Below are 144,179 nucleotides of genomic sequence, written 5' to 3' on the forward strand. Positions count from 1 at the left end.
AGAAAGACACTCAAGATAGTGTGGAAGAATTGCAGGCTTAACAAAAAAAGGTTTTGATGGCTCTCAAACAGGAGGAATCCCAACTTAGGAAGCCAAACATCAGCCCAGCATAGGAAGCGAAACATAAGAGTCTAGGAAGACGAGCTTGAAGAAGTGAACTTGGGAGATGACAAACAGCCCAAAACTGTCATAGTCAGTGTGCTAAACTGAATCAAGAATTCAGAGGAAGACTCCAAGAACTACTCAAATCTTACAAAGATGTGTTCGCAAGCGGGTGGTTGCAGGATTAGGGTGCCCAGTTTTGTCCACTCAGGCACTTGTAAAGAGTAAAAAAATAGGCATTTGTTTACCTTTAGTGGGTGGCCAATGTCTCCTAGCCAACGAAAGAGTTTCCTTTCAAGTTATTTTGTTGCAACATAACATGTAAAGTTGGGAATATAGTTGCATAATCTTATTAAACATTAGATAGTCGAAAGTCCTCATTTCCTTAGGTACAAAGTCAATGTATACACCTTGTTCGAAATTTGGACTGATTCCATAAAATGCTAATATCTTTTACATATAAACTCATATGATATTCCCACTTTGGACCTTATATCTTCACATAATATAGAACTTAACTTGATTTTTTGAGAAAATTGTAAGCTATTTGTCTATTCTCTTTAAATATTTCAAGGTCTTTAAAGTGTTATAATATATGCCACTTTTTGCACCCACAATAACTACAACTTAAAATTCTCAATCTAGATCAAAAGAGTGGTAGATGGTGAGACATTAGTAGAATATGGTGGTTAGTCAAAATTGCAAATCCAATGGTTGGATTTTTAATGATCTCTTTTCAAAAATCTTCTAGGCTATCATAAGGCCTACAAATATTAATAATATAATTAGTAAAATTATATTTGTGATGTAAATCATCTAGAGACTAATGTACTTGTAATGGTGCATCTATGAAAAAAATTTGGATCACTCTAAGTTTGGAAAGATCAAATTTTTATTATTTCATCATATTTTTTTATTAATTAGACTAATTTATATTAATTTAATTTATATTGGGTTAATTTGAGTGCATTTGTATTTTCTATTAGTTGCCTAATATCATTTGAAGTACCTTGCTCCCCCAAATTTGCTCTCCAAGAATTGTCTCAATCCAACATAAACTGGACACCCTGATCTTGCAACAACACTCTCCTGGAACTACTCCAACATGAAGGGGATTGATCCTAGATTCTACCAACACAAGATCAACCTAAAAGAGGATGTAATTCCTATTAGGCAGAGCAAATATAGAATGAATCTCAACTACACCAAACAGGTGAAGGAGGAGATTGATAAGCTGCTGAGAGAGGTTCATCTATCCGGAATAGGGTAGAATGGCTTTCACCAATAGTCATTGTCCCAAAGAAGAATGAGAAGCTAAGGGTATACACTATCACAAGATGAATACTTCCACCATAACAGATCCGTTCTCTCTACCATTCATAGACTCCCTGCTGGACATCGGTAGCAAGTATGGATGGCCTCGGAGGATAAAGAGAAAATAGTCTTCATGATAGAATGGGGGGCTTTGCCTCTAATGTAATTACTTTTGGGTTGAAAAATTCTCCAGCCAAATTCCAAAGGATGGTTTAAGAGAATATACTATCAATATTTAACCACCTTAATGAGGGTGTTCGTGGATGATTTTAGTGTGTTTGGAAAGAAAGAAGCCACATAACACACCTCACCATCTGCCTGGAGAATTGTAGGAAAGCCTAATAATCTATCCAAGTGCGCCTTTGCACAAGTGGATCCCTCTTAGGGTACATAGTATCTATAAAAGGGCTAGCAGTAGATCTGGCCAAGGTCGCAATTATTGTAAACCTCCAGCCATTCAAGAATGCCAAAGAACTTGCCAAATTCCTAGGACTAATCAAGTGACATAGTAGATTCATGAAGTTCCTAGCAAATGTGGTAGTACCTCTATACAATTTGGTTGTGAAAGATGCATTATTGAGCCTTAATCTATCCAAGTGCGCCTTTGCACAAGTGGATCCCTCTTAGGGTACATAGTATCTACAAAAGGGCTAGCAGTAGATCTAGCCAAGGTCGCAATTATTGTAAACTTGCAGCCATCCAAGAATGCCAAAGAACTTGCCAAATTCCTAGGACTATTGCCGAATTCCTAGGACTAATCAAGTGGCATAGTAGATTCATGAAGTTCCTAGCAAATGTGGCAGTACCTCTGTACAATTTGATGGTGAAAGATGTAGAATATGTCTGGTCAAGATCCTGATCAAGAGGCATTCTGGAATCTCAAGTGGATACTATCATCAGCACCCATTCTCCAACAGCCAAACTATGATCTGGTATTTCATGTGTTTGTTAATGCCTCTGATTTTTCCCTTGGTAGTGCTCAGATGCAAGAAGCACAAGAAGGCTAGTTCAGACCAGTTTACTACACAAGCAGGAAGGTGTCCAAGCTTGAAAAGAACTACTCCACCAAAAAAAAGGAGTCATTGGGGATGATCTAATAAATCAAGAAGTTCAAGCACTATTTGTTGGGAAAGGTGTTTAAATTTAATGTAGATTACATAGCACTCTTGTACCTGGTGAACAAACCAGACCTCTTGGTAAGAAAATCAACCAATTGGATGCTTTTGTTTTACAAGAGTTTGAGTTCACTGTAAGACACACCCCCAGAGACAAGCATGTAATAGTAGATTTCTTGTCCAGATTAGAGTCTCGAGAATATTCAGAGGGGTTAAGAGATGACTTCCCAAATGCATAGATCTTTCTTATAGACGAAAAAAAAACCAAGTGGTATGATGAGATGTTGCAATTGCTATTAGACTTGTCCTTTCCGGAGTACACATCCAGAGATTAGAGGAAAAAGCTGACTATCCGAAGCAAGTTGTTCATGGTGCTAGAAGGACAACTCTATAAGATGTGCACTGATCAAATACTGAGAAGATACATCCCCAAACATGAACAATAGGGTGTGCTAGTAGATGTGCACTAAGGAATAAGTTGAGGAAGCTTTTTTGGATAAGTCATAGGGCAGAAAGTAGTCCAGGAAGGATGGTGGTGGCCAATTGCACTAAATGACACGCACAAGTTTGCAAAGTATTGTGATATGTGCCAATAGCTGGGGCAATTAAATGATGCAGACAGAATGCCTCACAACCAATATTCCCAATAAAGCCATTCCAGAAGTGGGGTCTGGACTTTGTCGGCCCATTCAAACCAGTGGCTTAGCAAACAATAAATAAATACATTCTGGTGGTGGCTACGGATCACTGCACAAAATGGGTAGACACCAAGTCCCTAAGAGATTGTAAGGCATCCTTAGTAGCAATTTTCCTTTACAAAACTATCATGACAAGATTCGGATGCCCAATAGAGATAGTCAGTGCATGCGATCAAGGGAGCCACTTTCTCCATGAAGTGATCAAGAAGCTAACAAAGCGACATATGATAATACATTCAAAGTCAATATTCTACTATCTGCAAGAAAATGGGCAAGAAGAATCCACCACTAAAATCCTGAAGGGAATCCTAGTCACGACAGTGAATAAGAAGAGGTCCGACAGGGACACAAATCTGCACTTAGCATTATGGGCATTCCGAATAGCTTGCAAGAATGCAACAAGACTTATGCCTTTCAACATCATGGTGTATGGACTAGAAATAGTAGTGCCGATGGAGTTCCTTACAGAGAGCCTCAGGATATTAGTAACAAAAAGGCTCTCTCCAGAAGAATCATAGGTGCACATGATTGAGGAACTTCTTAAACTGGATGAAAGGAGACTTCATAGTGCATGGATAGCCAAAATTGTACAGAAGAGGAGAAAGTTGCAGGTGGACATAAACAAGAAATTCAATATCTTTGAAGAAGGAGAAGAAGTCTTGCTTTTCTCATCAACCTTGGGACTCCACCCAGGAAAATTGAAAATGAGATGGATAGGCCCATTCGCAGTTGATAAAAAAATGGGTACATGAACCTTTGAGCTAGAAAGTCTAGATGGAGAAAGGATAAGGAAACTGATGAATGGGTATAGGCTGAAGCCTTATTATGGAAGAATGCCAGAACAAGAAGGAAAAGTGTATCTAGAAGGAAAAGTATGTTCAGATCTAGATCCGCAGAATGTTTAACAAGAAAAATGCGAGTCCCAGTCAGGAGTCGGAGAATGTCCAACAAGGAGAATCCAAGTCCACTCAGGATCAAAAATCAAGACAAGATTCTTGAGAAAATAAAAATAGAAAAGAAATAAATCCAAACTTAGGCATTACATATGTAAATATGATTAATGTGTGAACCGAGATCGAGGAGCCAACTGGCAGTAGTGTGGAGTTGGCCGAAAAATTGAGGTTGCCATCTCGAAGAAAGGTGCATGGATGGAAAGGGAAACGTGTCGCATCACCATCACCTATTCTTAGCCCCAGCCATTAATGACCTTGTAAATGGTACAACAAGCACTCATGATCAGATTTTGAAAGGGATTTGGGGAAATGAAGGAGATGTTGAGTAATCATGGTTGTACCTAGGGGAGGTGTGCATCATGACAACGGCTCGATACCTTTCCATTGAAGGCACTCTTGGTTAGATTTTGAAAGGGATATGGGTAAATCATGGAGATGTTGAGCGATTATGGCCATACCTAGAGGAGGTGTTCATCACGGCAATGGTTGGATACCTTTTCATTGAAGGCCTAATTCACAAGTCACTTTTGTTTAAAAATTCCTTGCTACCCTACACGCTAAACTCTCTTGCTGTGCTAAACTCTGTTTTCACCCCCGCCTTCTATCCCTGAATCCTAGCACACTCGAAGCCATAAAATGGTAGAATTCGAGTACCTCTCATCCACCTTATACAAGGAGGCGGATAAGCATGCCCAGCAGCTAGAAAAGATGGGATTAAAGAATTTTTGGAGCTACTCTGGGAGGAGCTTCAACATAACTTCAAGGCTGCGGAGCAGTTGGAGTAGCTGAAGAAGTTGAACATCATCACGATCCTATCAGGTGAGAAGAGAGTGTTCAACACTTTGTATGTCATCGTGGTATTCAAATTACCGGGTGAGGGGAGGATAAGATCACACCAGCCTGCCAATCAATGGTGGAGGACCTAATTACGGAGTTCAGTCTGTTGGAGGGCAAGGCCAAGGAGTCTAAGATCATGGGCATGGTAGACGAAGATCGACAAAAGCAAGAGTTTTGTGGTGGAGATCATCAATCTCACCCTCAAACCATATTGCATGTCGAGGACGGCCTTCGGGATGGTGAAGGCCATGGAAGATGGAACAAAGCCTTAGCATGGGAAGAGGTCGTGTATCACAACCTGAAGGACCAGATAGAGAAGATCAACCACCCAAATAGGAAAACAAAATTGTCACATATCTAACAACCCTATTTAAGGCATAAGAAGGACCCAAAAAAGGTAAGGAGGAAGGCCACAAAGAGGATGCAGGGAAACAAGAGGATTCATGTCACGGGGAGGATGCAGGTCCAAAAGAAGATGTAGCTAAGAATCCCAAGGAACAGGAAAGTTCTAGACAAGGAAAAGACCAGGCGATGGGGAAGAAGATGGTTTTTTAATTTGGCAAGAAGAGGACGAGCAAGAAGGGAGGATTTCCAAGGAAGGTACCAATGTGACAATAGAAGCAAAGGGTAGCACGGAAGCTTAAGGAGAACTTTGCTAACATTGGCAAGTCTATCCTCTCACAAAATCTAGAGCAAAAGCAGCAGGAGGCTACAATCACTTCAAGCTTGCAGCTTGCACAAGCATAGTTTAATCTCTTTACACAACCAGTTCTATAAATTTTCCAGATTTCATTGGGGGTGTAGGGAGCTCGCAAAAATTACCTCCAACATTGCATGACAAAGATGGCTCGGAGGAAATGACTAAACCTGCAGGCAACAGTCAAAGAAAAGGATACTGTCATCTAGATGGTAAGGAGCCAACAGAAACCCCTACAAGAAAAGCTCCAACAGAAGGATGGAAGCGGTCCACCTAGATAAAATGCAAAAGCAAATTGAGGAGCTCCAAAAGGCCAATGGAGAGATTCAAAGGGAAATGGAGAATATGAAGGAGGTAATGGCTTGGAAGGAACAAATGGATGTGCAACTACAAGAAAAATTGGACAAGGCCAAGGAAAGCGACACAAGCTTTAATGAAGGGGTAAGCTGCTCTGATCAGAGAGGAGCACCTCAAAGTCATAAAGGAAGTGCAAGTGAGGGTTGACAAAGACAAGATACAATTGGTCAAGGCAAAAGCTAGGCTGGAGGTCTTGTGGATGTAGAGGAATTTTTGAAGGTCTACAAGCTTGAGGTGGAAAAGATGGATCAATGGAAAGGGCACGCAATCGAGGAGGTGTGAGGACAATATCTAAACAAATTCATTGCCATAATGCAAGCCCCCACACCTTCTTGCAAACAAATCGTTCCCTACCATTCACAAGATCAAAACCTAGAGAGAGGATCCAAAAATCTGAATCTAGCTCAGCTACTAATAGGCTTAGAACTGAAAAAAGTCGTGGAAGCATCTACATTTAGCCCCATGGAAGCAGCTGTACCCAGCCCCATGGAAGTAGCTGCACCCAACCAAATGGGAGCAGCTACACCCAACCAAATGGGAGCAGCTACACCCAGCCCTGTGGAAGCACCTGCACCTAGCCAAGTGGAATCAGCTACACCTAGCCAAGTGGGCAAGGAGGTTGACACCAGTGGTAGAGGTGCCAATAAGGAAAAAGAGATACAAATGGAAAATGAATTAGAAGTCTAGAAAAGGAGGTTCACCCTCTTGAAGGGAGAAGGAAAGAAGCCAGCCACACAACCGGAAGGTGTGAGACCCCTACCCCCTCCACGCATTGGAAACCGAGAAGTAGAAGTAGCAACCTCACGTGCGGGGCAGGGTTTCCCACTTGAGCCTCACCCATGAATGTCCGGACAAGAGACTAATCCCTCAGTTCTTCGAAAACCGAACCCGAAAAATAAGCGTCCCGCCCAAAAGCATAGACGATTCGTCCAGGATAATAATTCTAACGTAGTCAAAGGCCTTAACTTTCCTTTTTCATTCTGACCGAACCCGCGGGTCACATTTCTGGATCAAGGGAGCAACTTGCACTTGGATCATAGAGATCAATGCTTTTTTCCCCATCAAGAGGCACAACCGTTGATTCTTTTCCATAGAACAAGGATTATTCGTGATTTACTTCAACTATCATAACTTGAACATAATTGAATTTTAATTATAGGGATCCATCAGTCCAGCCTAACCCCATCCAGTCCCATAGGTTAAAATCAGCCGCCCAACCACTGTATTGATAGGATCCATTATGAAAATTTGGTTATGTTTTGTCCTGGGTACCAGGGAAAAGAGTTCCCAGGCCCCCTAGTCGGCACTCATGCAAAATACAATTAAGACACACCACTTACGCACCTAATATGAAATTGCCTTTTTCAGATTCAGTTGTCTTTAAAGAGAACTTGAAATGAAACCATAGTATTACTGATCATAATCCTTCCAAATATCCAGATCCGATTTCCAACTTTTTCCACTTTCCAACCATAAAATCCAATTTCAGCCATTCCTTAGTTTTCCTATAGCATCATCGGCAAACCAGAATGCACCACCTACTCACTAAGGGGCCTTTTCAATAGTTCCTAGCCCATAGTACCTAGGAGTTTAATCACATAAAAACCATATGGACTCTCAATTGGGGATCAGCAAGATCAACCAACAAGATCCATGTAAAAGAGCCATGAACTTATCCGTTGAAGACCAGTAAGGTCAATCAACTAGATCCATGCCCATGTTCAAAAAACAACTCCAACCCATTTTCTTTCCCAACGCACGTGTGGGTATCTTCGGCGACCCAGAGCCCGAGCATTGTATGGTTAGCACCCAAGCTGGTCAAGCTTGGCCAACGACCTTGCTACGCGAGATGTCCTTCATGACTCTCTGTCAGCTGTTGCAACTTTTTCACTTAGGTCCGCACGACCTCATTCACAAGATGGTCAAAATGCTTCCCTAGCATTCTTGACATAAAACAATCTTTTAAAAAATAGGTTTTATCTACAAATACAGTTCCAAACAGAATTCCCATCTTTTCAAATCATCCACATCCTTTCACATTATTCCTCATCATCTCTTGTCATTCCACATCATTTTTCTCATTGTCCCATTCCACATCATTTCTCATTATTCCATGTCATTTCTTATTATTCCATTCCACGTCATTTCTCATTATTCCATGTCATTTCTCATTATCCCATTCCACGTTATTTCTCATTATTCCATGTCATTTCTCATTATCCCACATTTTCTACATTGTCACATCCAATCACATCATTCCTATATCAACTCACATCTAATCACATCCTTTCCACATCAACTCACATCCAATTACATCATCCCACATCAACTCACATCTAATCCCATCATTCCTACATCCATTCCTACATCCATTCACATCACTCCTACATCCATTCACATCCATTCTCATCATTCCTACACCCATTCACATCCATTCATATCCATTCACATCATTCCTACATTCATTCACATCATTCCTACATTTATTCAAATCTATTCTCATCATTACTACACCCATTCATATCCAATCACATCCATTCAGATCATTCCTACATCCATTCACATCCATTCACATCCAATCACATCATATCACATCCGTTCACATCATTCATTCACATCCATTCACATTCATTCACATCTATTCACATCATATCACATCCATTTATATCCATTCACATCATTCATACATTCATTCGCATTCATTCACATCCATTCACAGTCATTCACATCTATTCACATCATATTACATCCATTCACATCCATTCACAGTCATTCACATCTATTCACATCATATTACATCCATTCACATCATTCTTACATCAAGTCACATTCATTCACATCCATTCACATTCATTCACATCCATTCACATTCATTCACATCTATTCACATCATATCACATCCATTTACATCCATTCACATCATTCTTACATTCATTCACATCCATTTACATCCATTCACATCATTCTTACATTCATTCACATCATTCACATACATTCACATCTATTCACATCATATTACATCCATTCACATCCATTCACATCCATTCACATTCATTCACATCATTTCACATTCTTTCTCTAATTTCTCAAAATAAACTATGCTCAATATTCTTCTTTTTGAATAAAAGATTCATGGGATTTACAAAATCAATTATACCCATATTTCCTCTTTTAGTATAAACACTAATCCATTTATCTAAATGAATCATTTCCATAATTATCATAAATTGAATGATTCTATAAAATTTTTGCATAATCTTTTTTTTATTTTTGGACTATTGAATAATTCTCAAAACTCCACTTTTAGCATAAACATATATATGCCTAGAATATGATAGGAACTCCTCTTCTTGCATTATTTAAAATTATGCATAAAAATAAGAATTATCTCTTTTCTGGGAAATTTAGCGAGAGCTTCGCTGCAATTACTAGAAATGTTCAAATTTTTTAATTGAATTGAAAACTTGTAATGAAAAAATGATAGTCCTCTTTTAAACTAAAATTGAATTATGCATACATAGCATAATTATAACCGTAATTATGATTAATTCTCTACATTAAACTAAAATAACTATTCCTTCTTTCTAAAAAGGTTAGCATAACTTTTTTCCAATTTAGGATGAGTTAATATGATTTTTCCATATCATAAACAAGTTTAACAGAATTAATCATCCTTTTTCCTAGATTAAAAATCATGAAAATAACTAATCTCTTTCTCTATCTTGTCAAGCTTAGAGTTTGGCTTAAGATAAAGAGATTATGAATAAGAATCATCCTTCTACCAATTAGGATCAAGCCATAATAATGACTAATCTTTTCAAAAGAGAGATTTTCTTAAAGAAAACATTAAGATTAAGCATAAAAATTAACATTAATCTAAATAGACATTATGAATCCTTGGAAAGCTTTATTTTAAGAAAAAGACATTGCTTAGAAAGCTTCTCAAGCTTTGGAGGGGTTGAGAAGAAGAAAATCATTGAGAGAATTGAAAAAAAAACATTAAAATAGGGTTTACCTTTGATTTGGGCTTGATTCTTTGGCTAGAAGTGAAGCCTCCAAGCAAGTCCTTGGCCACCAAGAGAGGGAGAGTAATCTCCAAGAGAGGATGGAGGGGAGAGAAGCTCCAAAGCTCTCAAGAGAAGAGGCAAATTAGAGGGATAATAGAAATATGCTAATTTAGAGATAATATTGGCATGGTATTGCTCCCATATCAAAATACAAAGGAATGAGAGTCTATTTATAGGTGAGGGAGGCCACTAGCCAAGTCCAATTGGGTTCTAGAGCCTTCCAAATTCAGTTTGACCGAATTCAGACAAGATTTGGATCAGTTTGGCTCCCTTTTTGATCCAGTTTACACCAAGAGAGAGGAGAGATGAAATATCTTAATTTTTTTGAATTAAAAAAGCCAAACAATGATGATGAAGAAGGCACCTAGCTCAAGTGAATTTCCCACCTTACTGAGGTGTCAAAAATGCATCATTTCACCTAAATATCTCATTTTTTTAAACTAATAAACCTTGTACTCAGTCAACTCTTCATCTAATGTGAGCATTTACTCACTTTTGGGCTATTTTTGTTTATTCATTGTATTTATCTTATCCCAACACTTAGATTAATCCTATTGGCCCTTTGGAACCTTATTTGGACCTTGATCCAAAAATTTCTGAAAATGTGGACCCTTAGGCTAAGGTCTCTTATACACATATTCAATTAATTCCTAATGCACATTGGAAAGTTCATTTTGAACTTCTATTTCATGGGAATTCATCGTAGACATTAGGAGAATTTTTGCATCCAAAATATCTCAATTTTGAATTATCTCTCTCTAGATATTTTCTCTCTCAAGGCCAAAATAGGGTAAAACAAGATGATTACAAGAAGATACTGAAGGGCGGTTCTTACACCTGTACATCTCAAAAGGTGGGGGGAGGAATCTTACATCCTACCCCAGTTAAAAAAACACGAGCTCATCTCGCCAGCTGGAGGATAATCTCTTAGTTCTCTTTCTTCTTCTATTACTTCCAACGTTACTGCCTTGGAAGTAGAAGGCCGATTTGGGAATATCTCTCTTTGACTTCCCCTATTCTGAGGGCAGAGGTCCTGCATTACTTTGCATTGAAGCTGAGGGTTGGTTAGGGGGTCTACCTCTAGGGTTTCCCTGATTTTCATGGGAATGACCTTGATTACTCTGGAAGGAAGGAGCTGGCATCTGGAATCTTGGTCCTTGACTTCCTTGTCTTGAAAACCTTGATCCAAAAGAAGTTTGGAAATCCATAATGCGATGTCCATATCTTTGGCAATTAAAGCATTTAACATCTTTGTTTGAGGGTGGAACTTCTGAAGTTGAATTCCAAGGGATTGTGTTCCGAGAAAAGACCTTTTTTCTATTATGGAACTTCCCATATCCTGAGTTTGACCTTGTTGTCACTTAGGAGGCGGAAAGTTGGAATCACCTTCTAGAGCTAGAAATCTTTTGAAAGATGATGGTGTTGGCTTCGGCGGAACCTTGACAACAAAGGCCTTGGCGAAATCCTTCGCCATCCGCACTGCTTTAGCCATGGAAACTAGCTTGGCATTCTTTACTAGCTTGGCATTCTTTACTGGAGTATCTAAGGGTTCGTTCATTCCCCGAGTGAACCTGGCCAGCATCTGTTCTTCATCCAATGGTGGCGAGTATTTGAGGAGGAGAGAGAATGCTTGGTGATACTCTTCAATAGTTCTGCTCCCCTGGGTTAATTCCAAGAATTCATTCATCTTACTCTCCAGGAATCCAAGAGGACAGAATCTCTTCCTTAGGTAAATCTTAAGATCGTTCCATGTCTTGGTGTTCCGATCCAGATGGTTTGTCTCGCAGTGGTTTCTCCATGCCACTTTGGCTGTTTCTACGATCTTCATCCTGGCAAGAGCCACCTTACTTTTTTCATTGTAGCCAGTAACATCGAAGTACTCTTCCATAGCTTCAATCCACTTCTCTACTGTTTCTCCCAAGTGCTCCCCTTCACCTTTGAAAGGTCCAGGCTGAGATTTATAAAGAGCTTTACGAACATCTGGGCCGAGCTCTTCCTCATCGCGTCGGGGGCTAACATCTCTACCATGATGACCTTGATCCATGATCCTATTAATACGAAAACTCCATGTTAAGTCCCTTTTTCCAACTTAACCAAGAGTACACTCAGGTGAAAAGATTACTTCAAATCTGAAAGGAATGAAACTCCCACATGCTTATAGAGTTTGGGTTAGTAATTAGCGCTCAGTGCAGATTCTACAAGTCTCTTGGTGCTTAAGAGGCCATGGAAAAATTAGTAATTAGCGCCCCCAATGCGGATTTTTCAAGTCTCTTGGCCATGGAAAATCCGGGCCTTCCCCCTACCATCGTACTACCCAAACGTGCTCCGATGGGGACCAAACTTTGCAAGCATGTGGGGAGGACCCACGCCCACATGCTTGTAAAGTTTGGTCACAATCGAAGCATGTTTGGATTAGTAATTAGTGCCCAGTTGTGGATTTTTCAAGTCTCTTGGTGCTTAAGAGGCCATGAAAAATCCGGGCCTTCCCCATACCATCGTAACCAAACATACTCTGATGGACACTAGACTTTGCAAGCATATGGGGAGGACCACCTCCACATGCTAACAAAGTTTGGTCACAATCAGAGCATGTTTGGATTAGTAATTAATGCCCAATGCGGATTTTTCAAGTCTCTTGGTGCTTAAGAGGCCATGGAAAATCCGGGCCTTCCCCATAGGATCGTACTCAAACATGCTCCGATGGGGACCAAACTTTGCAAGCATGTGGGCAGGGCCCACCCCCACATGCTTGCAAATTTTTGTCATGATCGAAGTATATTTAGCACCCAATGTGGATTTTTCAAGTCTCTTGGTGCTTATGTGAAATAGGCGCCTCCTTCATGAGGGGAATTCCCCCATACTGAGGTGTCAAAATTGCATCATTTCATCTAAATATCTCTCTTTTTTAACTATTAACCTTGTCCTTAGTCAACTCTTCATCTTATGTGAGTATTTACTCATTTTTGGGGGATTTTTCTTTTATTCTTCTATTTATCTCCTCCCTACATTTGGATGAATCTTATTGGTCGATAGGAACTTTAATTTAAAATTTTGAAAAAATCTTGACCCCCAGGATAATGCCTTTTGAACAGATTATACTTAATTTCTAATGCACCTTCTGAAAATCTTTTTGGACTTCTGTTTTGGGGGAACTTATTTTAATAAGAAGAGATATTTTTCCATCCAAAAATATTTAAAAACTGAATTATCACTCTCTAGAAGATTTTCTCTCTCTAGGCCAAAACTGGTAGAAACAAGATCTTTTATATTTTTGAAGAGGGATTTGACTACAGGGGAAGATACTGGACATCCTGAGAGGCTGGGGAGGAATCTTACATGTTTGGAGAAACTCTTATGTTCTCGTGCCAGAATGATGTCACTCTAACAGTGAGTTCCACAGTTAGGCTATCTTTCCTTTTCTTGCGTTCTATTGAAGCCCACAAACTTTTCGATTTTGGATCATCCTGCATTACTTTTTCTCTACGTCCAACCGCTGGAGCAATGTTGGACCTTCTGATTGACAACATCTTCGACGTTGTGCATCCAAGCCATTTCTTTGTTTCAGGGGATACCAGCATAGCTAATGTTGCCCTCTTTGCAGCTAATTAATCTAACCTGTGCACCTCTTTCACTTTCTGTAGGCCATCTCTCAGGTTAGAAAGTAGTGTCTCTTGTGCTACGTGCATCTCCTGAGGTGTTGGCAGGGTTGTCACTCTATGATTTTTAGGGTGCAAGGTAAAGCTTCTAATGACATGAGACTTGTACTCATCTGAATGGCCTGTCGTTGTTGTCGTGAATTCTCCCACCAATCGATTGGCCCCACAGCTCATGTTCTTTGCTCCGATGGCAATGTTCGAATGCGTCCATCTGCATCCGCTTCCTGATGCTGCTCCATAAGGAGTCTTATGTATTCTCATTGTTTCTCCCTCCGCATACATTGCAAAAGTGTCTTGCATTGCTGTGAGATTCCTCCCTCCAGCTTTTTGAGGTGTGCAGGTGTAAGAATCTGTGATTTCAGCAGAATGACATGGATATACTTTCTCAGAGAGAAAAGTGAAGTGTTGGGAAAGTTTATGGATTTCAAAGCTTTTGCAGAGAAGCAATATGGTTCATGGATAAAGTGTTTGAGGACAGATGGAGGTGGTGAATACACCTCACATGCTTTTGAGCATTTCTTGAGAAAGCATGGTATAAGAAGACAATTGACTTGCAGGTATACACCACAGCAAAATGGTGTTGTTGAGAGAAAGAATAGAGTCATTTGTGAAGTGGCCAGGGTGATGCTTAATGAAAAGAGCATGCCAGATTATTAGTGGGCAGAAGCATGTGCTACTGCAGTGTATATATTGAATAAGACACCTACAGCAGCCATTCATGGAAGTACGCCAGAGATGCGGCTTACAAGTTTTAGGCCGCCAGACATTGGACACCTCAAAGTTTTTGGATGCATAGCTTATGTACATGTGCCTGATGAGAGAAGGAGGAAGTTGGATCCTAAGGGCAGAGAAGTGTGTATTTGTTGGTTATGCACAGGATCAAAAGGCATATAAATGTTACAATCCACAAACTAGGCAAGTGGTTATCTCACGAGATGTGGTGTTTGATGAGCTTGCTATTTGGTACAAAGCAAAGGATGAGGGTGTCATTGATTCACTTGATGCTGATGTGCATGTGAAATTTCCACAAGCAAGTTTTAGTTCTATTTCTATGTCTGGGCCAGCAGAGGCTGAGAGTAGCACTGTACGGATGCTTGAGGCATGAGAGTGTGAGCACTGGCTGTGGATAAAGGCAAAAAGAAGGTTGAAGGAATTGGAATTACAGGTTATGATTCATCAAGTTCAGAGAGTTTGGAAGATATAGATGTATGAATGTAAATGTGGATCTGGATGTGCGAATGAGGATGTGGATGTGGATGTGGATGTATGAATATGAATGTGGATATGGATGTGTATGTATGGAAGTGGATGTATGAATGCCGATGTGGATGTGTATGTATGGATGTGGATATAGATGTGGATGTATGAATGCAGATGTGGATGTGGATGTGGATGTGGATGTGGATGTGGATGTATGAATGTGGATGTGGATGTAAGAATGTAGATGTAGATGAGGATGTGGATGTAGATGTGTGAATATGAATGTGGAATTGGATGTGCGAATGTGAATGTAGATATGGATGTGGATGTGGATGTATGGATGTGGATGTGGATGTAAATGTGGATGTATGAATGTGGATGTGAAAATGGATGTATGGATGTAGATAGGGATGTGGATGTATGGATGTGGATGTATGAATGTGGGTGTGGATGTGGAAATATGAATGTGAATGTGAAAATGGATGTATGGATGTAAAAGTGAATGTGGATGTGTATGTGGAATAATGAATGCGAATATGTATGTGAATGGATATGAAGTCGATATGAGTGAATGGATGAGATGAGATGTCATGTGAATCAGAATGTGAATGAATAATATATGATGTGAACGAATGAGATGTAATGAGAAATTATTGTAGAAACTATATTTGTGAACTGTTTGTAAATGACTGTTTTATGTCGTCAAGAATGTTGGGGAAGCATTTTGACTGTCTTGAGAATGTGGTCGTGGAGTCCTACCTGATAAAGTTGCAACAGCTGCTGACGGAGAGTCAACGGAGGACGTCTCGCATAGTAAGGTCGGTCGAGGTCTTGACCAACCTCGGTTCGATTTAAATGGTGAGCTTCCGGCACGGTGGATGAGGGACCAAGGAAGCAGCCTATGAGTAAAGCGCTAGGTGACCTGCGAAGGATCCTAGAGGGTGCTGACCATACGGTGCTCGGGCTCTGGGTCGTCGCAGATACCCACACGTGCGTCGTGAAAGATATTGGAACAAGGAGTAAGAGTTGTTTTCTAGAACTGGGCATGGATTGGGTTGACTGACCTTACTGGTCCTCAACGGATGAGTCCATGGCTCTTTTATATGGATCTGTTGGTTGATCTTGCTGATCTTCAATGGAGATTCCATTTGATTTTTGTAAGTGATTATATTGCCGGGTACTATGAGCTAGGAACTATTGAAAAGGCCCCTGAGTGGACAGGTGGTGAGCATTCTGGTTGCCAATGATGCCATAGATACTCCGATGAAGGAATGATTGGAAATTAAGATTCAACCGGATATTTTGGAGGATTGTGATCAGTGATACTATGGTTTCATTAAATGATTGTTTTTAAAGATGGCTGAATCTGTGAAAAAAAGCAATTTCATATTGGGTGTGTAAGTGGCATGACTGGTGTTAAATTTGCATGAATATCCGGCTAGGGGGCCTAGGAACTCTTTTCCCTGATACCCGGGACAAAACCTAACCAAATTCTAAATGGGATCCCATCACTACAGTGGTTGGGTGGTTCGCTAACCCATGGGACTGGATGGGGTAGGCTGGACTGATGGATCCGTAAAATGAGACTCCTTTCTATTATTACGATAGATGAAGTAAATCCCGGATAGTAATTGTTCTATAAATAAGAATCAATGGCTGTGCCTCTTGATGGGGGGAAAAAAGCGTTGATCTTTATGATCCAAGTGCAAGTTTCTTTTAAAAGATTGTAAATAGTGTTGGATTTATTGAAAAATTGTAAATAGTGTTGGATTTATTAAAAGATCTTTGCACATGTAAAAATTGAACTTTTTCAATTTCTTCCATTCCAAGGTGAATCAAGATACCAATATCACCAACTATCAGTGTTTTAAGACCACCATGCACTAGTCCCACTAGTGTGGATTCCATTTTTTCAATCCGTTTAGGTTCTCAATAAACCAAAAAAAAGTTATGGAGCATGCCCTTGAATGGGTATGCAAAATTTTAGCACAACATTGGAGGTCCCTTAAACCATACCAGATGTTCTCAATTGGATGCGTCCTATGGTTGAGGAGAAGCTCATGTACTATACTTTAGAATGATTACTTGGCTGCATGTATGTGCATAACAAATTTTTGATGTTTTTGCATAGTGTTATAACATATGTTATTTAGAACACATACCTCACATGCCACATCGAACTTGTAATAGTTTAATTATTAGATTATAAATTTTACTTCTGTGTTTTTTTGGTCTCATATTGAAGATTGGAATGTGTACTACTACTTGGATACCAAGTTTGTTAAATTCCATTGAGCAATGCATAAGTTATGGGTCGGGCAAGTTACCTATATACAAAAAATGCCTTGAACCTCACCAAAAATGGCTACACCCAAGCATGCATTGACCCTAAAAGCATTGGATAACCATAATTTCTTTAGTTGGAATATGGCCCATGCAATGGGCCAATGCTGAGTTAGTTCCAAAGAGATCCCTTGTGCCACCCTTACGATGTGCCAAGGCATCCAACTCCATGACATGCTACATACAAACCATATTTTAGTAATCAGTCATGCCATGAATAGGAATAAAAAACTGGGGATTATTAACTTACCGAGTGTAGTTCATCAGATGCTATCACATTTGGCTGCTCAATGTTAATTGACAACTTGTGTTCCTCCACCAATTGTTGAGGAGGTGAATGCACCAAGCTGACTTGGGGCAAGCTAGCTTGTACTTCTTTGAATTCCTCCTCAGGCACTTGACCCTGTTCTGATTCTTGTATTTTCCCTTGAACAAATTGGACAACACTCTCTAATACCATACCATTAATTGGTACAAGTTGGTCCGCCATGTATTGAGAGGATCTATTGTTGTCAAGTGGAAAATCTAGCCCAATGGTAAGGAGAGATAAGCACTCATCTTGCTTTACTTTAAACATTTTTTCTAAGTCCTGCAAGAAGAGAAACTCCTCTCCATCTACCACTATGGAGCTAAGTGTACTTAGTGCTAACTCGGGCATATCTAGTGCTGCCCTTATCTCATCGGCCTCATCTACGACGATGGGTGTATCCACAACTACCATTACTAAGATGAACCTTCTCCACTGGCCCATGAGGTGGTACCTTCATCTGTTTCTTCCTCTTCATGTTGTTGAAGAAGAAACAAGGCCAGATCTTGCTCCACAACTTGATCAAGGAGCTCCGGATTTGGATCTACCTCTTTGCCTTTAACTAAATCGACCAGGGCAATGTCGCCACCAACATCAACCTCATCATTGGAGTCTTGTTTATTCAACATGAGAATGAATGTTGAGATCCATGACAAAAAGTTTGTGCTCGTGTTTCCCTTACCAAGACAAACCATTTCCTGAGTGGAGAGCGCCTTGAAGTGCCCATCTTCTTGTACAACTTCTTGGTACCTACGCAATCTCTTAGGATAGTTTGAATCAATTTTGTTGATGTAGTGTAGAAGCTCGCACAAGGGACCCAGAGAGTGTTACTGTCGGGGATGATCATAGAAAAGAGCTTTATGTATGTTTCCGCGTACTCCAAGGTCTGCTTCTTGTAGTCATGTTCGGTGAGGAGGATAGTTGCTTCGAAGTCAATGGTGCAAGAGAAAATGTGAAATATCTCTTGTTGGCAAGCCCACTTAGTCCTCTCTAAGAATGTAAGAAAGTTCTCATACGCCATGGAATGATCCATTAGGATTGGGATGAGAGTGCAAGCCAAGATGTAGGGAATATATACTAGCAAACGAGAGTGCTAGTGATACAAATGATGAAAATGAGGGAGGTTCCCTATTTATAGAAAAAATCAAGGTTTGAAATTGAAAATTTCATACTTAATGAAAAAGGGTCGACCACCCAAAATAATTTATTAAACGTATTCATTTTAATTAAAATACTTAATCCAAGTAATATATTTAATCAAACATAACCAAATAATAATTTTGTACAAACGTATCCAAATTGAACTTATTGTGATCATTCAAGCTTTGATCCAAATAGTCCGTGCCATTCATTACATTATCAATCAAAAAGGGAAAAGTTGGATTACAATGAAAAAAAATTACATTGACATTACCCAATTACACTCCTAATTGCAATTCCACACCCCCGTACCTCCAAGAATCACAAACCATGAAATCTACATGAACACATATCAACAAATATCACCAAAGCATGGATGGTTAGAAAAATCAACACAAAAATGAAATAGGAAAAAGCTAATAGCTTTCTACGTTCTATCTTCTTCAAGCTTGCATCTTGTACTTCCTCAAATCCCATGATTAGTAGGTATTCTCAAACGTCTGCTAGCTTCCATTCTTTGCTAGCATTGACAAGGTCAATGGTGCCATTGGGTAGTTTGAGTGGTAGTTCTATGGGTGAATCAACACCCTCACATGACTGCAATGGTATCCACTCCCCCTTTTTCTTCATCCATCGCTTGTAGTGGAATTAGATGTATAAATTTGTCAATGAGCATGCTTTCAAAAATCAAAGTGTGATACTTGAAATCACAACTCTGCAATAATATACATCTCCCTTATGCACCCCTTCCACTATATCCCATGCATTTCCAAATAAACCATTCATCTTCTGAGATTGCAATTATTTGCAAATAAACATTGCTGGAGTGGCTTGTGGGCAAGGACTTACAAAACACGTGCACAAAACGATGAATGGGACTTACCGAGAGGGCTTTGTAAATTTTAAAGAGGATTGGATATCACTAATCATATTTTGTTTAAACACATCTACACTCCATTTGTATGGGATTGGCCACTCTATACAGCCTAATGAGGCCTAGAGGGAACTATGTAAGAGTGTGTGAAAAAGAATATTCTACTACCAAGAAGTGTCCTAGGGTTCTTGTTGGGAAATAAAACCTCACCTATGGTGGAATGGAAAGCACTGAAGGTCCGTGTTATGCTCTTCAATGGTTGTTCCTCTATATAACTTGATGGGAATATGTCTGCATACACAAAACCACTAAAAAAACGAAGTGAACAACAAGGATATAATAAAATGATTTGAATAGAACCACATTAGTAACAAAATACTTAAAATTACAAGGAAACTTGGTTTTTTCCATTTGATGAGGAAGATGAATGTTTGAAGCCATGTAGACATGTTGAACCACTGCACCATGACTTCATTTCGAGTTTTCTTGAAAGCTAGCAATATTCCCTTCCAATCATGTTCCAAAACACCACAAGATTTGACTCTGTGTGGCCCTCTTGAGTGTGGCTCTAAGTAAACCAATCATTAACTCTGAATCTCTCTCCAACCCACATACCTTGCTCATTCCTAGAGTTGTTAAGAACATACTGAGAGATGGAATCACTAGGTCTCCTATTCGATGTTTCCATGGCTGAGAACTTGTTTACAAGAGGATAAAGTGACTTAAGTGGGATTAGAGGAGGAATAGGGAGGTTAGAAGGCTACTAGAGGATTAGACAAGAGCTTATAGAGACACTAAACCTTGCAACAAGATTTACAAGTAATTAGAAGAGGGATTAAAGAGGTTATTGTAAGATTAGTAGAGATATGGAAGCTTGGAAGAGGGTTAGAAACTTGCTACAAGATTAAGGAGAGATTAAAGACACACAAGAGGATTGAAGAGAGATTACAAGCTCATAGTAAAGATTATGAAGAGATTAGAAGGCTATATGCAAGATTAGAGAGGGATTATAGAGGTTATAGCAAGATTAATAAAGATATGGAAACTTGCAAGAGGGTTTGAAACTTGCTCCAAGATTAAGGAGAGATTAAAGACATATAACAGGATTGAAGAGAGATTACAAGCTTATAACAAAGAATAGAAAGAGATTAGAAGGTTACATGCAAGATTAGAGAGCTCTAGGACTAATGGTTTATAGGTGTAATTAGTTTAAGAGCATAGAAAGGGGCTAGGAAGCTTGGTGAATCCTTTTTTCACTATAGAATAATATGGAAACACTTTTTAGGGGATAAAATCACATTTTTGGAGGGGAAAATTTAATTTTTAGGGCTACTTTTTGGCTGTGCAGATTTGATGGGGCCCAAGGGAGGTGAAGTGATACTAGTGGGGCTACTAGATAAAAAAGGTGATGTGAGGACAAGCCTAAAGTATATCAATAAATATACCTAATTTAGATCCTAAAGCTAGTGGATAGAATGTTCACTCCCCCCCTCCCATTGGTCCAAACTTGATTAAAATGTCATTAAAATTAATCCTAAAATGCTTCATCTTTCCTCCTCCTCGGTGCCTTCACACCTTTCTCCTGCTGCCACAATGTCTCCACACCTTTCTCTTGGTTCTCGTCTCGCTGTGGGCGAGGGAAGTTTTCCTCCATGATCTGGGTTCATCCGCAGTACGCTAACGTCATCTTTTTTCTCGGAAGATTAGCCTGGGCCTTTCTAGTCCATTTTTCGTAGCGCCTCTCAGGCTTGCTGCTTTTCCACCCAATTAAACACCTCTATTTATACCTTTTTTTTCTCCTACCAAAGTGACAACTTTGTGCTTCCCCCACTTATCCAAGGTCGGTTCTTTTCCCTCCTCTGGAGTCTCGAGTTGCATGGATCTTGTCACCGGCACCATGGCTTATGATTCTGCCACCTTTGTGGTCATCCTGATTACTTCTTTCTCGTCTAAATCTTGGATTTCCATGGCATTTACTACCGACGGACTTGATATTGAAGCTTTGGCTCCTTCCACTACATCCCTATGATTCCTCCAAATCTCATATAGATAAATTTGCAATGACCTCGAGCATGGCAATAGAAGCATGCAAAAGTGGTTCATTGAGCCTTGGGCACATTCCTGTGAGGAAAATTTCCATGTGGATGGAATGGTGGCCTTTGGCATGAATCCTATGGAGCCATTGGCGGGATGTGTTGAACTATCGCCGCCACTAGGGCTTGGACTATAGGTTGTTGAGGGGCTCTCCTCCCATTGTTTCTACATGCCTCTCTAGTGTGTGTGTCGGTTCTATAAATGGCGCATCAGATCTTGTTTAAGCTGCATTCTTCAGCTCCATGACCATGATTCTTACACCTTGAACACCAAGTGCCTCACCGAACTTTGGGAGGGGACTTTGCTCCTTCACTAGTCAACTGATCCATGGCCATAGCCAGCAGCTCCTTGGTTGTTTTTCCTACCTTCTTGCTCTTCGACCTTGCCTTGCGATCTTCCTCCTCCTCCTTCGATTCCTCACTTGAAGTTGAGTGATCAGAATCATCCTCCTCCTCCTCCAAAGAGTGAGAAGCAGACCTTTGGACTTCCTCTTCCTCTTCCTCTTGGTCTTGCCTTTACTCTTGAAAAAACCTACCAACACGTGCTCTCTCCCGAGATCTGATTCAACCAGTCATTCTCGTGAGATTGGCACCAGCCTACTGCCCTTTATAATTGCTTGTTTAGTCCCTTCATAAAATAGGAATTAAGGATCTCCTCCACGAGTCGATTGGTTGCATCTAGTGTTTGGAGAAGCTTTTGAAACTTAGCAACATAGTCTTTAATCGTAAGGCTTTTCTGGCTCATCCGGCAGAGCTTATCAAGCACATGCACTGATGTTTTATCTTTCTAGAATCTTTGAGAAGAAAGGCATCTATGATTTCATTGCATGTGGGAAAATGAGCATACTCGTACTACTGAGCAACCGAGGGAGCGACACTTTTTTGTAATGTTGAGAGAAAAACAACTTTCTTGAGGTTCTAATCTACCATGCCATGGGAACGTTCATGCGCCATGCACTGTCAAAGAGAAGGATGTGGGCATCTGCATCCTTAAAGGAATTCCCATAGAATTTTGGATACTTCACTGTGATAGCTAGTCGCTGAAGCATGTTGTAATGTAGAAGGCGGGGAGGTGGTGGTATAAATAGTGGTGGTGGTGGTGGTGGTGGTGGGCATCTGCATCCTTAAAGGAATTCCCAGAGAATTTTGGATACTTCACTGTGATAGCTAGTCGCTGAAGCATGTTGTAATGTAGAAGGCGGGTGTAGAAGGCGGGGAGGTGGTGGTATAAATAGTGGTGGTGGTGGTGGTGGAGTTACCGGTTCTTCTTTTGATTCATGTTTTGTTTCTTCTAGTTCTTTTGGTCCTTCTTCTTCCGGTTCTTCTTCGGGTCCAGCAAACTGGAGCTCCTGAGCTTCGAGCCATGCCGAGTAGCGCAGTTCATGTGATGACATGAAGCATTGATTCGAGCATAAAGGAATCAAGAATCAAGTAAAGCAGTAAGTGAAATAGGCAGCAAGACACATCGTGGTCTCGTCGAGGTTTACCGCTACCCCGATCAACCTACTTTGTTGATGAGTGCCTCTAGTTATGCATATAGCAATACACCATTCTAATACGAGACATGCATAGGATGATGAAGAAACAACTTATCGGTTTATAGGAGATTGCACAAGCAGAAATGTTTACTTAAGACTGATCATCTCCTGCGTATAATCTGGATTACAACAAAAGATACTGGACTTAACCGACAGATTCATAGGAAATAAAAAACAAGACAAGTATACAAAAAAGATAGACAAACACGACAAATATCCAAAGATGATACATAAAGATCTCCTTGGATTCACAAAAGAGAAGTAATATAGCAATAGCCTTTGTACTACAGAGTTTTGATTACATCTTTTATACTGCTTGCACAATCATAGTAGAGTGGTACAAAGATACCCTCGTGCTCTGAGCATGGCTGATTTACAAAAGTAATTACCTAATTAACTAGTGTTAAGTGCATCATCTCTGATGCACTTAACTAGTGTTAAGTGCATCGTCTCTGATGTTCTGGTGGCATTTCGGCTCAATCGTTGTCTAGTCTGGGAGTTGTCCGATGCCCGTGGCCCAATACCTAGGTGGGGGAGTATCGAGTTGCCCTAGACCTATCACTTGGGAATCGTTATCCTCGAGAGAAACACGTCCCTTGCTTTATTTTCAACAACTTTAGAATATATTACCGGCCTTGTCATAATCTTGCATCCACAGTTCACATAGAAATCCATGCAGCAAACATTCTCACATGAGAGAGATAACCTTTTCTATTTTCTTAAAGAAAAGTTCTCTAGTTAAATACATTAGACAATCCCTTTTCTTAATCAAGAACTTCTAGAGTTAGTCCCACTTACACGACGAGGTAGAGGCCTAATATTTGCATGGTAACGGGGAGGTGAGCTGGTTCTCCCCTTGGGAGAAATTTGGAGCTACCGCTATTTGAGGTTTCATTGTATCCTCATCATGGTCAACTACCCTTCGACACCGACATCCTCCACATTCTGCAAGTCCTCTATGAGCCATTATTTATTTTCGTGGTTGAGCCTTTGCTTATTTCAGGGAAGTAACTCACATGGCCTGGGAGTTGAATGGAGATACTCTGTTATGTAGAGTATATTGAGAACCTCTTGGAGATAGAGCCTCTAATCTCAGTTTATTCTTCAACCACTCACTAGGCTTTATTCATAATTAACAATCAAGTTGTAGTTTTTTTTCTTTATCCTAGTAGTGAAAATGGAAGAAACAGAGAAAGACATTGATTCATTAAGAGACATCTAGATATGGGAGCAGAAGCGCAAGAAAGTTGTAGGTAGTTGGAGAGGAGACCGGCAGAGGGAGAAAGGGACAAGAGATTGAGAGAGAGTGTGAAGGAGAATGAGACAAAGAATACCAGAGGGAGAAGTCCATGAGTGGGTGAGGGAATTAGTGATGGAGGGGGATTGTGAGAGTGGTGAGGGGGATTTGGTTGATGAGGGGTTTACTAGCAAGGGAGTGTAAGAGGGGTGGTGAGGGCTGAGAGAGGGGGGTGAGTATAGGCGAGGGTGGTGAGAGGCTATGCATGAGCGAATCATGGAGAGTGAGGGGGACTGGTTGCTAGCACAAATGAGTGGTGAGGAGGGGGTTCACACGTGGATCACTTTAAAAAATGCCCCCTCTACAAGTGGCTTGATGAGTGGTAAGGAGGGGGTTTGCTACAAAAGGTGGTGAGAACTCGAGAGTAGCGAGGGATGTGAGTAGAGCTGTTTGCTGACGAGGGACAAAATGGAGAGAGTGAGGCGAAGCCCTCTCACCAGCCATGGCGGTGGCTTTCGAGGAGGAGTACCTGGGGGGTCTAAAATGGTGCACATAATAGGGAGTCAATGCCAACGCAGAGGAAGAAGTCGTGGCCGGATAGCGTGGTTGGCCAGTGGGGAGGAAAAAGATAAGGCATGCATCTACAGCAGCATGGCCGGTGGAATGAAATAACGAAGAACGTTTATGCTCCATATCATCTGGCCGGAGGTCCACCACCCAGCGAGAGAGAGGGAGGACTAATGATGAAGGGGGGGTGCTGCGCTAAGGAGCTGGTCGCCACCTCCTTTATTTTTTAGAAAATAAAATAAAATTTAGAAATAAAGCTAAAGGGTTTCTAACAAAAATTTACATCATTTTCTCCTTAAAGAAATTGAGATGTCTCCTCCTCTCAAAAAGAGGTAGGGAAAATGTTGATACAACTTAGGTTCATCTTCCGAGGTAGCATCTTCTCTTGGGAAGTCTTTCCAAAAACGAACTAAATATTCCCTAATGACTCTATTTTCGAGAGTCCCTTCTTTAGAACTAAGGATTCTATTTGGTTGAATTTCTTAAGTGCTTTGGGATGGTATGACTATTTTATCATCATCTAGGATATGGTCAAGACTAGATACATAGGCTTTCAAAGGGTTTACATGGAATACATTATAGACTTTTAGATGAGGGGGTAGCAATAGCTCATAGGCTTGGTCATTGATTCTTTTGGTGATGACATAAGGTCCACAGTATCGAGGGCATCACTTTTTACACTTTCCTAAAGATATAGAGCTTCTTTTTGGATGTACCCTTAGAAAGACCATATCTCCTTCTTTGAATAATTGTTGAGATCTTTTGACATTAGCATAATGTTTTTGTATGTCTTAGGCAACCTTGATCTCCTTCCGGAAAACTTTCATTTCTTGATCCATATAATCCAGAGCATTTGTTTAGAGGCTTCTACTCTATTCATTTGTTTAAAGGCTTCTACTCTATTCATTAGATCAAACCAATTTAATGGTATTATACAATCTTGACCATATAAAGCCTTAAAATGGGACATACCTATCCTCTTGTGATAGTTGAGTGATAGGTAAATTCTACCAATGGGCAGGTAATGAAGCCATAGATTTGGCTCGCATTCCAATAAGCCATGAGTGTCTTCAATGACTTGATTTTCCCTTTCAGTCTGACCATCTACCTCTGGATGAGAGGCCATGCTAAAGTTTAATTGAGTTACAATCCCCTTAAAAAGATCAGTCCAAAACCGAGAAGTAAACTTTGTATCCCTTTCACTGACAATCCTTTTTGGTGGCAAACCATGCAGTTTGAATATCTCTTTGATGAATATTCTTAGAATGTCCATTTCCTTGAAGGTGTTTTTGTGAGAAATTAAATGGGCTACTTTTGTTAGCCTTTCCACCACCATCGTGATAGAGTCATAACCCCCTTATACAGAAAGAAGGATTGTAAGAAAATCTATACTGATACATTCCCACTTCATTTGAGGAATGTCTAGGGGTGAAATTGGCCTTTCATCCTTGTTCCTTTGATAAGATAAGAATTGTGTGACATACCTGAGTATATCTTTCTTGAATCCTGGCCAAGAGAAACTCGTTTGTAGTAGAACATTCAACATCTTCACATATCTTGGATGTCTGGCCAATGTTGCATATCATGAGCTTCACGTAGGAATTGATCTTTTAACTCTTTAATGTTTGGTATGCACAGCCTTAGTTGGCCGAGTAAGAATCCAAAAGAGTGTAATCTTTGATTATCCTACTCTTTTTCTCAGAGTGAGTTGTTTGGGCCAAGAGTTGTAAATTATGCCCAAAGTACTTATCTAAGGAGGCTGCATTGTACTTCACTTCCATAAGTAAAGGGTTACTATCATAGAGATTGTAGACACAAAGAACTTCCTACTCAATGCTTTTACAACTACATTAGCTTTGCCCTGTCTATATTTGATTTTAAAGTCAAATTCTCATAAAAATCCACTTTAGCTCTTATGATCTATAGTAAACATGAACCTTCTGCCAAGTAGGTATTGTTGCCATAACTTAAGAGAATGAATTATAGCCAAACGTTCTAGACCATGAGTAGCATAGTTTCTCTCGTAATCTTTGAGTTTCCTTCAAGTGTAAGCTACTAGTTTTCCTTCTCCACCAGTAGCTAATCCATTAGCATTAGTGACTACTTCAAAATGTGCATCAAAATTTTACAGTTGAAGGATGGGTGAAGTTGTGAGAGACACCTTGAGTTTATCAAAACTTTGTTGATGCTTCTTAGTTCAAACTATTTTTGTATTCTTTTTAAATATCTTCAATCAAGGTGTGGCTATCTTTGCATAATCTTGAGTAAATATTTGGTACCACCCTATGATTCCAAGAAATGCTTGAATCTCCTTGATGTTGGATGGTTAAGGCTATTCCACTATATCTTGTACCTTTGCCGGGTCTATTGAAATCCCATCCTTAGAGACAATGAATCCCAAATATTCATTTTTTTCTAGAAAGAAGGTACACTTACACTTTTTAGCAAAGAGTTGATACTCCCTTAGGATTTCTAGAACTTCTCTAACTTGGGCTTCGTGCTCTTTCTCATCCTTAGAGTAGATCAGAATATCATCAAAGAACACCAAAACATGATTGTCAAGATGCTTCCTGAATATATCTTGCATGAGCCTGTTAAATTTTACTAGGGCATTAGTCAACCCAAACATCATGATGTATTAATAATGCCCATATTTAGAATTAAATGCTTTCTTTGGGATGTCTTCTTCCTTGACCCTAATCTGATAGTAGCTAGACTTCAAATCAATTTGTGTGAAGACGGGCTCTGTGAAGTTGATCTAGAAGTTTTTCAATCCTAGGGATTGGATATTTATTCTTCACTGTGATTTAATTTAGCCCCCTATAGTACCTCCTCAAGAATTTCCCAAAACTCTCTCTCTCTCTCTCTCTCTCTCTCTCTCTCTCTCTCTCTCTCTCTCTCTCTCTCTCTCTCTCTCTCTCTCTTTATACTACACATCAAGGTGTAGTCTTTTTTGAGTCAATAAATGGGCATAGAAACACCCCTAATAGTAGAGAGGTGTGGCAATAACTATTGGGAATGGGTGGATGAGAAAGGGACCATCTAGGACATTGTTGAAAGTGTGGAAGAAGGTGTTGACAATGAGCACAACAAGTATTGAAGCTTTTTGAGAAGTAGAGTTAGATCTAGGTTGCTTTTACAAAGAGAGAGACTGTGTATCCAACTAGTGGGTTTGTTCCCCAAAAAACCCACCATCCTATACTCTAGAATCCAAAGAAGGGAACAATATTTCCATTCCCATTTTCCCCAAAAACATTCTTATCTTCTATAACACCATATGACAAGTCTGGAGGTTTCAAATGTCAACATAAGTTTCATTCTATTATTGGCATATTACTTGATACATGAAATTAATAAGAGTCCATACAATGAAAATACAAAAGTGTTGTTGACATTCCTTGACACATGGAAATTTCAAGAGCCCATTCACTAAGAATGGAAATTTCAAGAGCCCATTCACTAAGAATATGGGTGACATCACGTACAGAAAAAGTCATAAACATTCGTGAAAGGAACAAAACCATAGTAAATGTTATAAATAAGGAAAACATCCATGAAATGTCATAAAGATCATGGTCCTCTGTAGATGACTTGAAACCAATATGCTACATCACATGTAGATAGAGAGAGCCAAGATTCGCTCCCAAAAATAGATAGATTATCATTATAAATAGGTATATATAGGTCAGCCCTATTATGATGATGTTAGCCATATATATCACACAAGGGTCTCTGGCTTTAGGTGAAAAAACCCTTGGGGAGTACAAGGGAAAAACCCTAGCCCCTATACATACCCATGACAAAACATAAATATACATAAAGTTTGACTAGGTATGCTGTGCACTATCATGGTCTTTTCTTTATGATATATACAATGGTAATCATAGATCATGTGCATGTCAAACATGCGGCTATCTGTCAGGTTCAGAGTGAAGGCCCCTCACAAAAGTGCATCATAACCATTTACATCATGCTCAATGCATAGACAATGCCTATGTGTACTGATTGTGTAGTACTGACTATGACATTCTACCCATCCCACCACAACCTGCAAACAAATCAATGATGCTATGACTAACCTCTGTGAATGTAGTGATAAGACACCTATAAAAACAAAGTTTCTTCTTATCAAATGTCATAAGATTGAGAGCCAGCATGCATGGATGGATAAAGCATGAGAACAAGCATGGATGGATAAATCATGAATAATTAGTCTCACCAGTAGAATATACCTGTTCTCTCAGCCCCCCCATGTATATATGTCCGTGCCGCCTTGGTCCTTGGAAACGTAAGATGCCTACTTTCCATGAGCACACTCCTAGTTGCTAGTGGAAAGCTCCTGGGATCCACTTAAGCACCACGAACATGATGCATGGTCGGCATAGGGAAATCTTCCCTCCTAGAGAACATTCCCAATGTCAAATCAATACCTGAAATGAAGGTCATACTCATTATCATGTCTTTCATGGACATCCTACCCTCCTGCCATACCAAACATAACCATAGAGGCTACTCTTACCCTCTTGCCATGTCGAACATAACCTTGGTCATATAACAAAGTATTTTTGCACCACAATGCCAACCCATTCTTGGTTGCACTCTCATGAACAAGTGGAAAATGAGATGCTAGGCAACAAGTAACAAACCAACCTTGATCGGCAATAAAAAGCCGACTGCAAGCTCTGTTGCACCCCATGCCAACTCATTGGAGAACTTGTTCCAAGGGGAAAATTCTTCTAAATCTACAAACTCCACTTGCAAGCTAGTTGGAAAGTCTGCCCAAACAAAGTTCACCACTTTTGTGTGCAAGGCTCACAAGCATGAGAGAGAGATGGTTTATTTATCTTTTCCAACCATGCTTCAATCCTGAATCACAAGAACATGCATACAAAGTTAGATGTGGCATTTATAACTAATACAAAGAAAAGTAAGTACACCCAACTAAACACGTACATCTCATTGTCTGGACCAGCCACTAAGTTGACCACATTTGTAAGCATGGCAGTGATATATGTATAGAACCTGGGGCCTACAAATAGTAAGAAGAGAGTTTTTTATACCTAGTTTATGAAATCATTGTAGGGTTGAGTTGCTTACTCTTATTTACATTGTACTCACCGGTTTAGACTCCCCACCTAACCCTGTGATCGAGATGGATCCGATGCTCTTTTGCTCCTGCTCTCCCTTTGCTGGTTGTCCCTTTGATGTCTTAATTATTCAACTCTTGTATCATTAAAAATGACAATAAATTGAACAAAACACAAGTATATGGTCCGAGAGAAATGGAAAATAAATTTGGTGCATAAGTGACCACCCGAAGTTCCAATAGGGAAAATTTGGACTCACTTTTGGGCCTTTTAATCTCTTTGAGATTCTAGGGAATATTCCATAAGGACCAATGAGGGTGAGACTACGGAAATTTTGAGGTTACTTTTTGGTGGGAAGGCCATAACTTGAGCATAAAAACTCCAAATTCGTCGAAGGTTGGTGTGTTAGAATCCTCTCATGAAGATCTTTCCAATGATACGTTACATGACATAGTTTTGAGGTACTATGGATAGAGTTATCCATGATCCCCCTTTTCATAATAGAATGATGACTTGGCATTTCTTAGAGGGCCCAAAAATGAGTCCACATTTTCCCTAATGTCTTTCTTCACATTTGTAATGAAGCGTTTGTAATGAAGCGGTGGACACATGACTGTGGAGACAAATTGTACATAGGAGGCCAAAGGCCAAACGCATACATTCTATTAGGGCAGGGGCCAAGTGTAAGTGAGGGACCTAGGCCAACTAGGGTGGACATTAATAAGTATGTGTGAAAAGGGGGCCATGGTATATAGGCCAATGTGAACTATAATCAGAATTAACTCATACTAATCATGAATTAAAAGCTAACAAGATTTTTGGCAATCTTGCCCTAAGGCTTCTCCTTGCTCATGGATGGTGCTCCTAAACCCATGTTCCCACTCCATTATTTGAGTGGTCAATCATAGTTCATTGCAGTGGTATCAGAGCTTCCTATTGATCCTATTTCTCCAGAATTTTACCATGGTTTTCTAGATAAATTTCCAGCCCTTATGTGCTTGAAGGAAACCCACGTTTCATCATCGCTCTTGGTTGCATCATCTCACCTTTGAATACTATCATTTAGGCAACATTAGGGGGATACTATTTAGCATAATTAGCTCCTAATCTATGGTTTAGAGAGGCAACAATAGGCCGTGCCCATTTTCTATAGAGAAGGGTGACATTTTCTATAGAGAAGGGTGCCCATTTTCTATAGAGAAGGGTGCCATTTTCTTGAAGTGGGACTCCATTCTAGTGTGAATACAAACTTAAATGCTTTCTTAAGCTTAGCAATGGCGTCTTCTATCAGTTTCTACCATCTTGGAGACCTATTTCATTAGATTTGAGGGCCATGGACTCTTCAAAAGGCTACAAGGCCCATGTTTTTCATCAAGGCAAGATCATTTAGCAACCAACATTCAATATTGTGGCTTCTTGGTAACATTTGAACAATTGATAAACATTTTATTGCATCAATTGATTGATTTCTTGGATTTCTTGAATCTACACTTGAGATTTGGGGTTTTCTTCCAAGCGAACCAATTAATGATGACATAATTAAACAAAGTTTCTTACCAAATGGCCAATTAATCAACCATTGCTCTCAAGTTTGGATTTTGCTAAGAATGAATCATTTTCATCCTCTTGTGAAGCCTTGTGGTTTATTTCAAGCTTTTGGAAGCATTATTTACCTTGCTATTGCTTATTGGATGCTTCAAATTCTCAAATGCATGTAAATGGTATGCCAAATGTGCAAAAATCTTGGCAAACATATGCTATGAAGGGGATTTTAAGATTATTAATGGTAAGCATCAAAGAAAAGGCTTTGAGAAATTTCATTTCTAATCACTATTAGATTTAACTTTGGATGTGTTGAATCATTAGTGATGATTGATGGTGCATGCGTACATACTTGAATGTATGAACAATTGTAAAAGCATGAGTCATGCTTAAAATCAATTTGTAAGTGATCTCACCACCTGTTTGAATAGTTCATTCACTCTCCACATCACTTTGCATTACACCTTCTATTTCTAGCATACTAGTGATGTGTGAGGGTACCCCGATATATGGAGGAGAGACCGTGGGGAGCATGTCTTGAACTCACTGTGCCATGAGTGCCATAGGAAAGTGATACGGTGAGGGATTAAGGTACATGGTGGGGAAGAAATGGCCCAAAACTTTTCCCTTGGATTGTAAACTTGGGTAAAGAGCTTGGCCGGGGAAATCGAAAAGCTTCAACATGCTCCACCGACGTACATCCTCAAGACAATATCAAGAGAAATCTTGTGGCAAAATGATGCATGGGTGAGGTATTGGGACAATTATGCAATGATTTTGGCATGCAAAAAGACACTTACAATGGTCAAATTCACATGCAATTGGATTTCATTGGACATTAGGGCAATTTGGCAATGAGTGCATGAGTGTTGTAACACTTCATTACATTGAGATTTTTCCCAATTTCAAAGGGGATGCTGTTCGATTTTGCTCAGAAATTCATGTGTGGATGTAATAAAAATCCTAATTCAATCATCAGGGTTTTGGGCAAGTGACAAGGTCTCTACATTGCATTACAAATTTCTTCTCCAGAGCTTTGAAACAAGCTAATGATTGCATAAATCAAATACCAGAAGTGGGCCTTATTTAGGGTTTCACTAGATTCATAAAACCCTAATTTAGTCCAAGGGGTTTTGAAGGTTCAAAAAAGTGATTGGATATATTTATAGTACTCCCTGAGACCTACCAAATGACACAAAAAAATTTGGAATTAGGTACTGCATGCTTGGTCAACACACAAAAGTCAAAACAGAGAATACTTCCACTTTGAGTCAAGCAACAGGATTTTTGTTTAGGGATAGTACCACTTAAGATCTTTCCAAAATCTATTGCCGAAAAAATTCTAACTTCATATTAGGGTTTTGGAGCCAAATTACTATTTTCAGCAATGTTGTACAAAGCCTAAAACAAAGAATATTAGGGCTATCTTAACATTTTTTGTTATTGAATATTTGGATACAATGCAACAAGAGCTATCCATAGAGCCCTAGATCAACAATTTTTGACACCATTTGAACCTTTTACTAGCCATTATGCCAAGGGGCATCCATCCAAGCAAGCGATGGGACTTCAAGATATAAGAGAAGACAGGGAAATGGTGAATGAATATCATGTAGAGGTGATTGATGAAGAGGACATGAGTTTACAAGGGGACAACGACAATGAAAATATGACACATAAGACAAATAATGTGAAAATGGGGCCAAGTTTTGAAAATGTGGCCAATGCATCAAATAAATTGGGAGGAGAAAACGCACCCCCGTGATTCCCGCTTATGACAAATGACATGTTACAAATGATGATGATGATGAGAAAGCAGGATGGAATCCATGATGCAACCACTTGTTAAAAGAATGATGCAACCAATAATGAAAGAGATTAGGGGCATTCATGATGACATAAAGAGAAAGGATGAAGATAAGGGTGCACGATCTCATAATGTTCAGTGACAAGCTCATGTTGAAGACAAAGAGAACCATCACCTAGGTTTTCATTCTACTTATGGTGCTATGTGCAACCCAATGCTTCCGTACACACCAAATGAAGGCAAAGGAAAGGTTCATGCATTTCCAAACCCAAGGAATGAAGGCTCAAAATTCCCAAGGAGTGATGGTCATGTTCCATTCAAGGGGAATACTCATCGAGGTGATGCTTCAAGACCTCATGTTGTTGAGGAAGATCTTGTTGGTGAGTTTGAGGATAAAAATGATTATATGGATGAGCCTATGCATAGGCATGGTGACCATCATGGGGATGGAGATGGAACCAAGGCTGTAAAAGATTATCCTTTCAAAGTTTAGTGGTGATGAAGGTACTACAATGACATCTTTGAGGAGTGGGTGAACAAATTGGATCTCTATTTTGAGATAAACCCTTGAAGTGAGAAAGCAAAGGTTTACTTTGCTACCTTACACTTGGAAGGGTATGTTCATGCATGGTGGATGCATCTCCAATCACAAAATTATGAGGTCACAAGTTGGGATGCATTCAAGGCAGATATGAGAGAAGCATTCACTTCCAAGATGCAAAAAGATAAAATGTTTTGTGAATGAGACAATCTACAACAAATCTACAACAAAGATACTTGAGTGTGAAGAAATATACACATAAGTTTCTTGAACTTATGCTTCATGTTGAATGGTTTAGTGAAGAGTTTAAAATAGTGAAGTATATCAAGGGCTTGAAGAATGCAATTGGAATGGATATGAAGGCACAAAGACCAACAGCTCTCAAGGATGCAATGATCTTGGTCAAGGTATATGAGGAAAAGTATACAAATACATGGGTGAATCATCGGCGAGATTATGGGTCAAATGCTTTCACAAAGCCACCTTTTAACACTCCCAATGTACCTAAATTTCCTACCATCTATGGTAGTGGTGGCAAACCATACACTACGGGTGGTTTCAAAAGTGAGAATACTTCTCAAAAGCCTTCACAACAAGTGGGTGAAAATCCAACCAATGATGGGGTTACCAAGACCAAATTTGTGAGGGAAGACCGCATCAATCAAATGAGGGACAAAAACCTATACTACAATGTGGTGGAAAGTATCACAAAGAGCATTGGAAGGAGTGCAAAGCCTGCAATGTCAAAATTAATATGGTTTAGTCAAAAGTGGTGGATGAGACTAAGGACAAAGAAATAGAGCCACTTGATGAGCCATATGAGTTTGTGGATGCCGACCATTATTTAGACCTGGAAGGGGAGTTTCCTTTTGATCCCAATGGTTCTCTTGGTGATCTTTTTTATTACAATGATGGCTTACTACATACTTTGGGTGCTACAACTGCATATGGACACAATTCTACTCTTTGTTCCATATCCAACAAATCCTATGCTAGTTGCAAAGGGTCACATACATTGAGATTCAAGGCTACGGTCAAGGGAAGGATTGCATTTGTGTTGGTGGACAGCGGTAGCACACACAATTTTGTGAACTATAATTTACTGCGAAATCTCAAGTTGTACTCGAAGGAATTAGCAACAATGAAGAGAAAAGTTGAAGTGGCAAACGAGGATAACATGGATTTCATAATGATTTGTAGAAATGTGGAATTGATGCTCTCAAAGGATTACACTTGCAAAGCTGAATTGTTGGTGCTAGGGGTCGATTGAAATGGTTTTGCGGTGTGATTGTCTATCAAATCTTGGAGCCTTCTCTATGAATTTGCAACAAGGATTTTTGAGGTTTATGCATGGAAAGGAGACCATTACATTGCATGGTTTTTGGCACCTCAAATTTAACCTTGATCAATATCACACAACTCAACTTCAAGAGAGAATTGAAAAAGAGTGGCTATATGTACGTTTTTTAGCTTTGTAAACATGAGGATAATGAGAAAGAGAGCAAAGTTACACATGTGGTCATGGAGAAGCTGCTTAAGGAGTATGAAGATGTGTTCCATATGCCCAAGTGCTTGCAACCAATGAGGGAGGTAGATCATGCCATTGAGTTAGATCCTAATGCAAGGCTGGTCAATAAACCTCTGCATAGATTATCAAAAGTGGAGAAAGATGAAGTGGCAAAGCAAGTTAAAGAGCTCATAGATATAGGGTGGGTGGAACCGAGTCAATCATCATTTGTATCGCCCGTTTTATTGGTGAAGAAGAAGGATGAGACTTTTAGAATGTGCATAGATGATCGGGATGTTAATAAAATCATCATCAAGAATAGGTACCCAATCCCAAGAATTGATGATCTCTTAGATGAATTTAAGAGTGCCAAGTTCTTCACCAAGATTGACTTGCAGTCCAATTACCACCAAATAAGAATGAAAAGTGGGGGATGAGCACAAGATGACATTTCATCCTGAAAGAGGTCTCTATCATTTCATGGTGATGTCGTTTAGGCTATGTAATGCACTCACCACTTTTCTGTTGGAAATAACCCAAATATAAAGACAATATTAAAGCCCAAGGTTCAAAGGTTATTATCGTTGTAACCAGCATTTTAAAAGGCACAAGAATCTAGTCAAAGAGGTGAAAATAGGATGCCCTCCTCTGTAGAGATTCAGGGAGAAAATAGAGGGCAGTGCCCACCTACATTCAGTCCAACTCTCCATATTCCTCTCCATCTCTCCTAAAATCAAGGCACATCTCGTATATTCGAGGATGTACTCTTGGCCTATAAAAAGGCACCTTTGGGAATGAAAAATCAATTCTCGTGTTTGATTCATGCCCTCTGCATGCTTGTATGATTAGCTTAATCTCATTTTAATCATATTCTTAATCACCCATCACTAATGGCATACATATGCTTTGATCCACCATAAATTCATCATTACTGCCATTTTACTTCATGGTATCAGAGTTAGGCGATCCCTTGGTACCGTAATTACACTTCTCTAATCATTTTTACAACATAATTCATTATGAATAGATCATTAAGATTTTATTACTACTTTGGTGGGCTTTGATCTCTATGTACACTTAATATTTTGGTGATCTAAAATTTTAGGCGCTTTCTCATCACATCATGGCACATAGTCGAGCCTCTTTAATTGCTCAAAAACGTCATGCGGTGCAGCAGATTTGTGCATTTTTAAAAAATCGACACCGTTGGCTTGCAGAGTCCAGAACTCACTATAGAGTGAGTCATTCAAGGAATTGTTTGGGGGATTTTGTATCCCTGAGTCATTGGAGGAATTGTTTGGGGGCTTTTGTATCCCTAAAAGGGTTCTCAAAAGGATCAACCACACAGGCTACACAAGGGATATTATCAATCGACTGTTTTCTACAGAATACCACAATAAGAAGAACTTCTTGATTTGTTCAATTAATCTTTAAATACTTGGTCTTTTTATCCATTCAAGTTTTAAATATTTAATTCATGTGTTTCTAAAGCCTTATATAGCCTCACTTCAAGTTTCCCTTCTTATTTGTTGGTACTCCATTTGAGCACTCCAAATCAGAGTACCCCCCGCACATGCCAACACTGAACTTACCTCAGAAAAACAAGCAATTAATCTTTATAATTAAAATGTTTAGTGACCATTTCTTGGTCTAACCCAACATTAGAGAGTTTCTATTGATGTTTATGTAAACAATTTTGACTCTTACTCTCATTTTCTACCCCTAATTGTACCCACCAAAGTCATATAGTTTTTTGCATATACAAAACATGGTGCTTATCTCAATGTATTTGGGGTTTTGGGATAATTACTTACATTAATCACAATTGTAGGAGATTATACACTGCCCTAGGTTTATCTCAATGGTAAGAACTTCTCATGGCTTCATCTAAAATGCCAGATAAGTTTAATGGCCAAGGTTTCCACACCTGGCAAACCAAAATTAAGGGGTACTTAATGAAGAAGAATCTATGGAGTCTTGTAAAACCACAACCTGCTGATGGAGATGAAAATTTTGTTATTATATTATAGAAACCACTATTGCATTGCAATCCAAAGATGAGCAAGCATTGGGCATCATAATCACTACACTTGATGATGGTTACATTCATTACATTGATGATGATAACACTACTGCAATGGCATGGGACACACTTGAAAAGATATTTAATGCTAAGGCTAAACACTCCAAAATTAGTCTTAAAATTCAATTGTATGAGCTTAAAATGGAATATAGTGAAGGCGTGGCTTTACTAATCAAGAGACTTAAGAGTCTTTGACTTAACTTGTGTATGTGAAGGCTCCAGTATATGAAGAAGATGTCATTGCCATATTGTTAAAGGCTATGCCTTCAAATTTCAATCAAATAGTCACTATGCTTTAAAGAGAAGTAACCCATTCCTTCTTTGGAAAGTGTGATTAACTCTTTGCAAGAAGAAGAGAAGAAACTTGTCAAAGATGACTTTAGAGGTGCCTATGTTGTCTCCTCTAACAATATGAAGAAAAAGTGTGCAAGCTATGGAAGAACAAATAATCTTACTAACGACTGCTTCACCAACAATCCATGTGTGCATTGTGGAAAGACAAATCACTCATCTTAAAGATGCTATCTCAAGGACAAGAAGAAAGGAAAGAAGAAAGTCAACACTGTTGTAGAAGAAACCAACCTTGCTCAAGTGTGTGAAGATGTAGAGGACTCTTATGCCTTTTAAAACATTATCTAAGTCATATTTGGCTATGCCTTATGTCTGTGGGAGCACTAGTTGTTGAGTAATTCTTGTTGTGTTGCTGGCTGCTTAACTCTTTGTTGTGTATACCCACTTATTGTTGTTAATCCATGCCTTGAAGTTTGTAAGAGAAGAGTACACACACCCTATGTACCCTATGTTGTGATTAAGGGGGTTCTCTATCTCAATGTATCAAGGAGGATTTGTTGTTAGGCAAAGTCAGTTATAAGTCATTGTTTTCATGTTTGGATTATAGGAGGGTGTTGGAAATAACCCAAACATAAAGACAAGATTAAAACCCAAGGTTCAAAGGTTATTATCCATGTAACTACAACATTGTAAAAGGCACAAGAGTCTAGTCAAAGAGGTGAAAAGAGGGCACCCTCCTCTGTAGAGAATCAGGGAGAAAATTGAGGCAGTGCCCACCTACATTCACTCCACCTCTCCTACAATAACTCTACCTCTCCACATTCCTCTCCATCTCTCCATCTCTCCTAAAATTAGGGCACCTCTCCTATATTCAAGGATGTACTCTTGGCCTATAAAACGACACCTTTGGGAGTGAAAAATCAGTTCTCGTATTTGATTCATGCCCTCCGCATGCTTGTGTGTTAGCTTAGTCTCATTTTAATCATATTCTTAATCACCCATCACTAATGGCATACATATGCTTTGATCTGCCCCCATAAATGCATCATTACCTCCATTTTCCTTCATTTTCAAGCATTGATGAACAAAGTGCTACAACCATTCCTCTTCAAGTTTGTATTGGTGTTTTTTTAATGAAATATTGGTGTATAGAAAGAGTTAAAAGGAGCACTTACTGAGTTCATGTGTGTGAAGGAAGTATTTGATGCATTGAGAGCCAACCAATTGTATGCTAAAGAAACCAAGTGTACATTCATGGAAAAGGAGGTGGAATACCTTGTCACATTGTACACATTGATGGCATAAAGGTAGATCCCAAGAAGGTGGAATGTGTGAAGAATTGGCCTACTCCCATCAATCTCACTCAAGTGCGGGGATTCTTAGGTCTCTCAGCATTTTATGATCGGTGAGAAGTATGCACATATAGTAGCTCCTTTGATGGATAAGTTGAAGAAGGATGCATTCTTTTGGGATGTTACAGCACAAAAGAGTTTTGGTGAGCTAAAAAGAATGCTTACTACGGCACCTATCTTGATATGCTCGGATTTCTCCAAGCCTTTCACTAATAGAGCAGATACATGTAGAAGAGGCATTGGTGCCATGTTGTATCAAGACCATGGGGTAATTTCTTATGAAGTCCACAAACTTGATGACAAGGATATGGGGATGCATGTGCATGACCAAATCTTACATGCAATCAAGAAATGCCATCACTATCTTTATGGAAGAAAGTTTTATGTGCAAAGTGACCATAGGGTTCTTTAATTATTCTTATCACAATCAAATCTTTCACCACCTAAGCAAAGAAGGTGTTTGGCTACCCTTCAGCAATATGATTTTGAGATCACATATATAAAGGGAAAGGAAAATGTGGTGGCAAATTCACTTTCTAGAATATGGGCATGTTCATTATATCAGACATCACAGAAGTGCATAATGATTGGATTGAGGAGATTCAAGAGGAATACATACTTGATTATGAGGCTTCACAAATAGTGCAAAAATAACAGCATGGTGTTTTTATGATTTACCTCATTTTCGGTTACAAAATGGTATCCTCTATCGCGCAAAGAAAGGGTGTATCTTATACCCCACTCATCCTTCAAGAAAAAGGTCATGGTGGATGAGATGCATTCTAATCCCATGGTGGGACATTTGGGTTTTTTCAAAACCTACAATGGCATAAGAAAGAGATTCAATTGGAAAGGTCAATGTAGGGAATTCAAAGAGTATGTTGCTAAGTGTATGCCTTGTGAACTCAACAAGGATACCACACACAAGCCCGATAGATTGCTTCAGCTCTTACCTATTCCGGAGGGTAATGTATGCATATTGTTATGGATTCAATGCCTGGCTTGCCTTCTACCAAGAGGGGATGGGATAGCATCTATGTGGTGGTTGATTGATTGTTGACAAAAGTTGCCCATTTTGTACCAACAGAAGTGAGACACTCGACATCTATGGTGGCACACCAATTCATGGAAAATGTGTTCAAGTTGCATAGTATGCCTCAAAAAATAGTCAGTGATGGAGATGTGAAGTTCATTGGCACATTTTGGCGTACATTGTTTGATAGCATGGGTACCAAGTTGACTCCTAGCACAACCTATCACCCAGAAACCGATGGGTCAAATCGAGAGGGTCAATAAGTGGCTTGAGACGACTTACTTGAGGAACTATTTCTATGAAACGCAACATGCATGGGATAATTGGTTGCATTTGGAAGAGTTCGCCTACAATAACACCTATCATAGTAGTATTGTAATGTCGCTTTGTAAGGCTATGTACGGCTACAAGGTGCATGTACGGATCATAGAATTCAAGAAAGAGAATGCAAATCTACATGTAAGGGAGGAAATGGAAAGAACGCAAACACTTTTGCAAACATGCAAAGAGAACATCAAGAAGTCTCAAGAGAAGATGAAGCATTATGAAGATGCACATCGCCGCCGCAGACCATTGGAATTCAAAGAAGGGGACTTTGTGTTCTTGACAACACCTAAGACTCGATATGGATCTCTCAAAGGTAGTACCAACACAAAGCTTGCACACCATTAAATTGGGCCATACAAAGTATTGAGAAGGGTTTGTGAAGAAGTGGCTTATCAATTGATACTTCCATCTACTACAAGGATACATGATGTCTTTCATGTATCACATATGAAGGTTTGTGTTAGGCTGGGGAGGTGCAAGTATTGGATGAGCTTCCACCCATGAGTGAATATAGCATGGTGGAGTACATTCCAGAGAAGGTGTTAGGAGGAGAAAGAGAGAAGGTGTTACGCAACCACACTTTTCGTGAATACCTTGTCAAAGGTTTTCCTTAAGATGAAGCAATATAGAAGAACACCTCTATGTTGGAGGGGATGGAACACCTTTTTGATATATCTAAGGTGGATTTTTGAGTCAAAACAGTGAAAAACAGCTTGTTGTAATTTACTATTTACGAGGCATAAGAGAGGCTTAAATGGATGCAATTGATATATACACTTCTTAGACATGATTGACAGTGAGTTGGGCAGCATTACACAAAGTTTTGGAGGTCTCAAAGGCTCAAATCATGCTCTTTTGTATAGTTTTGGCAAAGAAGTGTGAAGTTGTTCATTTTGATGCTTATGCAAACCATCCATACTATGGTTTTACTCTGTGCATGTTTTCAGGATGAAACATATTTGGGTGGGGATGGTTTGTAATGAAGAGGTGTGTGGATAGAAATTGTACATAGGAGGCCAAGGGCCAAGCATAAGTTGTATTAGGCCAAGGGGTCAAATGTAAGTGAGGGAGATAGGCTTATGGGCCAAAGGCCAAGTAGGGTGAACATTAATAAGTATGTGTGAAAAGGGGGCCATGGTATATAGACCAATATGAATTGTTAAATCACAATTAACTCATACTAAACAAGAATTAGAAGCTAACAAGATTTCATGAAAATATTGCCCTTCTCCGCTCATGGATGGTGCTCCTACACCCATGTTACCACTCCATGCTTTGAGTGGTCAATCATAGGTCATTGCATCATTGTTGAACCTTTTTCCTCAATGGGTTTATACTCTCACGAGGGAGTAAAATCATGATGGATGTATGAAAAATCTAATGAGGAATGTAGACGAGATTAAGCACAAGACCCACCATAGATACATAATGAGATTTAGTTGAGACAGAGTTACTCATGGGCATAGAGCTCATTTCGGATGAATGCCTCATTCGAAGTGGATAGTCTAACCACCAAGGGCATAGATTCATATCCCACCTCAAAACATCATGCTTCTAAAAGCGTTGAGGATACATGCACTCCACACTATTGGGGTTAGCCCATAATCAGATTTGTGGAGGGCATGAATTTAATTTCAAGGCCCTCAGTAATGTACCCACTCACCTAGCATACATGTCAATTAGAGTGATGCATAAAGAAGAGACCTAGAGCATGATGGAAAACTAAAACACCCCTTAAAACTAAAACACCCCTTACCTATACACAATCCTCTCTTAGTAAATAGTTGAATCTCTAGTTGCTTAGATGTATCACCCATGGGCTTCATATCTCTTACAATGTCAAGGAAGGCATCTTCTACATGGTTATCCCTTTCATCATTTAACCGCTCCACAAAACCTTCAAGTAGCAACAAGCCTCTCATATTAATGTCTCTAATAAGACCTCAAATAATACTTAGACTCTCTTCACACATGCAATGCCAATATGTGTCCTTCTTGACATAGGTTTTCAATTTTGCGCAATCTCAAAACCTCCTCGAAAATTTCTAATGTAACCTTCATATTTCACATTAGTTTGAATCATCATGTGCAAAATGGTAGATTTCTTGAAACATCACAACAAACAAAAATGGACCATCGCATGTTGTTGGGAAAAAACATGACAAACATAACACAAACATAAGCACCACATGTTAACCCTCCAATCTCACCTATCAGGCTCTAGACTGAGCAAGGGTGAGTATCTTGTCCCTCACTAGATAATTTTTCTTGTTCCAATCATATGCATAAGTGAATTGGAAAAATGCATCACCATTTTTGGTAGGGTTTGCAATCTGCAACAATTTGTATGTTTTGTCTTGAAAGACATTCTCCACCCCTCTAGCCTCTTTGATATGAGCATATGTGAACTCCTCGAGTGTCATACTTTCCCTATCCAACTTTGAAGTGGCCTTTTCAATGATTCAAAGAACTCTTCCTATGTAGGATGGAAATAAACATGAGTTGTAATAATGGAAGTGAAATGGAACCATGATCAAAACAATATCAATAAAGATTTTATCTTCCAAACTAGAGTAAGGACAATTAGCTAGTGCATTATACCATACAGTAGGGCCATGCCTATGCTCTAGAGACATCTCAACTTCAACCCAATGCCTTTCCTCATCTATCAACTGCTCCAAAAAAGATTTCTTATATGCCAAACCGAACTTTTGAAAGAGGAACACCTCATGTGCAAATGAGGGTGCCACATGGGCACGAGTAATCCTATACCAAATGTTAAAATATGAATACTTGTGTATGTGACAAGCAATAAAAACTAAAGTGAGACTGAGGCACCTACTCATCATTAGTGACTCTCAAAGCCAACAACAATTCACCCTGTATTCTTTTCTCCACATCGATGAAGTGGCAAACAACCTTCATGTACATTTGAGGTACATGCTCATAACCTACAAACCTAACTCATTATAAGGAGAAATAAAAGAGAATCAAATTATTAACTTAACTCATTCAATGTGAAAGCATTAACTTACATTCTTGTATGCATTGCATCCATGATTTGAGTCTTTGATTGCTATCCCAAATATAAAACTTATGACCCTTGAGATCGTGCTAGTCTTCATTGACTACTTCTTCCTTTATGGCATCCTTGAATGGGATTTTTCCACCCTTTTTTATTTTAGCCAATCCATTCCAAGAATACCATCATAAATATCAAGGGGCCTCACATGGAAGTAGCAGTTGGTTGGTTTACCATTGAGATCAAACTCTAGATCCCCTATGGTATGCTAAGAAATTACTTCCTTTGCCACACTAGCTAGCTCAATGACCATTTTTTGTGGATGGTTTTTGATTAAGAACTAATTGTTTGATGCAGTTTGGTGAAAGAAGTAAATGAGTACTTCCAGAATCAATCAACAATTTAAAATGCGTACCATGATGGGATGTTGGTGTCTAGATCACTGAAAATTATGATTTTCACCTTGGTGCTCTATCCAGCATAAACCCAGGCTGGCCTCCTCTTCATCTTCAAGGGCTGCTACCTCATATTTGATCACAGCAACTCTTCCTCTTCGACGACCCTGTACTTGATATTTCAAGGGCCTTGAACTCTATTTCTTTCTTGACTTGGTTGATGAATGGAAGCAATTCTTCCCCTAGATTAGTTTGTGGGTTCCTGGGAAATTTTGGAGGAGGTAATTTTGAAAGGTTAAGAGGCTTGGGGAGATGAGGGAATTCAACAGAACATGACCTGGTTGATGGCAATCGTGTCACACTCCACTTTGCCATGCATATCATTCTATAGGGTCTATGGGCGAGGAAAGAGTGGTAGTGAATTTCAACCATTGATCTCGGTCGATTGAAGGGTGGTCACTACAAGAGAATGAGAACATAGCTGCACAAACTAGAGAGACATGGAAGTGAGAGAGAGGCCATGGGCGAATTTGCGATGTGGAGGGGTTTACGCGGCTATTTACTACATAGCTATATGCATGGCTATATGCACGGATATATGCATGGATATATGCGCATCTATATGTGTGTCTATAAGCGTGTCTATGCTGATATATGACCCTTGAAATCGTGCTAGTCTTTATTGACTATTTCTTCCTTTATGGCATCCTTGAATGAGATTTTTCCACCCTTTTTTATTTTAACCAATCCATTCCAAGAATACCATCATAAATATCAAGGGGCATCACATGCAAGTAGCAGTTGGTTGGTTTACCATTGAGATCAAACTCTAGATCCCCTATGGTATGCTGGAAATTACTTCCCTGCCACCACTAGCTAGCTCAACGACCATTTTTGTGGATGGTTTTTGATTAAGACTTAATTGTCTGATGCAGTTTGGTGTGAAAGAAGTAAATGAGTACTTCTAGAATCAATCAACAATTTAAAATGCTTACCCATGATGGGATGTTGGTGTCTAGATCACTAAAAATTACGATTTTCACCTTCGTGCTCTACCCAGGCTCTGGCCTCCTCTTCATCTTCAAGGGTTGCTACCTCATATTTGATCATAGCAACTCTTCCTCTTCGACGACCCTATCCTTGATATTTCAAGGGCCTTGAACTCTATTTCTTACTTGACTCGGTTGTTGAATGGAAGAAATTCTTCCCCTAGATTAGTTTGTGGGTTCCTAGGAAAGTTTGGAGGAGGTAATTTTGAAAGGTTAAGAGGCTTGGGGAGATGAGGAAATTCAACACAACATGACTTGGTTGATGGAAATCATTGCACACTCCACTTTGCCATGCATATCATTCTATAGGGTCTATGGGGCGAGGAAAGAGTGGTAGTGAATTTCAACCATTGATCTCGGTCGATTGAAGGGTGATCACTACAAGAGAATGAGAACATAGCCGCACAAACTAGAGAGACATGGAAGTGAGAGAGGGGCCATGGGCGAATTTGCAATCTGGAGGGGTTTACGTGGCTATTTACATAGCTATATGCGTGGCTATATGCACGGATATATGCACGGATATATGCGCGTCTATAAGCGTGTCTATACTGATATACGACCCTTAAGATCGTGCTAGTTTTCATTGACTACTTCTTTCTTTATGGCATCCTTGAATGAGATTTTTCCACCCTTTTTTATTTTAACCAATCCATTCCAAGAATACCATCATAAATATCAAGGGGCATCACATGCAAGTAGCAGTTGGTTGGTTTACCATTGAGATCAAACTCTAGATCCCCTATGGTATGCTGGAAATTACTTCCCTGCCACCACTAGCTAGCTCAACGACCATTTTTGTGGATGGTTTTTGATTAAGACTTAATTGTCTGATGCAGTTTGGTGTGGAAGAAGTAAATGAGTACTTCTAGAATCAATCAACAATTTAAAATGCTTACCATGATGGGATGTTGGTGTCTAGATCACTGAAAATCATGATTTTCACCCTGGTGCTCTATCTAGCATAAACCGAGGCTCTAGCCTACTCTTCATCTTTAACGGTTGCTACCTCATATTTGATCATAGCAACTCTTCCTCTTCGACGACCCTGTCCTTGATATTTCAAGGGCCTTGAACTCTATTTCTTACTTGACTCGGTTGTTGAATGGAAGAAATTCTTTCGCTAGATTAGTTTTTGGGTTCCTGGGAAAGTTTGGAGGAGGTAATTTTGAAAGGTTCAGAGGCTTGGGGAGATGAGGGAATTCAGCACAACATGACGTGGTTGATGGCAATCGTGGCACACTCCACTTTGCCATGCATATCATTCTATAGGGTCTATGGGCGAGGAAAGAGTGGTAGTGAATTTCAACCATTGATCTCGGTCGATTGAAGGGTGATCACTACAAGAGAATGAGAACATAGCCGCACAAACTAGAGAGAGATGGAAGTGAGAGAGGGGCCATGGGAAAATTTACGATCTGGAGAGGTTTTCGCGGCTATTTACGTAACTATATGCATGGCTATATGCACGGATATACACGCATCTATAAGTGCGTCTATACTGATATACGACCCTTGAGATTGTGCTAGTCTTGATTGACTACTTCTTCCTTTATGGCATCCTTGAATGAGATTTTTCCACCCTTTTTTATTTTAGCCAATCCATTCCAAGAATACCATCATAAATATCAAGGGGCATCACATGGAAGTAGCAGTTGGTTGGTTTACCACATTGAGATCAAATTCTAGATCCCCTATGGTATGCTGGGAAATTACTTCCTTGCCCCACTAACTAGCTCAATGACCATTTTTGTGGATGGTTTTTGATTAAGACCTAACTGTCGGATGCAGTTTGGTGAAAGAAGTAAATGGGTACTTCTACAATCAATCAACAATTTAAAATGCTTACCATGATGGGATGTTGGTGTATAGACACTGAAAATTATGATTTTCACCTTGGTGCTTTGTCCAGCATAAGCCTAGGCTCTAGCCTCCTCTTCATCTTCAAGGGTTGCTACCTCATATTTAATCATAGCAACTCTTCCTCTTCCACGACCCTGTCCTTGATATTTCAAGGGACTTGAACTCTATTTCTTACTTGAATCGGTTGTTGAATGGAAGTAGTTCTTTCGCTAGATGAGTTTGTGGGTTCTTGGGAAAGTTTGGAGGAGGTAATATTTTTGAAAGGTTAAGAGGCTTGGGGAGATGAGGGAATTCAGCACAACATGACGTGGTTGATGGCAATCGTGGCACACTCCACTTTGCCATGCATATCATTCTATAGAGTCTATGGGCGAGGAAAGAGTGGTAGTGAATTTCGACCACTGATCTCGGTCGATTGAAGGGTGAATTCCATAGGGTCACCTTGAATTGGATGACTCGTGGTAAGGTCTCTTCCTATAAAGGTTTAGCTCAAAAAACTTCATCCTCAAGGCTGGTCGGCTACATGGATTCTAGCCGATGGTTGGGCGAGGGTTTAAGCATTGCACAAATCGGCTAATGGATTGAGCTAAGGTCATAGTTAGAGCATACTTCTTTGAGTCTAACAAAGTGGGAGTAGTAAGCATCCATTGATGAATTCTTTTAGGTCAAGCTATAGAACTCATTCATCTTCATGGTTTTAAAGTCTAAGGGAAGTACCTTTCCTTAATAACTCCCTTGTTTTGTTCCCAAGAGAGAGTGTTTTCTTGACACCCTTTTCTCTACACATGACTCCTTCCACCATAGCTTAGCATCACCAATTAGTGGAACGGCCCAACATAGATTAGTTGGCTTTATTAATACCAACAAGAGAGAAATAGTTAGTCATGGAATCTATCCATGCCTCTACACCTTTACCACATCTTTTCCTTCTCCTGAGAAGGAAGAGAGTCGCATCTGCTTAAGCACAAATTTCCTTTCAGCTTCTTCATCATGTTGGCGTGAAAAGAGAGAAAACACTTTAATACCAAACTTGGGGAAAAATAAAGAGGTCAAAAAGATATTAATTCTCTCTGTACTCTTAACATGGCTCTGATACAACCTGTAAGATACCTCCTATACCCTTCCTTCCTTCAGGGTAAAGAGGGATGTCACTACCAAACTTTCTATGAAGATCACCTAATCAGGAGCTAATTAATGACTATCCGATATACGAATATATTCATGATCTTGGGGGTATGACCTATATTATCTATATTTTTTTCTTTGGAAAGTTTTTGACTAGTTCGGTCCACCCTATGGCCCACTTTTCAGATTCAGGATACGATCAATGAGGTTTTTAATTACTAAGCACATTATTGGTACATATGCATCACATGACGAAATTCCTTAATTTAATTTCCTTCATGGGCTCCTTTATCCCTTAATGCCAACAAATCATTTTAAAAATGATACATATATAATCATAAGCTTCAATTACAATACAATCTGGAAAACATCCCTTGGAGCACCAAGTTACATATACAAACTAGGCATTGCAACCGTTGTGGTAATAAATTATCACATATTAGTAAGCTGAAATGTCCCCTCACTCACCTATACTAACATGAAACCTATCAAGCTCGGGTTTGCAATCTTCGAAGGAGCCCTCACCCTGCTTTGTGGTGGGTTAACCATTATAAGAAGTTGCCCCAACCCCATAAATACTCAAGATTTTTTTACCCTGGGTAGGGAATTGCCCACTTGCCCAAGAATGATCACTTTGAAATGGTCACCCCTAAGAAAAACATGTCCCTTAGTTTATTTTCAAAAACTTTAGAATATACTATTGGCCTTGTCCTAATCATATATCCACATTTGGCGTAACAATCCATGCAACAAAAATTCTCACATAAGAGAGATAACCTCTTCTATTTTCTTAAAGAAAAATTATCTAGTTAGATACATTGGACAATCCCTTTTCTTAATCAAGAACTTCTAGGGTTGGTCCCATTTACACGCTGAGGTGGCCGAGGTGCAATATTTGTGATTATGGGGATGTGAGCTGGTCCTCCACTTCCTTGGGAGACATTTGGAGCTACTGCTATTCAGTTGTATCCTCATCACAGTCAACTACCATTGGACACCCATGTCCTCTACATTGTGCATGTCCTTCACAAGCCATTATTCTTTATTGTGGCTTATTACCGAGAAGTAACTCAGATGGCTTGGGAGTTGAGTGGAGATCCTCTCTTACGTAGAATATATTGAGAAACTCTTGGAGATAGAACCTCTAATCTCTCAGTTTATTCTTCAACCACTAGGTTTTAAATATAGTTCATATCAAGTTGTAGTTATTTTCTTTATCCTAGCAGTGAAAAATGGAAGAAACGATGAAAGAAATTGATTGATTGAGAGAGAGAGGGGGGGAAAGGGAAAGGGAGAGCGAGAGCGAGAGAGGGACTAAAGATTGAGAGAGAGTGTGAAGGAGACTAAGATAGAGAATCTCGGAGGGAGAAGTCCATGAGTGGCGTGCGCTAGCAGATGAAGGTGGCAAGGGGGTGGGTGTGAGTAGAGGGAGTGAGGGGGCTGGTTGGACGTGGCGAGTGAGTGGGGAGGGCTATTAGGGACGAAATGGAGGGAGCCGTACGTGCCACCAGCCATAGTGGGGCTGGGTGACACTTTGTAGGAGTACAAGGGAAGGGGGGGGGGGGGTATGAAACAGTGTGTATGAGAAGGAGTCGTCAACGCCAACACAGAGGAAGAAGATGTGGCCGAATAGCATGGCTGGCCGATGCGGACGAAAAAAAATAAGGCACGCATTCACCGCCGGCAGCATGGCCGGTGGAATGAAACGACAAAGAACGTTTACGTTCCAGATCATCTAGCGACGAGTAGAGGACAAAAGGCAAAGGGAGGGGGGGAAAAAGAAAAGACAGGATTTTTTAACGAAGCATATATATATAAATATATAAACTTAGGAAATTGTTTTTACCAGCACAAAAAATAGAGATGAAAGAAGTCACTATCATTCTAGAGAATATGATTCAGAAGTAATAATTTATATCCAACAATGAAGTTAAGATAAATCTATGCTAGTTTGCCTCCAATATTTGGAAAAGATATCATGAAGGTTATTATGAATACTAAATTCCTCATTATGAATAATAATCCCCTCATTATGATAATTATTTTTATATGTGATAGTACTAGAAACATGAAACACATGTATTGACAAAACAAATTGACTACTTACAAATACAACAAAGATAGGAAAATAATTTGAGATACACTAATGATTTTTAGATATGCTTGTGATATGCCAAGTACATGTTTTGTACCTTAGTCGATGAACCTTGGATATCATAATGCTACATGTATTTGTAGACATTTCTCCTCATAATATGTCGATATGTATTTATAGGCCTTCATCCTCATTATGTCTTCTTTCTTTTGTGTATAGCTTTCTGATGAATGAAAACCTCATGTCTTTACATCTCAAAAACCTGGTGAGACTTAAATCAAAGCTTCAAGTTGAAATCAATAAGATAAAAGAGAGAAAAGTGAGTACGTAACACTTTATTATTTAAAATACTATAAAATAAGATTACCACTGTGCAAAACTTTACAAAATATCTTATGTTTTATACCATTTGAATGCAAATGGTATAAAATTTAAGCTCAAGTTCTATGCAAGAAGGTGTACTTATCAACATCTTTCTAATGTATGTTGACTTATTTCATGTTTTTTTAATAATATTTCAATATTTTTATATTTCACAAAGGCAATAGTTTTTTACACAAGTATGTGAGAAAAATCAATATAATTTTATTAGGCCCCTAAAGATGTGGAATTATTTTTTAAAAATGTTAAATCTCTTAGCATTATGCTCTCACATGCACATGTGAATGTACTCATGTGCATGCATCCACAAGCATGTGTGGATGCTAACACTTACAATTTTATATGCTTGTGAACACACATATATGCACATGCACATGTGTAGCCGTACTTGTAAAGCAAGATCGTATGGAGCTTTAGCATATTATGTAGTCTTCAGACTTCACTTTAGTGTTAGCACTAGGATTGAGAATCTATTCTATTCAAACATGGCATATTCTTATGAAGGGTACTTAAATAATGAAGAAGTTTAAAAATGAGTACATGGTGATAAGTAGTAAGGATTGTTTTTTTATAAACATCCATTATATATAATAAATGCTTGGAGAAGGCTAATTACTTGTACATGCGAACATATTATTGATCAATTTTTCTTTTCGTATGTAACTTCCCATGAACAATAGAGCCATAAATATTACTCAACCTCAATTAAAGAGAGTGTTCATAGAATTCTTCCTAGTTATCCAAAAAAACACTATGAACCAAAAGATAAATAACACCATGTACAATGTCTAAATTTCTTACCCAATGTGAGTCACAAAAGTCGATCTTTTGCAAAGGAGATAGCTTCATTTAGCTTTATCTATAATATAGTTATGTTCTTCACAAGGTAATATTGAGACCTCGTTTTCTCCTTTGACTTAGTCTAGACCTTGAAAATTTGCAAGGTTCATTCTTGATGGCTAGAGTTTTTCCTCCTTCCATAAGCTTGGCAAGATACAGCTAGCAAGATCCACATGATTCATCTCCAAAGTCCATTTCGTTTTAAAATGGTGTGACAAGGATATCCATAGTACCACTAGGTTATGGCCCATGGTGATTTACTTGTTGTATGTTAAAGGGAAACCTCTCTATTTGATGTGGTATCTCTTCAAATATCACATCCTAGCTTAGACCAATATTCTTTTGGTAAGAATTTAAAAGGTAATAACCATTTGGACTTCATACTACTTCCTAAGAATATGCATAATTTATGATCATATATAAATTAATATTCTCAAAATTTTGAAATGCACAAACTATTCACACCACCCAAAGTTTTTCAAGTGTGTAATGTTCACCCAAGTAATAGTGTTATTTGGAGTCATTCTTTTGATCTCCTTTACTCTCTTGATAACAAATTTGTAGACAACAATTTTCACTCTCTTAGTATAAAAGAAATAATCAAGATCTCTTTCACTAACCATACTTCTAGTATAAATAATCTATCAAATCTTTTTTTCCATTAAGTATATTACTTACAATTTCATAGGTTGCATGGTTTCTTATTTGTAATTTTTCTTTATTGCAAATTATAGACTAGAAAAAGCTACTAGTTTTACAAAAAACATATAGATTCAATACACGTGAATTATCATAATCCTCCTCCTCCTTCTCTTCTCAATATCTTGAAAAAAAAATGTATTCATTTTTATCATATCTAGCCATTGTTTACATTTTTAAAACTTAATGAGAATGCAAACTAAGAAAGTATAATAATACCATGCTATTTAGTGTTTAGTGTTTACACCTAATCAAAATTATATAAATTACTTAGGCTTTTGCCTATGATATAGGTGATGTTATACTTATGAGTACTTTGGATGTTTCTTTCAAAAAAAATGTGACAGAGGGTTGCTCACCTTATGAGGAGAGATTTTCTCACCTTATGAGGAGAGATTTTCTCACCTTATGTTAAAATATCCTCTAAAAATAAAAAGTTCAAATATTAGGTGAGATAAAACATAAACTTACAATGCCCTACTTATTAGTAAAGAAAAGGAGAAATCATTACATATGTGTTGCATGCTTGTGGAGAGAAGAGAGAGGAAAATCGAATTATCTCTTAGAGGAGGGAGATGAGTTTGAGGGAGATGAGGGGTTTGCCAAGGAGGGATATGAAAAGAGGCAGGGAGACAAGGTGAGGGTTTTCCAAGGAGAGATATGAGAAGAGGGAGATAATAGATGCACATGAGGGTTGCCAATAGAGGGATATGGAGGTGCCAAGAAATGAAATTTTAACTACATGAAGTGCTAGCTACATTGTAATGTATGGTAACATGAGATTCTTATCTCTAGTAATGGTGCTATAGGAGATTTTTTTTTCGTGTATGCATAAAGGGCTCTATGAATAAAGAGGCCTCTCTGCATAGAGATATTATGTATAAGAGGCCTATATACATGCATATTAGAGCATACACATGGGTATGCTCTAATATGCATGAATATCAGAGCATACACATAGATCTAATATGCATACATACATATGTATGCTCTATGAATGCATAATAGAGCATGCAAAGCTCTAGCATGCATAGAGCTATGCTTTATGCATGCATAGAGAATACATATGTTCTATGTATGCATATTGGAGCTATGCATGCATAGAGAATACATATGTTCCATGCATGCATATTAGAGCCATGCATGCTCTATGTGTGCTCTAATATGCACGCATGTATATGTATGCTTTATGCATGCTCTATGTATGATTTAATATGCATACATACAACATGAAAAGTGATCCAATTAATATGCATGCTTATAGAATGCATAAGAGGCTTCTATGCCTATGCACTGACTCTAGTCTATGATTATATGTCTTCTTCTATGCCTATGCATTGACTCTAGTCTATGATTATAGGTCTTCTTTGTTTTGGTCTCAACACCCTAGCCTTCCTATTGAGGTAAGCTGTAAACCTTAAACCCTTTCTGTTAATGGTACACATTGGGATGTATGCATATTAGAGCTCTATATGCTCTATGTATGCTCTATATGTATGCATATTAGAGCTCTATATGCTCTATATGTATGCTTATTGGAGCTATGCATGCTCTATATGCATGTTTATTAGAAGCTTACATTAACATTTCTTTTTTTCCGAATGCATATTAGGAGCTTTACATTAACATTCTTTTTTTTGTGATCTTAGTTTACCAAGAAAAAACAACCATGCTAGCTAAGTACCTAAGTACATACATATGCCCATCTCATAAGGGAGCAATCATATTCTCCCGTAGTAGCTAGAAGCTCATATGAGTTTTAAGTTTTTATGTTTATGCATGGGTAGATGGTAAAAAACTTGCAATGATATGGTGTCACGGTCTAGGATGAATTGTCAAATATGCATAAACTATGCATTTGAGTTTTAAGTATTTATGTTTATGCATTGACATTGGATAGACGGCAAACAACTTGTAGCGCAATATTACGCATGAAGGAGGAGTAGATACCCCAGCAGTCTGTGAGCAATGTTAACCCTTACCCTCTAGCTTGAATCATGAAGGAGATGAAAGGCAAGAGGCTATGTGAAAATTGAGGTTTCATGCAAAGAGAGGGAAGTGCAGTTTTTGTGGTCCAATACCCAAATTTCAACTGCATCACTCGGGTATTGGTTTCTAAAATTGATCATATGGCTAGGAAGCTCTTTATATGATCTTTCCACTCATGTAACTAATTTCTTTATCCTTTACTTCATTGATGATCAGAATTTCTCCCAAAGTTGCTAACTTTTAGCAGTTTTATATTCTTGTAGTAAAATGCTCATAACTTTTCGCTCGGTTGCCCATTTTCGAAAGTTTTTATATAGACGCAAAGCTCTCTTCAAGCTCTACGTACCTATGTAATCCTCTTTTGTACAGTCTAGATGGATTTAAAATTGCAATTCTTTGTGTATCTCTATTTTTATAGACTTTTGGCTATTATTTCTTCTTAATAATAATTAATTCCTCTTAATCTCTTATCAAAAAGCAAATCCTATGTATCTTATCCTCTTGTAAGTGATTGCTATATTGTTTTACTTTAAGATGTTCTGTCTAAATTGCCCAATTCGAATGGATGAACCTTACCAACATTCCCCGTAGGTTTCCGTTCACATAATCCTGAGTTGGAAGATTTTCTTCAAACAAAGAATTGCCTCTTGTTTGGAGCTGCAAGACTGATAGAAATTCTTGCTTTTCTTGAGCCTTTCATCTTTCCTTCCATGAATTATGATCTCACCTTTGATGTGTTTATCCTTATCTTAACCTAGGGGAGAGAAAGGGAGGTGAGGAGACTGTGAGGTTTCATACAAGTGTGTTTTGATTCTAAGAAGTGACCGAAGTCAAAACCCCAACTTTGTGTCACACTAGAATAAACATTACTTAATAGTTGTTGATTTATGTACAAGACCAAACATCTTAGTATTGATACATACCATATTTATAACTTTCTATAATATTGCATTCCAATATGTATAGTTATTTTTATCATCTCATCTAGTAAAAGACCAAACATCCTAGTATTGTTACTATCACTACAAGGGATTGGGCTCATACCCGCGCTCTTAGCCGCTAAAAATGACTTGTGAAAAAAAGTAGCGGGCCCGTGTATCAACGCGTGTATTCTCGCGGCCAGAGACATGCGTGTAAAAACGCGTGTACAGTGCCTCTCAGACGCGCGTATACACGGGTGTTTAGCCGCGTTTTTTTTTTCAGACGCGTTAATACACGCCAGTATACACGCGTCTTATTCTATTAGACGCGGTTATACACGGGTGTATAGCCGCATCCTGTTCAGTTCCAATGTCCCAGCCGCGTTTTTACTTGCGTCTGTACACGCGTTTCTTTTATTTAGATGCGCTTATACACGCGTTACTGCCAGTTTATACGCGTGTATACACGCGTTATTTCCAGTGTATCCGCGCAGATACACGCAATTTTTAGCAGTTTTGACGCGTTTATACACGCGAACAGAGAGCAAAAAAAAAATCCAGAGAGTGCTATTTGGTGCCTGAATACTGTTCCAGCATTCCAGCACCCAATAGCACTCTCTGGTTTAGGGTTTTTGGTGCATTAGACCATCCACGAAGAACATATGCACGAGGGAGATTAAGACAAGAACGACATGAATGCATACATTGTCATTACACGATTCAAGACAGCCATGAATGTAATACTATCGATCAATCAATTCAATATTACTATCAAAATTTCATACATGTATACAAGGGAGTCCATATCTCGAAGTAGCCCATGGCTTGAGTTTACAAAAAAATATATACAATCACATCCTAAATATGGAATGTGATACTACAAATCTGAGTACTACTCAGACCCAGATGATGACTCGGTGCTCCCCTCATGCTCAGATGAGCTCGCATCGGTCGGAATGTCCGAGGAGTAGTGCTCACGTCCACCCTCTGCAGCGGCGGCCGGTGGATCATCAGCAGCTTGTGCCTGTTCAAGTAATATATAGTATATAAGTATATATATATATATATATATGCAATTCAATAAACCAAAACCATTCGTTACGAATTTTCAAGTACCTGTCGACCGTATGGTCTCATGGCCAACTCAAACTGCGCGTCCGTAATACGTCCCTCGGCTCTGAAGATGGCCCACGTGTCACGTCTGCTATGCCGGCGAGCATACGCAGTATCGTGGGTTGTGGGCTTCCTCCCCGTAACCCGTCGCTGTATCATAATCAACACAATTTGTAAGATTAAAACAATTCATAGAATCAATGAATTAAGTAAACAATCAAATAAAGTGACAGGATACTTACGAACTCTGCCTCCCATGACTCGACGCCGCCAGATCCGAAATGCGAAGATCCAACGGTCTCCATCTGGATCCGTCGTGCCTCCACATGCTGCCTGCTCTTCACGCCACCCTCTGCTCGTTTCTTTGCCTCCTTCCACTCGCGTTTGTGCGCAGTGGCAGGTTTCTCGGCAGGATAGCCACCCGCAGCTACATTTAGCCGGTCATCGTACGCGAGTTTTTTAAGGTGAGATCTTTTATTACTTAAGATCTCCCTTATTCGCGTCCTTCCCCATACATCCGAGAATGTAGCATGTGGGGGATTGGGGTACCGACTGTGTACAGCCTCTATCACCTCCCCAACTAATCGGCTATTTTGATCTTTGAATTTAATAAAACAATTTCTATATGAGTTTGATACTACCCCACGCATGTATTCCATTACCTCCCTCCCCCTCGCATCCATCACTATCCCGCCCCTATCCGTCACATCATAGCAAACCACTCTCTCCATCTCTCTCATCTCCTCCTCTTCCGAACTGTCTCCTCTAACTCTTCTCCCTCTATCTCCTCTCTCACCCCGTGCCCTACTACCTCCCCCACCTCCCCCACCTCCCCCACCAAAGCACCCGCCGCATCCTCCCCCACTCCCACTCTTCCTACTGCTGCGGGTGGAGTCACGACTGGGGGATTGTCTACGTGACGGTGGCTGTGAGCCCTGACGTGACGGTGGCTCTGAGGGAGCACGTGATGGTGGCTGTGAGGGTGTACGTGAGTGTGTCTGGGACGAGGTATGTCTCCTCGGTGGACGTGGAAGAGGAGAAGCTGCATGCCGTCTCGTCGGACTCGGAGGAATAGACGGCACTGGAGTGCCCTGGATACTCGCGACAGGGGTATAGACACCAGGCAGGGAAGGAGGGGGATGGACATACATATACTCTGTAAGCTCAACCGGACCAGGTTGGCGCCCAAAGTGATTCATCATCTCCATCAACCAATTGCTGTACGCAAATGGATCGGATGAAGAACCTGGAATATCCATAAAGAACCTGCAACAAACATCATCATGTACATCATGGGCTGTCTCTTGACTCACACATTGTCATTACACAAGTCAAATGCCTGCAAACCCTGAAATCTGAAACGCGGCAGTTTTTTGTCTGCAGAAACGCGTGTATACACCCGGCAAAAAACGCGTGTATATACCCGGCAAAAAACGCGTGTATATGCGCGTGGAAAAACTCTGCAGACAGGTTACACGCGCTCCTACACGCGTTCCTACACGCGACCTGAGAAAAAAATTTCTCGAAAAGACCGACCCCCCGACAAAAACAGAATGTCCTTACAAAAGGACCAGCCATTGTCGCCCCTGTCAGGATGCAGCAACCCAATCGTGTGCAAAAAGACAAACCCAAAGAGCAAAGAGCAAAGTAAACAAATCTGACAAAAGAGACAAGGCACAGGACAAAGTGACTCACCTCTGAAAAAGTGAGTCCTCTCTGCTCCTTCTCTGCTCCCTCCTTCTCCCGTGTGTGTGCTCCTTTCTCTGCTCCCTCTTTGCTGTTGGAAGAGGCGAAAACAGGCGCACTGTTGATTTCTAAGTTCAAAATCTATATTTGGGGAAGGCGGGCTATGTTTAGTTTAAATATGCCGCCGCGTTTATGGGTGCGTTTATGTTCGCGTATATAAACGCAGGTATATTCGCGTGTACATGATTTTAGCTGCGTTTATACACGCGTTTTGCAGATATTAGCCGCGTGAATACACGCGTTTTTTAGGAAGTAGCCGCGTTTATACACGCAAATTGTAGGAGATAGCCGCGTGAATACACGCGTTTTTATGCTTTCATTAAAAATATATAATGAGTTTGTGTTTTCTGATTTGTACACAGGATGTCATCAACCTCTTCAAGCAGTTCTGAGGAAGATGAGACAATGCGTCATCGTAATCGCGATGTGTGGTTGGGACAACGGATCAAATGTATGTGTAATCGATGTCAAGGATGCATTGTACGAGCACGTCGAATTACCTTGAATCATATCTCCATGTATGGAGAATGGAATCAAACAGGTTTGGAGGTGAGTAGATGTAAATTGATGGTATTCAAATGACTCATGGTATCCAAATTAAATTAATAGAGTTGTAACATATAATTTGATAAATTGAAGCAGGATGCAGTACCACACCCTAACATGGTACCCTACGCGCGACGAGAGCACGTAAAGCGTCGACGAGATGATGCTGGAGCTTCGGGATCTAATGTCAGAGATGAGTGGGAAAGGGACGACAATAGCCCTGCACCTCACGAAGTTGTGGAAGAGGAGGTGCTTGATGATATGGTGCGAAATCTTTTTAAGGATGATCCCAAAGGTATGGACGACGATGATATGGAACAAGAGCATCTTTATAAAGCTTCATCGACACCGGTGTTTGAAGGGTGCACATTCTCAGTTTTACGTGCTTCCCTTGAACTACTTAATATACAAACAGTTTATGGATGGAGCAATGCAAGTCTTGACGCATTGTTGAAGTAAGCATTCTAACTTATAAATTTGAATTAGTGGTTTAAGGTTTAGGATTTAAGACTAATTATAATTGATGATATTGGATGCAGGCTATTGTCAAATATGCTTCCAAAGGAAAATAGACTGCCCACCTCAAGAGACATAGCGAGGCGCTATGTGACATCTCTTGGAGGACTGGATTATGATAAAATACATGCATGCGTCAATGATTGCATTCTCTTTCGTGGGACGCATAAGGAGGCTCTGACATGTCCCACTTGTGGTGAAGCAAGGTACAGAACAGATATGAAGAGTTTTGATGTACCTCGTAAAGTCTTGCGACACTTTCCTATAATTCCTCGCATCAAACACATGTTCAAGTGCAAATCTATAGCAGAGCTCATGTCATGGCATTCCTCACATCGATCGGATGATGGCATGTGGAGAATTCCCGCAGACACTCCTGCTTGGAAGCATATTGAAGATGAGTGGCCCAGCTTTAAAACAGAGCCCAGAAACTTGAGACTTGGCCTGGGTATGGATGGAGTGAATCCATTTGGTTTCAAAAGCACCGCGTACAACGTGTGGCCAGTTGTGCTGGTGAATTATAACCTTCCACCATCAATGGCGATCAAGAAGGGACATCTTATGTTATCCCTTCTAATTCCAGGGAAACATAAAGTCAAGCATATGGATGTTTATCTTGAACCACTGATTGATGAGTTGGAGGAACTATGGAGAGGTGTTGCGGTGGTGGACATTAGTAGGCCTCCCTCCTCTCGACACTTCGACTTAAAAGCAGTGTTGATGTGGACAATGCATGACTTTCCAGGATACAGCGATTGTTCTGGTAAGACGTCTAATTACCTCCCTACTCTATTACTATTGGCTATATATATTAATTAGACGGTTTGACTTTATTATTCTAACTTTTATTTATATTTTAACAGGTTTGAAAACATCGGGTAAACATGCATGTCCTGTTTGTGGCCCTTCGTTAGTACATGAGTATGCTGATGGTTTGTGTAAGACTATATTCGATAATCATCATCGATTTCTCCCCTCAGATCATCCTAAATATGTTGCTAGTAAGAGTAACATTCCTCCACAAACACTTCGTGCAAAAGATTGGAAGCGTATTTGGGAGTCTACAACTATTCTTCCTCCAGATGGCATGAACAGGTATAGTGATGTTTTTTCAATCTTGTTTTGTGTAGTCTCTAATTGGATTAAAGGTCACATAGAGCAATCCCTTGTGCAGGTACTCCATTTTTTTCCGGCTGCCATATTGGACCCATCTTAAGATCAACCATCTTCTTGATCCCATGCACATCTTCAAGAATGTGGGATCTGGTATTTGGGAACATATTACTGGTAAACGAGACAATGTTAGCGTACGTGAGGACTTGCGGGTCGCAGGACGTATGCGTCAAGCTTGGCCACGAGAGGTGGGTGGGCACGTTCGTCTTCCGCCTGCACCATGGATTATATCAAAGAAAGAGGAGAAGCAGGTAAAGCAGGCCATCACCACTTTGCGTACTCCCACTGGATGCATGAGATCATTGAAGGGAGCCTTTACAACCACTAAGAAAAGAGGCGTTGAGCAACTATATGGGTTGAAGTCCCACGATTGGCACAAGATGCTTCAAGTAAGTGTTTTCCAAGTCTTGTACGTACGTTGAAATTAAATTTTGTAATGCCATAAACCATAAATGTGCTCTTATGTGCGCAGTTCATACTACCTACTAGCATCGACCATTGTGCGAATAAGAGTTTGAAAAAATGTATTTATAAGATGGGCGAGCTTGTGAGGTATGTAAAACCCATGCTCAGATCACCCTTCATTATACCTTGCAAAATGAACGTGCATGAGGTATAACGTACTATTTATTTATTTTTCAGATATGTTAGTTCCAAAGCAATTGATCCAGCCACGTTGGATGATGCGCGTGTTATGGCAGTGGAGGTGGTTTGTTTGGTAGAGGAGACTTTTCCGCGAACCATTCTCACAAGTCAACTACATCTCATTGTGCATTTAGTGGACGAAATTGCTTTATGTGGTACTGTGCATGCACGTTGGATGTTCTTCCTAGAGCGCTTCATGAAGACCTTAAAAGACTTTGTGAGGCAAAGTGCAAGGCCTGAAGGAAGCATGGCCGAGGGTTGGTTGATACAAGAGTCGCTTGTATATATTTCAGAATTTCTTGGTCAGGTGGACAGCTCTTTGCCACGACTATGGAGCAATGAAGAGGACTTGAGGATGACCTCTATTGTGCCTCAAGGAAAAGGACAGAGTAAAGTAATTGACAGAACGTTGATTGATGATCTCAATTTCACTTGTATCCTTAATAGTGATGTGATGAGCAGATGGGTTACAAGATATGAGGATGCAAAGACAAAAAGGCAAGCAGAAAGAGCTCTCTTTCGGAGGCAACATGGCTCTCGGAAGGCGTACCCTAAGCATCTAGCAACACTTCCGAATGATATCCATGTTGATTGGTTGCATGAGGAAATGGAGAGAGCAGAGAGTGACGAGGGGCTGCATATCACGGCGGAAGAATGGGAGTATGCACGAGGATGCATGTCAAAGGTACATAGAACTAATGTTTTGCATTAGTTGTAAGTGATTTTCTTTTAATATTTATTCACATTGCTTACACAAATATTGTTTCTATTTTGGTCCAGTGCACTATGTTCAATGCTATATGGTGTGAAGGCAAGCATTTTCGAACACAAAGAATTGATGAAAAGAGAAATACACAAGATTGCGGTGTCATTAGTAGCTTTGAGGGAGCTAATGGAAAAATGGATGATTATTGTGGCATAATCCAAGACATATTTAGGCTTGACTTTCGTCGCTTCTTTGTGTATGTTTTGGATGTCAAATGGCAAATGAACGTGGTGGAAAAAGGGCCTGATGCAACGATAAAACGCCATGCAAGTGGATATGTAACTATTGACTCTACAAAGTTCTGGCAAACAAAGAAAGATAGGCTCGTATTGCCACAACAATGTGAGCAGGTATGCATTTTTTTACTAATGTGTTTCATGTACATATATATCTAAGCTCGCGTACCCCTTGACTTTTGATATGCTAATTAATTACTGTACTGTGTGTATTTGAGTAGGTTATCTATCTACCAATGGTGCATGACATCAAATGGTGGTACGTCATCCCTATTGCACCACGTTCCAAAGTGATGTATAATACATTCACTGATATGGAGCATATGGAGGATGTAACAAGCCGCAATGAAGATGACGTCGAACATGCCATTGAAGATGTTGTGATCGATGATCAAGAAATAAGAGATGATCGTGATAATGAGGATGAGCATGCCATTTCTCATGATCATGAGAATGACCCTACCATTGAGGATGATGGTGATGTTGATGAGGATGATCAGGACATCGATACCATTATCAATGGAGTACAGAATATCGATAGTGGAATAAATTTAATCGTAGCCTTACCAATTGATCAAATGGATATTGATGTTGATCGTTTGGCAAGGATGGATCTTATTGAAGATGAGATCGAACCCTAACCAATCCGTCACTGTATGTTCTAAATTGATGACATTTCCATCATCTCATATGCAATATGATTTATTCTTGAATATATTTCATTGTTGTAAATGCATGTAGTGGGATTGTGTAATGATGTATACTGTAATGTACTATGACATGGTTTAAGGAAAATAGTTTTTAATTTTGTAAAGGAATTCAGTTTTTTTTCAGTTTTTCTCTGCCATGCGTGTATTAATCCGTGTATAGTAGCGTGTATTTATCCGTGTATAATAGCGAGTATTACCCCGTAAATATTATCGTGTATAGGTGCGTGTATTACTGCGTGTATATAGACGCTTTTATACACGCGTTTATTAATGCAAATATACACGCGAATTTAAATGCAAAAATACACGCGCCCGATTCTATTCAAATACAGGCGCGACCATACACGCGTTCGTAATTTATCGCGTGTATGAAACGCGTGTATGGCAGCATTGTCTTGTAGTGTATACTATATAGTATATTTAGAAATTGTTATAATATTTCTTTTCCAGCATGTGTTTATGGGTGCACGCACACATATGTGTGTGTGCATATATGCTATATAGTATGCTATACTATATAGTATATTTAGAACTTGTTATAATATTGCTTTCCAGTATGTATTTATGGGTGCACGCACACACATGTGTGTGTGCATATATGCCCATGCACAAGTGTGTGTGTGTGTATGTGTGTGTGTGTGTGTGTACGTGTGAGCATAATGCTAAGAAGATTTGACTTTTATTCTAGTATTCATTTTTTTTAATGCCACATCACTGGGATCCCAATAAAAAATATTTCATTGTTTCGTATACTTGTGTAAAGAGCTAGTAACTATATGAAACATGTAAATATCAACATATTAGTGAAAGAAACAAAGTAGGTCAATGTATATTAGAAAGATAAGAAATGTATCTTCTTGCAAAGATCTTGACCTTGAACTTCTTCCACCATTTTCATCTAAATGGTATTAAACATAAGAGAGTTTGTAGTTTATGGCACACCTTATAGTATAGTTTTTTAAAACAATAAAGTGCTTTCAACATAATTTGAATATACTCACTTTTTGCTCTTTTTATCTTACTGATTACAACTTGAAGCTTTGATTGAAGTATCCCAAGGTCTTTGAGATGTAAAGATGTGAGGCCTTCACCCATCAAAATGCTGTAAAATAGGAAAGAAGAATTATTAAGGAGAAATGCCCACACATACATAAAGCCTCTATTTTCTTGAAGTCCAACTTTGTGATGGCACATAAAATGTAGTTGACATATCAAGTATATCTCAAAACATAACATGTAGTTGACATATCAAGTATATCTCAAAGCATATTCCTATATCTCAAAGCATATTCCTAAATCTCAAAGCATATTCCTACCTTTTAAGTTTTGAATGTGTGCTTAACAAAAGATTATAAACAATAAGAAAGAGGGTTTGAATGGCATCAAGCCATAAAAGATAATCACCATTATTCTATTATGGCATCAAGCCATAAAAGATAACCGCCGTTATTCTTTTATGGGATGAAGCCTAAAAGAGGCTTTTTATGGCATCAAGCCAAAAAAAATATAACCACCATTATTCTTTATGAGAAGGTAATATTTAAATAAAACATTAACAGAACATACTTTTATATGTATTACTCAATGACCACATGAAATAAGAAATAGAGTACATGCTGAAGAAACATCACACATGTGAAGATGTTCCATTTTTGATATTTTATCAAGCATTGAATATAATTGATCCAGAAAAGGTTATAAAAGAGAACAACTTAGGCTTGAATGGCATTGATCCATAAGATGGGCATTGTTATTCTTTTTGAGAATGTAATATTGAGGCTTGACTAACATTGATCCATAAGATAGCCATTGTTATTCTTTTTGAGGAGGTAATAGTCAATCAAATGTTAAATGACCCTTACTTATGGATAATAAATAAGTAAGGTAACATTGTAATTTATAATACTCAATCAGGTGTTGTTACCCTTATTCATGGATAGGAGGTAAGTAAGGTTATTCATATTTTTCATCTTTTCTAGACCTATCAATAAAGAAGATAATGTGAGAATAGATGGAGCTTAAGTTAAAAAACTTGATAAATTTCTAATACTCGAATTGGCAGGTTCCATTTCTATTGAATTAGGAGGTTCTAAAGTGATTTGAAATAATTAGAAATGTATAGTGAATTTTCTATTGAGATGGAAAAAACAAAAATTAATCGGAATTATTTAGCGTATCATAACTAGAAACAAAATTCAAAGTATATCATCTTGTCACCCCCTCGCCAACCTCTCCCTCTTCAACTTTCTCGCTCTCTCTCAGGCATCTATCAACTCCCCTCTTCCCGCTCTCTCTCTTGATCTCCCCCTCTCCTGGCTCTCTCCCTCACTTTGTCCCTCTCACCCCACTTCTCTTATTTTCTCAACCCTCTCTCACTTTCCTTCCTTTCTCTCTGGTGGACTGGCCTCTCTCTGGTGGACTGGCCCTCTATGTCCCTCTCTCCATCTCTCACTATTTCCCTCACAATTTGTCTCTCGCACTCTCTCTCTCTCTCTCTCTCACACACACATGCATGTCTTACAAGCTTGAAGCTATGAGAGTGACGTTCTTGACTGGGAAAAATCGAAATAAAGAAGACCTTTTGGAGATATAGTAGTGTTTCTTTGCACCTCAACTCCCATCTCACTATGTTTCTCCTTCTCCACAGTCAAACATAATAGTAAGATGTGAGTGCACTCATGGCTTTCCACACTGCCTGGTCTTCAAATCCTTCATCATGGGGGGACATGGCAACAGAACCTTGCAAGAGCCCATGGCTTGGGATAATGTGTCATGTCAAGGGCACACAAGTCCAATTGCTCTCATCAATCAGAAAGTAATGGGAATCCTTCCTCATAGGAGAAGTGTCAAATCTAAGAGACTTGGATCTGTAAAAAAATCCAAAGCTAGGTGGGACACTACCAAAAGAGATAGACAAATTCACAAACCTTAAACCTCAAGATTGTGAGATCACTAAGAGGAGGAGAACTGATATTGTCAATTCAAGTACAAGGTGGGGTGATGTGAAAGGACAAGGGAAAAGATAGACCATGCCAAGGAAACATATGAGTGAAAATGAATATTGTAAGCAATTATTACGTGCATCCAGGTTAGCTCTCTTTATTTTTTCTACTATATGGACTCAGCTTTGCAAGTAAGTCCAATCTTAACTCAAAACCTTTTCATAATTATTTGACTACTTGGAGAATAGTTTAAACTGATTTTGTATTTGAAAGTAAGATGAGTTGATACAAAATGAGATGATCACCCTAGTTAAACCATCCTAAGTTATGACCAAAATTGGAATAATGGGGTTCATAGTTGGTCTACCACAGGACATGACTTGATTCCTCCTAGGAGTTAATTTGTACCTAACCCTATCATGTGATTTACCAAGACCTCCTATGATTTGGCTTGGCAATGCCATTGTTCTATTAAGTACTAGGACAAGATCTGAATTGTTGGCTAGTAAGCAAAATTATAGAGCAGTGATAGGACTTCCAAAAAGGTGAATGGCTCTTATATGGGATTATCTATTTTGGTTTTATAAAGATGTTGACAAACACGGTCTCAAAGTGTGAATGATGTTGACGATGAATTTGTGAATAAGGGAACTCCCCCTAAGGAAACCATTCTGAAATAATTGGTTTGGGGAAACCATTTTGATGTAATACATTTAGTGATTAGTCTGGGGCAACTAGGTACTCCTCACTTGGGGAAACCATTCTCATGTAATATGTTTAGTGATATGTTTGGGGAAACTAAGTACTCCTCACTTAGGGCAACCGACTCTAGAAATACTTGGAATAAACGTCAGGGCAGTTGCCATCGTTGTAACCCACCACGAGAGGCGAAGTGGGGGTTCTTTCTAGTAGTTACAAGCCTGAGCTCAAAAGGTCCTCCATAGCAAGAAGACGATGAAGGGGACACTTCTTGTTATACTATGCAAGTGACTTTTTGTCACGATGTTTGTCAGCTCTAGTCAGAGTAATTGTCGAATGAAAGGCCTGGGCAAAATACTTCTTGGACCATTACCAACCAATGTCAACAAACTAGAATGGAATTTTTACTATCCTAAGAGGTAATTAGAAAAACAACCCAAGACTAATTTTCACTTGACATTGTGAGGGCTCTGGATGATGACCTCTATAACAACACCAGATACCACACAAGAGTGAGATTGCAAGAAATGGGGGATCACAAATCACCTACTCAAGAAGCACTTAACAAGTCAAGTGTTACCCTCTGAACCCTTCTGAATAAAAAGAGGCCCAAACAAACTTTTGTTACCTCTTTGGAGAAATGGATGTAATACCTTGCTCTTTCTCTAGACCCATATACTTTTATCCACCCTAAAACAACTCAGCAAAAAACCCCATGATGATAGCCTACACCTTGACCACCTTTTGATTCTATATCAACCTCCCTACTCAAATCCAAACCTGTCTTGCTTCCCACTCCTCTAAATAACAAATATACCCTATCTTTCTTCCCACTCCTCTTAAAAACAAATCTGCCCTAGGTTGGCTCCCCTCCTCACAGTCCAAAGTAACCTATCCCTTGTATCCCTTAGGGTACCTAGATCCAAAACACAAAACAAACCCCAAGCATATAGAGCTAACCTTCAGAGGTGCTTGATCCAGCGAATCACTCTTCCTTGATCTCCCAAAATCTATAGTTCCACTCCACCCTCTAGCTTCAAAACAACCTAGACTAAACGTTCCCCAGTTGGACAAACTCTACTTCTATACAGTACCTCAATTCAGGTCTGAAATTCTAAGTTCCTCAGGTTATTTTGATCCAAGTTGTAGATCATCCAGCAGTTTTTTGTATCTCTTACCTGACTTTGTCCAACTAAAACATGGAACTCTTAAACTTAAAAAACTATGTTCACAGATGAACCTCTTTGAACCGATCGTATAAACCAAGTCCCATTCTATGGTTAGCACACTATTCAATCTCTAAATTCCAATTGAATCCATTCAGTTAATGAAATCAAAACTGTATAATCAAACACTCTGATCATAGTACTCACAAACTCAAAATCCAAAATTCATAGTAGACCACAACCTGCTCAAACATCAACACCTCAAATACAAGCTGTTCTAAACAACCAAATTGAACTCCAATTTTGACAGATTCAGCAACACTTTCTCCTAAATTGAACCCTTAAAGGAAAGACAAAAAATGATGACAAGAATTATGATTTCAATGTTGAGGAGCTTGAATCAAGTGAGGAGGAGGAAGCTGGCTATTATCTATTCCCAACTATAATCTTTCAAATCACAGCAGAGCTGACATCAGATTCAACCATGTTGGAACCTAGGGAAAAAGCCAAGTTCCAATAGAGTGTCCTATATGTGCTTTGGTCCTCGAATTCTTCTAGGCCTTCATCTGCTCAATAACCTCTACTCTGGCTTTGGATCCCACATGCTCAAAATGTCCAAATCCTTCTATACTTCCACCACACCTTCTCATAGTAATGCTTCCTCTTCAATTTCTCTTTGATTCAGCCCCTTTGAACATCCAATTCCTCCATCCCCTGTTGTCCAACTTCTTTGATCATTCAGAATTCAAGCTCTCTCCTCCTGTGTTTAGCTCCACGTCATTTTCCCTCTCAATCCCATGTTGTTGTGCACCATGCATTCCCCTAATTAGCAAAACTACCTAGCTTCCCTTGGCCCTTTCCCGGCTGGTGGCATCTTCCCCCTATGCCAAGTAGACTAACATCTATGTTTAGACATTGGATATACACACCAGTGCTGCGTCATCCCCATGTGCATGATCAACCATGAGTTGTTCTTAACACCATCTTATATACACTCACTTATCTCCCATTATCCCTACATCATGGACATGCTATGATTATTTATAGTCATCCTCTCTTGGACTTACACTCCCAACAAACCTATGTCACCATGTGAACAAATTACATGTGGATGCGAGATGCAAATGACCATGCATCAACATCATGGACATCATTCACCATAGCTCTTTCTCATCACTCTCTTCATTCACTCAGCCACCTACCATTAAACACCAGACTATCAAGATCCAAGGACTACCTAGAAATACTTTTTCTCATATTTACACCTACCATGGGATTTTGCTAGGGCTCTCATCCCGCAAGCATCACCAAAATTCTCCTCACAACCCTGTTAGGGGTCCATAATGGTAATCTTGGCATGGATTGGTTAGAAGAAAATAATGCCAATCTCAATTATGAGACTTGGAAAGTCTCAAAAAGTAGTTACCTCGGGGAGAACTGGCAAATCCAAGTCACAGTTAATTAAAAAATTAGGCAAATGATAAAAGGTTCTTCAAAATAATTTAAGGGTGTTTGTAGTTAAACTCATCAAAGTCAATGATGATACTAAAAAGATGGACCCATACTGACAACAAGAGTTTGTGAATCTCTTCCTAGAAGAGTTTACTCAGATGCCATCCATATAGGGAAATTGACAATGTGATAACGCACAACCAGTGGTGGTAAACAGGCATATGACACTACAGCAGCACATAGGGAGCACAACAACGTTTTTTAGTAGCGTTTTTGGAAGAAAACTATTGAGGGTTTTATGATGCTGAGCAGAGATTTGTCGCTACTTCGCAGCATTTTCTCGCTGCTCAAGCAACGTACATAGTAGTGAAAAAATGATGCTATACTGTAAAAATATCCCGCTTCTTTGATGCTTCATAGTTTTTATCTTTTGAATACAATAAACTTGTACTCTGAGTTTTTTTGCAAGTTCATGCCTTTATCTATCACTTCTACCTCTCCTACCCTATCCTTCTCAAGCTCAAGTAAGTATATCTACTCTTTTCCTTTATCTCCTATGTAAACAAGCTTTCCATGAAAGCTTTCTTGTGAGTATTTCGTTTCTATTTCCTCTCTTTTAGTTTTTCTTTTCTTCTTTTTCCCTTCTTATTGAAGCTTAACCATTACAAGTATTTTCCCTAATTAAGAGCTCTCCATTTAAGCTTCATATGGTAAGAGATCTTGATTTTTCTTAAAACTTTTTTTTTCTTTACTTGGTTTACTTTTGTAGATTTTTAACACATACAAGCCTCACAAGAGATCTCTTTCTTGTAAGTTTCTTCTTTCATTCTTTTACATGTTTAACGGGTTTGTAAGTTTTAGGGCTTTTAAGATTAGGGTTTGTTATTAATACTTTTTTTTTAATTTGGTTTGATTTTTTTAGGTTTTTAACACATACAAGTCTCACAAGGTAAGATATCTCTTTCTTGTATGTTTCTTCTCTTATGCTTTTACATGTTATAGGGTTTGTAAGTTTAGGGTTTTAAGATTAGGGTTTGTTATTTTTTCCATGCTCTATGGATAGCCTTTATAGATCTGTGCTTCTCTCAAGAGATATCCATATGCCTTAGCCTCATGCATGATACTTATGCATGAGCCATATGCACAAGCAATATGCATAAGCTTTATGCATGAGGCCATATGCATGCCGATAGCTACATAGGCATGCTGGTAGCTTCCAATCCATGTTGGTAGCTACCTAGGCATGCCCGTAGCTTCCAATGCATGCCGTTAGCTACCTAGGCATACCGGTAGCTTCCAATGCATGCCGGTAGCCTCCAATGGGAGAGCCAGTAGAAACCTAGGCATGCCAGTAGCTTCCAATGCATGTCACTATCTTACTAGGCATGCCGATAGTTTCCAATGCATGCCGGTAGCTTCCAATGGGAGCCAGTAGCAAGTTAGGCATGCCGGTAGCTTCCAATGGATGCCAATAGCTACCTAGGCATGCCGGTAGCTTCCAATGCATGTTGGTAGCTATAGCCATATGCATGCATTAGCCTTATGCATTATCCATATGCATAATCCTCATGCATTGAGTATGCAGAAGAGTTTTAAGTATTTATGTTTTTTCTTGGACTGATGGCAAATAACTTGCAGCGCGGTGTTACACATGAAGAAGGAGTCAATATCCCAATATTTGTAAATAATATATTAGCCTCAAACTGTTCTTATCTTTTATCTAAAGAAGGTTATCTTAAATAACAACATAATTGTAATGTTAATTTATTTGTATGTCTATATCTTGAAGCAGCCGCTCTCTACGCAAAATAAATATGATTTTACATTATAACGGTGTTTGGAAGCTCTATTTGAAAGGGTGCAAGATGAAGGATATATTGTTACTGGAGGACATGATTGGCAAGCATGGCAAGTAAGTACATTCAACGGTGGTGCAAATGTCCAAGCAAGAAGCAATGGAAATGTGAGAAGCAAAGGGGGTGGAGCTACAAGGAACAATAATAATCGCAATGCATGAGATGTAGACTCCCTCAATGTAACCCCTAGCTCCATAGATTTTTATTAGACTTTATCTTGTATATGAGTTTTTTGGAATTAGACACTTATGTAATTCCACCAAGTATTGTAATTGAATTTCGACAATCCTAAAACCATGAATTGAAATTGTCCTTTTTTTTGTATTTGTCAAGTTTTACATTACACTTGTTGATGATAATGAGTAGGACATGAAGTTGTGTTAGTTTTACTATGTCTACATTAAAAAAAAAGAGTTGGGATAGACTCGAGAGTCTTATGTAGACTCCCAGTCTGCCCCAACTTTCTTTTACTATGTAGTACATTCGCTGCTTACTAGCACAAATAGCAGCAATATTTTGCTACTGTAGAGCAAAATATCACTACTATTTTTGTTGCCGGCGAATAACGAACCCGTTTTGCAGCGAAAATAGGCCCAAAATGGGGCCAACATCTCCGTACCCTTTTGGTTACAAAAGCGCTGCTATTTTCGATGCTAAACCCTCATTTTGTTATAGTGTGAAATGTCACTATGTGAGTGCATAGAGCTCAAAGAAAAAATCTAACAAATGTTGAAGCAAGAATTCATTAAGTCGAGTGTATCACCTTAGGGAATTCTGATCCTATTTTAGAAGAATAATGATAGAACCTTACAGTTATGTATTGACTATAGTAGGCGGTCTAAATATGAAAAAAAAATCCCTAGGATTGACAAACTTCTAGATCAACTTCACAATGCAAAAGTTTATGGGCATTATGAATACATTGTGATACCAATCAAGTAGACTAATGCTCCATTCAATAGGATCATGCAAGATATATTCAGGAGGCAGCTAGATAATCATGTCTTGGTGTTCTTTGATGATATTCTGATTTACATTAAGGATGAGAAAGATAATGAAAGCCAAGTTAGGGAATCCTAAGAGAGCATAAACTCTTTGCCAAGAAGAGTAAGTGCATCTTCTTTGTATACAAAACTGAATGCTTGGGATCCATTGTCTTAAAATAAAGCATTTCAATTAACCCAGCAAGAGGTTAAGATTAAGTGGATTGACCTCAAAACCTCAAAAAGTTAAAGGAATATATCGATCGCAAAAGCTACCAAAAAAATATTGTTGGCATAGTTCTTGATTGTAAACTACCCTTAGCTAACTCTAGCCTAACGTGTTATCCAGAAGTTGATGGTCAAATAAAAAGTACAAACCAAATTCATTGAAGACATCCTTAAGTCTCAATGTAATCCAAAGCTATAGTTGCAATACCTACCATTGGTAGAGCTTAGCCTAGCATAGGAGTATAGGTATGTCTTCTTGTAAGCCTTTTTTTTTGTCAAGATTGTATAACACCATAAAATTGGTATAATGAAACCAAATTCATTGAAGACATCCTTAAGTCTCAATGTAATCCAAAGCTATAGTTGCAATACCTACCATTGGTAGAACTTGCCTATAACTCAGCCTAGCATAGGAGTATAGGAGTATAGGAGTATAGGTATGTCTCCTTGTAAGCCTTTTTTTTTGTCAAGATTGTATAACACCATAAAATTGGTATGATGAATAGGATAGAAGCCCCTAGAAAAGTTATGGGTGTCATGGATCAACAAATGAAAACTGTCAAAGCTGCCCAAGATAGACAAAAGCACTACGCATATGCTAGAAGAACTTAGTGATTCAAAGAAGGAGACATGGTCTTCCTAAGGGTACATCCAAAAATATCTAGAAAAGTACAAAAAGTTGAGCCCTCACCTTATTTCACAAACGAAACAATGATAAAGCCTATGACCTATTGCTAGCCCCCCTCATTTAAAAATGCATAATATATCCCATGTAAGCCTTTTAAAAGCCAATGTACCTAGTCCTCACCATATCCTAGATGATGAGAAAATTGTTATGCCTTCCTAGAGCACTTTGTAAATTCACCCAGTTAGAACTCTCAATCTTAGAAATAGAGTCATTAGGGAACATCTAGTTCGGTGGAAAGACTTCTTGGCAAAAGATGCTACTTGGGTAGATGAGTCTAAGTTGTATCAAGATTTTTCCTACCTATTGTGGCAAGATGAGGACATCTAAATTTCTTTAAGGGGAGAAGGATGTAAAATTTTACATTTTCTCATATGTCACGACCTCCCCTTCTGCATACATACATATATATATAATAAAGGAGGTGTCCAACACACACACACACACATAAATATATATATATATATGTGTATAATAGAGGAGGTGGCCAACACCTTTCCAACCACCCACCCCATTAATCTTCACACTAGCTCTAGTGTTGCCTTCTCCACTAATTAGCCTCACAAGTGCTGGTCATAACTAGAACCCCCACATTTTTCTCCCTCTCCTTTCTCTCCTATAAAATCCCCCCTCCTCTCTCTCATCCCCTCTCCCTCACGCCCTTGCCTAGCCACCCCCTCACCACCCCTCACGTGCTCTCTCCCTTTCTCAACCCTCATAGCCTCTCCATCCCCCTATGGATACCCCTCTCCATCCTTACCTACTCTCATTCCTTCTCCCTCATGCACCCTCTCGCCACCACCTCTCTTATTAAACAGGTGACACACACACCCGCGCCAACTCTCCCCCTTCAACTCTCTTGCTCTCTCTCAGGCCCCTATTGTCTCCCCTCTTCCAATTCTCTCTCTCGTTCTCCCCCTCTCCAGCTCTCTTGCTAGGAACTATTAAAAAGACCCCTGAGTGGACAGGTAGTGAGCGTTCTGGTTGCCAATGATGCCATAGATACTCTGATGAAGGAATGATTGGAAATTAAGATTCAACCGGATATTTTGGAGGATTGTGATCAGTGATACTATGGTTTCATTAAATGATTATTTTAAAGATGGCTGAATATGTGAAAAAGGCCATTTCATATTGGGTGTGTAAGTGGCATGACTGGTGTTAAATTTGTATGAATATCCGGCTAGGGGGCCTAGGAACTCTTTTCCCTTGTACCCAGGACAAAACCTAACCAAACTCTAAATTGGATCCCATCACTACAGTGGTTGGGCGGTTGGCTAACCCATGGGACTAGGCTGGACTGATGGATCCGTAAAATAAGACTCAATTCTGTTATAATACGATAGATGAAGTAAATCCCAAATAGTAATTGTTCTATGGATAAGAATCAACAGCTGTGCCTCTCGATGGGAAAAAAAGCGTTGATCTCTATGATCCAAGTGTAAGTTTCTTCCTTGATCTGACCGAGTGTCTTTATAGGTTTGGTCGGATAAGTTTGGTTAGTAATGACCTTGACTACGTTAGAGTAAACTTATCCTGGAGGAATCGCCCGTGCTTTTCGGGCAAGGAAAGTTTTTCGTTCAGGGTTCGATTTTTTGAAGAACCGAGGGATTAGTCTCCTGTGCGGATATCCGTGGTGGGCGAGGCCCCGAGTGAGAGGACCTGCACCACGCAAGGAGTGCTTCTTCCATTGCTAGCATCCCCAAATCTGTTGCGCGGAGGGGCCAGGGATCTTTCAGCTGGTATCAGAGCGAATTGGCTAATGAGGATCAACTGAGAAGCCAAAAATGTCAAAAATTTATGAAATAACAGTAAAAGGTTGGAATTGTGTGATGAAATTCATACAAATTGGTATTCAGACTGAAATTCATAAGTTAGTAATTGGGTCTTCAGATGGAAGTACCGCAATTGCAAGAAATCCCTGACTTGCTTGAGGCCTAGACATGATGGTATTTACCTTATAAATCCAAGGACTGTGACTACCCGTATATACCGAGGGTATAACTGCAGCTCTTTACTGGCAGTATATACGAGTTAATCTAAGACCTTGAAATTATAAGCAAAAATGCTATCCAGATGATGAATTCGAATGTGGTTGATATGATTTTAAAATTGGTTGATATGGTTGAATTTGAATATGGTTGATATGATTTTAAAATTCTGGTTGAGAATTGATGAGTTGATTTGGATTCTGATTGGAAAAAGATGATTCTTGAATTTTGGTTAAAAAGCGTTAAGCTGAGCAAAAACCACAATGAGGATGAATAGGACAAGTGCCTGTGATAATGTTCGTAAACTGGAATGATGATAATGACTTCAGGAAATCATTATGAGATTAGTAGATTGTGCTGTCAGATTGCTACTGTTAACACTTGACCCGGTGGATCAAGTTAATTGGATGACAAATTGAGGACTTGCTTGACTTAAATTTCCATGGTCAGAAAGAAATTTTTCGGTCTAAAGGACCATTATTGTGTTAAAGATATGAATGATATGTTCTGAATGACTTATTATCAGATGATGAGTTCTATATAAGGGATCTTTATCCCAGGATTCTCTTGGATTGACCAAAATATAAGGAACCCTAAAATCAATTAGATCTTAAGGGAAAGAGTTGTCCTCTAGTTTGCGAGATGAGGACATCTCGCGTTTTTTAGGTGGGGTAGAATGAAGATTCCTCCCTCCAGCTTTTTGAGGTGTGCAAGTGTAAGAACCTCCCCTTCTGATCTTATAATTATTCCCCTCTCTGAAATAAAAGAATGATTCTGTTTTACCGTGTTTTGATCTAGAGAGAGAAAATATCTAGAGAGAGGTAGTCCAAAATTGATATATTTTTGGATATAAAAATTCTCCTAGTGTCTAAAATGGGTTCCCCTAAAACAGAAATTCAAAAAGAACTTTCCAATGTGCAATTGGAATTAATTGGAAATAGGTATAAAGGACCTTAGCCTAAGGGTCTAGATTTTTTAAAAAAATTAGATTATGGTCCAATTAAGGTTCCTATGGGCCAATAGAATCAATTCATGTGGGGAGGAGATAAATCCCATTTGTAAGAGAAGATACCCAAAAATGAGTGAATGCCCACATAAGATGAAGAGTATTACAAAAAAAAAAGAGATTTTGGGTATAATGATTCCATTTTGACACATGTGTAAGGAAGGGGAGTCCCTTCAAGGAGGTGCCTACTTCACACGCTTGAATGAGTTTTAAACTCAAAAATAATGTGATATTTTTATCTCCCCTCTCTCTTGGATCAAACCAAATCAAAAGGGAACCAAACTAGGTCCAAATCTTGTCCAAATTCAACCAAACTGAACCTGAAAATTTCTAGAAATTAGTTGGACTTGGCTAGAGGCCTCCCTCACCTATAAATAGATCCTTAGCCTTTGTGAAAAAATAGGAGAACTATACTATGCCAGTATTATGCTGAAATAATGATAATTTTTACTAATCTCTAAAATTCTCTCCAGATTGAAGAAATTGGAGCTTCCCTCTTTCTTCAATCTCCATTGGTGGCTCCATCAACATACCAAACTAATTGATTGGTTGGGGGCCTTTACTGTGATCAAAGAATCAAGCAATTTATAAGGTAAAGGGTGAATTTTGATCTTTTTCTATAATTTCTCAATGTTTCTCTCTTCTCAACCCCTCTCAAGCTTGAGAAGCTTAATTGGAATGGCTTTTTAATGCTATTGAAGTTAATTTAACGAATGGTAGTAAGGAAATACATAAATTTTCATTTATGCTTAATTTTAATGGTTTTTATGTAATTTCTCTCTCTCACTCAAAGAATGGTCATTCCCATGACCTATTCTCAATCCAAATGAAGCTTCTCATGAAGCTTTTTCCTAATCCAAGAATAATTTCTATGCTTGTTTAATTGGAGGCCAAATTAATGACTTTTTTATGCTTTTAAGTTAGTTCTTTCATAAAAATTTATGATTAAATCTATAATGGGTTAATGATCCAATTAGGGATCATTCTAATCAAATCCATAATGTTAAAGTTCATTCTTTTAGAATAAATAATAGCAATGGAGCTATGGCGAAATTTCTGTAAAAATTACACATAAAACATTTTCATTCAAAGTATGAAAAGAGAACTTCCTACCATATTCTAGGAATTATCATCCTAGATAAACTGATTGATTCTCATTGTAATCATAGAAATATTGATTTTTAGATTTATGCATAATTCATGAATTTTTAGATAAATTTATTTATCTATGAGAAATGATTAAATGTTAAAAGAGGAATTCCCATTACATTTGGAATTCCATGATTGGATGGGAAAAAGAGAATTTTCTATCATATTGAAATTATGAAATAATTCATTTAATTTTAAAAATAAATTTTTAGATAAATTTATTTATCTATGAGAAATAATTAAATATTAAAAGAGGAATTCCCATTACATTTGGACTTCCATCATTGGATGGAAAAAAGAGAATTTCTTATCATATTGTAATTATGGGATAATTCATTTAATCTCAAAAAAAAAATTTCAGATAAATTTACTTATCTATGAGAAATAATTAAATGTTAAAAGAGAAATTTCCATTACATTTGGAATTCCATCAATGGATGGGAAAAAGAGAATTTCCTATCATATTGGAATTATGGGATAATTCATTTAATTTCAAAAATAAATTTTTAGATAAATTTATTGATCTATGAGAAATAATTAAATATTAAAAGAGAAATTTCCATTACATTTAAAATTCCATCATTAGATGAAAAAAAGAGAATTTCTTATCATATTGGAATTATGGGATAATTTATTTAATTTTAAAAATAAATTTTTAGATAAATTTATTTATCTATGAGAACTAATTAAATGTTAAAAGAGGAATTCCTATTGCATTTGAAATTCCATCATTTAGATGGACAAGAGAAATTTCTAGCATATTGAAATAATGGATATTTTAAATAAATTTTTTTTATAAGAAATATTTGATGAAAAAAGAGGAATTCGCATGGTAATAGGAATCCTAGAAATTAAATGAGAAGAAGATGAACTATTTTAGTATAAATTTGATTTATGATTATTTTACCATAAGAGAAAATATGGGTAGAATTGATCTCTACAAATCCCATGAATTCTTTTATTCAAAAGAAGAATATTGAATATAATTCAATTGAGGAATTGAGAAGGAATACGGAACTAGTTGTCAGAAAAAGAATCTTTAATTAGGTCAAGCAATTGGCTAAAATTTAAAAAAAATCTTATTATCGGTATCAATCTAGAAAAAGCTATTAAATGGTAATAGCATGTGACTGGATGTGATAAGAAGAAAATAGGATGTGATAAGATGTGTATGGGCTGTCATAGAATGACAATGGATGTGTGTATGGAATGCGATAGGATGTGAATGAATGTGATAAGATGAAAATAAGATGTGATAAGATGTGATATAATGGAAATAAATGTAAATGTGAATAATGAGATGAGAAAAGGGTTGAGAGGATATGTGAAAGGGTGAGATGGAAAGTACACGGATGTGAATACGGATGTATATATGAAAGAAGGGATATGCATGTGTATGTGGATGTATAGATGTGGATATGGATGTGGATGTATGAATGTGGATGTGGATGTGGATGTATGAATGTGGATGTGAAAGTGGATGTATGGATGTGGATGTGGATGTGGATGTGGATGTATGAATATGGATGTGAAAATGGATGTATGGATGTAGATGTGGATGTGGATGTATGGATGTGGATGTATGAATGTAGATGTGGATGTTGATGTATGGATGTGGATGTGGATGTGGATGTGGATGTATGGATGTGGATGTGGATATGGATGTGGATGTGGATGTGGATGTGGATGTATGAATATGGATGTGAAAATGGATGTATGGATGTAGATGTGGATGTGGATGTATGGATGTGGATGTGGATGTGGATGTGGATGTATGAATGTGGATGTGAAAATGGATGTAGATATGGATGCAGATGTATGAATGTAGATGTGAAAACGGATGTATGGATGTGGATGTGGATGTGGATGTGGATGTATGAATGTAGATGTGGATGTGGATGTATGGATGTAGATGTGGATATGGATGTATGGATGTGTATGTGGATGTGGATGTATGAATGTAGATGTGGATGTGGATGTGGATGTATGGATGTGGATGTGAATGTGGATGTATGAATGTGGATGTGAATATGGATGTATGGATGTGGATATATGAATATGGATGTGAAAATGGATGTATGGATGTAGATGTGGATGTGGATGTATGGATGTGGATGTAAATGTAGATGTATGAATGTGGATGTGGAAATGGATGTATGGATGTAGATATGGATGCGGATGTATGAATGTAGATGTGAAAATGGATGTATGGATGTAGATATAGATGCGGATGTATGAATATAGATGTGAAAATGGATGTATGGATGTGGATGTATGAATGTATATGTGGATGTGGATGTATGGATGTGGATGTGGATGTGCATGTATGAATGTGGATGTGAAAATGGATGTATGCATGTGGATGTGAAAATGAATGTATGGATGTAGATGTGGATGTGGATGCAGATGTGGATTTATCTGATGATAAGTTCTATATAAGGGATCTTTATGCCAGGATTCTGTTGGGTTGACCAGAATATAAGGAACCCTAGAATCAATTGGATCTTAAGGGAAAGAGTTGTCCTCTAGTTTGCGAGATGAGGACATCTCGCATTTTTTAGGTGGGGTAGGATGTAAGATTCCTCCCTCCAGCTTTTTGAGGTGTGCAAGTGTAAGAACCTCCCCTTCTGATCTTATAATTATTCCCCTCTCTGAAATAAAAGAAAGATTTTGTTTTACCGTGTTTTGATCTAGAGAGACAAAATATCTAGAGAGAGGTAGTCTAAAATTGAGATATTTTAGGATATAAAAATTCTCCTGGTGTCTAAAATGGGTTCCCCTAAAACAGAAATTCATAAAGAACTTTCCAATGTGCAATTGGAATTAATTGGAAATAGGTATAAAGGACCTTAGCCTAAGGTCTAGATTTTAAAAAAAAATTAGATTATGGTCCAATTAAGGTTCCTATGGGCCAATAGGATCAATTCATGTGGGGAGGAGATAAATCCAATTTATAAGAGAAGATACCCAAAAATGAGTGAATGCCCACATAAGATGAAGAGTTGACTATGTGTACAAGGTTTATTAGTAAAAGACTATAAGTATTACAAAAAAAAAAGAGATTTTGGGTATAATGATTCCATTTTGACACATGTGTAAGGAAGGGGAGTCCCTTCAAGGAGATGCCTACTTCACACGCTTGAATGAGTTTTAAACTCAAAAATATTGTGATATTTTTATCTCCCCTCTCTCTTGGATCAAACCAAATCAAAAGGGAACCAAACTAGGTCCAAATCTTGTCCAAATTCAACCAAACTGAACCTGAAAATTTCTAGAAACTAGTTGGACTTGGCTAGAGGCCTCCCTCACCTATAAATAGATCCTTAGCCTTTGTGAAAAAATAGGAGAACTATACTATGCTAGTATTATGCTGAAATAATGATAATTTTTGCTAATCTCTAAAATTCTCTCCAGATTGAAGAAATTGGAGCTTCCCTCTTTCTTCAATCTCCATTGGTGGCTCCATCAACATACCAAACTAATTGATTGGTTGGGGACCTTTAGCGTGATCAAAGAATCAAGCAATTTATAAGGTAAAGGGTGAATTTTGATCTTTTTCTATAATTTCTCAATGTTTCTCTCTTCTCAACCCCTCTCAAGCTTTGAATCTTGAGAAGCTTAATTGGAATGACTTTTTAATGCTATTGAAGTTAATTTGACGAATGGTAGTAAGAAAATACATAAATTTTTATTTATGCTTAATTTTAATGGTTTTTATGTAATCTCTCTCTCTCACTCAAAGAATGGTCATTTCCATGACCTATTCTTAATCCAAATGAAGCTTCTCATGAAGCTTTTTTCTAATCCAAGAATAATTTCTATGCTTGTTTAATTGGAGGCCAAATTAATAGCTTTTAAGTTAGTTATTTCATAAAAATTTATGATTCAATCCATAATGGGTTAATGATCCAATTAGGGATCATTCTAATCATATCCATAATGTTAAAGTTCATTCTTTTAGAATAAATTGAGATTTATCAATAATAGCAGTGAAGCTATAGCGAAATTTCTGTAAAAATTACACATAAAATATTTTCATTCAAAGTATGAAAAGAGAACTTCCTACCATATTCTAGGAATTATCATCCTAGATAAACTGATTGATTCTCATTGTAATCATAGAAATATTGATTTTTAAGCTTATGCATAATTAATGAATTTTTAGATAAATTTATTTATCTATGAGAAATAATTAAATATTAAAAGAGAAATTTCCATTACATTTAGAATGCCATGATTGGATGGGAAAAGATAATTTTCTATCATATTGGAATTATGGGATAATTCATTTAATTTTAAAAATAATTTTTTAGATAAATTTATTTATCTATGAGAAATAATTGAATGTTAAAAAAGAAATTCCCATTACATTTACAATTCCATCATTAGATGGGAAAAAGAGATTTTTCTATCATATTGGAATTATGAGATAATTTATTTAATTTTAAAAATAAATTTCTAGATAAATTTATTTATCTATGAGAAATAATTAAATGTTAAAAGAGAAATTTCCATTACATTTGGAATTCCATCATTGGATAGGAAAAAGAGAATTTCCTATCATATTAGAATTATGGGATAATTTATTTAATTTTAAAAATAAATTTTTGATAAATTTATTTATCTATGAAAAATAATTAAATGTTAAAAGAGGAATTCCTATTGCATTTGGTATTCCATCATTTAGATGGACAAGAGAAATTTCTAGCATATTGAAATAATGGATATTTTTTAAAAAAATATTTATAAGAAATATTTGATGAAAAAAGAGAAATTCGCATGGTAATAGGGATCCTAGAAATTAAATGAGAAGAAGATGAATTTTTTTTAGTATAAATTTGATTTATGATTATTTTACCATAAGAGAAAATATGGGTAGAATTGATCTCTACAAATCCCATGATTTCTTTTATTCAAAAGAAGAATATTGAATATAATTCAATTGAGGAATTGAGAAGGAATATGGAACTAGTTGTCAGAAAAAGAATCTTTAATTAGGTCAAGCAATTGGCTGAAATTTAGAAAAAGTCCTATTATCAGTATCAATCTAGAAAAAGCTATTAAATGGTAATAGCATGTGACTGGATGTGATAAGAAGAAAATAGGATGTGATAAGATGTGTATGGACTATGATAGGATGAGAATGGATGTGTGTATGGGATGCGATAGGATGTGAATGAATGTGATAAGATGAAAATAGGATGTGATAAGATGTGGTGTAATGGAAATAAATATAAATGTGAAAAATGAGATGAGAAAAGGGTTGAGAGGATATGTGAAAGGGTGAGATGGGAAGTACACGGATATGAATACGGATGTATATATGAAAGAAGGGATATGCATGTGTATCTGGATGTATAGATGTGGATATGGATGTGGATGTATGAATGTGGATGTTGATGTGGATGTATGAATGTGGATGTGGATATGGATGTATGGATTTGGATGTGGATGTGGATGTATGAATATGGATGTAAAAATAGATGTAGATGTGGATGTGGATGTGGATGTGGATGTATGGATGTGGATGTGGATGTGAATGTGGATGTGGATGTATGAATGTAGATGTGGATGTGGATGTGGATGTGGATATATGGATGTGGATGTGGATGTGGATGTATGTAGATGTATGGATGTGGATGTGGATGTGGATGTATGGATGTGGATGTGGATGTATGAATGTGGATGTGGATATGGATATGAATCTGGATGTGAAAATAGATGTATGGATGTAGATGTGGATGTGGATGTGGATGTGGATGTGGATGTGGATGTATGAATGTGGATGTGAATGTAAATGTGAATAATGAGAGGATATGTGAAAGGATGAGATGGGAAGTACACGGATGTGAATACGGATGTATATATGAAAGAAGGGATATACATGTGTATGTGGATGTGGATGTGGATGTGGATGTATAGATGTGGATGTGGATGTGGATGTGGATATGGATGTATAGATGTGGATGTGGATGTGGATGTGGATGTATGAATATGGATGTGAAAATGGATGTATGGATGTGGATGTGGATCTATGAATGTAGATGTGGATGTGGATGTGGATGTATGGATGTGGATGTGGATGTAAAAATATGGATGTGGATATGGATGTATGGATGTGGATATGGATGTATAGATGTGGATGTGAAAATGGATGTATGGATGTAGATGTGGATGTGGATGTGGATGTGGATGTGGATGTATGAATGTGGATGTGAAAATGGATGTATGGATGTAGATATGGATGCGGATGTATGAATGTAGATGTGAAAATGGATGTATGGATGTGGATGTGGATGTGGATGTGGATATATGAATGTAGATGTGGATGTGGATGTATGGATGTGGATGTGGATGTATGAATGTGGATGTGGATATGAATATATGGATGTGGATGTGGATGTATGAATATGGATGTAAAAATGGATGTATGGATGTAGATGTGGATGTGGATATGGATGTGGATGTGGATGTGGATGTATGAATGTGGATGTGAAAATGGATGTATGGATGTAGATATGGATGCGGATGTATGAATGTAGATGTGAAAATAGATGTATGGATGTGGATGTATGAATGTAGATGTGGATGTGGATGCATGGATGTGGATGTGGATGTATGGATGTATGGATGTGGATGTGCATGTGCATGTATGAATGTGGATGTGGAAATGGATGTATGGATGTGGATGTGGATGTATGAATGTGGATGTGAAAATGGATATATGGATGTAGATGTGGATGTGGATGTATGGATGTAGATGTGGATGTGGATGTATGAATGTGGATGTGGATGTATGAATGTGGATGTGAAAATGGATGTATGGATGTAGATATGGATACGGATGTATGAATGTAGATGTGGAAATGGATGTGTGGATGTGGATGTGGATGTGGATGTGGATGTATGAATATGGATGTGGATGTATGAATGTGGATATGGATGTGGATGTATGAATGCGGATGTGGATGTATGAATGTGAATGCGGATATGGATGTGGATGTATGAATGTGAATGCGGATGTGGATGTGGATGTATAGATGTGGATATGGATGTGGATGCACGAATATGGAGGTGTAGGTGGAATAATGAATGCGAATGTGTATGTGAAAGGATGTGACGTCGATATGAGTGAATGGATGAGATGTGATGGCATGTGAATCAGGACATGAATGAATGATATGGGATGTGAATGAATGATATGCGATGTGAATGAATCTGATGTGATGAGATGGAAAATGATGTGATTGGATGAGAATGGGTACACATATGAATTGAATGTGGAATAAGTAATGTGGACTCACGAGGGATAATGTGGAAAGACGAGAGTTCATTATAGAAACTGTATTTGTGACCTGTTTGTAAATGACTGTTTTATGTCAAGAATGTTGGGAAAGCATTTTGATCGTCTTGTGAATGTCGTGGAGATCTAACTGATTAAGTTACAACAGCTGACGGAGAGTCAACGGAGGACGTCTCGCGTAGCAAGATCGGCCGAGGTCTTGACCAGCCTCGGTTCGATTTAAATGGTAAGCTTCTGGTATGGTGGATGAGGGACCAAGGAAGCGGCCTATGAGTGAAGCTCTAGGTGACCTGCGAAGGATCCTAGAGGGTGCTGACCATACAGTGCTTGGGGTCGGCTCTGGGTCGCCGAAGATACCCACATGTGCGTCGTGGAAGATATTGGAACAAGGGGTAAGAGTTGTTTTCTGAAACCAGGCATGGATCTGGTTGACTGACCTTGCTGGTCCTCAACAACGGATGAGTCCATGGCTTTTTTTATATGGATGGTGCATTGTGTCATAAGTAGACTCCTTAGGATGCTAACTCCTAGACATGGCTCAAACCTACCTAATGAGTTGTTGTAAGTTGAATGTGAAGTTTTTAATAGAATATGGAACTTTCAATGCACCTAGCCATCTATTTTGTATCCAAGTTAGACCTTTTTCGAGTTCAAAAGAGGAGTTTTCTCTGACCTATCATGTTCACATACTTGTTGTATATGAAATTTTGTAGCCCTGAGATTTAAAAAAATCCTTAAATCATGTGTTACTAACTCAAAGAGTGGAGTATCACACATTATAGAAAGTGTTTTGGGAGATGGTTCAAAGGCAATGTAAATAAAGGAAACCACAACAAATGACATGGTTTGTTGCAACAAAGTCACCAACATTGAAATAAAAACAAGGCTAACTTTGTGTGAACAAATAGAAATGACGAGCTAGAGAACAACAATCATGGTTTTCATACCATGCATGATTCATAGATTCAATAATAAAAAGAACCTTAATAACATGGAGAACGTGATATAGGAGATCTCAATCATGAGGACACCTTCAAAGTTTTACTCCTCCTTGAAATCCAAAACCTTTATTTTATATCTCAATTCAAAACTCGTGAATGCTAAGTCCAATTTATTCACGTGCTAGAACCTTGATTTCTTTTTTGAATTTACAAATATAAGTCTCTTGCTTCAATGAATATATACTACTTATGAAACATAATCATAAACAAATATTATTATAATGTTTGTATATAGATATTTATAAACACATTTGTAAATACTTTTAAATAAATTGATGGATTTATATGTATCTACTTTATATTAATCTACCATAACAAATAATCTACTTTAATTATTATTATAGCTATATAATATGATTTTCATGAAAACTAATTAGCAAATCTATAACTAATTCTTAATAAATTAAAGCTATAAATATGTATCTAGACAAATATACAAATTCATTAATAAATAATTATACTTCTCTATGAAAATATATATTTTTATACATTTCATAAAGACTTTCATTTTTATGTATATATCTTTATAGATTTAAATAAAATAGTATCCTTTACATTTCATAAATACTTTAATTGTCATACTACTATGGACATATATAATATTGTCACCGTCATTTTATTATTATTTATTTTAATTAACTTCACGTACCCCCTAGTCATCTTCTACACCAAATCAAAGATAGCTTGGAAGCTCTTCACAACTTGACAGGCGGGCAATCAACTCTTAACTCTTGACTCAATAAGAAGCGTAGGAAAGTGATCGACTCTTAACTTGCAACTTGGTAGGCATGTGCTAAACTCTTAACTCCTCTCGACTCAACTTGGTAGGCATGTCATTTGGGAGATACAACGGATGTCCTCATTAATGTCCATTGCGACCCTTCTAGTAGTGGGGTACAAGGTACACTTTCTTGGCGATTTGTGTTTTTTATTAAGCGTACATATGACATTCATTGTCTCTTGGTAGCCATAAGAGGGTTCTTCAATCATTTCTCAAATGGGAAAATCATGGCTTCAATATTTTGAGGACTTATTAGTTCATTAAAAGTAAGAGGTTGTTATAGCTTCTCAAATTTAAAATGCTTTTACCAACATAATTTAATTGAGACTAACTTTTCAATTTGTACAAACCTAATTACTTTCACTACCATAATGAAATATTTTTATTAACATAATAAAATGCTTTTATCAACATAATGAAGTACTTTTACTAACCTAATGTCTTTAAGATAATACAAACATAATGAAATTAAGCACTTTATATATTTGTAGTGACATAAAAGCACACTAACCTTATTACTCAAAAAATTGATAATTATGAACTCTTTTATATGACCTTGTATGCCATGGATTTATGTTAATTAATAGGTCTTCATGGTTCCCAATGCAAAGAAGAAACTACAAAGATAAAAAGGTGTTGGTGAAAGTTCAAAACCACAACCGCGTGAAAGCAAGTGAGTGGAAAAATCTCTCCATTGTTTCTTGTGTAGGAAATGAAGGGACTCAAGAGTATGTTATGACACTATATAATCTCTAAGTGTAGGGTTCTTGATGTCCCAAAATTCCATTATGTAGATTGTTTCCATTTTCTAAGATGGGAGGGCTTAGAGAAAATGCCCTTGCATTGAAGACAAATCTAAAGAATGAAGGATATGATATGGACTTGAAAAGGGAGTCTTTATTGTGTGTTTATTTAAATTATGGGTGGTGATGTGGGCATAATAGTCTTCTTGTTATTATAGAAGCTATACTCTCTTTCCCTTGAAGAAGGGTGCAAGCATGAGCCCCATTTAAAATGTAGCTATGTTTCTTTGATTTATGTGTGGTGGTGGACATAATAGTATTATTGGTATGTTAGAAGGATCAACTCTCTTTCCCTTGAAGAAGGTTGCAAGCATGAGTGGCCCCAAGCCAACCAACAATAGTATAGCTACTACCTGTTATATGCACATTATGTGTGCATATACTAGGAGGCTAACCCACATTAGGCTTGCGAGCATGGGAGCATGGGTTAGGACTAACCTTAAGGGTTAAGGTTAGGGTCAGGCATCCAAGGGTCACACATGGGAAATGGAGAGTCAAGAGTCACTTGAGAGCCCTCCTATATAATAGGGGCATGGGGTACACTCAAGGGAGGCTTGGAGGCTTAGACTATGGTGTCTTGTGTAGAGGATCATAACTACTCACCTAGCATACACACTATAGCTACATACTATTGGATTGGAGTTATACCTCTTGATGGTATGGGAAATCAAGGTAAAGGTATGATGTATTTAATTATATTTCATGTGTGCATCCCTTGGGCTCGGTCGGGTGGAAGAGTTTATGCATGATTTATGCATGTCTATGCATAACAATTATCTAGAGAGATCTTAGGGTTTTAACAATGGTATCAGAGCAATCTCTAGTTAATTGTTGTTAATTTTATTTTTTATTGTATTTTTTAGTTTTTTTTAGTAAATTTTAATATTTACTAATAAAAATGTTATTTTGTTGATTTGTGTTGATGATTTGCATGTGGATCGTTGATATGGCAATTGGAACACATGTTACTACTATTCAATGGACGAATCGACGTTGCGAGGGAATTCAGTGAGTTTAATGCTATTTTTTGTGGTTTAAAATAAGCATTAATGAAAATTTTTACAAAAATACCACATATTTTATTGTGGATATTTTTGGTAGAATGGAAGACCCGAAGAAATTAAGCACAAGCCCTAAGAATTAAGCTAAGATACCTGTCTAGAGTCATTTATCTTCTTTCTTAGGATTTATACCCACTACAACAAGCATCCCAAAGGGATCTCTTTGTGTGGAAAGCCAAGGAACATGAAGCCTTTTTGCAAGGTAAGGAAATTTTGAGCACACTACTAGTTGTTATGCCCCTAGACTGGACTAAGGAATTCTTTATAGATCCTAGTGTAGGAGAAGATGCCATAGGTGTAGTGCTGTTGTTGGTTGTAGCAAGGAAGAGAGCATTCTTATAAGGCTGGTATATTTTGTGAGCAGCAGAACAAAGACAATTAGAGAAAGGAATTATTTTAGCGCACAACTGGTAATGGTATCTGTGGTGTTTGCCTTAATAAAATTCAGGTCTTACTCACTTCCTAAGCCTTTCACTATACTGACACATTACTCTTTACTTCCCCATTTGATTCAATATGACCTTCCATCAAAGAGATTTTTTAAATGGCTGGTTGAGTTGTAAGAGTTCCGATTCACTTACATAGTGGAGTGAAAAGATGTAGGGGAGAACAAAGCTTGATCTCTTTCAAGCACACACAGACTCACACAAACCCTAGAAGAGAACACACAAGGTGAGAGGTTAAAAATTCTTCTTCTTCACACAACAAAAGAGGTCTACAAAGAAGATAAAGTGACTAACACACATAATAGAGTATATACAAGCGGTCCATAATGTGAACACGCTAAGTGGAACGGGTAGATGTGGATTAGTCGGTGTAGTCGAGCTGTAGGTGTCGGTGCCAGCTACCGAACCCGCCAGTGATATAAATGTCGAACAGTCATGCAAGCACCTTGTGAGAGTGTCAGCTTATGTTGAGCTTGACATCTCAACACTCCCCCTCAAGCTCAACTCTAGCTCATGAACTCCAAGCATATCTTGAAATTTGCAGAGCTTCTCATCTCTCCCAAGACCTTCGTGAGAAGAGGTTAGTGACCTAATCCTATGTGCTGACGTAGGCTAAGTCGATGTCGCCTTCCAAGACTCTCTCCCTGATGAAGTGGTAATGTACCTCAATGTGTTTTGTCCATGCACGGAGAACTGGGTTCCTGGCCAACTGTATACTGCTAAGATTGTCACAACATATAACAACCTTTCTCTCCACATGCAACCCTAAATCAGCATGTAGCTTGCCTAACTAAGCTACCTCACACACGCTGCCACCGTAGATCCTCTATGCTAGACAAGGCAACAATGGGCTGATTCTTGCTGCTCCATGTCATAGCAGCACTCCCCAATGAAAAATCCCCAATGAAAACATAAATCCACTAGTAGATCTCTTGTCTGAGATGCTACCTGCCCAATCTCCATCTATGTACCCATATAGCTCCAATGGTACACCTACTACATAAAACAATGCATAATCAACAGTTTCCCTCCAATATCGAAGTGTGCATCGCACAGTGTCAAGATGTGGTTTGTACGAAACTTGCATAAACTGGCTCTCTAAGCCAATAGTGTAACTCAAATCTGGCCTACTGATTGTGACATAGATCAAACTCCACAATCTTCCTGTACATAGTGGGATCCTCTAACACATAACCTGCATCCGCGCTAAGCTTGCCATTTTGATCTAATGGAACCGAGATTAACTTACAATCAGCCATGCCATACTTGGACAACATGTCCCAAAAATACTCTCTGTGGTGATAGAGCCAAATACCCTCAGGTGTGCGAATGACCTCAATTCCCAAAAAGTAGCGCAAATCTCCCAAATCCTTCATCGCAAACTTCTTTTTCAGAAGACTTTTCACATACTCAATCTCTTCCAAGTTGTCAACCCCAACAATAAGATCATCTACATAAATGATGATGATAACAATACCCTTATCACTCTTGTTCACATACAAAGAGTGATCTGCATCTGCCATATGAAAACCAATAGTTACAAGATACTCAATAATATTTTCATGCCATGCTTGTGAAGCTTGCTTCAGCCCATACAAGGCCTTACAAAGCTTACATACATACTCTGGGTGGTGACCTGTATCCTCAAAACCTCGGGGCTGATCCATATACACCTCTTCTTGTTGCTGCAAGTCACCATGCAAGAACACATTTTTTTACTCTGGGTAACCTATATCCTCAAAACCTGGTGGCTGATCCATATACACCTCTTCTTGCAAGTCACCATACAAGAACATATTTTTTACATTCATTTGATGTAAAAACTAGCCTGTAGCTGTAGCCACCGTAATCACAACTCTCACAGTTTCCATCTTTGCAACAACAGGGAAAAATGTCTCCTCATAATCAATCCTATGTGTCTGCACATATCCTTTGGCTACCAATCTAGCCTTGTACCTGCTTATGCTACCATCACTATTATGTTTCACCTTATACACCCACTTACAGCCAATAGCTTTCTTGCCTTAAGGAAACGGTACCAAATCCCAAGTCTCATTTATATACAACACATTTCAAATAGCCTCATCAAAACATGTGGGTTCTACAACCTGCACAACTTTCGCCATATAAGCATAGTGATGTGCCACATAACCATCATAAGTCAACCTCTGCATAGGGTTTTTGACTCTTCCAGATCTTTGTAACTTTGCATTCATGGCTTCCATAGCCTTCTTCACACCAGGTGTCCTCATTTCTAGAATCCCAAGCTCCTCATCAAGGCTCATCTCTAAGCCACTAGACTCTCCACCATCAACAAGAGAATGCCCTGCAAAAATATCTGGCATACCAAGGGGCTCAACCCTTTTCTCTTTACCTTTATGTGATGTGCCAACTACATTTCCAAGACTGGTATTATGATGCAGCCTGCCACTCCATGGTCTATCAACAGAACCACTAGATGAGGATTCTCCTAGTCCACTTAATGACTGTAGTTGCTGACTTGCATTCTGTGCAGCCACATTTCCACTTACATCCAAGAGCATCTTTTTCAGCAACATGCCAGCTACTCATCTCATCAAATACAACGTCCTTGCTTACCCTCACATGTAGCAAGATTATAGCATCTATATCTCTTTTGATCAAGGGAATATTCAATAAATACACATTTTTTAGCCTTTGGATCTAGCTTAGTACGCAACTCATCTGGCATATGCATATATGCTATACATCCAAAAACTTTCAAGTGAGACAAGTCAAGTTTCTTATCAGTAAACTTCTCCTCTGACGTTACATCATGTATGGCTGAAGTAGGAGTAGGAGTCCTATTCATTATATAAATTATTGTAGACACATCCTGAGTCCAATAGTTATGCAGCATATTCTTCTCTGCTATATCAATGCTCGTGCTATCTCTGCAATGTGCCTATTTTTTCGCTCAGCAAATCCATTTTGTTACGGAGTGTATCTACATGTAAATTGTCTCTGAATGCCATTCTTTTGCAAGAATTCAGAGAACTCATTGGAGAAGTATTCTCCCTCTTCATCTGACCTTAGGCACTTCACATGCTTCTTGTTTATTTTTCAACCACCATCACTCTGAAATTTTAAAAATGAGTGAACACTTCACTCTTCTCCTTCATAAAGTACACCCACACTTTCCTGGTGTGGTCATCAATAAATGTTACGTAGTACTTGTAGCCACCCATAGACATAGTCTTTGCAAGATCCCATACATCTGAATGCACAACATCTAGTACATTCCTGCTCACATTTCTGTCATATGAAAATACATGCTTTGTTTTCTTTCCAAATTAGCATGCCTCACATACTTTCTGCATACCTTCAACTTTAAACTTAGGCAACCCTCTCACAATTTCTTTAGTCTGCAGCATGGACTTCATTTTTTGCACATTTACATGCCTAATTCTCTTATACCAAACTTCTGTATCTACAATAACTCCTGAACCATTTGCAAACATTGCAGTACTCACTTCAAGCATATTTACATTCAATGTAAACATTATTCCCAATCTATTTTCTTTTAAAATCAACCTACACTTATCCTTAAAGTCTTCTACATATCATCCATGAGGGTTAAACCAGACCTGCAAACCATGCTCAATCATCTGGCCAATAGAAAATAGATTCTTTGTAATGTTCGGAATATGAAGTACATCGACAAGGTACTTCACCTTACCATCCTGCATAAACAATGGCACATCTCTAACATGGACAATCCGATGAGCAGTGCCATGCCTTGTTTCAACAAAACCTGGTCTTTCAAGACTCTTCATTCTCTTAAACCACTCACATGACTTGTCATGTGGTTCGAAGCACCTAAATCAACATACCATACATCATATTTATATGCTGTTACATCATTTTCAAACACATCATTAACCATATATTGCATAACAAACAACCTCTCATTATCCTCATTATTTCTGCTAGAGGATGCATAATTGTTTTGATGTACTTTTTTATTTCACATGTCACTCAGCTTCTTATAGCAATATGCCTACACATGTCTAGGCTTACCACAGTAAAAACAACCTTGTGTATCATTATGCTACCTTTGCCAATTACCACAACCTCTTTGACTCCCCTTGCCTCTAAACTAGCCTATTCCACCTGTGAGTTGTTGTTGTGAATCCTGGGATTGTTGCTACTGTGATAACCATACTTTTGATTACGTGTTTAGCCACCACCTTGGCCATGTCCACGACCTCTACCTCTTCCTCTACCTAAACTTGTGTAGAAGGCCTGCTGCTCTGAACTATTTTTGTTTTGTGAGAGACTCTTGATCTTCACCCAAAGTCTTCTCTTGAATGATCAGCATTGATAACACCAAATCTGTGAAGTCGGGAATGCTCTCCCGAGTCTGAATAGACATTTTGAACGCCTTGTATTGTGGCTCGAGACCACGTAGACACACACTTTCACCTTATCATCATCATAACACCAATTGATGCAAGGGATTCCACAATGCCCTTTATCTTCAAGGCATAATCATTCACATACATTTTTCTTCTCCACAGTATGAAGTTCATTCTTTAACTGAATCTTTCGTACCTTAGTCTTAGTTTCATACAACTTCACCAAGGTGTCCCATGCCTCCTTAGGTGACTTGGCATCCTATATATGCCCAATCATAGTGTCCTCTATGCTGATAAAAAGCTAATACATGACTTTCCTTGCTCCTTGATTTCAATCTTTGAATTCTTTTACATATGCAGTAGTTGGATTAATCTCCGGTATCTCTGGTGCCTCCTCATGTTCACCTTCAATGTACCCAGTAACCTTTTCCCATAGGAAGTTGGTCAATCTAAACCTCCAAGCATGGAAGTTATTCTTGTCAAGCTTCTCTGCAATAATCTGGTTTATTCCATCATTTAATATCTTATCTACAACACAAACTTACTAAAAACAACACTCTTGTTTGACCTGCACAAACTGCTGTATTCTCTATAGGCGGTACTATAGTGCACCAAAACTGTCACAACCAAGGACCTCAATTTGTATACATACACTTAATGAAAACTTTGAGACCTATTTGCAGTACACAGTGTCTACAAAACCAAACAACCTTCATGCAGTTCCAAAAATAGAGTTTTGCAGAGAATCGAAACTTATCCCCGCGCAATAATCGTGAATGCTTGGCGGACTAAAAAACAGAGGTCCAAATGCGCCCGAAATGCATTTTGACCGAAAAATTTAAGTCCAATAGATAGTATAGTTGCCCTCTGTAGCTCTCCTCCCATGAAGAAAGCTCCTTAATCAGAGTTCGTTTTTTGGTGCCTCCCGAACTCCTCTTGAAGAGCTCCCGACAAGGGTATAGTAGCCAACACAAAGGGGGAAGAGTAGATGAAGCTCTTACCCTTGTACCGGTTCATGTGCTTCTCTTGCTTGCCGCTCAACCCTTAGCATAAACCACACTCGGATACCATGAAAAGATGTAGGGAAGAAGAGATCTTGAGCTCTTGCAAGCACACACATACTCACACAAACCCTAGAAGAGAATACACAAGGTGAGACTAAAAATTCATCTTCTTCTTCACACAACAAAAGATATCTACAAAGAAGATAAAGTGACTAACACACATAATAGATTATCTACAAAGAAGATAAAGTGACTAACACACATAATAGATTATATACAAGTAGTCTATAATGTGAACACACTAAGTGGAGTGGGTAGATGTGGACTAGTCGGTGTAGTCCAGCTAAAGAATCTCTAGCAAAGATATGTCGATACCAACTACCAAACCTGCCAGTGATATAAATGTCGAACGGTCATGTAAGTGCCAAGTGAGTGTCAGCTCATGTTGAGTTTGACATCTCAACAACATGGAGTATAGTACAAGGACTACATTAGCAAATATTTTGACATACAAACAAAATCCTTTGCTATTAAGGGAAGAGATAGTTGATGAAGAAGACGGTACCCAGGTGAAAAGACCCTAAAGGAGATATGTTTAATGCTTTTACCATGGATTTTGATGGATCCTTTAAGAGAAGCTTAGGGGTTGCCAGTGGAGGAATTATTTTGTTAAATCCAAGAGGTACATTAGTATATTAAGAAGGTATTAAGTTGCAAGTGTATACTAGCAATGAAGCTGGGTATGCCACTTTAGAATATGGACTCCAACAGTACCTTAAGAGAAGAATTAGCACATTTATCATCAAGGGATACAATTTATGGGTCATTAGACAACTTCACAATGTTTGAAAGTCCAAGAATCCCAAGTTCAAGGAATGGTGCTTCCAAATCAGAAGGATGCTGCAGAAATTTCAAGAGGCCCAGATTCAACACGTGAAGAGGAAACAAAACCAAGCTACAGATACATTAGACAGAGGGAGTTTAGGCAAAGATTTGGATGCATATACCATAATTGTAACCCACCCTAGTTATGTTGGAAGAGAGATTTTACATGAAGTTGAAAGGTTTTTGCACACAGGTCTGGTACCTTCAAGTTTATCCAGAAAACATAAATATGATTTCATAAGGAGGGCTCTGCAGCAGTACAATATTGTTAGCGATCAATTCTACATGAAGGGCAAGGATTTGGTTTTGAGAAGGGTCCCAACTAGAGGAAATCTTGGCCATAATGGATTTATTTCATGAAGGGGTATGTGGAGGGCACTTTTCCTTAAAGTTAACTCTGAGGAGGATTCTTACTGTAGGTTATGTGTGGTCCAGTTTAAGGAAGGATGTTTACCATTGGTGCAAAAGCTCTGAGACATGTGAGAACAAGGAAGAAGAGTGTTGCACCATGAGTTCAGGAAAATTTTTATTTCATATGGAGATTTTGAGAAATGGGTTTTAGATGCAATTGGTCCTCTACCCAACCACAACTGTCAAGGGTAGGACCTACATCTTAGATTACTTAACCTGGTGGGCTAAGCCTAGATGTGTAAAAAGCATTACTTCAAAGAAAGTGGCCAGGTCTGTTTTTGAAGATATTTGTGTGCAAGATTTGGCATTTCCTTGGAGTTGTTGACAGATCAAGGACTTGGTTTCTGAAGCCATATTGTAGAAGAGCTTATGCAAAAATTCAACGTTACACACAAGTTTTCAACCCCTTATTATCCACAATGTAATGGGCTAGTTGAAAGGTTCAATGAGGAGTTGTGTAAAATTTTCACCAAATGTCTGGAAGAACATCCCAAGAAATGGTACTTACATGTATCTTCAGCTATGTGGGTCTACATGACAACTAGGAGAAAAGCTACAAAATTTTCACCATACCACCTAGTTTTTGGGAGAAAGGCCTGATACCCATTGAAGTGGAAATCCCCAGTTTGTAATTTTTGTTAAAACATCACGAGAAAGACATAAATGAATATAAAGAGATGTTGTTGGATCTTCAAGAGCTACAACTGGTAAGGAAAGGGGCTTTGGATCACTACATCCAACTAAGTAAAATAGGAGGGCTAAGCTATTTAATGAGACAATGAAGGATAAAGATATTAAAGAGGAGGATCTAGTGCTTAGGTACAACACCAAATTGGATAACACTTTCCAGACAAAATTCCAAATCAAATGGGAAGGACCTTTCAAAGTTTTGCACATCTAGGAGAATGGAACTTACAAGCTGACAGATCTGGATGCTAAAATTCATTCAAAGATAGTAAATGGATATAGATTAAAGACATATTGGTGCAGAGTTATGATAGTCTAGAAAGATCTAGAGAAAGTATATGAAGACTTGGTTGATGATGCTGTTGCAGTAGAAGAGCATGAAGAAGGTTGTTGCTGGATGTATTATTTGCCAAAGACTATTTCAAAGAAACCATAGCCATTGTTTGAGCATGAATGCTTCAACCATCGGAGCGTTTGGAAAAAGATGATAGGTTTTTTTGTGGCCAAGGGGATATGCTCCATGAAGATTTTCACCCCAACCCCAAGAAAAGAAATAATGCATTGGGTAGTATGATCAAAGACCTTAGGTAACATAGGATCTTGCATGGGTAGCTCAACATTGGTAACTCATTATAATAAGATGATGTGAGGATTGTTGCGTGGTGGCTAGCTGACAGGATTGGGTAGGGTAGGGTAGGTAGGAGTATGCATGCAGATAGAAAGTAATTGCGCAAGAAGGATACGGGGATATGTAAGAGTTTTTTGGAAGAGAGTTCTACATGAGAGCTTGGTTTTTAGAAGAAGAGTTTTGCAGGAGAGAGTTGGTATATGGTTGAGAAGATAGCTGTGAATTTGGTTAGCATTATGTGGGTTTGTTATGTGTAGAAGGTGATGGGGAATGGTTGAGGAGACTTATATTTGTCTAGAGTAGGGGGTTGCCAGAGTGATTAAGGGTTCTGTGTGGAAGATTGTGTCCTTGAATTCTTATCATGCACCACTATTGGAAATTGGACGAGATTAAGGATTGCTCAAGAATCTCCCAGCTGTATTTTCCAGTTTAAGCCTGCAAGCTATGGCAACATTTTATATAGTTGTTGATGATTTTGTTGAAGTTGAGAACATAGATCTGGTTTCTTTCATTCTCATGTGTGAGAGATCTCTTGTTTTGTTCTGGTTTTCATTCATTTGCTTAATCTTGACTCCCAGATTCTGTTAGGTGTTGCATAATCTTCTCAAAATATACATATAATCAAGTTGTGTGAATTAAAGAGTTGGTCTTTGGTTTTGGTTCAAGCAATAAGTGAAGATTTGTATAATATTGAGTTTATGTTGGGCCAGTCAGCCTGAGTAGGGGTCAATTCTATGTTAGCGAGACATCAGAATAGTCAAGAGGTTGTGTTGGAATCCTGTTCTAATCTATTTGGGCTGATAGGAAGAAATTGTGAGGCATAGCTGACTGTTTTAGGTCTATCTAAGGACAATTATGAAAAGGCTTATTGTTTTATAGGGTGTCTATGTTAGCAATCTGACACTGGTGGTGGTTAGCTTATAGTTTTTGAGGATTGGTTCTGGTTGTGTTTAAGTGTCTTGAGATCCTTGTGGTGTTAGCTGACTTAAAGGAGAGATTTGTTGTGTCAGCTAGGTCAGTTAGGCTAGTTGGGAGGAAACAATCCTTTCAGAGGCAGTTGTGGAATTGTAGTAGTCAACAGAGAGGTTGAGAGGTGAAATTTGGTTAAGTTGATTGACATTTGAGGGTTTATAGCTGCCAGAGGACATTTTGGGAAGTTTCAGTTTGACTTTGCAGGAGGAAAATGAATGAAAGGTTAGAGGAGGGTCAACAGGACAATCATGAACGTCTAGGGACTATCTCTATAAGTCTGTGGATGCTGGAGGATCGAAGCGGATACTAGAGGATCAATTTTGGACTACAGTATGCTATCCAACTTCGAAAGCAGAAGGCATACAAAAACTGACTTGTCTATGGCAACCAAGAGAGTTTATGGTCAGACAAAGGTCAGTTGCTTAATTTTGAGAGAGAGGCTTTAGGACAAGGATTTGAGGCTAGCGGATGCTGGAGGACACTTTGGGACTCCAAACAGAAACTTTTTGGCAGGATACAAAGGACTTTGGAGGCATAATGTGAGCACAGCTAGAGAGGAGTTTAGTCAGATGGATGTCAACTATGGTCAAGAGAGGCTATTAAGTGATAGATTAGAGTCGTTGGAAGTGAGAGCTAGCCTTAGAGGACATTCTAAGTTAGCGGCTGGATTGATTTGGGAAGTTGATAGAAGGTATTGACGTATCCCATTAGGGCAATTGAGGACCAAGGGATAGTGGCTAGGTGTTCTAGTGCCTTTTATAGTTATTTTTTGTTGGGCTATGGTGCTTGTGATAGACTCCTCTCTCAATGGTGTTCTTCTTCAGATGAAGCTATAGAGGTGGTATCATGATGCCATCAACGATGTAGAGGCCTCCCAGATTGAATGGAAAGCTGAAGGGTTTCACGATCAAGGACATAGATCTCGTGCCACCCGAGTCGAAAGGGTAAGTCTTATCTCCCTTCACCACAAGTGTATAGCCACGTGAGTCAAACGTGAAGTAACACTGCCCCATTGTGAAAAGGTGATCTCGGACGATGCCTGGATTGAATGGAAAGGTCAGTGGCCTCCCACGATGATGAGGCTAGACAAGATCCGGCTTGGATCAAATGAATACCAAGGCACTCTAAATCTAGGACAATGGTCCTGTGACAATCTGTGCAAGTGAAGAGGCTAAGGGACCACCGTCAATGGAGAAGTTAGTCATGTACCCTCCAAGATCAAACAAATAGGTAAGGTATACATCATTGATTCTCGATATTAATGTCGTTGTAGTACCAGGGTTGAAGGGAAAGACTGCAAGCCTTTTTGAATCCAAAATCTGAGGTATCCACCAAGTGTAATCAACACTCCTCAGAAGATTGTGGAATGGTCTCGGTGCAAAAGAACCACCATGTATGTCACCCGACTGAGATGTGCTATAGGTGCATCACAATGATGTGCCACATAGTCGGTCACCATGTCCCCAAAGTGACATAGAAGGCACCCATAGGAAAATGTCCTGACCCCAAAGAACATTGGTTCATGTTTACGCCCATGGGAGCCAAAAGAACATAGCTCAAAGTTGGCATCGTGCACGATCAAGTGCAAACCAATGCCATCATCCACTAAAGCACCACTCAAACAATCAAAGGCACAATCCACTGCATTGATGTGAGTATAAATATGATCCAAACCATGCACTTCATCCTTAAGTGCAAGATCCTCTATGTGTGCGTGATCCATCAAGATAGAAGCATGGTCAATAAGATCACCATAGACCTCATCATTACTAAAGATGGATAAAGTGCCTATACATGAAAGCTAAGTAGAGTCCCCAACCTCAGAGTATTTAGGATCACTAAGCACCCCTATAGGAATGATCTATACTAATCCATGATGCCCCTATATGACCTAGATCCCAAGACAGATCTATCTCTAATAACAATGGACCTAAGCAATATCTAGATCAAATGAAAAGCTCTCTAGATCCTTATGCATAATCCTCTCTCTACTTTGAGGTCTCACCGCAAAAAAATCATCGCTTGCTATGATCATGTGCAATGCTTGGCTACCCAAATATATACACTAAACCCAAGTGAAAGCTACCAACTATGCTATGAGATCTAGGAGTAGAGATAGAATCATTAGATATCCATGTGGATAGAAGACCTAAAAGAGTAGCGTGATTCATCTAGCACTAGAAACTTAGGTCTATGCTCCTCATGCACTGTCGTATGCTCATCAACAAGTAAAGTATCATCATACCCAATCTCAAACATGTCAATGGATGTATCACTAATCAAAATTTTATCCCCATGATATTCTAATGTATCACTAATACACTCAAAGCGTGTGAGAAGCCCAAGGTAAATAAGCAAGGTAGATGGGGAGTGTAAATAGAAAAGTGTAATGTCCAACCCTAGTGTGAATGGGTTAAAGAAAAATAAGTTAATTAGGCTAGAACGAAGATGTAAAGGGGTAAAGAGAGAAAATAAATCCTTTCTTTTTAACACCACTGAGGTCCTTACATTTCAAACTCCCTTCTTCTCTCTTTTTTTTAACACTACTGGCAGCCATAGACCACTGTAATGAGATGGACTGAGAGCTTTCTTCAAAAGCACAATAATGCATTCTAAAGCTGATCTGTTTGCAGTTGCTCTTGCACGTAGGCCAAATTTGGCTCTTGCCATATGATACGCCAAGAAAGTAACATCTAGCTTAGCCATGGATTAGCCTAATTAGCTTGGATTAAACAAATCTTGAGAGATTAACACTAAGGAAAATGGAAAGTAAAGAGTAATGATAGATGAAAGATGTCAAAAGGTTCAAAGCTACAATAGTCCTAGAGCACATGCCTTTTATAGTCCCAAGACCCATGTGCCCTAATCCCACATGTAAATGATCCTAAGTCCATGTGCATGTGTATCCTAAAAACACTTTATTAAAAACCATCCCCTCTTAACATGATTTTGTCCTCCAATCGAAGGGTGGTCGTGCATGACAATACACATACAAGAGGCTATATATAAAATCCAAAAATTAAACAAATAGTCCGTATACATCCAAGTGTGGAAATGAAGATCGGGTGACATAAACAGTGTAGAGGCTTCCTGGATTTAATGGAAATTGGAAGAGTCACACGATTAATTACATAGATCTCGTGCCACCCACGTCGAAAGGATAGATTGTATCTCCCCATGCCATGAGTGTGCGGCCACTTGGGTCAAACAAGAAGTAATGCCACCCCATTGTCAAAATGTGATCTTCGACATTGCTCAGACTGAATGGAAAGTTCATTGGATGCCCACACGATGATGTGGGTAGACAATATCCTGCTTGGATCGAAAGGAAATCCAAGGCACTCTAAATCCAAGACAATCTAGTGTGCAAATGGAGAGGCCAAGGAACCACCATGTATACCATGACCAAGATGTGCTATAGGTGCATCAGAATGATATGCCACATAGTAGGTAACCAATTGCCCAAAGTGGCATAGAATACACGCATAGAAAAATGTCCCGGGCCCAAAGAACATAGTCTCGTGTCGACACTCATGAGAGCCAAAAGAACATAGCATAAAGTCAGCATCCTGCAGGATCAAGTGTGAACCAATGTCATCGTCCACTAAAGCACTACTCGAACAATTAAAGGTAGGATCCACTTCATGGATATGAGTAGAAGCACGATCTGAACCATGCACTACATCCTCAAGTGCCACATTCTCTATATGTGTGTAATGTATGAAGGTAGAAGCATGATGAATAGGATCACTGTCTACCTCATCATCACCAGAGACGGATAGAGTGTCTATACATGAGAGGTAAGTAGAGTCACAAAACTCAAAATCTCCAAGATCACTAAGGTCACTCCTAAAGAATGATCTATACCAATCCATGATGCCCCTTTATGACAAGTATATGACCTAGATCCCAAGAAAGATCCATCTCTAATGACAATGGATCTAAGTAGATATCTATATCAAATAAAAATCTCTCTAGATCCATATACATAATCCTCTCTCCTAAGAGGTCTCACTCCAACAAAGTCATCTTCGCTATGCTCATCTGCAACGCTTGACTGTCCATGTTACAAGGTGTGCTATGAGAGCTAGGAGTAGAGATAGAATCATAGATGTCCCTGTGAATAAAAGACCTAAAAGAGTAGCCCGACTCATCTAGCACTAGGAACTCAGATCTATTCTACTCATGCACTATCGTATTCTCATCAACAACTGAAGTATTATCATCCCCAATCTCAAACGTGCATCACTAAATCAAAAGCTAATCCCCATGATAGTATAATGCATCACTATGATCCACTGGAAAAGGTAGGAGACATAGGTGTATCATCAATCATAATGCTCGAGATGGAAAGCTTGAGGGATCAACACTAAGTATAATGGAAAGTAAAGTGCAATTTTAAAAGGTTCAAAGCTACAATAGTCCTAAAGCACATGCCTTTTATAGTCTCAAGGCCCATGTTCTTTAATCCCACAATGTAAATGACCCTAAGCCTATGTGCCTAGGCCCATCCCATGTGCATGTGCATCCTAAAAATACTTTGTTACTACAGGAGACTTGTTTCCTTTCATGGAACTTGTCAAGTAGCATTAGTGTAATTTTACTCAAGAATAAGGTTCATGGGCTCGAAACGTTAATTTAGTAAGTCTATATCAATCTCTAATACAAAAAGATAATTTAAAAAAAATAAACTTATTAGCCATTATACAAAATGTATTGCATGCAATTTTACTATTTATGAAGATTCAAAACCAATATGCATGGTTTCCTTAAGAGCTTCTTTAATATAATGACAATACGGTAGTAATATTGAACAAAGAGGATAAGACTGATGTACTTGAGAAAAGGATAGTCAAATGTATTTCCCTTCCCTACAATCACTAGAAAACATAGAAATGGTGATGGATCAAAAGCATTAGTAAATCCATCCCAAAATCCTTAGCACCTAATCAACCACCTCGTGAATCTTTTCTCTACTGAGGATGATTGGGTACTCATTTATTTTATAAATGAATATTATTTCTTTTGAGTAATATATTCATTTTTACAATAGGTACTGTAGTGGCTTCTATTGTCAAACATGGAAGAAATTGCATATCATCAAAGAAGTAAAAGACACAAGCCTCTTTTATCTAGATCCACATAAAACGTGATGTGGAGTTATTTATTGAATATCAAGAGGTTGATTCTATGATACTGAAAAGCAACAAGAAGTTCCAAGAAACATCTAAAGAGATCATGCCTCCTCCTCACAAGGAACCTTGAAAGCTATCCTTATCCAGTAAGCATGGAAAATTCCTCCACAAACGAAAAAAAGGAATTTTAAAAAAGAAATGAACTACCACAACCAATTGATGTTTAATTTTGATTTGATTTTGTTTAATATGTAGTTTGATGTTTGACACTTAATTTTTTTGCACCATAGGCAAGATATTAAAAACTCATGTTAGGATTTATGGTTTGGCTTAGAATGTTATACTACCATGTGAAAGTCTTATTTGTCTTAAGGATTTTTATTATTTTAAATATTCATGTAAATAATAGTGGCTTTTAGCAAATATAGAAAATCACACTTGTTTTTATTTTGAGTAAGAAAATTTTTGTTCGTTTCATTGAATATATATTTTAGATTTAGCTAATAAGCTTACAAATTATGTATGGTGGTACTCTTAAAGTAGTTTCATAATTAAGAATAGCTACATACCAATTATATATATTCTCTAATATACATTTTGAACTATGTCAACATGTCTAAGCACTACTTCTGGTATTAAAGTAGTTTTGTCATGAAACATAGCTACATACCGATCATACATATCTTTTAATATAAATCTTGAAGTATGTGCCAACTTGTATAAGCACTAAGTCTTAAAGGATTTTTCTGATGAAGCATAGCTACATACAAAATCTTGCATATTTTACAATGTAAATTTAGAAGTATGTGTCAACGTGTATGAGAATAAGTAAAATTTTCAAAGTACACTTCTATTGCAAAGACTCATGTTTGTTTATAGTGTTACATACATCTTTTTCCTAATTATGTATTTCTTCCAACAAGTAAGATGAGTTTTGGTGATAAGATATTTTTATCTTTTTTAAAAAAATATGTGTAATGATGATGCAAATCCATGTAAAATAAAACTTTATTTATTTCCAATAGCCATAAGAGAAAGAGAAAAGGGAAAAAATCTTAGCTACTAAACCTTGAGAGAGAAGTGTAATAAGTTATACTCTCCTAAAAAGAATAAATTATCGAGAAAGTTTTTTTAAAACTATTAAGGTTCTTATTTATGACACATCCCTTAATAATCACATACATATTGCAAGGCACCTAATACCTTAAAATTTTTATTTAGTATTAGAGTAACTGTTATTTTAAATAAACTAATAAATTTAAGACCTTTAAGACACAATCATTTTCAATATATTTTCATCATAGTAATCAAGCATTTACAAATGACACTAAAGGACGTCTCACTAGGCATTACCAAGTGTCAAAATTATGTCACTATATTAGAGAGATATTTAGCTAGAAATTAAGAGATTAAAAGCATGCATAAGAACTCAATACAATGAAATAAAGTGAGATATTTGAAAGCGTTCATAATACAATATTGAAATCTTCATGTGGGACCAAGTGTGTGAGTTAAATGGCTAGTTATGCAGTAGTGTGTACATGTACTACATATACATCTTGTTTTAAAATCTTCATGCAAAAATTGGTATGTGAGTTAAATGACTAGTTATGTGGCACTGTAACTTGTACTACATACACAACTTGTTTTAATCAAGGATGCTAGCAGGCAAAGTAGATGGTAGTGACAAAAACTTTAACCATTATAAGTACTTACTTGACTTGTGATAAAATACACAATGGAAACAATTCCTAATAAATAAAAGATAAAGTGAGATGATTGAAAAAAAAACCCCTAAGTATTAGATTATAAAGTGAATCTAGCTAAAAATGTATTAAAGAATAACTAGTTCAAAATCTAGATAAATATAGAAATATGGAAAGATAACTATATATGTCTGTGTGTGTGTGTGTGTGTGTGTGTGCATATATATATATATATATATATATATATATATATATATATATATATACAGATATATATTTATGTATATACACATATATACATAGACATACATATTTTTGTATATAATTATATATTTATAAATATATACAAAAATACAATTGAGTGTGTGTACACGTAAACACACACACATATATAAAGAGAGAAGGAACAAAATGAAGAAAATAAAAAGTTACCCTAATAAACATCTACTCATAATACAAGCTAAGCTCACTACCATGAACACAAATTTTAAGAAAGTGAAATACTAGCTAAAAACATTCATAAGGGTAATTTGGATAGTTAAAAAGAGAGACAAAAAAACAAAAATATATTCACACACACACACACACATATACACACACAAACAAACATGCGTACACATACATAGACATGTATATATGTATGTGTATATGTCTATGTGTATACATATCTGTACGCATGAAAATATGTGTGCATACATAGACACGTATGCATGTTTATGGATACATGCATGTGTGTGTGTGTGTAGAAAGAGAGACAGAGAGAGAGAGACGAATAAGAGGTGGGAAAAGAAAATTGCAAAGGTCCATAAACATCTTATCACATAACCTAAACTCACTATCATGGACGAGATTTGAATAATGTGACCATACCTCAAGATTACGGATCATGTGCCCACTTGTTTATGTCCTTTCAAACTCTTAATATCTTTCCAAGGTTTCACATGCACGAAAAGAAACATTAAACATGAAAGCATGAGATATAATAGTAATTAAAGACAGAAACATTTAGTTGAAAGACTATATGTGTGAATACTCTAGATGAGCATGTAATTGATAAGTTTTAAAAATTGAAAGAGTACATGTGTGAATACTCTAGATCGTCATATAGTTGATAAGTTTTAAAAATTGAAAGACTATATGTGTTAATACTCTAGATGAGCATGTAATTGATCAGTTCTAAAAATGATATTCTTTACAAATAAATAATAACAAAAAAAATCTCTAATAAAAGGGGTCCAAACATATCAATGCATTATTAAAGAAATCAAGCAATTAGTACTAAAAAGAGTGTAAAAATTGTCCCATTCCTTTCATATATGTGCATGAAAGCGAAAAAATGTTAACATTTTGGATTAAATTAAAGGCACACTTGGAGTTTCCATGAGCTTTACTTGGTATCAATTACACATTTAAAACTTTTCATTGCAATTTCACGTATATAAATGAATCATGATAAGTTATCTTGGAAAACAATGTGTATATTCAATGGAAGAATCCCCAATACCCATAGACTTCTTAATTGTTTATCACATTTCATTTATGATCTTAGAGAACTTTTTAAATGATAACATAAATCAAGAGTGAAATCTCTTTATGTAAAGAAATATAAATAATCATTTTCTTAAGGCTACAAAATAAATACTTAATTTTAAAATATTTTATCCTTGATTGAGCTTTTTCTTAATATCTTATCCATGATTCAACGTTTTCTAGGTGTAGTCTTTCATATTCATAAATGTCTCATACATAATTATCTTCTTTGAAAATCTTATTAATAATGAAAATATTTTCTAAAGTTTTATTTTAGATTTAGGGATTTGATAAGTAATATATATATGTATGTAAATAGCTAGGTAGTGTTATAGGTTTATATGTTTGTTTATAGGTAGGTATATGTATGCATGTGTGTGAGAATATGTGATATAATTTACACACACAAATGAGATGAGTCTCTTAACTCAAACAATAAAAAAAAAGATCCATATAATCCACCACAATTCACTTAAATAAATAAGGACCTGCTACATAAACTGAAGAGAGAGAGAGGGAGAGAGAGAGAGAGAGAGATCTTAAGTCTCTTTTACTAGAGTCTCAATAAGTCTCTCATCTTGTTTTATTAAAAAATTAGCTTCAACTTAAAGATGTAAATACTTTTAATAAGTAAGCTCATAGATAAAAGGTCATCATTAAATACTTTTAATTATCTACTAAAAATCAATTAGTAAGTGATTGATCTTTGAATCAAACGACTTTTTAAAAAAAATTCATTTAAAAAAAATCCAACTAATATTAACTTCAAATCAATATGTAATTAAAAAATATCAAATTATTTATTTAACTTTAAAAAATAAAATATAATCTTGATTAAATAAATCAATTCCACTTGCACAAGAATTATATGATTAAGACTAATTACTCATTTTAAATAGTTTTACTACCGTTTAACTAAAAGTTACTACTAGCTAACAACTATTTGAAACTCTTGATGACTACTCAATACACCTTCATCATATTATTAGATAAATTCTAAGTTTATTTTAAATTACGATGATAAATAAAAGTATTTTAAAAGAGAAGAATGTATTAGAGATTAAGACAATAAAAGAGAAATCACTCAAGAAACTTTAGAAAACAATTAGTTGTTTATATACAAAAAGTTTTAGTTTTTGTACATCAAATTCTATTCACATTTTGACAAAATAAACTTTAGCCGAAAATTTATACCATGCCCTTTATTCACTATATAGTTACATAGATATACTTGCAGTGACTTATTAGACCCACATGTATCTCTAAACTGAGTATATATATATTTGTTCTTAAATTTTCTTTTGACTTAAATAAATACTCATTTACAACCTCAAACAATCATAACTTTACACATTTTGACTTTTTAGTTATGCACTCATAAGGTTAACAATTGTGTGTTACTTTAGAAGTCTACATGCTATGCAATTTACATATGTTATTTAAGACTTAGATTAAATTACTTGGACACTAGAGAAGATCATGACTTCATCCTGAATAAAGAATAATGATTTGTAGCTTATACATACACAAAACATTAAACCTTATCTTAGTCTACAATATTGCCTCTACATTTAAACCTTTAACTATGGTAGGTTACCTACATTCTTGCTACTATTGACACGCAATTTAGATATAGTTTTGATTTGCCATGTAAAATCTCACAAACAACTTATATGTGCTCCTCCTTTTGCTGCCTACAAAAAGAGTCATGATTTGTGTTTAGCATTTCTATATTAATGTATGCAATTTGTTTCTAATAGAAAGATATTCAACATGATAAAAGAAAGCATGCTATTTAAATAATGTTTATGTGTTGAAGACAATATGCATGGAGTGAAGATATGCACAAAGATAAAGAGCTCTCTTTATCAACAAAGATATGTTTTATTTAAAAGCTTAGCCCATAAGACAGTTGAGGTAGACACGGAGAGAGAGAGAGAGAGAGAGAGAGAGAGAGAGAGATTGATTTTCCCCCTTAGCTCACAAGAGAGAGAAGATTTTTTTTAAAACTACATTACGTTTGAGGACCGTAAAGAAGATATTAATTAGGGTAGTAATATCGAGTGTTACTCTTCTAAGACAAGGCTAAATGTATTAAACACACCCAATAAGCTAGCTACTCTCCTACATGACTTTTGACATCTTTTGTATTAAATGCACTCATATCTTTTTCTTAATTAGCGTCTTAGATGGATAGGCAACGTACACATGACCTTAGAAATTCTAAATCCCCTCCATTATCATGTAAGTAGTCTCATTTTTCTTCTTTGTAAGTCTAATCTTCCAATTTACTATCATAAGATGAGGTAGCGAACGCACCAAGGAGGATAACATTGTAAGTCTAATTTACTATCATAAGATGAGGTCGTGAACGCAGTCAAGCGTTGATTTAGAATACATATACCAACTTGATCTTTACAGGTAGAACCAACAACGACTGCCATTTTAAGCCAAAGGATGCGCACCGCAGCGTCAAAACACACACAGTTTAGCGGCAGATCTACAGGTGGACCGTGGAGGGCTGGAGGCCTACCTGGGGCTGGCAAAGTCGGAGGTAGAGGAGAAGACGATGAGCGCCAGCTGGTCGTAGGCCTTCTTGAGGAGGCCTTGGAGAAGGTCACCGGCGGGGTGGTCGAAGCGCCGGAAGGCCATGGGCTTCCTCCCGCCATGGCTGGCTGGCTATAATACTCAGGAAGCTGCTCGCTCGTTCATGTGGTTGGCACTCAGCAAAACAGAAAGGTAAGCGGCACCCTCTCTCTATGTATGTATGTATGTATGTTCTTCTTGAATGCACCCCTTGTGCTGCACACCAGCCATGGCTAATAAGCGAGAGCCCAAAAGCATGCCCTGCGCGCGTAGAGAGAGAGAGAGAAAGGAAAGATGGACTGTCACCTCTGCGTCAAGGAACAACCTCTTCACATGGGCCGATTTGACCGTTCAATATTTTATTCCAAAGACTCCCAAAATCAGGGCCTTTTCATACACAGGAGTGTGTGAAATGTGAACTTCCGGATTAGGGTGGTCACGGCTCAGATTCTTGTGTAAGACAAGACAACATGCACACTCAAAATATGTTCTTTTCTACTCGCCCCTTCCTTGTCTTCCTATGGACAATTTTTGATTTTTTAATTTTTTGGCAAATGGATCGCACCAACATTGTGACAAAAACTTGTGTTAAATTTTTGAGATTTGAAAGCCATACTTCATCAAGTCGAGTCATTTGCCAATTTTTGAGGCATTTACAATATGGCCCCGTTATCTATCTATGGCAATGGGTATCCTATTCACCAAAATTTAGTATAGATGTCCAATTCACCTATATTTAATATGGGTATCCTATTTATTAGCACCCATTTAATTGTGTGTGTGTGTGAGAGAGAGAGAGAGAGAGAGAGAGAGAGGCATGTCCTGAAAACCCTAATTTACGTCCTCAAGCGGAGAGATATATATTTCCTCCATAAACAAATCTTGAACATAGTAAATCACATCCAATAAGCCTAGAACTTCCTCCCATAAATCACATCCAACATCTAATAAACTTGATAATCTAAAGTAGAAGACACAGTTTTCTTTCTTCTAAAGAAATCAAATATTCTTATCTCGAGGAAAGTATTTTCGTGTGAGAACTAAAACTTAGTTAGCTTTGAATTGATAGTGTATGGGTTTATTGTTTGATAAATTGGATATTATGTGGTTGAAACCATAGACCAATATCGTGCATTTTTTTAAAGGCACTTTTGATAAGAATAGATGCTAGTTTATTTGTAGCATGATGTAACTCCTATAAGGAGGTTCTACACCTTTCTTGATAATAACGAAAAGGTATTCTCTTTTTGAGTAGTGCTCCTCGTGCAAGATGTTGTCCTTCAAGCTTTTTTTGTGTGTAGAATAAAGTAGGTTATAACTTAGATCTTAGATATTCTTTGTTCTTTTTTTCAACATTTATATTATCGTTAAGAGAAGCACTACCGCATGGAATCTTAAGCACTCATTTTCTGCTAGACTAAAATTGATGAAAAACTAAGTCTATCTTTGATTTCTTGAATCCTATCACTAGTTATGTTACATGACGCTCTAACCTTTTAAGAGTGCAACATATATTCTTAAAAATCATAAACTTGATAGTGCCGATTTAAGATTCGGATTAAAAACTTGGCTTCATGAGAATGAACCACCAATGAGTCAAGATATTTGATTGTTTTTTAACATTATGAGATAGTTTATCTTGTTATATTCAATTCTACTTGCCTTTGAGATGCTTTCCACTATCTTATTATATTCAATTTTTAACTTTATGAGGTGGTTTCCACTATCCTATAATATTCAATTTTATTTGCATTTAAAAGTGATTTAGACATATGTGGCATAAATAAAGGGAGAAAGTCATATACATCTGCTGTGTGCAATTATTTCAAATTATTCATTCTTGTGCATGATAACGCATGGCTTTAAAGAAAGTATGATTACCCTTGTGTCTTAATCTTATAAAGAGGGCCACTACATTTGAAATTTCTTCCTTTATGGAATAATAGTACACATCACATGGTGCATCTCTACTAGTACTTTCTTTTTACTACTTAAAGACTTGCATTAAAAAAGACCCTAATTATATACCACAATCATGTAGTAACAATGTAACATGCCTAGAAACAAGGGGGTGCTTGAGAACTCTCTTTAAAAACCCTCCTCCATACATGATATACATATCTTTATAATCTCTTACTAGCATACATACATCAATATACATGCTTCTACAAGTATACTAAGCCTTATCTTGAAACCCTCTCTTGTGCAAAAAGGCGTGAAACAAAACAAATCAAAAAAGGCATATTTTTGACCCATGTTTAGGGGTTGGTTAGTGTTGTATGATGAAAATTTAGTAAATAGGAAAGGAAAGTCATGTGGAAGGGGGGATATATAAGCTACGAAGGCCTACTTAAAACATCCTCTCTCCACACCAGGCATTTAGACACAAGAAAAGCTAAGGTGAAGGTGATGTATCTTCTAGCAATGATCATGCACCTCTTACTTTATTGTCTAGGATGTGCTAGGAACTATATTAAAGTGGTAAATAGCCACTTATGATGTGGTATTAAAGTCAACTCTACAAAGAACTAATCCATTCTACTTGCTTAAATGGGGTGTTTTGGTGGGCATGTTTCTCACACATATTTGAGGGCTTGTAGGACATGCATTATGGTCCTTATGTCCATGTTTAAGGAGGGCTATATAAGCATTCAAGGGTTTCTTCATACATTCAATCCCCCACACCCAATGTTTCGAGGTGGTGGAGGGGGGGAAAGGAAATGTTGGGTCTTTGTGAGTACCTCTAGCCCTCCCTAATAATATGGTCTTCAAGAAGCTACATTTGTGTTGCTTTAATGTATCAAATGAAGAGCTAAGATAAACTCTCTTGTTCTGATGATGGTTTCAACATTCCTCTAGACCCCCCACCTTCTCTTCTCCATTTCTCACAAGCCTTAGAACAACTAATAACTTTAAATAATCAATGTAAACTTACTTGTGATTGCCAAAAAGGAAGAAGGAGAAGAAGAAGAAAAGAGAGGTAATCACTCGCAACAACAACAAAAATCCCTACCCCGTTTACTAACTTCATCATTTACTATCTAGCCTCTCCATCCCTTCCAGATAAACATGACCATTTCACTTCCATGCAACAACCTAAGCATCATGAAAATAGCTTCTCAATTCTACATACAACACAGTCTTCTACTCGATCAGGATACAATTGATAATAGGAAGGGGTAAATGTTAACCCATTTTGGAGTTAGTAGGATTTTCCAATTTTATTTATATCAAATAACAAAGACAGAGAAACCAAAATAATTTATGATCAACCTATGAAGAAATGGTTTCCAAATATATAACTAATATGGGTGCCCAAAAGGGTATGACACAGTATTTATGGTCATTTCCACTCCAACAAGAGCATGTGGCAAGCTAGAATGGATTTCCATGAATGTAATTTATGCATGTAATATAGGATTAAGCTTTGTACAAGCAATAGGCCACTGGTGTGCCTTGGTCACCTAATCGACCACCAAAGTTTAAGTGTGTGGGAACCCTTATGGCCTTATATATAAGTCACTTTCTCTCATAATATAATATACTCCATTCTACCATGTAATCTTGCTCTTGTGCAAATACTCTCTCGAATCTTCTTCTCTAATGCATGTTAGTGACCCTGTATGAGTGTTGTGAAGTGAGAGGAGGGACAAGGATTGGTAGTCCCAATGCAATGGTGTGACAACACTCTCGCAGGAGAGATGGTGACTAAATGTTTTCCCCAAGGAGGTGTGGAGCTTAGAGAGCTTAAGGGTTACAAGCTCGGCCACTAGAAATATCCCCAAATATCTTGTGATTATGTTTACAGAACAGGTTGAAAGTGCACAATAACATTCTTAAAAATGTTATAGCTTATTCACAAACTCACTAGAATACTACCCTTCTAGAAAATATGGAATGAACAACCATAGTAGGAGACTTACCTTGCTTTCAGCTCCAGATTCATAGCCTCTAATCTCCACCAATGTGGTGGTTGCTAAATCCAAGATCCTGTTCTGTTGCTAGATTTAAGATCCTGTTCTTTCCTCCTTGTTGTCACCTTCAAGAAGATACTTTACCTCTTTGCTAGGACTCACCTCTCTTACTCTCTCACTATCACAATGATCAAGAGGCACGCATATGAAGAATCACACACTCTACTCTCAACCCTCTCTCTCTCTCTCTCTCTCTCTCTCAACAAGATATGAGAAAGTAGACATGTAGAACTCAATTGGCACAAAGGGGGATTGTGTTTGTTGATTTTGATAAATTCACTTATATTGTATAAGTTACACTTATTCACACTTTGGAGCCCAAACTTAACCCTAATCTACTAAGCATATTCGTTTGCTAGCTTCTCTCAGAATATATACAACTTTTGGAGTACTATTGACATAACACTTATTGGGCTACTTCTGTGTGTAGTAGGGAGTGCCTGACTAAATGGGATTAACAACCAAAACGTTATAGCTCATTCACAGAGTTACTAGAACTCTAGCCTTCTAGCAAATGTGGAATTAAGAACAACCATTGTGGGGGAATAACCTTGCTTTCGGCTCAAGATGTATATCTTCGAGGCTTCATGAGTGGTTTTTCCCTCCAAGCTCCTATGCTTTCCTCCTTGTTATCACCTCCAAGAAGATATACTACACCTCCTTTCAAAGGAATCACTTCTCTCACTCTCATACAATGAGAAAGAGGAACACATACCAAGAATCACATCCTCAACTCTCAACTCTCTCTCTCTCTCTCTCTCTCTCTCTACAAGATAAGAGTAAGTAGACATCCATAACTTAATTGGCACAAAGGGGGAATGTGTTTTTTCATTATGAGAAATTTGCTTATATATAATTGGTCCTTATTCACACTTGGGCACCCAGACCTAACCCTAATATACTAAGCTTTGTCATTTGCTAGCTTTTCTCATAATATATGCAACTTTTTAAGTGATGTTTACATAATATTTATGGGGCTACTCCCATGTGTGTTGTAGTAGGGAGTGCCTTTGTTAAGCCTCAAATGGGGTTAACATTCCCCTAACTAATGTATATTCTATCCTCAAAACATTTAAGGCCTAAAAGGCATATCTCATAGCTTGAATTTTTTATGATTGTTTCTTAACTACAGCTTGCACAGAGACCTCTTTTGAAGTATGTCAGTGGTGTCCAAAAAGATGTAGTTATCATTTCTTAAAAGGTGTAGTTATCAAAAAGATGTAGTTATCATTTCTTAAAAGGTGACATTCATGTAACCCAATAGGTAGCAAGAAGACGATGATAGTAATACAAAATTTCCTGCTCTTCAGGTCCCTTGTTCATATCAAAGCATACTACTTCTCAAACATTTATGTTGCCTTCTTTTTTGGATTTAACCAAACTACGATAAGCTTGAATAAATGGTAGCAGTCACATGCAACATCTATAGATAGATTCAACATTTGCCCCCATGTTTTGATCCATAATAATAGCCCTTTTTCGCTTTCTCTCTATGTTGTCAAATGTTTTAGGCTCAAAAAGTTGAAAGTTACAACAAACATGAGAATGCCTTTTTGTTATGTTGTAAAAGTGGCTGGGGTGAACTGCCTCTTGATTAGCATTTATAGCGAGTGCACCCACTATGTTAGAATCAACCATATGTAAATGCTGTCATACTCAAAAATGGTAAGGAATTATTACCTCCATTCTGGTTGAATTTTAAAATCTTTTTTACTTTGCATGGGCTTATTTGAATATCCACTACGTGTCCACTCATCAGTGCTCCTTCCAAATGTAATAATTGTAATCTAGCATTTATGTGATAAGGCAAATATTAAGCAAATCTTGTAATTGTGGCTTGGCCACCTTGGTGGAGATTGCCACATTTTCTCATCGATTACCCTCCCTTTCCATTAGCATTAACTTTCCCCATTCTAGCATGGTGATTGCTTTGATTGGATAGGGAGTATATGGTAGGTGGTGAGGAGTTGTACTATAAGACTCAAAATATTATTATATTGCTAGGTTGAACTGAGTCACCTATAAGAGCACCTTGAAGGACAACTTTGACCTTAGTAATGGGTTTCCAATTCCGATTAAGTCTTTATAATCTGTATTCAATAGCTACACTAAAACGTCATCAATAGGATAGTCAGCTAGCAACAAAATATATTGAGAATTTACCTCTCGTGTAGCTTGATGATGTAGAATTTGGGGCCGTTGTCTCCTCGAGGGCTAGTGTATCAGTGGGACAGTCATTTTATAGAGAAGAAGATTCTATATTAGTTTGTCCCTCATTGTTAATAGGCTCCTTATGAGATGGAAGGGGTTTAGAGGATAGAGGCCTACGTAGTGGATATGTATATAGATATGCACCTTCCCTCTCTTTATCATCATCACGCTTGGGGGGGGAGGGGGTTTAATAATATTTAGAAATGAACCAAGATCTAACTGTTCTTTATCCATTACAATAGTAGGATATTCAATATGTTTTAATGAAAAGTCATATACCACTAATATTAAAATTTGTTCTAGATGCTTATATATTTTTTGATAAATTTTTAAGATATTGTAAGGATGGTATAAAGTACTTTCATGAAGACTTGTATATGTATATGTATCATAGGCCTCAATCCACCCTTAGTTTTGAAACCAAGAAAAAGTGCTAGAAAGGGTTTCAAAATTAGCAAGGGTGGAGGAAAGGTGCATAAAAAGTTCTTAAATCTCTTATCATCCAAAATTATAGAGTTCATCAATACTCTATATGATGACCTAAGATTAAGAACTATAGGGTGCATTGCATATATATACATGGCCATATAGTTAGTAAGGTAGAGATCATTGTGAAAAATGGCCATGATTATAGCAGGTTTGGCACCCCTATTAGAGTTCTATTATATGAGGAAAAGGTAACCTGGTTACCTATTAGAGTTCTATTATATGAGGAAAAGGTAACCTGGTTACATCCTCACTAATGCTAATATCAAATTTTAAAGAGAGGGTTATAGTAGCAAAGAAAAAAGTAAAGGTTTTAGGAGGGTCCTGAGGAGCCACTGGCTGCCAAATGAATTGCTAGGCATGCCCATGACGTTCATTAATCATGTATTAGGTGTTACTAGATGTGGCTAAAGTTGTTGCATTGATTGTGAGCTAATCTATCATTTGCTCCTTTTTTATAAGGAGCATTGTGATGGCTTCTTCTCTCATTGTCGCCCATGCCTCCAAAAGCTTGTCATATGTGGCTATAGTGTACCTCTTTTTCCAAATATGTTAATATCTATTCAAGTGTCTCCTCCTTGGTTTTTATTCTATCCTAGATTCTTGGAGAGAGGTGGTTATGTTTTCCACCACTTGCTATTGTTGGTGGCATTTCAGTTGTAATGCGAGTTGTTCTCTTTACTCTCCTTCATGTTGTGTATTGTGTTCTCTCATTGCCTATGCATGCTACCTATTTAGCTCCTCCCATACCTTCTCAAGAGAATAAATTCTTTATATTTTTACCTCTTCATCTTTGTGTAACACTAAGATCTTTTTTTTTTCTTCGCTAGCTTCTTGTTTGCCTCGAAGTCCCTTTGTAGCTGTTTGTAACTTCTCTTGAAATTCATGGACCTTGCTTACCTCTTGTTGTAGTCTATGTTCAAATTTTTGTTTCTCATTTTGGAGCTCCTTCACATTCTCTTTAACTTGTGCCTATAGCCTTTGGGAGCCCTCTTCATGGGCCATAAGTTTCGCAACTTTTGTGTCGAGATCATCTTTCATGCCATTGATATGGCTCTTCATTTTTATCAAAGTAGTTTGATATACATGTTTTCTATTTTTGAGATCCTATTCCATTGCCCGTGTTTTTGTAACTAGGCTCAAGAAATTCTTATTTTTATTTCTAGATCTTCTTACTCACAAGATTCTAGCCTCCTTTTGTGGAGTGTTTGATTGTGGGTAAGGATATAGCTTGTCAGCAGGTTAGACCTAGTTTCCCTTGCACTTGGCTTAACTGGGGTTGTTTTCATCGTTGCTCCCTCAATCTTATTCTTTGCATCCATAACCTAGCAAAACTTCCTTGGTATTGGCTTTGAGTTAGTCGGGGCCTCCCCTAGATTTTCCACGACATCCTTTTGTGTGGTTTCCAAGGGGAGTAGCACACCTATGATATGGCTTAATAATTTTGCGAGGAGATAGGAATTTAACACCTTGTTTTGATTGCTTTTTTAGATAAGTATAAAGCTCTTTGTGGAGATAATAGGCCTAGTTATCCTTTGACAACTTCATATGGAATTTCTAAAGCTCGTGTAGCTCAATCCTATTATACATATCCACACCGACTTGATTTGCATGATCATGGATATGACCCTTATTTGACAATTGAGCTTCCTCATGGTGTTTTTCACCCCGCTATTATTGAAGACAATCTCCTTTAGCATGATACTAAGGGTAAGTACTTTTTTTCAATGCGATGAGTGTGGGTGTTCCTTTCTCATAGATAATCACCCTTTGTATGCTCCTATTTTATCATAATACTTGATGAGTTTGGCATAGATATATGCATTGATGACCTTTAGTAGACGTTCAGAATAATGATCTGGCTACTAGCTTGTAGTTTCTCTCTTACCTTAGGTGCTCCCAAGAAAAGTAGGCATTTGGGAAATTGTAATAGAAAGAGACTTTTCCTTTTGCTATTTTAACCTTCCTATTGATCCTCCCTTTTGATGATGATGGTCCTAGACACATCTTATAGGTATGGCCTAAGGTGAGAAAAGTTTAGGCCCATGACACCTTTTTTTCTTTCTTCTTGGTGGGGTAGCACTTGACCTTGCCCAAGCCTCTTGGTCCAAAGATGCATAATCTAAATCTTTGGTTTTTATTTTTGTTGGAGGATCCTTATGGTCTACACACTCTTCTTTCTTTTCTTTTCCTTTTTAAAGGCAAGTTATTGCTACGTGAAGCTTTCTAGAACTGGGTTTATTAGGCATGAAAATCCAGTTTGGTTTTTTTACAGCCATAAATATCCACATATATTTATGCCAAATGGTTGGTAGCTATTAAAAGAAAAATATTATTAGGATGATTCAATGATAGATGTATGGCATATATTAAGCACTTTTGAGTACTAAAGATGAATGAGTTATCTTTGAGAATATTTAATTAGTGGATATTATGTCATTTAAGCATAATTTTTCTAGCATGAAAAACTAGATTGGTTTTTTCATAAATGTGAATATCTAGAGATATTCATACCATAAAGTTTTCATCTCCTTACATAGGTAATGCATGAGAGTTGAAATGAAATCTTAATGAAATGATGCAGTTAATAATAGTAAGGGTATGAAAAACTAGATTGATCTTTTTATGCATGAATTTGAGGAGAAAATCATGGTTTAACACTAGTTTGGTAGCTCAACAGGACATAAATATGTCTGTTCAATGGTTTACCAAAAAATTCATATCTTGTGAATAGGAGCGGTATTTTAGCATTTCTCTTCTAAGACACGAATTCATGAATGTGGAAAACTTTATAAAACTATTAAAATGATAAAAACAACATTAAATATAATTGAAAAACCACCATAAGTAGTGGTATATCCAACACTATAATCCGAATAATTTTTTACAAGGTAGGTTCTTACATGCAAGAAAAAAAATGATCTAGACTCATTTATAAATATCTCCTAAACCTTACATAGTCTTTAAGAGATGAGAGCTAGGTTTTTCATGACAAAAAAATGTATTGCATTAATAATTAATTCAATTCAATTTACTTCTTAGAATCTCTTTTTATTTGTTGAGTCTTTAACCACCAAAATATGACAATAGTGTGATCTTAAATGGTGATTTACGTTAGTTATAGTAATAAATCAATGTATCCACTAAAGTAATTTGTGAAGAATACATATCTAGATATTTGAATTTAGTTAGAACACTACAATAGAAAGAGGGGATAGCGGCACGTATAGTGTGGCTTTTATAAAGTGAACTGGAAAAGTGTCGAGGTGTAAGCGTCGTTGTAAACGTTGCCTATAAGCGTCGCTATAATCATCACTGAGCGACACTAAAATAAAGAAATATTTTGGACAGACTAGGATATTATCCCCAATTTTTCCCATTTTGTGTATGAAACCTATTATGTATATAACGAGTGTATAACATACATATCTATTAGAGGACTTAAAAAACATATCTGTTATGTGTATAGTCTATGTATACATAGAGCTTTATGTATAAACTTATGCATTGATATTTAATGCATAAAGCTTAAACGCATTGAGCTTTAATGCATAAGCTTGGGAATGTATAAATCCTTATACATAAGCTTTATGTTTTATGCGCATGAATTAGCTCTATGCTTTATGCATAAGCTTAGGCATGCATAAAATGTTTACATAAAGCTTAGGCATAAGCCTTATGCACTAAGATAGGGCATAGAGCCTTAATGCATAAGTATCATACAATATCGAGCCTCATGCAAAGATCCTTAATGCATAAGTGTTAGAACATGAAGTCAAGTTGAGCTAGTTTGTGAGTTCTAGTCTAGTGTGTGCTATGGATGCCACATGTCACATTGGGATTTATCCCATAAGCATAGTGGTACTATTATGTGTTTGTGTGTGTGCTCTATAGGAGAGTTGTACTTGTCCTTGTCACATAATGGAGTCTACATCAAGCTTTCATATCATGTGAGTACTTTGGTTATCAATGCTTTGCACTTGTGTCTTCATTTGAGTCTTTCCATTCCTTGCCATGTGCCTTCATGTGGTATCAGAGCGCAGGTTACTAGCCTGCTTTTTCCCTTCCTCCTTGCTCTTCCAAGGGATTGAGGTGAGGGAGGCCAAGAAAGAGAAACCTCTCTCTCTCTTTCTCCTTGGAAGGATGCCCTTCCCCTAATCATTGGTCATCGACTGGTTGCTGCCCCCACAAGTCATTGCTCTTCATTAACAACAAGGAGCTGCCCACAAGCTCCTCATGATTCCACCCACCATTCTCTGCTAAATTTGCCCGCCCCATTTCCCTCTTTATTTGCCTGCCATTTTTTGCTTCAATCCTGGCCATTTCCTATGTGACATTCCTATCAGTGTGGCCTGCATCTTCAGCTCTCCTACTGCGCGACATTCCCATCCTGTTTATGGCATGAAAAAGCTTGGGCAAATAAAGTATCATTTCATGCTGATTTTGAGCATGATTTCCTGAGCAAACATCATGCCATTTCATGCTAGTTCTGATCATGGCCACCTTTAACATTGACGCCCTATTCCTCTGAGTCTTTTCTACCTCCACTATTCGTGTTTTTTTGCTTGTGCACACTGAGATGCTGCCCGACAACTGAAGTAACTAATCCAACTCAGTTCAACACTTATTCTCTGTCTGCTATTCTTGCACTTATTTCCAGCCATGGAGCCTTCGAAATCAAGTGTCATTATTGAGAAGTTCTCTGGTAAGAATTTTCCTACATGGCAAACCAAGTTGCGTCTTCTACTTATGAAAGAAGGAGTGGGGGAAGTTGTTAATGGAAAAGACAAGAAACCAGCATCCGATGACAAGCGTATTCTACAATGGGAGTCTCTTAGTGACAAAGCTCTTGCTCTCATTGGTTTGGGTTTGGGTGATCAAGTTATTCATCATTTGGATTTTGATGACACTGCACATGAAATGTGGGACACGTCGGAACGCTTATTTGGCAAAAAAATCATCAACTTCAAAGTGTTTCTCATACAGGAATTCTTCAAGCTTAATATGAAGCATGAAGACACTCCAATGAACATATGAATCACATGGAATCTCTCATCACACAACTTGCTACTTTGAAGGCCCCTGTAGGGGAAGATGATTAGGTTGTTGTCCTCCTCTCGAGAGTTGAGGAGATTCCTAAGTTTCGTGATATCATACCTGCCCTTCGTGTCTCACGGGACATGTCCTATGGTGATATGGTTGCCATGCTTCTTGATCATGAATAGAGGTATACATATACTCCTCACACCAATGCACTATTCTCTAAAGGTAAAGGTAAATTCAAACCTCTCAATCACAGTGGGAAGCTTGGTCACACCGAGGATCAATGTTTCAAGAAGCTTGCCAAGCAACAAAACAAGGATCATGCCAATTTGGTTGGGGCTACAGCCTGCAACTAGTGAAGACAAAGAATATGACACCTCTACTCCGACCCATGCTCTCACTACTAACATCCAAGATCTCTCTCTCCATCCAGAGGTCTATGAACCTGATGATCGTAAATATTATTTCTGATTTCTTCTATGTGTGCTTGGGTACTCTTCCTTCTTGGGTAGTCGCTCAAAAATGTTTGTAATAATGATCATGTCTTATGTCCTTGAGTCAATAAAGGTACTCAGCCTTGGATTGTCCTCCTAAAATGATGTAATCTTTTTCTATTTTTTTGTGTGTGAATCCTTGCCATTCTGTTCTAGAGTCAGGAGGGGGATGTGGGGAACTTTCTATTGGCTTTGATGGGTCTATTTATCAGGCTTGGTTGAGTTCCAGGATGTTGGTGTATTCCCTAGACCTATGAACGGGTCATGTAGCCATGCGATGATATGAGTCTCTGAGTTACATGGGGTGCATAGACTAGCAGTCCATCATTGTCATGCTCTATTCTTGGTTCCATTCCAGTAGTCCCTCACCTTTTCTTCATGGGGGGTGTTAGAACATGAAGTCAAGTTGATCTATTTTGTGAGTTCTAGTCTAGTGTGTGCTATGGATGCCACGTGTCACATTGAGTCTACATCAAGCTTTCATATCATGTGAGTACTTTGGTTATCATTACTTTGCACTTGTGTCTTCATTTGAGTCTTTCCATTCCTTGCCATGTGCCTTCAATAAGCCTCATGTATAGAACCTTAATGAATAAGGCTCATGCATGCATAAGGACTTATGCATGCATAGAGCCTTCTTGGAGAAGAAACCCTAAAATTAGCCACAAAAATCAAAGTTTTTAGCTATGAATTAAGTTTTATGCATAAGGTCATGAATAAAGCTTAATGAAGCTTATGCATAAGACTTATGAATAGAGCCTTATGCATTAATCCTTGTGCATTAAGCTTTATGCATAGAGCTTAATGTATAAGGCTCATGTATAGACTCTAATGCATGGAGCTCATGCATAGAGATTAATGCATAGACTCGAATGCATGGAGTTCATGCATAGATCTTAATGTATAAGGCTCATACATAGAGTCCTAAATGTTGAAGCCTCATGTATAGAGACATATGCATTAAGCTTTATGCATAGAGCTCATGCATAGTCTCATGCCTAAAGCCTCACGCATAGAGCTCATGTATAGAGCTTAATGCATAAGGCTCATGCATAGAGTCTCATGCATGAAACCTCATGCATAGAGCCTTATGCATTAAGATTTATTCATAGAGCTCACATATAGAGTCTCGTGCATGAAGCCTCATGCATAGAGCTCATGCATAGAGCTTATGCATAGAGCTTAATACATAAGTCTCATGCATAGAGCCTTTATGCATAGAGCATCGTACATAACCCTCATGCATAAGGTCTCATGCATGCATAAGGCCTAAAAGCAAAACATATGCAAGAAAAAATATCCTTGGTACTCTAAGGTGCAAAAATAACAAAGATCAGGGTCATGAGGCTTACCTCTTATGCTTGTGAGAAGGACTTGTCTGTGGTTGATCTTCTTTAGAGAAGAAACCCTAAACCTAGCCACAAAAAGCATTAAGATAAGAACTTTTTTATTTTTAAAAAAACTATTAATACAACTACTTAATCATTCAAGAGAGAAAACAAGCAGACAAGAGACAAAGGTGAAGGGGCTTACCTCTTATGCTTGTGAGAAGAACTTGTATGTGGTTGATCTTCTTTGGAGAAGAAACCCTAAACATAGCCCCAAAAATCATTAAGATTAGCAAAGTTTCTATTTAAAAATCCTATTAATATAACAAGTTAAGCATTCAAAAGAGCATACAAGCAAGCATAAAAGAGAAACAACTGATAAGTCTCAAATCCTAGATTAAGCATAAGCTTAAAGCATGCATAATCTTTAAGCATGAATTAAGCCTTATACATAGAGCTATATTAATTCTTTAAGATCTATGCATAAGCTTTAAGCTCTATGCATTAAACTTTATGCATAAGCTTTATGCATATATTGCATAAGCTTAGTGTACTAGCTAAACCTAATACAAAAAAAGAGGGCTTAACTCTTTATTGTCAAGCCAAAGGAGAGGATTAGTTCAAGACCTATAAAATATTAAATTAAAAAAAGTGATTATTAGTAACTTATCTAATGAACTCTACGTACAAAAAATAAGAGACATAGAAAAGACCAATACATGTTAAGCATGCTCACAAAGAGGAGAAGGAGAAGAAAATAAAAGAAGGTTAGTACTGTAAACTTTAACCCTAATATCATTATGTACTCTATTAATCATTAGGGTTGAGCATAAGAGAAGAATACCTTCATTAGGTCACACCATAGCCATGCAATTATGAATACAAAAAGTGGAAGTGGAAGAGGAAGAGGAAGGAAGTACAAATTCATGGGATAGAGGTAGATTGATGGAGTAGATGGAGTCAGTGTGCAGTCCTTTAAAGAAAAAGGAGTGGAGGAAATACTTTGGGGGGAAAAAGAAATGTGTCATCGTTGCGATACCACACGGTTTTGAAAAGTTATTTATCGAGCATCACTGGGCGTTGCTTATAGCGACACTTATATATAAACGATGCCTAGCAGTGCTTATAGTGAAACTTATAGTGTCACCTATAGCGATGCTTATAGCGGTGTAATGTAAAACACCGCAAATAAGTGCCGCTATTGCTTGCTTTTGTTGTAGTGGAAGACAAGGTGATAGTCTGAACTTTCAAAATTGTATTAATGACAAGATAACATATATGAACCCTTGCATATATTTAGATTATATAGTGAGAAACTTATAAAAATAGTATTTATTATTATATAAAATGACCAGATATTCCACTTAATGCCTTACAAAATGTTTAAAAATGCGTGAAGTAGTCTCTTATTCTATAGTAATAAATATGGTGCAAAATTTGTAAACTTTCATCTAAAACAAAGTGCCTAAAGGATAGGTTGACTCTCACAAAATGTACTAGAAAAGCATAACATTGTATACTACATATGTACAAGATTTGATCCTAGTCTATGATTATTTGATTAGCTATAAAAATCCTCAAAGTTATTTTTATTTGAGACAGCTAAATACATTAGAATTTTCATTAAGACCTAAATTTTATAGTTTTAATTGAATTTTGAGCCTAAGATGGATTGTATTACACCATATATATGTTTGTGAAGCAATGCATATCCAAAAACTATGGAAAGCAATGAGAAATTAGCTAATTAAAGTCTTTGATCCAAATATAGTCCAAAAAACTTTGCATTTTGAGAGTAATTTGGCCTATGAATTCTTATGAAATTAAAAATAATAGAGGTAACCAATGTGATTCAAAAAAATCCCATATGATAAGAAAAATAAAACATTTGATTTTCACTATCCACGTGTTCTAAATAATTCCATAAAGTTGGTTAGTAAATAGGACATAAATATGTCCACGGACACTTTTATGTCCTATTACCAAACTAGTGCTAAAAATGGCAGTTTTATGTTCAAAAATGATGTTAGTGAGAGTGTTAAAGAGGTTACAAGACTTTTTAGTTAGTTTTTGGCTAGGGTTAGTTTTGGCATGAAAAACTATTCAATGGTTTCTTACAAGTGTGAAAATATGAGATTTTTCACATCAAAAGTTAAGTGATAAGAACACCAAATTTATGTTTTGGGGGTTACTTATGGTCGAATGAGGTCACTTGCCCTCATTTCAGAGTTGGCTATTTTGGCATGAAAAACCAATTTGGTTTTTCACCAACATGAGAAACGTATCGGATCTTTCACGACCAAGACATGTTTTCACATAGATATTATTTGAGTAGTTTTATGATGCTTAAAGAATGCAGGTTGTAGTTAAGATTTGGCAAGTAGAGATTTTATGGGTTTCAGTAGGGTGCATATTTTTTAGGGTTTACCCTTCAACATTTCAAAAATGACAAGGTGTCAAGTTGTTTTGGCCTATATATAAGGAAGGTTGAAGGGATAGTAAAACATAAAGGCATATGCGAGAGGAGATTAACATAGCCCAAGTTTCAATTGTGTGCAATGTTGAAGTTTGAGAAGCATTAAACACATAGCATAAGACATTAAGACATTAAACACACATCATAAAAAGACATGCTGAATTTTGAGAAACATTAAACACACAACATAATAAATTAAGACATCAAACACACAACATAAGACATTACCAATAGTACAAAGAGAATAGAAGGACCAAGAGTTGAACCCTTACCTTGCTGTGGTCAAGGAGCTTTTGTGCAAGCGATGGAGGTAGCGATAGAGAGAAATAAGTGATGCACAGGCAAGGGAGAGCAAGAAGCAACATAAAGATTTGAAAATAGATACGTTAAAAGAAAGAACAATTGGGTTTAAATATAAGCCATAAGTGCCAAGTATGGGCAACTCAGCCATTAATAGGGGGCTAGCAACATGTGTCAGCTATCTGAGTGGTTAGATTTTTGTTCGTGAAAGTTTTTTCACGGGCGTGAAAACATAGGTTTTTCATAAACGTGAAAAAGCTAAATTTTTACGCCAACAAATTTTCATTTTAGTTCATTTTGAACTCATGCAAAGCTTTCTCGTACCCTCTGAAATTCTTTTTCTACCTCAAGTAGTCACTTTGATGTACTTTTTAAGGCATGAAAAACCCAAGTTACTCACAATCCTGAGTATCTCCTCATTTTTTACTTCAAAAAACCTTCTAATTTTTATGAATTTGAGTTGAGCTTATGCCTTCTCATGTTACACTAACACTTTCTCCATGATTTTTTTTCCTTGCAACTTTTGTTGGCATGAAAAACTCCAGGTACTCATTCTTATGAGTATCTTCTTGTTTTTCATGTCAAAGAATATTCTATTTTTTGTTAATCTAAGCTCATATCCTCGATTCCCATGTCATATTGAAAAGCATCATGTACAATTTTTGTTGCCCTTGAGCTAATGAGCCGATTTTTTTCTGTGTGAAAAGCTCAAGTTACTCAAGGTCATGGATATCACGTGTTTTTTCACATCAAAGAATATCCTAGCCTTTTCTTCTTTGAAATGATTTCTTGTGTCGTGTACCCTACTTACATGTTAGGTATGTCTTTGTTTCTTATTGGATGCCATTAGGGAAATTCTAAGCTCATTTTGGGACCCTCTAAGGAGTTTCATGCTCTTTTTCTCTCTAAAAAATGTGGCCATGGTGAACCCTATGAATCTTATGTCAGAACCCCTCCATGTTACATGTTATTTAGAAGCTTATGGTGACTAGATTTCAAATATAAAATCTCCGACAACTTTGAAGTAGTAATGCTCAAAATACACCACAAACAACATTTAAGATGCCAAAATGTAACGTTACATGCCACATCATCACTTTTGAAACCACTTTTTGGGAAGCTTCACTATCCTATGTTAGAATCCCATCATGTTATATACCCGTAGAGAGATCTTGAAGAGTACATTCTAAATCTAGAAACTCCGAAAATTTTGGGAATGATGTGCTTAAATTTCCTGGTGGCCCCATTTTTTAGATAGAGAAAGAGCATGGAACTACTTAGAGGTTCCCACAACGAGCTCATAATTTTCCTAATGATTTTTTTGGGCATAAAAAACTGAAGATACACATGGACATGAGTATTTCTTGGTTTTTCACATCGTTAGAGGTTCATGGTTTTCATATTCATGACTTCATAGATTGCTTATGTTTGGCATGAGTCTGCTCCACCTGGAGCTAGCTTATGGATCTTGGAACCTAAGAGTTTTGACTTGGTTTAGTTTTCTTGTGTTCTTTGTGAAGTCATTGGTGGCATCGCTCTTTTTAGTTTTGCGATATAGGCTTATCTCCCTTCTACTTTGGTAGCCAAACCTCTTTATTTTCTTCATCGTAACCTTGTGCATGTAAAAGGTTGACCAAAATCCACACAAACGAAGTTATTTATATCATATTGCAAAATTGATACAAAGATTTTTGGGTGATGGAGACTCAATTAAACAGATAAAAATATTTGAGGCAACTTATGAACCTTGTTTGCCGATAGGCGAGATTCATTCTATTTTCTTAACATTAATGTCGCTAGGGAAAAGATGGAAAGTGTCATCAATGGTATAGAACCTTAAAGCATAAGGATAAAGTGTAACTGCACTCAGCCCAGTGGCACATCTCCATAACATTAGTAAGAGCATGAGTCTATGGGAGATTTGGTCTCTCGACTAAAACATTTAAACTCTCTGCATAAAACTTGAGAGATGTTGACCGATGATGACCAATTATTATCATGTTTTTGTAAAGTGCTGTGAGACCCAAAGATGCATGATTATCTACTCTTATTCACACCAGCTTCTTTTGTAAAAATATCATAGAAATTGAAGATAACATGTTGGAGTTACCCCATCCGGATGATAAAAAGTCTCCATCAATGGTTACAATTTCTCAGATCTCGAGTTATCATGACTTTGGAATACGTGAAAAGTAAGTAGAAAACATGCTCATCAACAAATTAAGCATGGCCAAACTAGAAAAACCAAACTTAAAAGAGGTAAGAGAGCCACTGTAGAGAGCCACTGTGTGCCACATCCTTCTCTACTCCCAAGAAGAGAGAGACTCTAATGTTGGATATGCACACATAATGACATGAGCACTGACATGACTATCTATAAAGGAGTATGATACCTTTAGATGCATGATTATCTACTCTTATCCACACTACCTTCCCTTACCCAAAACAATATGACCATATAACACAACAATCTATAAAAGAGTATGAGACCCAAAGATGCATGATTATCTACTCTTATCCACGCCAGTTTCTGAGGATATATGTTGTAAAATAGCCATAGAATTTGAAGATAACATGTTGGAGTTACCCCATTCGGATGATACAAAGTCTCCATCAATGGCTGCCTTCTTAGATCTGGAGACTTGTGACTATGTTGAATATGTGAAAAAAAAGTACAATATGACCATTGACAAATTAAGCATGGCTAGAAAATATCAATTTAAAAGAGGTAAGAGAGTTGCGCAAGGAAAACTTCTTCTTAAGAAGAGATCTATTTGGTGTTTGATATGCATACATAGTCATATGAGCATTAAGTTCTCAAATGTTTTACTATGCTCATTTTATGTATTTAGAGAATCATGATACCACTGTGTTTAGGTTCCCTCAACCATAACAAATAGCTCAACTTCCATCATGAAGGCAACCTTAGTGATCGAGACAAATGTTTTACTATGCTTATTATATGTATTTAGGGAATCATGATACCACCATGTGTAGGTTCCTTCGACCATAACAAATAGCTCAACTTCATTCTTCATGAAGGCAACCTTTGGCTATACCAACATCACTTGTTCATGCTAGCGTTGCTACTAGCCTCATACAAAATGTGAAAAACTATCCAAGGGGTATGTATAGAGTACCCAACGTACCTATACCACCATAATATTACCATGGAAACTACCTCCACCTAATCTTGCACTACTCAATTAGGATTTAATGAAAGAACCATTAGAAGAAATTGGATATCCTTGTTGCGAGTCAAAATTAAACCACCTCCACCAAGTGGTCGAATGCCCACTCAAGATAGGTGTGCCAACCTAAATACAAGCTCTTGTGTAAAAATTCTAGCTTATACATGTTCCAAATGTGGAGTGAATCACCTAGTCATGTTTTTTTTTGTCTAAATAATGAAGCGGATATGTGTGAACTTCTACCAATCTTAACATAGTTATTTACATGATAAGTGTTCAACCTATGTGTATATAGTGACCCCGTGAAATGTTTTAACTCATTCCAAAATTGACAATAGAGAAATAATGAGGTAGATTTTTAGTTTTAAATCTCCACCTCTAAACGAAGGAGAAGAAGGTGGGTTAAGAAACTAGGGAAGGGCAAAACTATGGTCCACATTAAAGATGGTTCATATGAACGAACCAAAGATTTTGCATTAACGTAGTCCATTAAAGAGGACATGTTATTGCAAGAAATGATGGTGGATCCTAAAAGGAAGAATCACCTAGACAACGACAAAACTGCCACACCTTGAGGAGTCGATAATAAATATTCAAGCACTAAAGGAGAAATTTAGAAGTAGGAAAAACAACTAAATTTGTATTATAAAAATTTCAAGTGAAATTCAAAGAGAAATTAAGGGCTAGAAATGCACCTATATCCATGCCAAGAGAAGAGGATTAAATGTGCTTAAGTCTATCTTTGAGAAAAGGGAGAAAGAGATTGACTTAGGGGATGATCTGATAGCACAAATGTTTGTGAATGAAGATGATATTTCCTCCTCAAGGTTATTATTTTCTCAGGATTATATAGAAAATCCCACCATTGAACAACAAATCATAAAGACCAAGATTTCATCAAGCAACACAACTCAGATGGGTGACTCTCTAGGACTCTCCCCCTCCCCCCCATTTCTAGCATGGTATCAGTGCCATGGGTTTTTGACCTTTGCACCACTAAAGAAGCCAAGTTAAGTATTTGAGATAAGAAAACATGAACAAGCTCAACCTCCTCATCAAAGCTTAGAAAAAGTGGATAAGTTTGCACTAAGGGGGGATTGTTGAGAAAAGTGGTGCTAAAGCATATCACTAGGAGAAATCCACAAAATGGATAGATCAGAGTTCCTCCATCACCTTAATGTTTTGGAGTTTGGATGACTAGAATAATTTGTGGAACCTTTAGTTAAAGGCACATTGGTGTGAACAAAACTAGATGGGTGACTTCTTGGGACTTGGCCCCCCACCCAGCTTCCAACAGCACATCCCTCCTTCCTTTTAACTTTAGAGATAATTAGATGCATGTACTAAGACCACCATTGATATGATACCTACAAGAGAAACAAAGTACACAGGTAGGGACATAATAGATGTAGCCCCCTTCATTTGAGAAAGATAACGATGAGCTAGATGTAAGATTGATTCTTGACCATTTCAAATCATATATGATTGATGAAAGGTCTATAGTTCATCTTAGAGCACAATGCTCCAAAAGGGACAAGAAGGCGTATCATATGATGGGCCTATTGAAGTTAAGGATATCGACTTAGCAAATAATGGAGTGAGGATCGCAAACCAGTATTTATTTCTAGGGCCATAAAAAGAGGAAAAAGAATTTTTTTATCTCTTGAAGGAATTCAAGGATTGCTTTAGTACAAGGATATGAAAGACTTGACCTAGGAAGAGGAAAAAGATTTGGTTGATATCTCGAAGGAATTCAAGGATTTCTTACATGGATAGAAGGTCAATTCCATTACATGTGCTGCAACATACCATTACTATCATAGAAGGGTCTAGACTCATCGAGTTTCTCCATGATCATTGTGCCTAAATAAATTGAGGGTATGTGTGTACCTAAAGAATGTTAATGCTGTAACATGTAAAGACCACTATACATAGAACATATTTTAAAATGAGTGGTCAAAGAAGAATTATATAGCTTCTTAGATGGTTTATATAGGGATATAATCAAGTTTCCATTGTCTGCAAAGACCAACATAAGATTGCTTTACAACAAATAGGTGGAATATTCTCATATAGAGCCATACCCTTTCGATTGATTAAGAAATGATCTGCCATGTTTCAAAATGATAATTGACGTGCATTGCATTTAAGAAATTGCATTTAAGAACTACTTACAAAAGTTGTTAGAAGTTATTATAGATTACTCGTAAGCTCACATGAAATATAAAGGCCATCTCGATTGCCTAAGAAAAGCGTTTTTAAGGTGTTAATTATATCAGCTATTCTTAAGCATCTTGAAATACCAATTTTGGGTAAAGCATAGGGTAATGTTGGGACACATCATGTCCAAAAATGGCAATTCCACATATAATAGTAAGGTCAAACTGATCCAAAATTACCACCCCCAGAGAACCACTCTTCTTCATGGGTAAAATCACATAAAAACACCCATACATTACTCACAAGTTTAAAAAATCAATAAAAACCCTTACATGTTTTCCCATGAAAGACCTATCACATTTTTCATGTCGTGAAGAACCTAACTAGTGTTTCAAGCCAAAATATTTTCATATAAAAAATGGTCCAAAATCACAATTGACCCATAACCATAAAGTTGAACCTCTGAAATAACAAATTCCTCCATGCTAAAATCTTGTCTTTAACTCTCATAGTTTTTCATGCCGAGAAAAAAAACTTGGTATTTCATTCTAAACTCAAAGTTTGGGAGGGTTGTCATGGACCCTGTTTCTTTGTTGTATTACATCATGTTACCCACCATTCCTATAAAAGTGTCAAAATCAACTTCAAAGTGTTTTAAAGAGCCAAAAAGCTGGTAGTCCTGTTCTTAGTTAATTCCAAACACTTTACAAAAGCTATAAATATTCTAGAAAGCATGCAAAAGTACCCTCAGATGTTCCCTAAAGTAATAGAGAATTTAAAAAATAAGAAAAACAACAAGTTACTTTATCATCAAAGTAAATTTTCACGAAACATCTCAAAGATAGACATATGGTCTACAATGATATAGTTGGGGGGTACACTACTAAGAAACCCTACGTATCACGTGCATTCAAGGGGTATTTAAAAAACCCCTTACCTATAAATTTTTCCTAGATAAAATTACCCCTTTTTCATTGGACTTACAGTTTTTTTTAATCTATTAAAAAACCCCTTGTGTAAATGTATTTCTATAAATTTACCTTAAATTTTTGAATTAAAAACCCTTTCATTTTAACTCACGTGGTATACTTACATATTTTTAGGTAAACCCCCCAAGATGATATAGTAGCCTAGAAAGGATGAGGTATGAATGATTAAAACATAAGTTTTGTAGCACCATGAAAAAACTTTGGTTTTTCACGGTGGAAAAAATTAAAAAGATGAAATACATGCAAACTATCACAAAGATCTCATTGTAGATCTAGAATACACATCATCATCTTTTTCTAACACACACATGAAAGTCTCCTTTACTTCTCGTCTGTTATCCATAATAAAACAAGCCTCAGTGTACAAAGATATAAGGGGAAGAATAAAGGCTTGAATTCTACCAGCCTATTGTTTAATATAGGGTTGATTGGTTTCTTTCTATCTTAATATGAGGGATCTAAAAAATGTGGAAGATGAAATTGAGTCAGACTAAGAGTCCCATTCACATAAGAAGAAGAAGCGGCAACTCTATACAAGCCAAGGAGAAAGAAGCAAAAGAGGTCCACAATAGTATGACACACTTGGATCCATACATGGACCAAGACACTAATATGCTACAAAAGGATGTCACTAGATACTCTAACGGGACAAGCACATTTCTAGTACCACTCCTACGCTACAAGAAAAGCGACCGTAGGTACGTTTATAGACGCATTTTAACAACATTTTAAAATGTTACGGGTGCATTTATAAGCACATCTAAAATCGTGTCTATCGACATGTGTATATAATAGAGGCTATAAGAACATCTATATGCGCGTCTATAAGTGCGTCTATATTGCATAATAGACGCGCATATAGACGTACTCTGGAATTATTTTTTTTTCCACAGAGCTGCATGTGCAGATGTACAGCTGCATTTTTTGCACAGGCAGCTCTCTGGTTTAAGGTTTTGCTTACTTGTACATAGACGAATCAAGATCAACAAAGATATAAACATAAAAACTTAAATTAAAGATATGCACAAAAAGATTTGTGAACACACTTCGAATATTGATTAAAGAAGATGAGAAATTACATTTATATCCAAAAATTTTTCTAAGGCTTCTTGAATAAAAACATAGATACATAAAGAAGATGAAAAATTTCATCTTATATCCAAGAAGTTTTCCATACATGATGGTAGCCACATGAGGCTTGAAAAAGAAATATAGTTGCATAAACCAAAACTAAACATGAAGAAAAACTAGCAGGCGATTACTCGGAGGAGTCATCACTCTCTGAGTCTTCTTGTCCACCTTGTGCCTACACAAAGTGAAGATATATATAAATAAAAATAGAAAGTATTATAAAGGTCAAAACATGTTTTGTAAATAAAAGTAAAAAGTATTACCTGCATTGGTGTTCTCCTTGCTTGATTGTATTGTTCGTTCGGAGATGATCCCTTCATCGTGAAGGTAATCCCATGTATCTCCTCTACTGTGGTGACGATGGTAGCCAGTCTCTGGTGGGGTAGGATCTCCCCACAATGTCATGCTACAGCACAAGACAAACATTACAACACTTATAACACAACTCAAATAGAGGGCATACAAAGAAAAGACATGAAGTTGCACTATACATACAAACTCGGCCTCCCATGATGCACGACCTCTAGATCCGAAGTGCGACGATCTATATCCCTCCATTTGTATTCGCCGCGCTTCTCTTTGTTGTTGGTTCACTACTCCTTATAAGAGATCCTTCTTGGCTTTCTTCCACTTGCCCTTATGAGCAGTAGATGGCTTACCATGTCCATTTTGATCGGCATCTATTTGGGCTTTCTCCCCCTTTGCATGTCTCCTTACTAGAGACCTCCTATTCTTAAGTATGTCTTTGATTTTGTGTCGCGCGCCCATCTACTATTAAATCTTTGGTCGTTGAGGATTAGGATACTTCCTGTGGACAACTTTAATGCAATCAGCCACTAGGCTCTCCCTTTGCTTCTTAAAATGTATAAAGCACTCTTTATAGTGTGCAAAAAGTACTTGGTGCAAGTAGTTTACCACATCCTTCCACGAGAGTCGTCAACTATGTCACCCACATCTGTGATATCATAATATGATATATCACCATGATGTGGTGGTGACTCTGAAGAACTATCCCCACCCCCAAAGCACTACCCTAGGCATCCTCTATCTTCTCTATCTCCTTTACCTCCATTCTCAGTGCTAGTGCGACGTGAGGTACAACCGCCACTATCTCCATGACTACCCTCCCTAGGATGATGACTGCCACTCTCATGAGAGCCATGATAATTGTGAGGTGTCACATATCTTGAAGGTGGAGGTGTAGGAGATGCTGTAGCACTAACTGGGGTTGACAGATGAGGAGTGAATGTAAAGTCAGGTGAAGTGCCTGGCAAGGGACTCTGTTGGGCTGGGCAGACCTGATGGTAAAGAGGTGCCTATTGTATAGGCTGCCAACTATTTGTTGGGAGTGGGAGTATAGCCAAAGATGCCCTCTACTTTCTTAGCAAACCATCATTGAGACTCGATGAGAGTCTGCACCTATGGGTCTGTGTGGGACAAGAGAATGAGGACCCATGCCACATCTATACAAACAAAGAAAATATTAAAAAAATATTATGAAATGAATACTTCTCGGCTCTTTAAGTCAATTCTTTAAGTCAATTGACTCTGGGAATCACCTCATTCCTCAAAACACAAAAAAAAAAATCAAATATTATTAAATGAAGACTTCTCGGCTCTTTAAGTCAATTGACCCCGGGAATCATCTCATTCTCCAAGACAAAAAAAATAAACAAACCAAGAAAATTTTAAAAAAATTAAACAACTAGTCCCGGCTCTTTAAGTCAAATGACCCTGGGAATTAATACATAGACAATGCAACAACCACCACCTTACATAAAATGCGTGTAAAAAGAGGCCTACCTTGGTTATTTGTGATTTTTGAGGTCAAGTATATAAAAATCTATAAAATAGCCAAAAAAATTATTTATAAGTACAAATAAAATGTTAACAAGACAAAGAAAGAAAAAGATAAAATAATATATTAAATTGTAAAATTATCCATACTTGGTACAAAAAAACCAGATGCTCATAGCAATTACGAAATGCAACCACAAAATGGTTGCCCATCATTAATATAAAAAATGTATACATTAGTACGATGATTACTACTCATCGTACTCATCGACCTCACTATCACTGTCTTCATCATTCTGTATCACAAAACAAAAGTTATTAATAAAGGTGTTATTAATATAAGCATAACAAAGAGAATTGTGTTAGACTTGAAGATAAGATTATACTTACATTTCCTCCTCCTATCTTGGGCTGCTCGGGCTCTCTTGCTATCACTCCCGTATGCATAAGCCATGCCCATGTGGCCGCCTCATCGTGGTGATAGCGATATTAAAGCTCATCTCTCATGTGCGAGCGACCAACCTCAGCTTTCTATTAAGAAAGCAAAATAAAATCACATAAATAAATAAGCAAAATAAATTTTTTGTTAAGAAGAGCGAAGTAAAGTATAATGTCACTTACGAATTTAGCGCAAAAGAGACTCTTTCAGCCCGATCCATAATGTGATGGACCAAATTTCTCTAGTCGCATATGGGCAGCCGCCATTTGTTGTGCACTTGTTTCCCTCCTCATAATCTTTCTTGGCCTTCTTCCACTCCTTGCTACTACAACAGGCAGGTTGTGGCTTACCTTCGTTCACGTTGCGTCGTATTTGGGATTGCCTATTTGACAGTTGTTTCAAGTTATGCAAGCCGCTATTCAAGCTAAGCCGCTATATGCAAGCTATATAAACATGCAAGCCGCTATGAAAGCATTATGGTTAAAGCACTATGCATAAGCTATGCAAGCTGCTACGCAAGCCTTATGCAAGCATTATGTTTAAAGTACTATGCATAAGCTTAAAACACTATGCATTATGTTTAAAGCACTATGTGTTATGCAAGCCGTTACACAAGCCTTACATAAAGCATTATGCATTAGGCCTTATGCATAAAGCATGCATGAGCAAGCATAAAGCTTATGCGCAAACCTACAAAAAAAATCCCCAGCACCCAAGGGTGCAATAATAATAGAGGAAAGATATGAAAGAACTTATCTCTTTTTCGTGATGTTGAAAGAGACGATTAGAGGACCTAAAAACTAACAAAAGGGTGAGGAAAAGATTAGTAATGCATACATACAAAAGCTTATGCAAGCTATGCCGCTATGCAAGCTCCTTGCAAGCCCTAAGCCTTATGCAAGCTATGCTAAAGCTTATGCATAAAGCATGCATGAGGCCTTATGCATTGTAAGGTTCCTCCCTCCAACTTTTAAGGTGTGCAGGTATAAGAACCTCCCCTTCTGATCTTATAATTATTCATCTCTTTGAAATAAAAGAAAGATCCTATTTTATCGTGTTTTGGCCTAGAGAGAGAAAATGTCTAGAGAGAGGTAATTCAAATTTGAGATATTTTTGGATATAAAAATCCTCCTAGTGTCTAAAATGGTTTCCCCTAAAACAGAAATTCAAAAAGAACTTTCCAATGTGCAATTGGAGTTAATTGAAAATAGGTAAAAAGGACCTTAGCCTAAGGGGTCCATATTTTCAAAAAAAAAATAGATTATGGTCCAATTAAGGTTCCTATGGACCAATAAGATTAATCCAAATTTAGGAAGGAGATAAATTAAAAAATAAAAGAAAAATCCCCAAAAATGAGTAAATGCTCACATAAGATGAAGAGTTGATTGAGTACAAGGTTTATTGGTTAAAAATTAAGAGATATTTAGAGGAAATGATGCATTTTTGACACCTCAGTGTGGGGATCTCCAATCATGAAGGAGGCACCTATTTCACATGTGTGCAGGAGTTTTAAACTAAAAAGTAATGAGATATTTTTATCTCTCCTCTCTCTTGTTTCAACTAGATCCAAAAAGTAAGCTAAACTGACCCAAAAATGGTCAAAAATTGACCAAACTGATCTGGAAAATTCTAGAATCAGTCTGCTTGGTTAGAGGCTCACTTTTTCCTATAAATAAAAGCCTTCCCCCTTTGTAAAAGCTTAATGGTGTTTATGCACTGTTACTCTGCTCCTGTCCTGAGCATTGAAATTTTTAATAATTCAATTGTTTTTGGCCTGATCCTCTCCAAAGTGAATTGGTGGCCACTCTTTCTTCAAACAAGGGTAGAACCCTCAATCCCTCAAGCCAAAGTAGAGCTTACAAGCTCTATGTAAGTTAATTTTCTTACTTGTTTAATTTTAAATCTATGGTTTTCTTGATTTTTATGTTTTGCGGTAAATTGAATTAAATTCAAATACTACGCCTTGATGAAAAGGTCACCCCCTTCTCTTCTTTACATTCTAGCTTTTCTTAATCCTAGAAAGATTAACTAAAGGATTAATTAAACTCTTCTTATTGTTTACTCTCTTGAATTTAGAAAATTGTGTAGATTAGAGTTCTATGAATCTAATTTGGGTTAATTTAAGTCAATTAAAGAATGATAAAAATGAGAAATGGTCAGCCATACAAAGGAGGTTATGGTAAAATTTTCCAAAATTTTGTGGAAAAGAAAGATTGTTTTTATGTTATTCCAAAAAGAGTAATTTCCACCATTTTTGCATCTAAAAGAAATATTATGATTACTCCATGTACATATTCACCTATAAATATGCATGGATATCACTGATATTAAATATTAAAATTGATTTTATGCATAGAAAGATCCATAAAGGAATTATTTTTATTTCAAAAGTGTTATTCTCATTAAAATTGATTTTATGCATAGAAAGATCCATAAAGGAATTATTTTTATTTCAAAAGTGTTATTCTCATTAAAATTGATCTTTATGCATAGAAAGATGCATAAAGGAATTATTTTTATTTCAAAAGCGATATTCTCATTAAAATTGATCTTTATGCATAGAAAGATGCATAAAGGAATTATTTTTATTTCAAAAGCGTTATTCTCATTAAAATTGATTTTTATGCATAGAAAGATGCATAAAGGAATTATTTTTATTTCAAAAGCGTTATTCTAATTAGAGTGTTATTCTCATGAAAATTGATTTTTATGCTTAGAAAGATGCATAAAGGAATTATTTTTATTTCAAAAGTGTTATTCTCATCAAAATTGATTTTTGTGCATAGAAAGATGCATAAAGAAATTATTTTTATTTCAAAAGTGTTATTCTCATCGAAATTGATTTTTGTGCATAGAAAGATGCATAAAGGAATCATTTTTATTTCAAAAGTGTTATTCTCATTAAAATTTATTTTATGCATAGAAAGATGCATAAAGAAATTATTTTTATTTCAAAAGTGTTATTCCCATTAAAATTGATTTTTATGCATAAAGAATTTTTATATCAAAATTAGAATTCTCTTAAATTCTATGTTTAAATTCTATGAATAGATGTGATGTGAATCAGATAGATGTGAATGAATGGATGGATGGATGTGATGTGAATAGAGGTGATAAGATGTGAGGTGAATAGATGTGATGAGATGTGATGTGAATCAGATAGATGTGAATGAATGGATGGATGTAATGTGAATAGAGGTGATGAGATGTGAGGAGAATAGATATGATGAGATGTGATGTGAATCAGATAGATGTGAATGAATGGATGGATGGATGTGATGTGAATAGAGGTGATGAGATGTGAAGTGAATAGATGTGATGAGATGTGATGTGAATCAGATAGATGTGAATGAATGGATGGATGGATGTGATGTGATGTGAATCAGATAGATGTGAATGAATGAATGGATGGATGTGATGTGAATAGAGGTGATGAGATGTGAGGTGAATAGATGTGATGAGATGTGATGTGAATCAGATAGATGTGAATGAATGGATGGATGGATGTGATGTGAATAGAGGTGATGAGATGTGAGGAGAATAGATGTGATGTGTAGAGGTGATGAGATGTGAGGAGAATAGATGTGATGAGATGTGATGTGAATTAATAGATATGAATGAATGGATGTGATGTGAATAGAAGTGATGAGATGTGAAGTGAATAGATGTGATGAGATGTGATGTGAATCAGATAGATGTGAATGAATGGATGGATGGATGTGATGTGAATAGAGGTGATGAGATGTGAGGAGAAAAGATGTGATGAGATGTGATGTGAATTAGATGGATGTATATGAATGGATGGATGGATGTGATGTGAATCAGATGGATGTAAATGAATGGATGGATGGATGTGATGTGAATAGAGGTGATGAGATGTGAGGTGAATAGATGTGATGAGATGTGATGTGAATCAGATAGACTCGTGTGAATGAATCATATGGATGTGATGTGAATAGAGGTGATGAGATGTGAGGTGAATAGATGTGATGTGAATCAGATGGATGTGAATGAATGGATAGATGAATGTGATGTGAATAGAGGTAAAGAGATGTGAGGTGAATAGATGTGATGTGAATCAGATAGATGTGGATGAATGGATGAGATGTGATGTGAATCAGATAGATGTGAATGAATGTGATGAGATGTGATGTGAATGAATGGATGAGATGTGATGTCATGTGAATCAGGATATAAATGAATGATATGGGATGTGAGTGGATGTATGTGAAAGAATGGATATGAATGTGTATGTGAAGAATGTATGTGAAAGAATGGATGTGAATGTATGTGATTAAAATGGATGTGAATGAGTATGTGAAAGAATGGATGTGAATGTGTATGTGAAGAATGGATGTGAATGTGTATGTGAAGAATGGATGTGGATGTATGTGAAAGAATGGATATAGATGTGTATGTGAAAGAATGTGATGTCATGTGACATGAATATTTGTGGATGTGAAGTGATAGATATGAATGTATGGATATATGTGAGAAGTCATACATGTGAATGATTGGATGGATGTGGATGAATGAGATGAGATGTGTATAAATGAGATATGATGTGGATAGAAGTGATGTGATATAATGTGGATAGAATGTATGTGATGGGATGGTTATGAGAATGTATGTGGTGGATATGAACGAATGAATGTGATGGATATGAATGAATGTGATGTGATATAAATGGAGATAGATGTGATGTGTGATGTGAACGAATATGATGTGATGAGATGTGGATATGGATAGATGCGAGTGGATGAGATATCTGATGCAAGTGGATATGGGTAGATGCGAGTGGATGAGATATCTGATACGAGTGGATGAGATATCTGATGCAGATAAATGAGAAAAGATGTGATGAGATGAAAAATGATGTGATGAGAATGGGAATACATATGAAATAAATGAGAATTGATGTGGAACAATATGGAAAGATGAGAGTTTGTTATAGAGACTGTATTTATGATATGTTTTTAAATGACTATTTTATGTCAAGAATGCTGGGGAAGCATTTTGACCATCATCTTGTGAATGAGGTCATGGAGACCTAATCTGATAAAGTTGCAACGGCTGATGGAGAGTCAATTGAGGATGTCTCGTGTATCAAGGTTGCGGCCGAGGTCTTGACAAGCCTCGGTTTGATTTAAATGGTGAGCTTTCGGTACGGTGGATGAGGGACCAAGGAAGCGGCCTGTGAGTGAAGCGCGCTAGGTGACCTAGTGTGAAGGATCCTAGAGGGTGCTGACCATACGGTGCTCGGGCTCTGGGTTGTCAAAGATATCCACACGTGCATCGGGGAAGATATTGGAACAAGGAGTAAGAGTTGTTTTGTGAATTCGGGCATGGATCTGGTTGATAAACTTTGCTGGTCCTTAACGGATGAGTCTATGGCTCTTTTATATGGATGTGTTGGTTGATCTTCAACGAAGATTCCATTTTGTTTTTTATAAGTAAAAATATTTCCAGTTACTACTATGAGCTAGGAACTATCAAAAAGACCCCTGAGTGGATAGGTGGTAAGTATTCTGGTTGCCAATGATGCCATAGGTACACCGATGAAGGAAAAAATAGAAATTAGGACTCAATCGGATATTTTGGAGGATTATGATCATTGACACTATGGTTTCATTAAATGATTGTTTTAAAGACAGCTGATTCTGTGAAAAAGGCAATCTCATATTGGGTGTGTAAGTGGTGTGACTAGTTTTAAGTTTGCATGAATATTCGACTAGGGGGCCTGGGAACTCTTTTTCCTGGTACTCGAGACAAAACCTAACCAAATTCTTAAATGGATCCCATCACTATAGTGGTTGGGCAATTAGCTAACCCACGGGACAGGTTGGATTGATGGGTCCCTAAAATGAGACTCAATTCTGTTATGGTACGCTAGATGAAGTAAATCCCGAATAAAAATTATTCTATGGAGAAGAATCAACAGCTGTGCCTCTCAACAATGAGGAAAAACGTGTTGGCCTCTATGATCCAAGTGCAATCTTTTCCTTGATCTCACTATGATCCAAGTGCAATCTTTTCCTTGATCTCACTATGGGGCTTATGGGTTCAGTTAGTTAAGGCTTTTGACTACGTTAGAGTAAAATTATCTTGGAGAAATCGCCTGTGCTTTTCGAGCGAGGGAAGTTTTTCCGCATTCGGTTTTGGAAGAATCGAGGGATTAGTCTCTTGTCCGGATATGGGCGAGGCCCTGAGTGAGGGACCCTACCCCGTGTGCAAGAAGTGCTACTTCCGCTGCTAGCACCCCTGAATTTATTGCGCGGTGGGGACAGGGATCTTTCATGCATAAAGCTTTAAGCATAATACTTTATGCATGAGGCCTTATGCATAAGGCTTATGCATAAAGCACTATACATGAGGCCTTAAGCATAAAACTATGCATGAGGCCTTATCCATATAAAGCCTATGCATGAGGCCTTATGCATAAAGCTATGCATGAGGCTTATTCATAAGGTTTATGCATAAAGCATGCATAAATCTTATGCATATAGCATTATGTGCAAACCTACAAAACAAACCCCCAACATCCAAGGGTGCAATAATAATAGAGGAAAGAGAGGAAAGTACTTACCTCTTTTTCGTGATGTTAAACCAACAAAAGGGTGAGAAAAGGATTAGTAATGCATACATATGAAAGCTTATGCAAGCTATGCCGCTATGCAAGCCTTATGCAAACTATGCTGCTATGTAAGCCCTATGCAAGCTATGCTAAAGTTTATGCATAAAGCATGCATGAGGCCTTATGCATAAAGCTATGCATGAGGCCTTATGCATGAGGCCGTAAGCATAAAGCTATGCATGAGGCTTATGCATAAAGCACTATTATGCAAGCCACGCTAGCCTAAACTAAACCGTACCCCGGCACTATGCATTAAGCATGCATGGATAGAGCTTAATACATGCATAGATTAAGCTCTATGCATGCATTACGATCTATGCATAGAGCTTAATGCATGCATAGAGCTCTGTGTATAGAGCTCTGTGTATAGAGCTTAATCTATGCATAGATCTCTATGTATTATGAATGCATGCATAGAGCTTAATCTATGCATTAAGCTCTATGAATAGAGCTTAATGCATAGATTAAGCTCTATGATTAGAGCTCTATTCATAGATTAAGATCTATGCATAGAGGACCTACAAAACAAAACCCCTCTTTTTGGTAGATAAAAATAGAGGAAAGAGAGGATAAAAAGATAGGAAAGAGAGGAAAGATAGGAAAGCACTTACCTCTTTTTGGTGATGTTGAAAGAGAAGATTATAAGACCTACAAAACCAACAAAAGGGTGAGGAAAGGATTAGTAATGCATACATACAAAAGCCCGAAGAACCTAATGCATACATACAAAATCGAAAAGAGAGGAAAGAGAGAATAGCATTTACGTATTTTTGGTGAAGTTGAAAGAGAGGATTAGAAGACCTACAAAACAAAACAAAAAGTTGAGAAAAGAATTAGTAATACAAAACCCTAAAAGTGTGAATAGCATAGGTACACAAGGAGGTTTAAGCCTTATGCATAAGGAGGTTTAAGTATAAGCCTCTTATGCATAAGCCTCTTAGGCTTATGCATAAAAGAAAGAGAGAGAGAGAGAGAGAGAGAAGAGAATACCATTCAAAAATTTTAAACATAAGAACCTTATGCCTGGGATTCAGAAGACCTATGCACTAGTAAAAAGATAGTTTTATTGGCCTAGTTTGTTTAAGAACGTCCAAACTTATGTGCTGAAATGCAGTAAGTGCCAGGTCAATAGACATGAACGTCTTAAGGTTGGAGGACTACTCCATCCGCCGCTGGAGATTCCTCAAGGGAAATGTGAAAGCATTTCCATGGATTTCATTACCAGTTTACCCAGTCGAGGGAATGACTCAATGTGGGTGGTAGTGGATAGGTTAACTAAACTAGCAAAGTTTATTACCACGAGAAAACTGTAAAAAACGCCAGAGTTAGCAAAACTCTTTATTGAACATCTCTACAAGCTATATGGCCTGCCCGCAGATATAGTGTCGGATAGAGATAGAAAGTTCAACAGTCATTTTTGGAGAGGTCTTTAAAAAGCTGGATACTACTCTGAGTATGAGTACGGCGGACCATCCGGAGTCTGATGGTCAAACAGAAAGGGTTAACCAAATACTCGAGGATATGTTACGTTCTTATGTAAGTAAGAAGCAAACAAATTGGGAAAAGTACTTGCCCTTATTGGAGTTTGCCTATAACAGCTCCAAACACTCAACGATTGGATTTACACCATTCATGTTAATGTATAGATTCCAGCTGAGATCTCCAATGGCTGTAGGCCTAGAAAAGGAGAAGATTCAATCTGTCAAGGATTTCCTTGAAGATATGAATGATATGCTCAAAGCCGCACGTGAGAGCATTCGTAGCGCTCAGTATCACGCTAAAACATTTGCTGATAAAGAACGCAGACAAGTGACCTTTACAGAAGGTGACTTTGTATTTTTAAAGGTTCCTGCGCAGTCAGCAACCATGAAAACGGGAAAGTGTGATAAACTTTCTCCTAGATATTGCGGTCCTTTCAAGGTCCTTAAGAAGATTGGGGACGTAGCCTACAAACTTGAGTTACCGGAGAGTTCTCAAGTTCATCCTGTCTTCCATGTTAGTAAACTGAAGAAATCAGTTCACGGGTTAGAGAATGCAGTTTCTCTAGATATTTTGGTGGAATTGATCACTCCACCAAAGATACCACATGAACCGGAAAGGATTCTTGGGTATCGAGACAGACAAACCCGACATAAAGTGTACCAGAAGGTACTTGTTAAATGGACAGATAGGGATGAGGAGGAAGCTACCTGCTGGGAACGTCGTAGTGCAATTTCCAAAAGGTTTCCCAAGTTTGTTTTCGAGGACGAAAACTCTTCTTAAGGGGGAGGTAATGTCACGTAGGCTGTAACGCCTGTGTGACCGACGGCAGACCGGATGGCCATGTCCGGGGTTCAGTGGGAGAGGATGCCCATGCGGAGTCAAGGGAAATGAGAGAGCATTTCCATGGATTTCATTACCGGTTTACCCAAGACGAGTTGAGGGAATGACTCGGTGTGGGTGGTACGAGATCATTCGGAGTCTGATGGTCAAACTGAAAGAGTTAACCAAATTCTAGAGGATATGTTGCGTTCTTATGTTAGTAAGAAGCAATCTAATTGGGAAGAGTACTTGCCCTTATTGGAGTTTGCCTATAACAGCTCCAAACACTCAGCCGACTGGATTTACACCATTCATTCTAATGTATGGATTCCAGCCGAGATCTCCGATGGCTGTAGGCCTAGAAAAGGAGAAGATTCAATCTGTCTAGGATTTCCTTGAAGATATGAATGATATCTCAGAGCCGCACGTGAGAGCATTCGTAGCGCTCAGGATCGCACTAAAACTTATGCGGATAAAGGACGTAGAAAGGTGACCTTTGCAGAAGGTGACTTTGTATTCCTCAAGGTTCCTGCGCAGTCAGAAACCATGAAAACGGGAAAGTGTGATAAACTTTCTCCGAGATATTGTGGTCCTTTTAAAATCCTTAAGAAGATTGGGGACGTAGCATATAAACTTGAGTTACCGGAGAGTTCTCAAGTCTATCCTGTCTTCCATGTCAGTAAACTGAAGAAATCAGTTCACGGGCTCGAGAACGCAGTTTCTCCTGAGATTTTGGTGGACTTGATAGAGCCACCAAAGATACCACATGAACCTGAAAAGATTCTACAGTATCGTGATAGACAAACCCGACATAAAGTGTACCAGGAGGAGGTACTTGTTAAATGGACAGATAGGGATGAGGAGGTAGCAACCTGGGAACGCCATAGTGCAATTTCCAAAAGGTTTTCCCAGTTTGTTTTCGAGGACGAAAACTCTTCTTAAGGGGACCGACGGCAGACCGGATGGCCATATCCGGGGTTCAGTGGGAGAGGACGCCCATGCGGAGTCATGGGCGACCAGGCTAGTGTGGACGGCAAGCCACACACTATATAGCCTGGGGGATGAGGGGCAATCCTCATTCTTCCTCTATGGCTGGGTGGTGAGCCAGAGGCCGTCCCCTCTTGTGGTAACGCCCGTAGCGGCGTTACGGATATCTAACACATACCATTCAAAAACCATGAATATATATGAAGAGGTGGGAGAGACAAGTGGGATAGAGATTACCTTGTGAGGAATGGTCCTTGGGAGGAGACTTTCGA

The 144,179-nt window shown here is 37.7% G+C and overlaps 1 protein-coding gene across 18 annotated transcripts; it reads right to left on the reverse strand.

Annotated features, from left to right (window-relative positions):
• Positions 1-18,968: 18,968 nt before the first annotated feature.
• Positions 18,969-108,399, reverse strand: LOC147636792 (uncharacterized). 18 transcript variants are annotated; one of them, XR_015266248.1, is made up of 7 exons: positions 107,914-108,306; positions 63,496-63,596; positions 30,214-30,284; positions 30,049-30,124; positions 29,746-29,961; positions 29,328-29,525; positions 19,140-19,951 (listed from the first exon to the last, which is right to left on the reverse strand). XR_015266248.1 is itself a non-coding variant. In XM_086800340.1 (4 exons), exons 1-4 carry the CDS (start codon positions 108,030-108,032, stop codon positions 19,065-19,067), a joined length of 360 nt encoding a protein of 119 aa, XP_086656466.1. In that variant the 5' UTR covers positions 108,033-108,309; the 3' UTR covers positions 18,969-19,064. The 18 variants fall into 18 exon arrangements, 6 of the variants coding, with proteins under 6 accessions (XP_086656466.1, XP_086656467.1, XP_086656468.1 ...); XR_015266245.1 differs by lacking the exon at positions 19,140-19,951 and adding an exon at positions 28,765-29,143; XR_015266247.1 differs by lacking the exon at positions 19,140-19,951 and adding an exon at positions 28,765-29,199.
• Between the last annotated feature and the right edge of the window lie 35,780 nt (positions 108,400-144,179).

Source organism: Cibotium barometz, chromosome 7 (assembly GCF_041138505.1).
Source record: "Cibotium barometz isolate CiBa-2024 chromosome 7, ASM4113850v1, whole genome shotgun sequence".
Lineage (NCBI taxonomy): Eukaryota > Viridiplantae > Streptophyta > Polypodiopsida > Cyatheales > Cibotiaceae > Cibotium > Cibotium barometz.

Excerpts from the sequence above, each read along its gene's own strand:
- LOC147636792 (XM_086800338.1), bottom strand. The coding sequence starts at position 108,032 with ATGGCCTTCCGGCGCTTCGACCACCCCGCCGGTGACCTTCTCCAAGGC. Across the intron at positions 63,597-107,913 it reads TCCGACTTTGCCAGCCCCAG|CATTTTGATGGGTGAAGGCC; the intron begins GTAGGCCTCCAG and ends CCTATTTTACAG. Across the intron at positions 19,952-63,495 it reads TAAGATAAAAAGAGCAAAAA|ACATATTCCCATCAAGTTAT; the intron begins GTGAGTATATTC and ends TTGTGTATGCAG.